This window comes from Lutjanus erythropterus, chromosome 12, assembly GCF_056507025.1.
Source record: "Lutjanus erythropterus isolate fLutEry1 chromosome 12, fLutEry1.hap2, whole genome shotgun sequence".
Taxonomy (NCBI): Eukaryota; Metazoa; Chordata; class Actinopteri; order Lutjaniformes; family Lutjanidae; genus Lutjanus; species Lutjanus erythropterus.
In genome coordinates, this window is record NC_139328.1 from 5,842,469 (window position 1) to 5,984,729 (window position 142,261).

Here is a 142,261-nt window from a genome sequence, read left to right on the forward strand (position 1 = left end):
GGCGAGAATATTCTAATTATAGTGTACACTTCAATTGATATTGATTTTTTTTAGGTGGACCTTTTTCTAAAATATGACCCTGTCCACAGCTTTACATTGCTTAGCCTCCATGCTGGTGCTCTTCTTGCTTCTCCACACTGGAGGCTTATCTACTGTAGGTAATACACTGACTATCAATAATAACGTCATACGACGCCACTTCAAAAAAATCCAAACTATCCCTTTACACACACACAGGCAGGAAAAAAAAAAGAAAAAGTAAAAACCTGTTATCCTGACAGAGAAAAAGGTACATGATTCAACGGTTCACGATCACTCCTTGACGCAGATCTTTGTACATGGAACAATGATGGCATTAGAAAGTGTTCTTTTATGGTGCCTGAGTATATTTTTTTTTATTTTGGCTTTTTAAAAAAGCTGATAGATTTGTCTGTCCAAGTGTTGGTTATTTTTGTTTGTTTGTTTGTTTGTTAATGATGATAACCTTACAGAGCCTATAAAGAAAAAAATAAGCTAGCTTGAAATTTTTTTCCTCCATACAGAAAAAAAAAGAAATACAAATGTTTACAATATGTAATTAACCAAATAGTAAATATGCGTTTGAGAATCAATCTGTCTGTCCCTCAAAGTGGCTGTGATGGATTGATTTATATTTCATTATTTCCTGACATTGTAAACTTGAAAATGTTATGACTGCTTGTTCTGTTTTCTCTGTTTTTACGGTTCGTTCCTCTTTTTTTTTTGTACTTATGAGAACAGTGCTCCCTCAATTTCAAAATAATAACTCAACAGGATAGTTCAACAAGATTAATTCTTCCATCACTCTTCATCACGCCTGTGGCGTTCATCAGTCTTTGTCATTCTTTACCTGCTGACTACTTCACCTTACACTGAGCCTTGTATATGCAGGACTGAATCCTAACTTGAGACGCATCTTTTGCTGTTTATATTCTGTACAGTACGGTAGATTTCAGTACGGTTTCTCTGGTAATGACTCAGCTCACTATATTAAGGGGTGACACCCACATGTTGTGAATTACAGTAAAAACACGCCACTTGGTGAACATGCTTGAGTACAATTTTTAGTATGTAAACAGTTGGAAATTCAGGAATAAAATATCAAGAAGCATCCTGTTCTTGATTTTTGCACTACACTGCAGATGATACCCAGACGAAAAGCTGAATCAGTCGCTCTGTTTGGTTGGTTAAGTCATTTTTAAGACCAAAATTTATCCACTATAGTCTCAGCTTTTGTGTGATTTCCATTTAAAATATGACATTAACATCTGCACTTTGATTTCCCCTTTTTTTCTGCCTGTATTCAGTCTTCTCACATCATCACTTCTGTCTTGACTTTCACCTGAAAGGTCAGGTTGCCGTTTGCTTGATTAATCTGAGGGAAATGTAGTCATATTTTTCACTGGTGTACAGTAGTTTATATTCAAGACCCAAGACTGGCAGCGATCCTTTCAGCACCGACCTGGGCAACATTACAGAGCAGCAACAATTTAAATCTTTCTTAATAATAACTAGGGCTGGGTATCGTTCAAAACATTTTCGATACCAGCACCGGTGACGATACTTCGACTTCGATACTGGTTCTTGAACAATACTTTTTTTGATACCAGTTTTATAAAGTCCATTTTAACAAGATGAAAATTACATTGCACATTATGGTACAAATCTTTTGTTTAAATTTTTAGCTCCTTTTTACACACTCAAGGCAGTTTCATAACACAGAAATATAAACCTATTTATCACAATGTGGTTAAACTTACTTTGTCTGTTTAAACTCTTTAGTTTTAGGTTTGAGCATGTTAGCATTTCTCCACTTTTAGCAGTTTTACAGCATGAAAAATAAACAACAACTTGGAGATTTACTGCTAAGGTATCAAAATCTGGTATTTTTTAGTGCTTGATAGTACTGAAGCAATTCAATCGGTGCTTTAAAAGTGTTGGTGTTCGGTACCCAGCCCTGTTAATGACAAGGCAGCATCTTGCCCTTTGCTCCACCACGTTGCCCAACAAGTTGCTGAGGGCGTCATTGCCTTAGCAGCAGAAACAGGTTCTTAAATAGCAAAATAACGACGTGGTTTTCTCTTTCTTTCAAATAAAAAACAACGAATGGAAATGAACGGGGCAGTCAGATAAAGCTACTCTACACCAAAGTGCAATTGAACTCAGAGGGAGCACTGTTGTTTCAGCCAGTAGAGGCCTATTGGTTGAGGTGTGCCCAAACCCCCTATGCACGAAAAGATGGTTACTCTGCTTCTCTTCTCTTGTGTTATCCTCCCTCCTCCGTTGGTCTGTCTTAATTCAGATGCGACATTGTTTTCTTTCTTTCTCTCTTCGTGTACAGCTTGCTTCAGAGTTGTGTTTGTCCTCAGACAGGTACTCTTTCATCTGTACGGTTCTTTCTTTAGGCTGATGCAATGATTTTAAAAAGACAATAAAAGATATATGAAATGAAGTTCGCTGCTGTCTCCTTTTTTGTCTCAGTGTGTTTTTGTTTTGTTTGTTTCATAATGATGAGTCAGTCATCCCCTTGACACACTTTCACATACTTATATATTCATGTCTTGGCAAAAATACCCCCAAAAAATCTAAAAAAAAATAAAAATATATTGATTGAACATTTAGGCCTTAGGTTAAAATTATATTACAATATTTTAAATGAATGAATCTGCAAACTTTTCACGGACCTCCTATTTGAGAACCACCACTTTAAATATGATTGCATCTCTCATCTGTAGCACTCACTGAAAGTTTTGTTATTTTGGTGGAAAAAAACCTAAAACATGTCCAATACTTAAAGAAGTTTCTAATATATGTCCTGTAATTTATCATAAAATGACCATGAAGACTGCATGCATTCTTCAAGTAATTATTATAATGGTTCAGTTCAAAGACTCGTGGAAACGAGGGCTGGTTCTCTAGGTTGCAGATCAAGAACCAGAGCTAATTTGGTTGAAAAGGGACCTCAGTGTAAACATAACAGGGCACCTTTAAAAATTAAATATTTTCTCACTTCTCTTTAACTGTGAACAGTTTTGGGGAACTTTTTTCTTTGTTGAAAAACAATTCTAAGTAAAACGTAAAAGTGAAGTCTGTGGTGTCGTCTAACCACAACAATAGTACTTCTTTTGTAGAAAGATAATGCTGCTGACGTAAAGGGATAGTTCACCTAAAAATGAAAATTCAGTTGTTATCCACTCACCGTCATGCCAACTGAGGGTTGAGTTTATTTCTTTAGTCTATGCAATACTGTTGGAGTTTTCAAACATAAAAAACAACTGGGAAAAAAACATAAAATGCCTCCATACTGCCCGTCTGGCATAAATCAGTTCTCCTAAAGTCCTGACATGCTGTTTGTACACCGTCACAACACACACACACAGTTCAGACAGTGTGCATGTGAACGTGGCTCCAAGATAAGGATCTACAGTGAAGAATCAGGCTAAAAACATGGTGTAAATAACTTTTTTTTTTTTTTTTTGGTCAGTTTGGCATGTTGGGGACTTTATGAGACTTGGATTACACCAGATGAGCAGTGTGGAGGCATTTCATATTTCAAACTGGTCACCATTCACTTCCATTGGGAGATTGTGCAACTCTGTTTTGCTGTGACCTTCAATCAGCATGAGGCTTAGTAGTTAATGACTAGATTTTCATTTTTGGGTGAACTAACCCTTTAAATGCTGCTGCAAAGTTGTATCCTGTTGTGAAAACCACACATGAAAGTAATTCACTTCCACTATATTACGGTGGCGACTTGAACCTCATACAACATCTGAACAGTTGCAACATAAATCCAAAACTATCTGAATGTCTAGATATCACTATAGAGGGAAGTGAGAAAATGTGTGATTAAGTGAAGCAACACTTTTGCACACAGTTCAACACACATTTCCACATGCTGAGGGAAAGGCACAAAAATGTAAAAGCAGTAGATGGATTACTGTACTATACAAACTGAAACAGTAAACGGCGTTTCAATATAATGCTTCAGTTGGCTCTGTGACAAGCTGAAACAAAGAGAAACAAACAGGAAGCAGATTGAGTCATGAAGATTTCTGCTTTTTATGTCTCTGTCCTGCTTTTGGAAGCAGAGCTGTGAGACATCATGTGAGAGTCACCAGGTAAAACCTTTTTATAAAGTTCAAGATAATTTTCTCCATTGTGTGTTTCTCATGACTCTTCTTGAGAAATACCTGTGGATTGAGTGACCGATCTGTGTCATAATACACAGCTGCCAAGAGGGCCGGCTCACCAATCAAGTCGGACAACAAACTGGGTGAAGTGATCACAAGACTGTAACCAATCCTAGATATATATTCAGTTTCCTCATTTTTATTCATCAGAGCAAAAACAGTTCCTGGAAAGGACACCCCTTCATACAGTGCATGATACATCCAGTGTTGCGGTTTAGGTGTAACTCACCAAACTCTAACCTCCTGTGTACTTGCAGAATACACCTAATAGAGTGTCTAAAGTGTTATTAGGAATAACTGAAGCATAATCCATAGCACATATAAGCATACAATCAATGCATGCTGAGAAATGTTTAAGGTTTCAAAGCCATTATGAGTCATATTTCACTGCTCTTTTAACTTCCAGTGAATCCCAAGATTTGTGAAACAATGCTTTTTTGTTCTCTCTCTCTCTCTCTCTCTCTCTCTCTCTCTCTCTCTGTGTGTGTGTGTGTGTGTGTGTGTGCGCGCGCACCACATTATTTCCTTCTGAGGGGCCAGATGGAAAGTGCAGAAAATAATTTCCAATTAAATGATTCATAATCCAAGACTCCTTTACTGTTACATCTTGCTATACAAAAAAACAAAGGGTTGCACAATGAAGTCACAATTATTTCCTTCATATACAATATAGATAAATAATTAACTTCAGAATAGAATGAGATAAAAACATTAAACAAACAAAATAAAATAAAATAAAGCAATAAATACAGTTATATACATATACGCATGCACATAGTTTATAGTTTTATGGTTTTATTTTGCACAATTAAAACACAAAAGAAGGCAAAGATGACAAATGACATACAGTGCAGACAGAGGAAAAAAACAAAACAAAAAAAAAAACAAAACAGAGGGATTATTTGAAGCCTCCGCCAAAATAACATTTTCACAAAGTTATTAAGAACTCAAAAATACAGAACAATGCAAAAAATAATACAAGTGATGCAAACTAAAGGTAACAGAATATATTGAGGATATTGATTTATACTGTACTGACAGGAATACAATAATAATAATAATAATAACAATATATAGAGAGATATAATATAAATAATTTAGTCATCATTTATTGGAAGAATGCATTGCATACCTACTCTATTCCCACGCAAATCTCATGACATTTTGTTGTTTAATTTATGCGGAAAATGTTTCCGGCACAAAAAGCCATGAAGCCCGGCCTCTCAGCACAACTGTTCTTCTAGTTACAAGTGACGCTGTCTTGATCATATGATCGACAGCCAATCAAAAAATAGCTAGCCCCTTCCAGGGGACGCATCGGTCCCGTATTTAAAGTTGCACGGTACAGTAGTTTGTAGGTCAGTGCTGTGTAGCAGGTAACTTTGTTTTTCTCTCGTCCAAGTTAAGTTTGACGCTACAAGTGAAGATGAAGGGCCCACTGCTGCTGGTTCTGACTCTCTGGCTGAACGCTCAGTACGGCGGCTGCGCCTTCTCTTCGTGCTCCTCTTCTCCACTCAACTGGTGCTCATCCATGGACTCTGCTGCCCAGTGTGGGGTAAGATTACTGATGTATTAAAGGAGAATTATAGACAATATTATATTTAATTATATTTCTAAAGGACTATAGTATGTTAAAACACAGGACACCTGAGACAAAAGGCTATACACTCGTAACGGTCATTCGGTTAAACCACAGTAAAATGACTACGCTCGAGATGACCACCGGTAACTATAGCAACATCGTTCAGCCTGTTAACTTTCCAACGCTAGCTAGCTAGCTAGCTAAAGGGTGCAACTTACTGACTACAAACTTCACAACACGAACGACGCTTTTTAATACAGCTTCTCCTTGAGGTTATTTTTAAGTAGTCATGGCACAAAATAACTTTCTAAACACACTTAGAGGTGTAAAATACAAGACGCACGGAATAAATGAGTAGGCGGATGTGAAACTGTTGTTTGACATTAAGTGTCGTTCTTTCCACTCAGCCTCGTTCAGTATCGTGTTCCTGTGTATTAAACTCTATCAACGGCAAGTTAGTTAATAAGTTATTGACTTTATACGTTTCACAAAGAACAGATGTCCGTGTTATGTTAGGAATATTTGCCAGTGGTTGTATTTGTCCTCATCTGAACTCACTTGAGGAAACTAAGACTTGAACCTAACGAGGAAGAACTGGGCAGCTGGGTTCTTTCCCGCGTGTAGAAGGGAATCCCAGACCTGCGAAAGATCTCGCGAGAGTAATATTTCTTGCTCCAAATCGTGATCTTCCCCTAATCCTAAAGAAGTCTGTTCTTTTGACCTTAAGCCAAGTTAGATTTTTAACCACAGCACTGTCACGTTATAAAACAGGTTTATTTGGTTCAACGTGCAACACGAAGGAACAACGCGCACAAATCTCGCGAGACTGTCACAAATCTAGGATTCCCTTGTAGTATTTTTCTTTAATAACGTATGGAATCCCATTTCCACCAGTGTGACAGATGAACTTTCTCAAAATAATGGCTGAGTATCTCAACATAATGACTCAGTATCTCAAAATAAGAAATTAGAATTAATTAGCATCTCAAAATAATAGGTTAGTATCTCAAAATAATGACTTAGTATCTCAAAACAGTAAGTTAGTACCTCAAAATAGACACTTAGTACAAAGTAATAGGATAACCTATCAAAATGACTACGTAGCTTAAAATAATGACTTAATATCAAAGCAGTTATTTTGAGAAAGTTTCTCATTATTTTGTGAGTTTCTTGTTACTTTGAGACTAGCTTATCTGTTTAAGATACTAAGAAAACTATGGCAACAGTATTCAGCCTGACACCACGATAATTAACTAAGACTAGCTAGCTAACTCTTGCACTGGTGAAACTGACTACAAACTTCACAACAGGAATGACGCTTTTGAACACAGCTTCTCTGTGACCCTGTTAAAGATTATGTTTTTAAAAGGCAAATACAAGACACACAGAAAAATGGAATCAGTTGATGAGACATTGTTGTTAGACTTTAGCAAAGTATTGTTCCTCCCACTCAGCCTCATCTAGTATCATCTATAGTTAACTATTAACATTAATTAAGTTTTTGTTAAGACACTATTTGCCACCAATTGTATTTTTCTCATGTGGACGCAATCAAGTAAACTAATTGGATTTGGATGAGGAAAAAGTTGGTATTTTTGGTCATGTTTAGATGGGAGCCCCTCGATCCATGAATGATCTTGCGAGATTAATCATTTTTATCTTCTCAAAATAACAAGTTAGTGACTGAAATTAATGAGTTGGTATCTCAAAATAATGAAAAACCTCAAAATAATGGCTTTGTATCTCAGTCATTACTTTGAGAAGGTTTCTCATTAATTAGAGATACTAAGTCATTATTTTGAGATAAGGGGATCATTTTTTTGATTTACAGGATCTTCCTTTTTTATTCATCACACTGTTAGAAATGGGATGCCATAATTATCGAGCAACTGAGAGAAAAAGGAAGTGAAAACTTAAAAAATGTTACTTCCTTTAATATTACATTATAATACAGTAGCCTCTCTCAGTGTCTGTCGTGTCTCTCACTCACACAGACACACTCCAGTAATCACAGAAATGTCAAACTAAGAGCACAGTCTTCCGTACTGTGGCGGTTTTGTTCTGAGTAGTCACAGTATCAAAGCACATCAGGTTTTATCTGATCAGAAACAAGTTTAAATACCAGACATGCTTAGTTGCTTTGTATGTTTACAGCTGATTTTTGTTGTGGTAATTTAAACTGTTACAGAAATGCAATGCCACCAAAGTCTCAATTTAACTTTGGAAAAGCCATAATATTGCCACCAAATGGGAAATGGCCCGACTTTGCAGCTGCACACACTCGAAGAGGAACCGAGAGAATGAATACTTAACAGTTAACCTTCCCTCTGTTGCCCCCTTGTGCAGGTTTTGAAGGACTGCCTGTACTCTAACTTCACCAAGTCCCATCAGAAAGCAGATAAAGTAGAGGTGGCCCTTTACTATGAGAGTCTGTGTCCTGCCTGCAGACAGTTTCTTGTTCTCGAGCTCTTCCCCACCTGGCTCATGCTCATGGACATCATGACTGTGACTTTGGTGCCCTACGGCAATGCAATAGTAAGCAGTGAATCAAGCACAATATGTCTAAGTCTTTGCCACGAAATAACAAGATGTTTTGTGCTCTTTAACTTATGACTTAATTGCATTTTCCCCACCCAGGAAACAGTTGTTGAGAAGAAGTATGTTTTCCAGTGCCAGCATGGAGAACCGGAATGTCTGGGCAACATGATCGAGGTAAAATTGCAAGTCAAATTCACAAAGAGAAAAAAAAAGTCAAATAATGACATAACTGCAACTTGGAAACTGTATAATCTCTAAATGAGCAATTTAATTAATAGCTTAGTAAAATAAATGCTATTTGTCTTCAGGAGAAAGCAGTGTATATTCTTGTAAATTGGTCTTCGAAATATCTTTATTTTTGATTCCAAATTATAAATGGAGTCCATGTTTATGTTTATGTTGTTTAAGAGGAAGCACGCACCGGAAAACAGTGACAAAACCATACAACCAAAAACAGCAAAGAAAATATACTATACAAAAGCAAACAAACACAGACTTTTGTCTTTTAGTGTCACAATGTTGACAGTCTACTATGATTGATTGATTGATTGATTGATTGGCATGTTCCTCTCAGACTTGCGTACTGAACATGACTCGACTAGCCTTCCCGATCATCTTCTGTATGGAGTCCTCTGCTGATGTCCTCAAGGGAGCCCAGCCCGTAAGTTTGTGTCTCCATGTCTCTGCACCATCTTTCCTGTCAGTTCAAGTTCCCTCATACATTATTTATTACTTCACCTCTGTTGTTGTTTGTAGTGTGTGCAACTCTATGAACCTGAATTGAGCTGGGACACCATTGAGTCCTGCGTGAAAGGGGACCAGGGGAACCAGCTGATGCATCAGAATGCCTTGAAGACCAAAGCCCTGAACCCTCCACACGAATACGTGCCCTGGGTGACCATTAACGGGGTAAGGCTCCAGTCCATTTAACAGTAAAACCTATGACCTCTAATCAGACCTGATTAGAGGACATCAGCCTGACGTGGAGGTATGTTCCTGTAGACTTCCCTCTTTCCATCCTGATTTATTTTGAAGCCACTTCAGCTGCGATGCCCCAAATCTGCCACTGTCATTGATCCTTGCTTTTTCAATAAGTGATGTTAAATTTACAGTGATGATATGATCTTGTGAATATTTTTACACTTGATCGGCCCCAAAAATTCTATTTGTAAGTGAAAGAGAGTTGTGACTGGTGTGTGTGAAGCTGCATCTTGATTCAACCCCCAAGCTGCAGCAGATGATACTGTTTTTCTGAGCAACCTGATACCAGTAGCATTACCAGAATTTGCTCTGAAACAACTCAATAACATTAAAGTGAAAGACTCATCCTGTCTTCATCAAGCATCAGGCACTGGAGAAGAACTGTTGACTGTGTGCGGACGTTTATTTTTAACTTGGTTTGTCAAATAAGGGTTGAACAGAAAGCTATAAAATATTTGAATTTTTTTGAGTGTTCAGGCCCAAATAACACCACAAAATGTTATAACACGATATACATAAACGGATGTTTCAAATTATCTGATGTAGAGTTGTATGAGGCACTTATCAAATGGGTATTACCTACAGTAGATGATGGTCGACACTCCCGCGGTTAGGACAGTCAGAGAGCAGTACCAGCATGGAAGCTAATTAATGTACTCAGCAAGAACAGGTATTTTAGCCACTTGAAAAAGTCAGCTTTATTACAGTTAAAATGTATGCTATATTTAGAATGTTTTCACCACTTTTTTTTTGCCGTCAGACAGCTTTTCTGACGGTAAACCAATATAATACAAGCCAAATATCATTCTCTTCAAGCCAACCAAAGTCCATAGACAAAATCAGTCATTTTGACCTTGCAGAACACAGGAGCGACTGGTTTACCGCTGCTTGAGTTATTTGTGTGGCTTTGGTATTTGAAAATGCAAGTTCGTATTCACCAAACAATAACAAACAAACCAACAGATCGAGGCAGCGGTAGATGAGCAACTCCTGTTTTCTGTAAAGTAAAATTACTGACTTCGTCTATGGAGTTTGGCAAGTTTGGAAAGAGCGATATTTGGGTTGTATAACAGCAGTTTCCTCTCAGAAGAGGCTGTCTGACAGCCAAGTAATTTCATAAAATTATTCTAAATATACACTTAAACTGATATAGATTTTTTTAGATGGACCTTTTTTAAGTGGCAAAATACATTTTGCTGCTGACCCTGTCCACAGCAGAACATTGCTTAGCTTCAGTGCTGGTTCCCCTTTCTGCTTCTCCAAACAGGGGGTGTGCTGACCACCATCTACTGCAGGTAATACACTGACTATTGATAAGTGCCTCATACAACAACACTTCAAACAATCCGAATCATCCCTTTAATTAGATAAAAACTGAACATCTTTACAAGTTTCTTTAGTCACCCATTTGTGCTTTTTTTCTTCTCTGGTATTCATATAAATATTCCCACATTTGCTTACAAGCTTCTATGAAGGGTATTATCAGGTTGGACTGTGGGAAAATCACAAACAGCAGTCTTGGCACTGTGGGTGCCCATGATAAGTGGCTTCACATTTTTTCACCATTACATCACCATCCAGAAAAACACATAAATGCCAATAGTCTCCATATTAAGATCTGAATCTGCTCCAAAACACTGCTGTGAAAGCATACTTTGGCTCTATCCAAGTAGAATGACTGAAGGATCACCAGATCATTATACTTTTTAATTCCTTGTTTAGCACTTCAAAGTTTTTTTTAACCTGTCTCCCTTACTGTACTATTATAAACAACAAGCAGCTGTTGTGACCAGTGGAAACTGCATGTCAGTTACCATCAGCTTGATCTCTTTTAAACTGTCTGACAGCCAATAAATGTTATTTTTTTTTGTCTTTATATGTAGTAAGGTGACACTCATTCTGACGTATTCCACTTCTGACCACCCTTGTGGAAAATTTGCTCTAATTCTATGTTTAATGTTTGTTGGGATATTCATTTTTATTTATTTGTAGGAGCACACAGAGGACTTGGAGAAAAAGGCCATGGAGTCTCTCTTCAAACTTGTCTGCGACACGTACAAGGTAAAGTTTACGTCAGTCAAATCTGAGTCATTCATATGTTATGATACTAATTTGTCATTTACTTAGACTTGACCTTTGACCTCTAACAAGCTCTTCATATTTTGCAGGGCGACAAGCCTCCGGCCTGTGTAGGGGCCCAGACACACTACAAGAGCTACTGCCACAAAGAGTGAGGGAGCAGCACTGCACACGCCTTTATGCTTGCTCTGTTCCAGGTGTGGCCACTAAATAAGGAACACTGAAGAATGTCATCAGATGTTTTCATCTTTTTTTTTAAATGTGATTTTACTGTTTCTATAAAAGGGAAAAAAAATCACCTCAGTTTATAGTTCACAGAACACAAATACACTGATTTCTAAAAAAAAACGTGTGTCATCATTGAAATGTTCTCTGCTCAAACCGTTGAATTGATGATAGTATTCTGGTATTTGCAGTTGCAAAGTCTGGACGACGATAGTACTCTCCTTGTCCTCTAGATGACGCCATATCCTATAACCTCATCTTCAGTCCCCTGTTAGCAGAGGTAGTGACGGAGGAAAACAAACAGCAAGTTGCATGTACATGGAGGTCAGAGAAGGAACTGTTAATAATGTCATACCACTGCCTCAAAATGTTTATGCTCATTTTATGCAGCAAATTCATTTAACTCAGTGTAGTCTGCCAGATCATCCTCATAAAGGTTTCACATCGACTTAATGTTACATATATTACATGTTATTCAGACTAATTTAGTTTAAGTTAGTATATTTAAATTTCTGTCATGCCAAAAAAGTGGCTCATCACACCACCATGTTACAAAACACATTTTTTGGGAATACATATAGGAGCAAAAGCAAATAAAATAAATTACCACAATATAAAGTATTACTATGGTCTCTAAAAAACTAAAATAAATACATTTCAAATGAACTGTACACCCAGAAGAACTGTTGCACACCTACAGTTGAGCTAATCTGTTTCATATGTGAACAGCCAACTCAATCCATATTTTAAAAATCAATACATGTTTTTAAAATGCTAAAGAATGTTTTGCACACAAGACAAATTGAAACTCATGTTCTGTATCAGTCAAACAGCACATTGAACATTGAACAAAGCAGCTTTTCTTCCTCTAGACTGACATATCATCCAGTTTCAACCGTAAGTGGTAAAATACCAGATCTCAGCTGAGGACATAAGAATCTTTGTTTTTAGATAAATTATTAACAACATCATTCTGAGTACGCTATTCATATTTTACCATCCAAATCCAGTCTTGTTTTCGTCCATATATCATCACCCTACTGCACTTTATACTGAATGACCACAGATTCTCTGAACATACAAATGCCATAGTGAACACATCTCTCCACCAAGCCATTTGTTTATCCCATATAAATATCTTTCTTGTTCATATGCCAAGTAACTGATTCCATAACTGAGCAAAACATTAATTACAGCAAACCTCACGTAGTTCCCAAACCATGTCTCCCACTGTAGCTAAGTTTGGTACATGTTCGTGAACACTGTGAATACATTAATCACAAGTTACATGTTAACAAGCACACCAGATATTATAATTAATAGCACTAAATGTTCATTAAATATTAGTAAACATCTCCTGAGGATCACACTGAATGTTTAACATGGACTCAAACTCTATTAGAAGTCGTAAAAAATCCATCCAAAGTTGTGTTTACGTTGTGAAAAAAAACCCACATGGATGGATTGTAGGCAGCAGCTTGATTAAAACCAGAGTCTTGCCCAACCAGAAGGTCTGGATGCATGACGTCCACTGATGCAACAGTCCGATAGACACACATGAATAATGGCCTGTCATGCAGGCAGCTCCACCACCTCAATCTCACTACCAGCGAACATCTGCAGGCTCCGTGGCCTTCTCATTTCTGCTTTTTGAAAACTTTCATTGCTCTTGGGTTTAGTTAGGCTTGCAGTCTAAAAAAAAAAAAAAAAAAAGGCCACAGCAGAAGGTTAAGACACTCAGAAGCGTGCTCAGAAAGTTAGCAGTTTATCATGGAAACATTGACAGCTGAGGGTTTTTGAAGAGGCGGGGAAAAAGTTGTTCTTTAGGAAGTACTGCTTCATATCTGATCTTAAATGTGGTATCTGTATCCTCCTCTTTGGCATTTCCTTCCCAGTTGTCTTGTTCTCGTGGTACAGTATAGCTGAAAATATGAGGAGAAATAACTCATCCATATTTTTCAACTTCACCGAGGTAAGGGTGATTAATGAACCTTTAAGAAATGCTGCAAAGAAAAATGTAGTTTAATTAAATCAAGATAGTCAATTCTGTCTGTGGCCTAGGGCTCATATGTATGATTTACTTTCTAATATCTTTTCACATCTCAAATAAAAACAAACTGTTCTCTAGTTAGCCGTAACAAAAAGATGTAAGGTGGCAGGTTAATTGTGTGATTGATTTCTTGTAGTACATTTGAATTATATAATAATGCTTGTGTGTTGTTTTATGCTTTTTTGGAAAAGATTAATGGAGCTTTGTGTGTTGACCTATCTAATTGTAATTTAAGGTTAATGGCAATAATTTGCCTACAATAATGTTTTGGGAGCCCATGCAGTCGCCAGTTTAAATTTATATAACACTGACATAGTAATTCTGTCGCTGAGAAGAGAAATTGATTAAAGACAAAGAGAAAGTATTTTTTCATGAGTGGACATAAGACTGCGCTCCGTGTCCTGGTCAGCTCAGTCAGAAATGATCAACAATCAAAGCGGAGAGTGTTTTGACAAATTGTTTAAAGAAAGGTGGGACTCCCAAACAGATGTAGAGATAAGGTCACGGGATGCGGCAGAAAACAAGGACTCTTATCTGTTCCCCCCTCGACACTGACGCTGAAAGAGAGATGCCCCAAGAGCTAAATCCCAAACACATATCTCACTGTGAGAACCGTCTATTGTGTCCAAGGTGATAGTGTGTGGGTCTCAGGACCTGGAATCAGATAAAACCGTCCAAAAATAATGCCCAAGTGGGCTTTTTAGTGAGGTTCGTCATATTTTGGGCAACAGCACAAAAACAGCCCTGTCTGCAACTTACCTTTAGATCTCAGTGAATGTTTGTATCGTCTTCGATAAGTTCAGCACAGAGTGTGACCTCTTCTAATTTATGGATTACTGAATCATTTAATTGACTGCTGAGTGAGACCAACATCAAGTCTGATTAAACTGTGGTTCGACTTAAAACTATGTTCCAATAAACTCTTAAAACTAGCTTAAAACAAAGAAAGATCAGTTTAATTGCTCCAAACCTAGATTAAATTTGTTTCTGTTGCACCAAAATTTTAAACTTTATTTTGAAATGTGCTCCACTGTTACCTGATCTTACACTTGAGGAGGTATAACTTTTGAAATCGGTGCCTTTTAGAGATGGGTTGAGCAGCTGCTAGAGAGACTGTACCATTGGCCACATTGTTCCATTAATTTGCAGCAAGTTTTTCTCAAAGAGCTTCTCTGCTGATCCATCATGAGTAAGCTGACTAGGCTAACTAACTTTTTAGCTGCCTACTAAATAATGTAATGTTTTGATAGGTTTTTAATTAGCTACCAAACAATTGAAATTTATTGTTAACCTTCAGAATTAGAAATATTTCATTGATCTTCAGGGGGAACTTGTTTGTTACAGTTGCTCTTATTCAATAATAGAAGTATATGTAAGCATATAGATGATTTAAGAATGGAAATAGAAATCATAAGTAAAAACTATGTTTTAAAAGTGCATTATTCTGCTAGATACAAAAATATGGAAAAATAGACATAAGAGGTGTAAAAATATGTAAACAATAAAATATACAGCATTGGTACACATAACAGTGTAAAAACAACAATAATGTTAAAATGGGAGATAAGTGGGTTAGGATGCGAGTATATAAATAAGACTATAGGTTGGTTTAAAGGCACAGTATAAATGAATAAATGCCGTAATGATGCCAGTGTAAACAATGTCTTGCACTATTCAATTATTATTATTGCAAAGAGTATTAAACGGTTGAATTGTTGCACAAATAACTGCGTTGTTAGGTCAGAAGTACGCATATGAAGATATATTTAGCTAACTGGCAAACAGTGTAGCATTTTGTTAAGTTTTAAGCAACTAACAAACATAATTTTAACTTTTTACCTAGCTAGTAGACAATGTAATGTTTTGTTAACTTTTTAACTAGCTAGCAAAAACATTTTAAGTTTTTAGCTAGTTAGCAAACAGTGTAATGCTTTGTTAACTTTGAGCTGTCTAGCAGATAATGTGACATTTTGTTAATGTTAACTGGCAAACAACAACATTGTTAACTTTGTAAGTGTCATGGTTTTGGATTTTGGACACTTCCTGTTTTATTTTGTAGTCTTTGTTCTCTCTTGTGTCTTTGTTTTTACTTCCTGTCTTTGTCTGTTTTCCCGCCCTTTGTGATCACTAATTATTTTCACCTGTCTCTGACTGCCCTCACCTGTGTCTTGTTTCCCTTCCTAGTGTATTTAATCCTGTGTCTTGTCCTCCTTAGTTTGTTGGTTCATTCACTCGTCTCGTCTCGGTGCTAGTTAGTGTTCCCTTGTGTTCTCCTGTGTGTGGATTTTTGTTTTTTTTCTCCCTGCCTGGTTTTTGGATTCACCTGCTCCGTTCGTGTAAGCTTTTATTTAGTATTTTGTTGATTAAATTTCTTTTGAATTCTCCCCTCTGCTTCTGGTTGTCTGCATTTGGGTCCACCTCCTTGTTAAACCACAACAGTAAGCTAGCTATCAACCAATAAAATGTTTTGTTAACTGTTTAGTTAGCTAGCAAAACAGTGTAATGTAATGTAAATTGATCTTTGTTCTCTTTCCACTGTCAGTTAAGTCCAAGCTTTCTTTTGCTTTTGCTGCAATTTCAAGTAGTGATGAAGCACTGAAAGTATGTCAACTTAAAGAGGTTTCACTCTTTATTTCTGCATCAAAACTTTCATCACCACTGATTATAACACCCAGATGTCTTGTTCATGGAGTGCAAAGCTTTATTGAATCAGGTTGAGCTTTAGAGTTTCATTTTTTCTGTACTGAGCTGTGAAATGTTGTGACACATAGCAGTCAGTGTATTTAAGTCAAGTATCTGTGTGTCATGTGCATTGCAATGAAAAATACATCGTACAGACATGTGACATAGCCAGTACAAAGCATGAGTTCATTCCTAAAATGTTGAATTTGATGGGTACAAGCCAAACCAGTGATGTGCACAGCAAAATAAGTAAAAAGCTTTTCTCATCCAGCTGTAACTTAAGGATCTGTAATCAAACTGACTGCATGAAATGACTGTTTCCTCTCATTGTTCCTCTCTGTTTTTCCACATTCTGGTCTTTGTTTCTTCTGGCCGTCCAGAGGCAGTGGGACTCCTCAGAGCAGGGCTTCATCGACTTTCCCCAGGACCCCGACAGATGTTTGAGATGTGCTGTGAAGAGGCTCTTCTCCGGCACCCTGCAGCTGCCCAGGCTCTCCTGCAGACCCACCACGCAGGACAGACCCGAGGATGGGCCCCAGTCCGGCCTCCTACCTCACAGCATCAGGCCCTGCAGGAGCCTGGGGACTCTGACCAGCTACATCTCCAGAGCCTTGTGAGTCCATGATGTTATGTGTTGTTGTCAGTGTCTGTTCGCAGGACAATATCTTTTTATTTTTCACCATTCTCATCAAAAATTATGAGTAAATAAGTGTAACTATTTGTTTTAAAGAAGTTTATGATCAATTTTTAGCTAGTCTTATTTTTTTATTCTGTTTTTTTCCTCATATAATTTACTTTTTTTTAAACTTTTAAACTAAAAGATACACATACAGAACTTAAATCCTCTCAGAAAGCTTGCTTAGTTTTCTAGTATTAGTGGGATCTGTGAAATGGAGCGAGTTTTTTACCAGTTCCTGAACACCTGGGCCAATTTTCAGGATTAATGATTAAAATTATACGTGGTCAATCAATAACCAGTGACTGTGACTCCAGCCTGTTGTGGTCCTCTAAGTAAACACACATTTGCAGCACCGTCCTCCAGCTCCCTTTCCTGGTAGGTTTTGAGTATTCGGCAGGGCTCGCTGACTGTGTTTTTTGTTGCCTAACTGCTTAATTTAGATAGAAGAAGTTTTTTCTCGAGCATATGATCCAGCGAAGTGTCCTGCTTAAGGCGTCGCTCTCCCCTCTGTGATACTGCTGAACAATTATCGCCGTAAAAGATCAGACAAACAAGACTCTTGTGATTGTGTCCATAACAACATTCAAGCTGCTGCTGCAAACATATCTGTAGCATTTTTACCTCTTGACACTGTATGTGTGCATGCACTGAACGTGTGTGTGTGTTTTGTGCAGTGCGCCTTTGTTCTCCTTCTCCACATGTTGAAGGAATGCAGTCAGACCTGTCTGATTACGTAGGTAGTTGTAGCGCCTGTCAGAGGTGATCAGATATGGCTGCTCTTGAAACAAAGACACAGTTGTATTGTTGGTGATTTAAATTTTACTGCAAACAACCCTTCAACACTGCGGTATAAATCAGCCACACGCATGCATAGTTCAGTTTTACTAAAATTAGTCACAGCATGAGACCTTAACTGCCTGAGAGCATTTTCTTTTTTCTTTTTTTTTCCAATAATATTTTATTGGAAGGAACAGAAGGTGTACAGAAATATACAAATATAACAAAAAAGGAAAGGATTGCTTCTACTTATTTTGTTTTCCCCGTCAGGCACCCTCCCACACAACCCTCAACCATTATTCTGACATAAAAAAAAAGGTTTAAAATAAAAATAGAAAAAAATAGAAAAGAAATATGTGTAAAAATTAATAATGCTAAACCTAACTCCTGCAAGTCACCTGAAATGAATCCAAACCCAAAGAGATGATCTTCTTCTTCTTCTTCTTCTTCTTCTTCTTCTTCTTCCTACTATTGTGCTTTTATGCACTAATTGGTGAATATAAAGGGAAAGAATAAAAATAAAATAATAATAAATAAAATATTCAAGAGAATAATGACAGTTATGAGAAAATCTAAAAGTTCAAAATCTTTATTAAATAGTTTGTAGAACATCAAGTTCTCAGTACTCCAAACAAGATGTGTTCGGTCCTCTCAGTACCAAGCTCAGAGACATCAAATGCAAAACACCATATGCAAATGATTTATTAGTAATAATTTCCATTTTACGTTATGGAGTCCTTTTTTTCTTCCTCCAACTACTAAAACAAATAAGATATATATTTTTATATTGTCATACAGCAAATATATTAGTCCAAACAAATAATTAGCATTGAATTAAAATGAAAACTAATAATATAAGTGGTCTTAATCAACACTGTTAGTTGGTCAAAGTAAGATAAGGCAGGCTGCCAGGTGGAGTAAAATTTCTGTGCTGAAAGGCATTTAAAAAAAAATTAATTTAGGATTTTTATGACCAAAACAGAGAGAGATAATCAGAAAAATATAAAGACATATAATTAAAACATTAATAATAAGAAAAATAACTGTATAATCGTCACTGAAGGTTGTAGTTGTCTCCTGTTTAAAGACTTAAATGTCACCTTCAAGCTACAGGGATTGAGAGCCCACGTTGCCGCATCAAGATGAGTCAAGTTTGGTCAAAATTTGCTTACAGCTTTCCACCCACGACTGTCCGGGTTTGACTGTTTGGCAGAATTACTGTGGCTCAACTTCATATATGTCCTGCCTTATTGAGCATCAAGGCCTTCTAATAAGATCTGTGTATTTGCCCCATTTATCATGCTATAGGTGTAGTCAGTTTATTATCCTGTATGTCAGTTTTTCAAAAGCTGCCACTATACTTAACCAAGTAAACTTTAGGCTGGTTGGAGGAAGATGATTTCCCCCTGATTTCCATCCTCTGATGATTTCAGCCCAGTGTGATGAGTGTGTTGATCCACAGTATAGGATAGGTAAAAATGGGATGTCCTGACCTCTGACCAGTTTAATGTTCTCATGACGGCCGTCCACCGTCCACACCTTCACCATGCTGAGCCCTCTCTTGGGGATTTTGTTCTTCTGAAATATCATTTGATTCAAGTAGATAAACACATTTTTATTTGTTTTATTTTATTTTAAGACAAATATACCCAAAGAGTTTAATTTGCCTGGCGCCAAATAATCTCCTGTGGTATACTGCAACACAGATTTACTTTACTCAGATGATAGCCCCAGAGACAGAAATTCAAAGTTTACCAGGAAGACACTAAAATTAAATAGAAATAAACATAAATAGTTTAGCTGGGTAGTTTAATAGACATCAGAGGTATCATACTTACACAAATCATGTGTTTAAAACTATTTAGGTGTTTTTGCCTTCATACTTTTTATTTAGGCGCAGTAAACTGTCCTTCTAAAACCAGCCATTCTGTTCATGAGAGTACAGTACGCACGTAGAAACAGTCTATAACTTGACATTATTTGTTAATATACATGCAGATTTATCACATTTAATGTGCCATGATCAAAACTCTACAGATGAGGCACTGGAAAATAAGTTCATCTGTTGTGATAATTAGGCTACATTTATTCCATCAGTGTTTATATACCAGCAGGTATAAAGCAACACTGACATAGACACCTATGATGTTTATGGACTTAGAAAGCCTTCTGTAGTGTTCTGTCTCTGTGTGAAGAGGGCCATGTGCTCGCCTGTTTACAAGTCGGTAGTGCAATTTTGACGCAGAGCCAGAAAAATTGTTTATTAAGTAGCATTTAAAGCTACAGGGTGTTTAAAAATGACTGCTACACATGATAGGAAAGTCTAAACCAAATGTAACAGAATCATATAATTAACTATACTGCATCATTAATTTAATATCATTATATATTCTACCAAAGATAAATTAAACTTACAATAACTACCACTAAAATAGTCGTGTGACGCAGGCTGAAGGAGATGCAGAACACAGACAGTTATGTAGCCAGTATAGGCAGCGTTTACAATGACGATATGCAGTCAGACACGTTCTTATATGGTTAGATTGGCGAAGACTGTGCCCTCTGTGGCACTGGCCGGCTCAGCAAATGTGTTACCACGTTCCCCTGGAACAGACTCTAACATTTCTGAGACTTTGGTCAGGATGCAGGTGCTTAAACTCCATGATGAGGTCCCCATCCTGAATTTCCAACATGGGACTGAAGAATTACCCTCTGGCCCATAATTCTCCCCAGATACACGAAAGGGGACACAGTTGCACAAATGATGGTAGTCTGGGATGCGTCAAACAGTGAGGATTGTCTGAGGAGGAGGTGGTGCAGGAGCAACAGGCAGTGGAAGGCTGATGTGAACTAGAGCCCAAGGTATACAAGCATAGAGGAGGACAGATGGTGCTGATGCAAGACCTGTTTATTCTCTTTTAAAGATGTTATAAAGCCATGAGGGGAAGGCAATCCATTCTGGATCGAACCATGCTAGTTGTTAGTCCCTTTATGCAACACAGAAAAACAAAATGATTCAAATTGATGATTAAGTAAGGCATAAAAATAAACAGTTTTCTATGGTGGAGTGCAGTAAGAGACAGTGGAAAGGCCTCACAGAAGAAATAGCATGTAAAAATCAAACTTTGAAGATAATTTAAAAATGTTGCTAGGGGACCTGTAAAAGTGACATGTATTCACATCTTAAGTTAGCTAATGTTAAAAAAATGCTACCTGACTGACCAGCTAACTGTTGACTGTAGATTAGCTTGCTAGTTAGCTATTGTTTTGCTAAAATTATCAATCATATGTAACTAGCTAGCTAATATTTTATGTAGATTAGAGGGGACTTAGGAGAGTCGACTGAAAGACTGTGGACACACAATCCAAGGTCAGTGATCAGAGAAGGGGCTTCATGGGAGTCTCACTGAGTTTGACTGAAGCCATAAAATGTGACATAGGAGGTAGACTTTATCACGCAGTTGTTTCCACGGTGAGCCAGTGGACGGAGCAGACTTACTACGATAATATCTAGACGAGCTGAACTGTGCAGTGTGGAACATGTTGCACCATACGGACGGATGACATCTCACTTTGAACTTGATCATCCCCTCTCCAGGACCTGTGGGGGTGCCACAGGACTGTACACACTGGTCTCCCTCAGTCAAACTGGGAACGAGACAGCCCTCACCTCTGCCTCTGTCCTCCACATGACTGCAATGCTGATGTGCTTCAGGGCCAGGATCATCCTCAGATCTGTTTAACTTGGGGAAGCGCGAGTCTTTGCTTTCCGGGCATCAGAACAAGGCAATATCAAAGTGGTTAAAATGCCCACTGGGCCTGGCACTAGTTTAAACTGCGTCATACACAGGATGTATTACAGTGATAGAAATGTGTCCAAAAAGGATTGAAATGTCATAACTGTAAAAAACTACTGAAAAATAGCCGCGAGGATCCTGAGAGATCAGAGCAAAGAAGAGAAGTTTAAAGCGGTATTCAGTGATTTTTGGCCACATGGGAGCAGCAGAACAAGTTGTGAAAACAATGTTGGCATATTATCACCCTCGATATAGCAAATAGTTGCTTATTACACATTGTGCAGACATGGAGCATCATTATAGTTCACTTGGACTAACTTTGTCTGTCTGCTGTGTGGTGCTGAACAGTTGTGCAGTCGGTTTGTCAGATTTTTTGCTGGAAATAGCTGCTTGAAAAAGGGGCTGCTGACAGAACTGAGACTGAACCAAAACATTCAAGTTGCAGGCCACAAAACCAAAACAGTCTGGTGATAAATCTTTGTGTATCCATCACTACGTGTGACCAATTTTAATCTAACACGGTCATTGTTTTAACAAATGTTTATGGATGTTGAAAAGTGGCATTGGCATTGACAGAACATAGGAGAAGTTTATCACGAGTTACAAGGTATTGGTCTGTGACACTATGACACGGTAAGGTGTCCGTGAGGTTGTAGATTGCAACCAACTGTATTCGACTGACCTCACCCTCCCCTTCCAAGTGTGAGAGACTGCAGTGGCCACAAAACTCAGGAAAATGGCAAAAGGCCTGCTCTAGAACCAGTGTTTTGCTTGTCCCTTGTGGGCCACTGTAGAAAAATGGCAGTTCAACATGGCAGCCTCATTGGAAGAGCATCCATGTCTTCTGTAGATATAAACAGCTCAGTCTAAGATAATAAAAACATGATCTTAATGTACCTAAGATCATTATGTCATTCCTGCCATATTCTGCCAATAATTCTCCATAAATCTTATACACTGGACCTTTAAAGTACTTTCTTTGTGTAATTTGTAGATCTAAAGGCTAAATCTCAGTGGGGACTTGCAGAGCAAACTGTACAGTACAGTAGGTCAGTGACCGTTAAAGGCACTCCAGAGAAAATACGATCCATAATAGACGTGGCGGTGGACGCTGAAGCCTTGAACCTGGTGTCTGCGGCGTGTCATGGATGTTATTAAATGGGAAGGACGGATCAAAAGTCATATCCGGCTTTATTTTGTGTACTCCTTTGAGACGTGCTTTGGTGATGATGGATGAAATGAAACATCTTGACATCTGACTCTGAAATCGTAAGTTTGCATCTGCAACAGTACATTTGGATAAGAGCAAATTTCTCTGTCTACAAGTACTGTACTCTTGCAATGAAATATGTACATACAGTACAGTAATTATGAGTTTATATCCATAAAAAGCCTTTAACCAAAGAATCTTTCTTCCCCTCTCTGTCTACCATCTGTTGGTCATAGGTTCAGTCGTGTGTCAGATGCTCCAGCTCCCTAGGTTATTTCAGTTACTCCAGACAGCACCGGTGTTCAGCTGTGAGTCCTTAATCACAGGAGGACCTTTCCTCACTCTGCAGCGATAAACAAAGAGATTGGGAGGGGGGTGAAGATGATGTTGCCTCTGGTCACAGATAGAGAGCGCCATCGTGACAACACCCATGCTCTCTATAGCTTTTATCTACCTCTGCTTTTTATAGTCAGAGGCCCTTCATGTGACTCCTGCTGGTACGCCCGGAGCATGTGAAAGGCAAAGAGGCCGTCTCTGAGGAAATAGGCAGCTTCACAACAAACAGCACCTCGGGGAACAGAGCAAAAGCCTGAGTGTGCAAAGTCAGTTGGAGTGAGAGTGGGGAAGGCGAGCTGGAGGGCTGAGCCAAGCGACGGCTTAATGTTTATACACTGGAGGAAGTCATTATGGAGCACAGTTTGAAGTTGATGAACAATATTCTCCGTGAGATTAGGAGTGAGGGAAAGGGGGGAAGCAGAGAGTTGGACAGAGTGAGAGAGAAGCAGAAGGAGGTGATCTGTCAAGCTACTCCTCCCTGTAAATCAGACGTCCATATTTAGTTGGAGAGAGGGAAGGCCTAACAGTAATGTAAACAAAGCCTGGGAGAGGGAGGGAGGGAGGGGGAGCACATCAGCGCTAATGTTTGAGTCCGTTCCCCTGCACGGCAGTCAGGATGATCCCCTGGAGGAGACAAGAAAGGGGCTGACAGGTTTCAAATAAAGATAAAAAGTTTGACAGGAAGGTGGTTGTGTTGGCTTTTTGGATCAGCTTTGGTGCTCTTTTTGGATTTTGAAACATTGAGGGTTTTAACAAGAGAGTGCTGGAGCAGGAGCCCAGGTGTGCAAAGAAGCAAGGATTCAACCAGACGCTTTAGCTTCACCTGTACGTGGAAAATCACGACAGACAGCAACAGGAACTAATGGACCACTGCCATATGTCATGTCACGAAAAAGTCTTATAAAGTCTTTTTGATAAAGCAGAGAGAAACTGATCTTTGGGCCAAAGTTACCAAAGGCAGGCAGAAACGAAACTGAATATCTGAACCCCGACTGTGCTCCTGTCCACCATGAGTGGTCTGTGCTCTGAGAGCTCTGAAGAAGAGCAGGCTGAAGTTGAGGAGAGACCCAGGGACCTACGGCTGACCAGGCTGCCCATCATACAGCTCATGCCCAGGACCATGGCGGGCTCTCCTGGAGGATCCCCGAAGATCTCGCCCAAGGATTCCCCACGAGGGTCTCCTCGAAACTCCCCGTTGCTGTTCAGGAAGCTGCTGATGAATCGCAGCATCAACCTGCAGAGGCGCCGCTTCACTCTGGCCCACACGCCAAGGTAGAGTCCTACGCTCTGAGGCCGAGACGGCAAAGATGATAGTCCTTTACTTTTTGATGCAAGCAGTTCTGGACAAAGTCAGGTGATCCTTGCGTTTCATTCCCTGTGACGTTGTATAAAATCACTGAGGCTAAGGTTTACCTTAAATTTTCACTGAAGGATGCCTTAGGAAAAAACTCAAGAGTTGCATAAAATCACCATCAGGATTTTTTGCGTTGCTATAAGGTCTATAACAACCATTTTCCTTGGAAGGGACCCATAAAAGTCTCTTAAAAGTGAAATTATTTTTGGAACAAAAGGTGATGTCTGAATTTATGGTGACTGAAAAAAAGGGGGCGATATATTTTTCAGGACAGAGAAATCTCTCTTAGCACTAGCACCTTTGTAGCTCTAGACAAATGTTAACATAAGTTTGTCTCATATATTAACATTAAGATTTCTCACAGTAATTTTGTCAGTTATTCCCTGTCACATCTTCTACTTGTACACATTTGTTATAGGTGGGCTAAATTTACTTTGGATTATGTGCTTCTGCTTTCCAAATTCTTCTTCAACTACATTCTCATCTCCTACCGAGTTTCCTTTTCTATTTTCTTTGTTGTCCATTTCAGAATCGAGCTAACACATTCTAACTAAATGTCTAAGTGTGTTAGCTAAGCTAGCTGACAACTGATAATAATGCTGTCCAGTAACATTAACATGTGAGTGAAGTGTAACCATGAAGCGTACATGTGCTGTATTATGACAGTAACAACTATTAAGGCCGTAGTCTAAACAGTCTGGCAAGGAGACAACCTTGAGGCGTTATGCTATGCTCTGAAGTGAACCTGTCAGCTCAGGGTAATATTTAACTTAAGAGACAAACTTAAATTTCAAACATAAGGTAGTTTATGCAATTGAGCACAGCTCATCAAATACCAACACTTTGGGTTACTGCCTGGTATTTGCTGACCTTGGAATGAGATGCAACATGCAAGTATCTGCTGTAAGATGCAGAGATATTTCTCTTTGTCAAAGCTGACATTACGAATCATTTTTACTTCTGCATCTATGCCCGACTGCACAAGTAAATACTTGGGTTTCAGCACACAGTTGTAGTGGTCAAGCCACAAAACCACTGCAGAGATACTTAAACTGATATCCCAATATGTAAACAGGCCTACTGTCAACAGGCAGACCTGTTGACCTGACTTACTGTTTTGTAAGCACTGAAGCCAATACTTAAAAATGAACAATGGTTTACCTCTATTTGCTGGTAAATGTTCCAGTGAATCTGTGTTGTTGTTGAAGTAGGAGATGTTTTGTATCTCATGGCCGAGGGTTACTCTACTCAGCTGCAGATGTTGATTTATTTTTGTTCTGGCAGCAGCCTTTCACACTACAAACATTGTTGCCCTTAAGCTTATGTTATGAAATCACACAAGATTTGACCACAAGATGGTCATGTATCGCTGCTTTTTAGTTAAACACATGGTCCTATACCCGAATATAATCAGCTTTTGTTTTTCTGTGAGACGCTGCTAAAATAAATTTTCATAATGTGAATATTTTAAAAGTGCTGTTTCATCACTTGCATATGGACACAGTAAATTCAGGATGGATGCCATTGGTACTTTGCATGATTTTTGCCTTCTTTATGCTTGATTACAACTTTGATTTAATCGTTGCTGCAAAACACATTAGATTCACAATATCTCTGGTTTTTACTGAAAAGCAAAAAGTCTGTAGAGAAAGTTGAGTGTCAAAAACTGCTCAGCTTTAGTTCTTAATGGGATAGTTCGGATTATTTTATTCATTTGTATGAGGTACTTATCTGTAATGAGTGTATTAGCAACAGTAGATGGAGAAGCAGAGAGGAGCACCAGTATGGAAGCAACGCAATGACTGTGGTGAACAGGGTCAGCAGGAAATGGTATTTTAGCCTCTTAAAAAAGGTCCAACTAAACAAATCAGTTTATTTGTGCTGTATTTTTAGGATATTTTAACAGCTTTACTTTGCCATCAGACAGGAAACAGCTGTTATACAAGCCAAATATTGCTTTCTCCAAACCAACCAAACTCCACAGGCTAAATCAGTTATTATACCTCACAGATCAGGGGAGTCGCTGCTCTACTGCTGCCTCAATCTGTTTTTTGTGTGTTATTGCGTCCCTTTGGCGAATCCAAAGTAAGCCTTTAAAATACCATAGTCACACGTTAACACAGACAATCTAACAGACTGAGGCAGTGGTAGAGCAGCAACTCCCCTGTTGTGTGAAGTATAATGATGATATTTAGCTAACATAACTGCAGTTTTCCATCTGAAAGGGCTGCCTGATGTCAAGGTAAAGGGCTAAGAACATCCTCAAGATAGACATTTCTTTTAGGTGGACCTTTTTAAAGTGGCTAAAATACCTTTTGTTCAAAACTTAGCTTCCATGCTTGTACTCCTCCCTGCTTCTTCAAACTGGGAGCGTGCCGACCAGCATCTCCTGTAGCCTGACCATCGATAAGTACCCCCTACATCTCCACTTCAAATAATCTGAACTGTCCCTTTAATTTCCTACAGGTGAATGTGTTTTTCCAGAGCTTTTGTTTTCCTACTGAGCGGCCTCATCTCAGCAAACACACAGCTCAACGACATCCCTGCTGTCCCTGCATCAGCAGTTTGTTGTTCCACTTCTTTGTCGAGCGACGACTTTAATCTGTCATCGACAAAATAGCGTTCTTTAATAGCAGCGCTAAAGGAAGTACACCTCCAGCGTGTAACAGGATATATCCTGCACAGCTTAAAACATGTTTGATTTATTTGTCATTTTTCATCCACTATAGTGGTCATAAGTCTTGTTTGTAAAGATTACGGCTGTCTTGCAGTCAGCCAACTCTGCTCTGGTAACTGTTGATAGCTGTAGTTTTATGAGCCGTTATTGCATCAGGCCTGGCTCATGATTCCAATGCAAATTAAACATTTACGTGGTTAACGATGTCAAGACAAGAGTCGTATGATCAATTAAACCATACTTGACCTTAACTTGTTCAGAGAGGAAGAATAAACAGGTGTGGATGGATATACAAATAGAAAGATGTTTGTTCTTTTTTGTTTTTTTTGTTTCAGCGGGGACGGTACATTTCCTCATTGGTGCATTCAAATACTCCTGTAGTTTTCTTCAAAGGAACAGCCTGTTGTGGAAAATTGTAAAGTACGTACATGCCCCCTATCTCTTTGTCAATGTTTACTCTTCACTCTTCAATGTATACACACTCAGATGTAGGCGCCTGGCAATTCTGTGCTGTTACTAGGTGTCTTCGACTCGTTGCAGCGATGTTAGATGACATCCACCTCGGTGGAATCAAATTAAAAGCCTGGGAGAAACTCTAGCCGACGCTGTAAAGCCCTGCCTTGTTTTTATTGGCGAGAAATGCGTATTAAACATTCCTAAAGAAGACAGTGCCTGCTAAAAGACTCAAAAAGTGTTTACAAGTTCATTCACCTTTATAAACACGCAGGGGTGGGGGGGTGGGGATCATTTTCCTGCAGGCGTTTAACTGCCTCTCAGACTGGAGATTGGCAGACACGTTTCTTTTCCAGCGTTTACTGAAACTCTGCAGCCAAACGGTTTCATTAATTTCAGCGTGTCTGTTGAAAATCTAAATATTAGAGGGTGAGAGTCCAGTCAGGGGATTTCAGGGCTCAGTCTGGAAACGTCAGACACTCACAGTCCTGCACTCTCAGAGATAGAGGTGCTCACTAGAACCATGTAGGGTTCTTCACCTTATCTCCGTAGCAGAGCCGTTCATGGTTTCTGGTAGAACCTTTTATAAACGTACCACTTGGAATCCTTTCAAATGGTCCCATCTTGAAGCTAGCCTAAAGGGTTAAAACCAGCACCATCCCCTATTAGAGGTTCTACTGAGACCCCTTCTGTGGTGTCATGGTTCCATCCAGAACCCTCTCTGAGGGGAATCTACCAATAAACCAACTTATGTCTCCAGGGTTTCATCTAGAACCCACTCAAGGGCTTCTACTGAGAACTGTTTTATTTATCTAGAACCCACTCAGGGAATTCTGTCAAGAACCCCTTTATATTTCAAGGGTTTCAACCATTGGGTTCTACCAAGAACTCTTTTTGTATTCCAAAGGTTTAATGTCGAACCCACCCAGGGGGTTCTACCAAGAACCCTTTATATTCCAAGGATTTAATCCAGAACCCACCCAAGCAGTTCTACTCAGAACTATTTTATATTCCAAGGGTTTCATCTAGAACCGACTCATTAGGGTTCTACTGAGGTTTCATGGTGAACCCACCCACATGGATCTAAAAATATATAGTATAAGGGTTTCATCTGTAACCCTCTTGTCTTTTGAGGGTTCTATGAAGAACCACATCATACTGTAGAGATGAACTTCATAGATTGTATGTCCATAATTTTAACATTCTGTTTTACAATTACCGTTGTTTACACTGAGAGAATATCTATTTAAAAATGGTTCTTTGGATGAAAAAGGTTCTTACTGGAGCCCTTAGTCTTAAAAAGAACCCCTGACGAACCCATTCATCAAAAAAGGGTTTCATAAGAAGCAAACCGTTCTGGGTAGAACCTCGGCCCTTGAGGAAGAACCCTTATTTCTAGGAGTGTATTCAACATGTCAGAGCTTTTACATTGTACAGCTCCGAGGTCAGGCCATTGGAAGTGTCCCTCTGCAGGGTATGTGCAGTGTCCCATAATGTCAGAGCCGAAATAAATGGATGGAGATGAGTTACTGCAGGATGGCTGGCAAGGAGGAGGAATTAAACAAACTGGGGGTCCAGCGGAAAATAAATGTCGCAGGCAGCTCAAATATAGAACATACCCGTGAAGTTATTTTCACTTAGTGTCGAAGTTGATTAAGCCTCTTTTTCCACACCAGAGACACCACGTCAAATGAATATTTTTCTGGAAAAACGTTTCGTGAAAATTGTTTTTTCAAGCCAGCTCTGGGATGATGGCCAGTTTCGTCCTTTATTGATAAATGTTGAACATTTTCTGGGCTGATAGACCATCAACAAACAGTAATTACTACTTTATTAATAATTACAGTTCAGACTACAGATTCATTCCTTTCAGTATGAGTCATTTTGGGGGATTTTTTAAAACATGCCATATTGAGTCTGAAGAAATAACCTGAGGTCAGTACTTCCACTGTCACTCAGGTATGTTACAGTAAAACAAGGTATGTTCAGGATGTTCACACGCGCTGCAGATGGAGGTTAATGTTGCAGTTGCTCTTCTTTTCCACTAGAGGCTGCTGTGTTGTGACATGTGAGCATGAGGCATCAGGAGGATGTGTTTCTGTTTCTACAGGCAAGAGGTTATTATCCTTTTGCTGGTGTGTGGCAGAGTAGGGACCCTGATATTTCAGGAGATTTAAAAAGGCCCTGAATTTATTCTGGTGTGAGACTGTTGAGGAATATTGTTAGTCACTCACTGCGGGAATTCACATGTTACAGCAGCTCAAATAGTACAGATAGAAGGGATTGAGTGACAATAGAATACATATAGAATAAAGATAAAATGGAAAAAAATGTATGTCAAAAAATTAAACCTATAAAATACTAAATTTGACAAAATCTTACACTTAAGACTATTTACACTAAATAAAATAAAACTAAAATAAAAACTTGTTGGTATAAAAGACTTTTTTGTAATTTATAGGAAAGGTCTGACAACCTAGGTTGCATAAATGTGTATTTAACCTCCAAATATTTTACCTCCAAATAGTCAGTAGTAAATCTGTATTTTTGCCCCATTATGTGGCATTAAATGACACTGCTATTCATCGACATGCAGCTTCTGGTAACACACACAGAACCAAAAGGAAAAAGGCATTAGTTACAACATATATTTTCAGTTATATATATATATATACTTTCAAATACCACTTAAACTTTATCCCAGTAAAGATCTTTCTCCATGTAACTGATTTATTTCCAGTGTTGGGGTATAGTTAATACAGTTGTACATGCAGTTAATTTCTAGTTTAGCTACGATTTGCAGTACGTGGGTGGTTGTTTAACTACATTCAGATCTTAATAGCTTTTATGCCTCTGTGCCAGAGGTTCTAAGTTCGCCCATCTGTCTGTCTGTCTGTCCCATTTTTGGGAATGCTCTAATAATCTAATATCTCAGGAATGCCTTGATGGAATTTCTTCAAACTTGACACAAACATCCGCTTACAGTCAAGGTTGTAGATTAAATACTTTTAAAAGTGAAGTAGCTCGTAGTTTGGTAAACTACAGTTTTAAAAGTTTCTACGACACTGCTAATTTCAGTGTTGTTTAAGTGTTAAAACTGTTTCACAGTGGAATATTTGACCACTGAGCTTCAGACAATTTAACCTGACGCTGCTCACGGACGGTAATAAAACCTCAAATGTGATGTAACAGACTTCCTGTCTGCACCTCCCTCACACAATGAAAAATGAGATGTTTCCACCCTTCACTAATCACGTCTGCTCTGCTGAATTTTCACAGTCACGTGTATAATGACACCAAATATTTGCCAAACTGTGAAGAGGATATTGTGCAAATCAGATGGATTATATCATTGGCATGAGGAGAGAGAGAGAGAGAGAACTCAATATTAAAAAGGAAAATTTAAAAAAAAAAAGCGCACACATGCAATATTGAAGTATTGATCGACCAGTGCACTATTGTCACTGCTGGCATGGAGTCAGCCTGCTTACACGAAAAGAGGAACCGTGCACACTCTCGTAGAAACAAACTTCCATGCTGAAAACTTTGTACTTTTAACACTAATATAGCACTTTTATTTTCTTCTTTTTTCCCCTCACCTCTGCTCATCCCACTGTAACCCCAGTGCTGATCACACTGGTCCTCTTTCTCATGCGATGACCGTCTGTGTCTGTACTCTCTGTACGCTCTGTCTCTCTCTCAACACCCCACCCCTTCCCTCCCCCCTCCACAATATCTCTCTCTCTCACTCTCAGGGGAGATAGTGTTGTTGTTTGTTGTTTTAAGCCTGAGTTTGGTCCCACCACTCTCAGGAGAGAAGAGACACCGAGAGAGCAGAAGTCTGTTATAGCTCGCTGACAGGGACTACATGGGACGGCCCACTCCAGGGAGCATCTGATGGGATTATAACACTCTTTCCAGCTCACTTTTTTTCCCCCCCTCCACTAAGAATAACTCAGTCTGTTGGTGGTGCAGCATCACAGAGGCAACCCTGTGTGTTCAGATGGACCTGATTTTTAAAGACAGAGAATACCTGGGGCCTGTCGTGGAGGAATTTGCCAGCTCGGAGCTCATTCGGAAGAATTCAAGCTTTCCTATTTAGGAGTACGAGGAGAGAAAAAAAGCACACACACTCACGAGCGAAAGAAACGTTTATCTTGGCACGTCTGAGGAACGAGTGAGGAAGTAGTCCCAGATGAGCGCTGACAGCTGACACCATCCTCAATTTCACTTGATTTGATTCGGCCCTGTGCTTTCACTGTCAGTGAGATGATGTGCTAACTCACCCTCTGATTGGTCTCAAACAGACAAGACTTTCTTTGCCTTTTTAGGCTGTTCACATGCACACACACACACACGAACACACACACACATTGAGCTGAACCTTTTTGATTCTTCCTTTTACTACAAAAACAAATGGACATATCCTTAACGGCGGGACCAAAAAGCTGAACGGCAAATTGAGTTTCCAGTTTGATGCACTTTGATCCGTTGATTCTGCACTGACCTGGAAGTGAATCGCTTCTAGCTAATAAGTTTTATCTAATAAATACAGTACAGAGGAGGGCTCAGGAGGCCTGACTCTCGCTGGTGCGTTCACTTTCACTCTCGCTTTCACCAGGTGCAGCTGATGACACTCGTGTTTGGCTGTTTTGCATCTTTGCTCGTTTTACATTTGTCGTTCTTGGACCTGTTTTTCCTGCACCATCTTGTCAGAGGGATCCGTCTCGTACAACTTGTGACCAGACATTTCGGACAGCTTTGCCATCTGATTTATTAGCATGGGGGAGTTCATTTTTCCTACCAAAGCTGCGATTTTGATGCCTCTCTGAACTCAGCCCAGCTCCTTTTTGAACCTGCCAAAAAAATATGATGAACAAAGACTCTCGTTTTCCAAGGAAGATGCACAGCAACTTCTCCACTCGCAGGCACTCGTGCATTGGGTACGTACCCGGTTGTGTGATTGTGATTACAGTGAAGGCAACATAATACATGTCTGCAGATGTTCAGGAAGTTTCGGAAAGCGGATTTCACTTGTTTCTGTGTCTGGCAAGTACTGCCTGTTTTTTTTGTCTCTTACAATACATGAAATATAATCAGCTGATGGGGATTTTTCTAACATTGTGTTTACAGTAGTATCACATTGTGTTGGTGTTCATCGCTGGTGTTATGTGTTTTGTTTATTGTGCAGTTGTCTAGACTACAAAAAGCTATGTAAATTATTAAGTTATTGAAATATGCGAAAGGTCCTGAGTTCAAATCCTGGACGAGCCCCCACTTTGTCATAACCTGGCTCACAGACTATAGCAAATATTGGAAAGATACGTAGTGCAAACGGATACCAAATATTTCTTAAATTAAAGCAAGATAAAGTAAATGATAACTGTAGTTATGTGTAGGTCAGTGGCATCAGTGATGGACATGTGGCTGTGCGAGTGGATGATGTAGGGTGATGGGTCGTGGAGTTGAAACAAACAAAAGTCAGTCACCGGGCCCAGGTGTTCCAGATCAGCTGTTCTGGCACCTTGACAGACAACACATAGTTAACTCACAACCAAGCAGAGTAAACAGCCCGTTTTATAGGCTAATCAATTAATTGTGAAAATAATTAGCAGTTGTTCTTGGATCGCCTGTGGACAAAAGTGGTGTTTCCAACATAACTACCAGAAAATGTCAAAAATAAAATTATCGTCATGCTTTTTTTAACAGTCTTAACCTCTCACTGTAACTTTGCCTGCAAAAATGTAAACACAGGCTAGTTTCATCCAGTTTCAGAGAGAATCAGATTTGTTGGCGGGCATTAAGAATAACTACATAGAAATAGCCTATCCTCTCGCTGATGCTCTCGTTTATTCATGTAGGCCTTATAGAGGCATTGGTGATAAACTGAGACTGTTTCATAACCAGTTAAAAACTCCTTTAGGCACCAAAAGAACACAGTCTGCCAAATGATTCGCTGCGTGCTCTGGTGAAGCCGGTGGGTGCTGCTGTTGGTGCTGTGGTTGGCGCTGCAGGCCTCGGGGGTGGCATGTCGGATCGATGTCTCTGTCCGCTGATGGCCTTCCTTGGGTGTCTGTGGACCCGAGCCAAGCTGTGGCGTCCGTGTCAGGCACGGTACGGCCGTCATGCGGTCCAGGACCTTTGGGTTTCATAAGAGGACTGCAGAAACATCAGCCCGCTGTGGAAAAATTGTCCATGAGAGCTGCAGATGGAGCAGATTTCATCTCTGTTTTCGATCTTGTACACTAGGAAACCAAACAGAGAGGGATAAAATAAATGTGTCAAACGGACTCGGTTCCAAGAGAAAAATCATGGTAACATGCTTCCCTTGTGATGAGACTGATTGCTTTAATTGTTGTTGTAACTTGATACGACTGTGTAATCACCAGGCCGGATACAGGAGAAATATAAAATCTACTACAGCTGTCATGAGATCCCCGCAGGACACGTCATTATGTAAGTTTTATAGAGACTAAAAGCAGATACACACATATAGCCACACACAGCGCTTGAATACACACACACAACTTGAATCTGGAGGCCAAAATGAGTCCGTATGCATCGTGAAAGTTGACTCACAATCACAGATATATCTGCTTTAAATGCTGCACAGATGCATATAAAGAATAACCCTCTTTTTCTTCTTTGCACTGAAAGAAAAAGGGAAAAAAAAAAATCAGAGCTTGCTGTGCGTGTGTTTTTTTTTTTTTCTTTTCTTTTCAGTGCGGTGCGGCAAACTTTACTGAACTCTGGGCATAAGGCATGTGCCTCGCGAGTGTCATCCGAACTCCTCCAGCCGTGAGCCTGTTTGGATCATATGAGGAGATCAAAGTAGGAGATTTTAGACCACAGAAGTGCAGAGGGGAACAGAACAAGCCTCTATTCTCTTTACCTGATTTGTACATCGAGTTTCTGCTGGGAGTTTCAGATCAAAGCAAAGTTCAAAACTTGTTTTTCATTTTCAGCCAGTAAAGACAATGATGCATTTATTGTATGGTGATGAACAGAGATGAGAACTAGAGCCCATGTAGGGGATTCTACCAAGAACCCACTTATATTTCAAGTGACAGAGGCATTCTTTGCTCTCTCTTCTAGAAAGGGTTCTTTGGATGAAAAGGGTTCTTAATTGAACCCTGAAGTCTTACAAAAAATCTTTGATGAACCTTTGGAACCCTTATTTCTAAGCGTGTGTTCTTTATTTATTCAAAATGATCTGGTCACTGAAATAGTTAGCTTTCACTGGTGTTTTTAATGATACTAAATAAAAAAAACACATCAAAAGAACATCTTGAATGAAGAAAAAGGAACAAATATTCATAAAAAGCTGCATATTAAACTGAAAAACAACAGTCTGGATTATGTCCTGGACAACATAACACTAATACTGATATAGACAGATATAGCTGTGATAATTCCCCACACTTTAACAAAAACATCTGCACTTTCTACCCCTTACGTTTCTAATTTCTTTAGTTTCAGTGCATTTGAGGGAATTTATTGAGTGTTTTTATTTTGCGTTATTGTGTGCCGCCTTCCCAACATCCAGACCGACTTCAACCTAAATGGAAGAGCACATAGAGCATGTGACTAGACGAGACAGTTACGTGTTGTATCCATCAGTGCATATCACGCTTGGCGCAAGATATTAAAGACGTAGACGCAAAAGATGTAGCAAGGGAGGGAAGCTGAGGTTTCATTTAACAGCCAGTTAAGAATTGTACTTTTATACTTTGAATAGAATTCAGAGCTTGTACTTTTTATACTTTGAGTAAAATTGAAGTTGAAGTTGAATCAGCACTTTTTATGCAACTATTATCTGTATTTCCACTTGAGCAAAGAAAGTGCGTACTTTTGCCAAACCTGGTGATGGATAAGATGCCACTCATGTGCGTGTGTTTCACAAGTCCTGGTGCTTTATTTAGTTAAGGTAGTAGTTAAATTCTTTTGTAAATAAATCATTCTCCTCGCTCTTATGCAACACACACACACACACACACACACACACAGTGAGACAAAGCAGTCTCTTGTAATCCATGTGTGTCCATCACAACAGAGACAGCTCTTATCCTCACTTGTACTAACAGTACCAGGGCACTATTCATCCCACCACACGCACACACACACAGACGCACATAGACACACACACACAGACACACACACTACTAGTAACCTTCTCAACAATTCTTTTTATGGCTTCTCTGGCTGCAGCATGGGACATTTAAACAACACAGTGTCACTGCATTAAGGCCGGACGAGGCTGGAGAGCTCTCAGCCGGTATCATGAGAAGATAGTTGTTGCTGTGGCGGCGACAGTTTGAGAAGATGCCATTTATCTGAAGCAGAGGATGATGGGAAGAGTGAGGTGAGAGCGAGAGAGACAGACGCAACGGCTGAGCGAGTGGGGAAAAGAGATAATTTAGACAAAGCGGGTGAAGGCACAGACGAGAGGGCGGAGAAGAAGTGATAGAGAGGACGTGGGTTGAGATAGCGCTGCTTTTAGCGTGGAGATAATGACTGGAAGGAGAGAGCGTGGGGGGGTAACCGAATGGAAAGAGTATTAAAAGTGAAAACTGAAGTGGTCAACAAAGAGAAAAGGTGATTAAAAGAATGAGGAGGAAACCCAAAAAAAAAAGTGTCAAGTGAGGCCATCCAACCAAAGGGCAACAGTGTCAATGTCAGAGGTCCCAATATAGCCGCCAGTGCACCCCCCCTCAAACACACACCCAGATTAGTCAATAGGGCCTGTGTGGCTGCTGTGTGCGTCACTGCTGTACTCCATATTTTCAGCATGACTGATTTCCCCAATCGCCTCCAGAGCCTCATTGATTTCTGAGGCTGGCAGCAGCAGCAGGGACAGCACTAACTAACACTGCTGGAATTCAAAACTAACAACTTTACTGTATTAACTCTGAGAGGACGCAGGTGTCTTTACTTTATCCAGAAGTTCAGAGAGACTGGAGCGACGATAACAACAGTAAAATGATGATACTTAAAAGGAAATGTCATTTTAAATGTTCTTTCCGAACTGTGCTATGTCCTGAACAGATTAGATGTGCTGCTACTTAAAGACATCAGACATTGAAGAATCAGGGCATTGAATCATAAGAAATAATTTTATTTGATTTATATGTTCACACATATTCAATAATACAACTTGTCATGTACATATACAGATAAAAACTCTCTGAGGGACTCTCCGGTGCCTAGACATCAAGGTAATTTATTATCATCACACAATCAGAATCATAAAGATTATTATAATTATAGTTATGAATGGTTTCTCTCTATGTGCAAAAAATATGAATATATAAAAACATAAATAAAAGCAGAAACAGACAAACAGCAGTAATATCGGCATTAAAATAGATTAAAGTTTGTTTTAGTTGTACTTCGTTCATGCTACACACACATGCAGTGCAGACAATAAATAAAAATTTGAAAAATATAGGATAAAACAAAGTAAAATACAATAAAGCAATATATACTCTTATTTTCATATATACATATATATTGCTTTATTTTGTTTTATTTTAGTGTATACCCGAGTCCATTAGAAATGAGACAAAAATAAAATATTAAATGAATGGAAAAGAAATAGAAAAGGAAAAAGAAGACAAAAGAAAAAAGAGAAACTATACGATTGCACACGCTTTTATATATACAAGTACAGAAAGTAATTTAATAAAATTAGAATGACTAATTATTAGAGGGCAGTTTACAAAGATAACCCACAAAGGTAACATTGCAGACATAAAAAATAAATGTTTAACACTTTTCTTTAATTGTACTGCTGTTAAGTTTAAAAAATGAGATGGCTAACTGTGCATTTCACATCACTGAACATCTGTCAACTAAACCAAACTGTAACTGAGATGTTTGACACCTGGTTATTTTGAGTGGAATAATTGTGATGACTGTTGCACAGGACTTAATATTTTCATGATCTGTATTCTTTCAAACTGTATACTAATGATGATGATGATTAATCAGAAATTGTCATTTTGACTCACTTTATTATTGATAAATTAATCAATTTCAGGAGAAAATCGTCTCATTTGTTTCAGACCTTGGTGCTGGTTTGTAATGTAGCAGCATCAGGATGAGTGTTCACTGCCACCACTAGAGGGAGAACCCGGATAAGTTTTGCTCAGAGACTGTTTGAAAGCAGTGACCTCCTGCAGACGGGGCAGCTGTTTGATATAGAAAGAAAAAAGACAACGTGGTGGTTTTATTAGATTATAATTCTATTTTAAGACCGCTGGAAAGAGACTAGTTAGACTTTAACAGTGCTGCTGTAGAGAGATGAGACAGATGTCAGTTTGAGCGTTTACATTGATGCAGCAGAATCAACAGTTATTCACCCTTTTTTTCTTTCAAAGTACAGTAGTTTAAGGTTGTCACTTTTATACTATAAATTACGTTAATTCTATACGTTTATTTAATATTGTATATCTGTACTTCATTCATTGAATATTGTATGTTTCCATACTGCTACTTGTGTGTTCTCTGTATTAGAGCTGCAAGGATTAAATTTAGTTGTCAACTATTAAATTAAATGCCATCTATTTTTATAATCTATTTTTTATCAGTTTGAGTAATTTTTTTAAAGAAGAAAAGTCAACATTCTCTGCAGACAAATATTCACATTTAAGAAGCTGAAATCAAAGTATTCCTGATTACAGGCATGGTGCAATGATTTTCTGAGAAATATCCCTTTACATTAATATTAATATGTAGTCTGACCAACTATCGCTGAGCTCTCCTCCAATAATCATTTGATTTTTTTTAAATTAGATTTTTAATTTCATCTTTTAAGGTGTCTTGCAGAATTAACCTTCGGTTTGGCACTTTATGAACGTGTCAGGTCAGCTGATGTTGTCCTCTCCCATACTTTAAATTCCTTTCTGCCTTGGCAACCTCAAACTGTCGCTTTGTGCCAAAATGGAGACTTCATTGTTTTTATTTTATCAACTCATGAAAACTAGAAGCAGGACACTGATGTAGTGCACACAGCTAGCATTATTTACACCTGTTATTACATATACAGCACCCAACATGCACACGCACATTTGTTGTAGCCGACACAGAGTGTGGGTCAAGGTGTACAGTATAAGCAAGGCTGCATTTTTTCGGAGGTGAAACGGTGACGTGGCAGCTCTGACGGAGCATTTCACGGCTCTTGTTTTTCCAACAAACACTTCCCTGCCGAAGGAGTGGCCACCTGCCATCTGGGTGTCCGCACAGACCATCTGATTGTGTGAGTGTGTGTCCATGTCCCTGGACATGTGCATGCATTAGTGAGCTCCCATGTGCGTACGTGCCGGCCTTATTGGGCTCTGTGTGTGTGTGTGTGTGTGTGCATTTTGCATGTGTGCGCACAAGTCTGTCATCCACCCAATCCCCAAATCAGAGGAGCCCCCAAACCCCGCCGTCATGCTAGCAGATGGCAGCCTAATGAATCATGAGGCGACACACTGATAGCCTTTACTACAGTACATGCTGTAACATGACGTTTGACATCACCGAGACTCGGTTAAATATAGGACGCGAGCAGCAGCCACAGGCTCACACCTGGTGCTGCTGCTTTGTTACATCGCACACAGTATTATAGATGACATTTGTACCACGAGGAGATGTCTTTCAGTTTGTTTGCTTTTCTTCCACTCTGTGGTAATTACCTTTAATTTGAAATAATAAACAGAGCGGCTGCTTTTGAAGATATGTAACATGCTGCAATCCTGTACTTCCTGCAAATGATGACTGCTGGATAAAAAAAGTTCTTTGTTCAAGTAAGAAAAGGGAAATTTTTCTTTTTTGTTTTAAAGGAAGCAGTGATTTTGGGGAATAATTCTTCCTGGAGATCCTGTTACTGATTTGGAAAACTGTAGTAGAAATGGCTCGTGTGAATATGCCTGTGTGTGTGTGTGTACTGTTGTGTTTGTGTACCCTTTTCTTCTGCAGCTGTTTTGTTAACCTCTTGAACTCTTCTGTACCCAACAACACAGGGTCCCCCGACAAACTTGCGTCATACTGCCGAGCGTTGTTCACACCAACAGAAAGTTATTTTAAAATCTAACGGAGATCCCAGTTTCCAAAAACAGTAAACATGCTTAATTTCGGATGATGATTTGGTTGTGATTTTTATTATTTCCTTCATTGACATCAAAAAAGGCAGTCAAAGTGTTTAACAGATGGGTAATGACAAAAAAATAAATAAATAAATACAAATCTAAAACCACAAACTAAAAGCCAACACCAGCAGGTACAAATAAAATTAGAATGGTAAAAACTACATCCAGTTAAAAAAAATAGAAATACAACAAACTGATCAATGATAATAATGATATATATATGTACACATACACATAACATACATGCACAAATGTAGACACATAAAAATACCTCAGTAAATACTTGACCTGGAAGCTCCCTGGTCCATTTTCAGTTATTATATTTTTATTAGTTGCTCATAAGAGGCTGTTTCTCGTACCGCTGTGAACCAATAAAGTGGGGTTTTCCCTCTAGAATATTTACTTTTCTTGTAATGATGCATCAACTTTTTCAGATTGATTTACTCAGGCTTTGTGAAGCTTTTTTCAAACACTAGTTTCAAAATGGTAGAATGACAGGAAAGCAGCACACACTGCTAACAACTGCATGTTTGGGTTAAAGCAATATATATATATTTTTTATTATTATTTAAACCATGCACTTCTATAATATGCTTCTGTGATATAAGGTCTGGGAGAAGCAGGTGTAAAATTGTAAGCATGGTGGCTGTTTTTAATTTGTTATTATGAGGTATTTTAACTTTTGAGAAATGACAGGCTGTTTCTAAACTGCTCATCAGTTCTCTGTTAGAGGAAACTGAGAATTTTATGCCTCCAACTCCTGCTCATTCTCCAGTTAATTCACTTTTAATTTGATCAGTTAATATTTTCTGTTTTGTTTGCATTATTTAACTGCTTTTTCTTCTCATAATCCAAAATCAAAGGCAGAAAAAACTGTAACATTTCTGCAGATAAAATGCCTAAAAACCCTAGACATATGTTATATTTTTTGTCTAGATATGTACTTAAATTATCCCAAATAAGTCCTTAATTTATTTAAGGTAATGGTGCATTTCCTACTAGCTGCTAGTTGCTATATTTTTTTTTCAAATCTCTTTATTAATATTTGCACAGAAATCAAAATAGCATGCAATTAAACCTAATACTAATAGTCTCTAATGGTCTTTGATTGTCTCTTACAAACCCTGTTACAACATGCTCCTGCTCACTCGTGCCAGTTGTCCATCCTTCTCTACAAAGGAGGGTCCAGTATCCCCACCCGTCTACCCAAGAAGCACATCCACACATGCACGCATACGAGGGAGAAAATAGCAGTACTTAATTGATGGGAAGAGTAAAGTTTAGATAAAATAATAAGAGGGAGAAGAAGAAAAGAAAAAGTAATAAAATGAAATCTGAAGTTGCAACAGTTTCCATGAAAACACAGGACACGTCGGATAATACATCACCTCGTCCGTGAACATAATTTCTGCCTGAGTCAGACAGATTTTGGAGAAAAGATCAAACTCATCAAACTGTCTTTTGTTATGTTTTAACGTCAGAGAGACCCCTAGTGTTAGATCTTACATATTGTGCGTTTAGTGCTGCCTTAAATGTCAAAAACCTTCAATATAAAATAAAACTCAAAGCCAGGTTAAGGAAGCCAGTCAGTCCCTCCTGATTATGCTATTACAGTATTTTTATTGTACATTTTCTGGTACAGTGCTCTCATTCAAACATGATTGGTTCTCAGTGGCCAATATGACGGTGGAAATTAGTCAGTGTCAGCGAGCTTTACAAACAAACCACAAACAGACAGTATGTCCACTGACAGGCAACAACGCCGACACACAGCGCTGCTCGCCGACTTCAAAACAGCTCGTTATCCAGGAATGCTAGCCATGCCTCCATGCAGCCAGCACATGATGTCATGAGGCCCCTTTGCAAATAATGGACTATTAAGCCCACAAGTGAGAGGTCAGCCAAAAATTTATGATGCCTTGCTTTTTTTTTTTTTTTTTTTTAGTTTATAGAGATTACCTCGCCACGTCGACTCGTCCTCGGCGTCCGGCGCTTTAGAGCATGACCATCCCGAGGCGAGATGAGAAGATACTGAGCAGGACTAAACATTTCACGTCTGTCTTTCTTCAAACATCCACTCTCTTCCACCACGATGACGCAGATACATTGAACACTGTGAAGTCCTCTGGTGTACAGCCAATGAGTGTGTGTGTGTGTGTGTGTATGAGAGTGTGTGTCGGTGCATGTGTGTGCATGTCCTCTGTAGATAACAAGGATAAAACTCTTGAACTGTGTTGTTTAAGCACTTTATTCAGCCCCACTTTATTTTACAGTACACTAACAAGAAGAAACAAGTCGTATTTTGTATCAAATTAGACAAAAAATAGAAATAATGTGTTCTTTATTGAACAGAAGTTTTACCTTACATCTGATAAAATGTCACAAGCCATAATTTGTATCGAATTATACATAATATGTTCTTTATAAGACAGTATTACACCCTTTATGAGGCCATTATTAGACTTTCTTAGAGAGTAATTAAGGACACATTACAACAGAACTGTACTGTAAACTAAAGTTTATTATTTCCCACTGTTGGACCCTTATTATTCTTTCATTTCATGACAATAGAAATGTACAGTAAACTAAAAAGTCTAATGAGGATCTAAATGTGGAAAATATGACACTTCAGTTTAGCATAGAGTTCTATTGTCATGTGATCCTAATTACTAGGGGTGTAATGGTACACTGGGCTGGATCGATATATTGATTATATTGAACGCTCAACAGAGTTTGTGGCAGGGGCAGGACCTTTCTGTGCCGAGTTTGCATGTTCTCCTCGTGTCCGCGGTGGTTCTCTCCGGGTTCTCCGGCTTCCTCCCACAGTCCAAAGCCTTGCAGCATAATAAGTCAATTGGTGACTCTAAATTGCCCGTAGGTGTGAATGTGAGCGTGTGTGGTTGGTTGTCTGTCTGCGTCAGCCCTGAGATGAACCGGCGACTTGTCCAGGGTGAACCCCGCCTCTCGCCCAAAGTCAGCTGGGATAGACTCCAGCCCCACCATGACCCCTCAGGGATAAACAGTTACAGACAATGGATGAATGTGTTAAAGACCCCTGAACTGAATCGAATGAAATCGTATCGTGGCAGACTTTGTGATAAGAGCAAATATTTTCTAATTGTCCAAAGAATCCATATAATATCATGTGGTGATGAAACTTGTGGTTTACACCTAATAAAGTCTAATAAGGGTCTAATAAAGGGTGTAATACTGTTGAATAAAGAACACATTATTTCTAGTTTTTGTTTAATTTAATGCAAAGTTTAGCTTCTTAGGTCTTATTAGTGTTCTGTAAAATAAAGTGTGACCCTTTATTCTTCTAACTGCACATGAAAACAATTTTCTTGTCATGAAAATGTGTCCAAAGTTCATGCTCACAACAACATCCTCTCACTGGATTTGCATCAGGACGCTGGAGATAAATTTTTAAGTTTTACGAGTCCAGAGTCAGATCACATGTCAGCGTTTGTACAGTATTTATTCAGAAAAGATAAGTGTAAATACAGAGCCAGGAAACTAAACAAATGGAAATACTTCATAGTGAAAGTATTCAGTATATCAGATTTGACTTGCTGAGTTTTTTTTTATTATTAAACTATGAGGGTCCTGATCACGATTCTGTTCCTGCAGAACCCAAATAGCTTTCATTTAACTCATTGAAGTCGTGTGATTGGATTTATAAACTGTTGCAGTTGAATTCAGGCTGCATAAGACCCATAATACACAGCTGTATTGTATGTCTGCTCAGTTTGCGGTTTTTATTGGCCCTTTTTGTGCGTGCACTTCTTCAGATTTCCTTAAATGGCAGTATTTCTGGAGTGCCACAGACACAGAACCTTTGTGTTATATTGAAGGATTATATTAAATACTTTTAAAGAGCAAAATGCCACAGTTATAAGCTGTCTGTGCTGTATGGCGCAACCAACGTAAATATAAAGTTGAAAATTAATGCCACAGCATATGAAAAAAATATAAGCCAACTTTTTCACATATGTAGGTAATGGAGCAGTGGTCATGATGCATTTTGAACTCTCTGGCCTTTATAAAGGGGTCTGGTTCATGTTAAAGTTACCTATTGAGCCTCTATTACCAGTCATGTTTTCTTGCTTTTTCTTTTCCATTCTCACCTATTGTTTGTCTCTCTGCTCAACATTTGTAAAGTTCATGCTGATGAGCTCATGCAATCGAATGATTTGCCAATTTAATTGAACCGTATTGTACTGCAGAACGTAGCTTGAAGCGCACATCCATTTATGGAGATGCTTTTTGTGTGTAGGATGTGGCCGGATAGCGAGTGACTGGCCATCATGCCCCGCTGCGCCTGCCAAGCTTTCCAGAACACAAGGCGTGTAATGCGGTTTACAACGGTGGGAAATTTTCCGCTTCAAATTCAAAGTGATTTTTGAAACAGCGGGTTCTTCTGTTCAGACAGAAGTAAACAAAAGTTTCTCATTTATATCTAACAACAGTTTTGCTGAAACAACAACTAATCGGCAGATTTTATCAGCTGAGGTTAGCCAGCCTATTAAACTTTAAGCAGCGTTAGCTCCATGCGCTAGTTTAAAACACTTTCTTCAGCTTTTTAGTGTTTACTGCCAGCTTGTTTTAAATTAACACCTATGGTTGATGGTTACATACAGGATAATCAAGCTAAAAGACTGTATGTGTCTCTGTAGTGATCGATTATTTCCTCAGTTACTGGCCCGTGAGAGTTGATATCTGGAAGCAACAAGCGCTCAAACATAAAGTGACACGAAGCAGAGCTCAGTTCACCAGTGTTACAAAGTTTAATGACGCATACAGGAATATACATAAATAAACAACGTACGTAAAACCTGAGATAAGAAAGAAGAACACGGAAACAAGGATGTGGTCATTAGATGTCACGATTGGTTACAAAACAAATGGGATGAGTGGGGGTAAGAACAGCTTGTGCGGACATGAGTAAAGGTCGGACAGAGGTTATCTTCAGGGTTCAGGGTGCCAGGAGAATCAAATGTAAAAGGGACAAAAAAATGTATTTCACCACAGTCTCAGGGGCAGTCAAAAAAAAAAAGTCCTATTGGAATGAAACCCTGTTTGTCTGTTTTGATGAAAACAAACACCCATTGCTCCAAAGGGCCAATGCTGCGAAAATAACCCCAACTCTAATATCTAATAACTGATGTTAAACATGTTTGATTTTGCAACAACAGTCAAGACGACAAACAAAACACCACATCTAGCAACACGGTTGATTGTCTGCGACAGTAAGATGGTTTGTAATGTCATTTGGTGTAAGGCCAGAAAGATTACCTAATAAAAGCAACACCCCAGTTGATTTTGCACCATCGACATGGCCAGCAGTCCCAGAACTAACGACTGCAGGGAGAACATACGAGTTATTAAGGGTGGGATTAGGGCCATTTTTGGAGCAAGTGGTGTTTGTTTTCAAGATTATGGGTTGTCAGACAAATGGAGCATTTTTTGGACTACTGTCTTAGGTAAAACTTTTGTATCCTCACTATTTGATGATCCATATAGGACATAAAAATAAAGGAATATTAGTTCTTGTATCACAGTGAGAGCTAGATAGTCATATTTTTTTAAGTATGATAAAAAATCTGAGATCAGACTTTTTTAAATTCCTAAGTACCCCCGTTTTGCATCTTAGCATTTTGTTTGTATTTCCAAACACTATATTTTCACTTTTAATGTTACAAGAGAAACTGTTAGGATGAGGACACACTAATGATGATTAGCAAATGTACAGTAGCCCTGTCTCTTGTGTAGCATTCAGGGCTGGTGTTATTCAGATGTAAACTTCCCCAAACACAATAAGAAACAGGACACAGCTGCTAATGTTAGCCTAAACTCTAACAGCAGGAACAGCTTCCACACAGCTGCTCCTGAATACTACACAGGTTATAGTATGCTTGTCACAAGAGAGCTTTTTTAATGTAATGTGCAAACCTACAAACTCATCAAAATCAAAATCAAAAGAGTTTCTTGACTTTGGAAGTAACACTTGGTTAATACTGTACATAGTAAGTTAGTTGTCCAGGCATGCTGACAAACCAAAGACTGTTCTGTGTAGTCCCACCCTACTGCCAGTTTACACTGTATGCAGCATGTTTGTACACCTGCTGCGCAGCATACACAGTAACCAGATTACATTAATTAGAGTAGCGGATTGTGTGTATTTATGCCAGATATGAAAGCAACATGTTGCAGCCTGCAGCAAATGCAGAATAGAGTCATATTTTTGCTTTGTGCTGCAAACCTGCTGCAGCACGCAAAATAATGTAAACTGATATAAAATTGCTTTAGCATAATGTCCTACATATTATTTGATTATTTTTAATCACACGTTTGTATTTTTCCTAGCCAAAAATAAATGTGGATATGGGCCGTTCGTGTATTATTTTCTGGTAGTAGTGGTTGAAAATATTATAATAACATAACTGTTGTTCACTCAGTCGAATTGGGTGCGTGGTATCATTCACCTTTTGTCGGCCAAGACTTTTGGATTCAAGTTGTCCCCCGTTCGTACTGCTTAGTAACCACCCACAAAGAAATGGACGAGGAGAGACTCATTGTCGAGGTGGAGAAACATAAAGAGCTCCATCGTTTCCTCTCTTCAACAGTTGGTGGGCACATAAACAGAGTTGGTTCTGTGTGTTCTGAAGGAAGTCGGTGTAAAATGACATGCAGGTTGACGTGCTGCATGAGACATGCTGCATACATATTGCTGCTGTGCTACATGCACTGGGCTGTGATTGGCTAGCACTCGTTGCCTCGATAACATGTCCATGTTATCGCCTGTAAGCCTTTATAACGTTGTCTTTTCCTAAACCTACCCAAATACTTTTCCTGTCTAAACCTAATCAAACTGCAACTGAAAATGGAAAAAATTAAAAACAAAAACAGGAAATAGAAAGTCAGCTAAGTCTAAAATATGCTGACAGCGACATTTAGCTTCACATGGGACGTGAAACCCAGATTCCTTGGTGTGTTTGATCCATTCATCCACCGCAACCTCTTTTCTAAACTTCTCCCAGCTGCCAATATTTATACTCATGCTCACAGCCAATCACAGCACAATAGTAGTAACCAATCACAGCACAGTAGGGCGGGACAAGGCAGAACAGTCTTGGGGAAAAGAAATAAAGCTGCAGCTTATGTTACAGCAGATAAACACAGCATTTAATCCACTCTTTACACTTTCTTGTATTTTGTTTTTGGCAAGTGTAATAAAACACACCACCCATCAAACTATTTAAATGTCGAGTATCCCTTCAATTACAGCCTCATACACGGCGAGGGGGAGGGGTTTAGCAAAGGCCAAAAGGTCAAAATTGGTATTCAGACCTAATGCTGTATCACAAATATATACTAATTGTCACTAAGACTTGGCAACACCAAGGCAACTGCTGCTGGCTGTCAAAAAATCTGATCATGCTCCCCCTAGTAATTAAAATTTACTTTCACACACACACACACACACACACACACACACACACACACACACAGCTCGTCCTGATGAAATTTTACAAACTCTTCTTCTCCGATCTAAAAAATCTACAGCTAGGCTTAAGCTGACTCTGGGAACATCGCCTGTAGATTCATGGTCCCGGTCTCATTTTACTGATCTCTTGTCAAATATTTCCTGTTTAAGTTTTCACATGAAGCCTACAGAAGGTCGACCAGCTTAGGTTTCATATTTACTTTTCACATTTCTGCTCTTCAAAAATACACTGCCCCCGGCCGTGGGTGACCTTGCATGCTCGTGCCTAAGCCTGTGCGTGAGTACATACTGTATAACGTGTGTGTGTATGTGTGTGAGTGTTTGTTTGTACATGTTCTTCGTTCTCAGCAAGCTGTGTCCCAAGAGCTACTTACTATAATACCCTATCATACTCATCCTGTCATCAATCTCTTTACCTAACATACACACACACATGAACACACACTCCATCTGGAAAGGATAATGGCACTGTGGCCAAAGGGAGAGTGCTGTCCTGTGATTGTATTAGGATTCTGTGTGTGTGTGTGTGTGTGTGTGTGTGTGTGTGTGTGTGTGTGTGTAGGGTTGGGTAATTTGAACCATTGCCGTATGGATAATGGTACTTTTTTCTGTACTTTACTCTCTCTCTCTAACAACAAAAATGTCAAAAAAAGAAGTCTAAACATTTCAAATTTCAACACTTATTTTGAAAATTTTCTTCCCCTCAATATAAAATCCCTCCCTGCCTCCTTCTACCCTCCCAAACCCATCCAACCTCCAACCTGTCAGCCTGTCAGTCTGTCACCAGGACATTATACCATGTTGTTTGTGTTGAAGAGGAAGCACATGTGCTATCTTTCCTATTATGTTGTTGTTTTGGTTACCACCGCTGTGCTTGCATACTGTAAAATTTCCCTGTCAATAGGGTGCAACTCATGAATAGTGGCTTCATACTAAGGTTGCAGTCACATAAATAAATCTCACACACTGTTTTAGCTTACTAAATACCACATTGATAGGGAATTTTGGATGCAGCAAGTGACCGAGTGTTGGCTAACGCTAGTGAAAAGCTAAGCTAATCAAGGCAGTGAAAAAAAATAAAGTTTTGTTGTGAATGCAGGTTTAAGTTAAACTTTTTAGGCGCTAGCTGCAGGCGTGCTCACATTAGCGACAACTTCTACAGGGGGTTTGGCTGTCAGTCTATGAAAAACAGTGTACTCTTTAGCTTTTACACTGTTGTAGCGTACAAAATATTATGGTGGTAAGAACGCAGCCAGGGGCTGAGTGTTAGCTAACTCAGAAAATGCTAAGCTAACATCAACCAAGACAGTGAAAAAAGCTCAGTTATGTCAAAAGAAAATTTCTCCAACTAGCTCATTAATTATCTGAAGGTGTCGATGAAGTTGTCGATACCTCACTTAAATTTTGTCGCTCATGGAGGGTTTAGTTAAACTTTAAGCTGCAGGTGTGCTAACTATAGCTGCAGCTGCTGGAGGGCATTTGGCTTACAGGCTATGAACAATGGTTTACTGTATTTTGTGTTTGGTTACCCAGAATTGCGTTTCACATTACAGATAGTGCAGCGAGTTTTGTCCGTGGCAAGTTTTAAAAAGTGTAACCACATTTACAAGTGCTTTCGGCTCACTATTGCTCTGTCACTCTGTACTCTCTGTTAGGCTATTTTTGCACCCACATGTGCTCCTAGGATACTGAAATCTGGCACCGATTAATTTAAAGGTAGAATCAGGATTTGTCTGACCTGTTAGTAAACACACCAGAAAGGCAGTTGATTCTTGGGTCTCATTCCCAGATGTTTTGGGCTGCTAAAGTATCCAGAGCACAGCAAATTAATGATAAAATAAAGAAACACAGACAGAGGACAGAGTCTCTGCAGATACAACCACCACCACACTACTGGGTCATACGTGATTGAAATGGATTATGTTTGTATGAGTCTATATATTGCTTTTGTTGGAAAATGTTGTATATCATGCCTTTAACGTGAATTGGTACTCTGCAGTACAAATATAATTCAGTCGGTACCCTTAAAAGTTTGGCACCCAACCCTGTGTGTGTGTGTGTGTGTGTGTGTGTGTGTGTGTGTGAGTAGGAAGGGGTTAAAGTGGCTAAAACATTTGGGGAAGGCAGGAACCATGCTGGCTCTGCTCCCGCCCCCTTTCTCAGCTCTGACCTCACTCTGAAACTTGTTCCCCCTTGTGTGTGATGCACACACACACACACACACACACACACTCAGACACTTGCTCGGTCACATGCCTACACACACACACGCAAGCTTGCTCACCGACGCACACACTCACACACACTTCGCACAGATCTCTGTGAATTCTGTGGGGCGCTCAGACAAGAAAAAAAAAACACACACACATAGAGCTCAGGGCTTCTGTGACCGACTGGAGCAGGAGAGCAAGTTTGCCCAGGGAGAGGAAAGGTCTCTGTTTGCTCTGTGATTAAAGGTGTAGCAGCCAGAGGGGAGAGGAGGAAGCAGAGAGAGAGAGAGGGAGAAACAGAAGAAGAGCAAGAGAGAGCGAGAGAAGGAGAGAGAGAGAGAGAGAGGGAGAGGGGGAAGAGGGCAGCAGTGTTGCGCCACATTTAGACCCAGAGCAAAGACGAGATGTACATGGGGGACCGATTAATGGAGCTCTGCTGAGAGTGATGAAAAGCTTTCTCTACAGCCTGCAAGGCAGACAGACAGACAGACAGACAGGCAGCTGGCAGCGTGCACAAGGAATCCAGGTGCTCAGCAAGGCACAAATTTATTCAAATCATCCAAAGAAAAAGCAGATTTTCATCAGCATACGGTAGCATGGATTGCATAATTGCTCCGCGCTGGAGCCACCGGTGGTCCTAGAGCTGGTGTCCACTCCTGCCAGAGGTAATGAGAACTCCTGGGAAGACGTGGAGAGCCGGACAGCCCGACAGAGCGAGACAGACGACGAGGAAGCGGGCCGGGTTTGACAGGGATGAGAGCAGCCACAAGCTGAGGAGAACCAAGAGAGGGCGAGCAGCAGCAGCAGCAGCAGCAGCAGCAGCAGCAGCAGTGGAGCGGCCGAGAAGAGGAGGGTGAGGACGAGTTAAAACAGAGAGAGTAGACTAAAAGAAAAGATGAGTGTGCCGACGAACTGTGGGTTCTGTTACTCAGTGGAGCGGAGTATCACTGTGAGGAGTGGGAACATATGGGGATCACCGTGCGCTGTCAACAGGCCTATTGACATCATACAGAAACGCAGGCGGTAATTAAGAGCTATCTCATTTACTCTTACTCAGTCCTTTTCTTTCTGTGCTTCTCAGTGTCTTCTTTTATCTGTCACACACACCCACACACACATGTAAAATTATGCAGATATATAATGCTGAAGTAAAGTTAGGAGCATGTTTCTGTTGGCAAAAAGGCCTTTCCTTTAAAAATAATTTCAGTAGATTTGACTTAAAGTACCAGGAATACATTTATGACTCATGCAGCTGTCAATGACAATTTCTTACACAAGTTTGAAATGAAACACAAATAATGGAGATTCTACAGAATGCTACAGAACGCAGGATCTGCTACACTGTGGTCTGAGCCTTTTTGAGCATGTGAGCACCTTTTATAACTGAGTATTTGAAATCTGCAGGTTCCAGCTTTGTGCAGCATCAGTGACAGTTTCCTTTATCGGTATTAATTTAAGCAGAAACATGGAGATTCTACAGCAAAGTATTTTTAAACAGTGAACAACATTTATAACTGAGCATCTGGAATTTGTAGCCTGCATGCAGTCTTTTATCAGCTGCATGGTTCTGCTTGCAAAAAGGCATTTTCTTTACACTTTTATTAGCAGCTTTGACTTCAAGTACCTGGAATAAAGAATCACATGTGCATCAAGAACAATTAAAACAGAAAAATGGAGATGGAGATTTTACAGCTACCTCTGAAGTCTTTTTGAGCATGTGATGCATGCAGTCTTTAATCAGCTGCAAGGTTCTATTGACAAAAAGGCATTTTCCTTTTAATAAGAAAAACAAAAGGTTTTTTTTTTTTTTTTGAAGTAGCTTTGACTTTTAGACCTGGAAAAGATATCTCACTTGTGCAGCTCCAGTGACAGTTTTGTAACAGAAAAAAGGAGATCCTGCAGTTGCATCTTAAGTCTTTTTGAGCATGTGAGCATCTTTTATAACTGATTGTCTCTGGCCTGCATGCAGTCTTTTATCAGCTGCAATATTTACAAAAAACATTCTTTTTTCCTTATCAGTTGTTATGGGTTCATATCTGCATCTCCCAAAATATTTTTCTATCGTATTTCCTCTTGACCACTTGTGTCGTCTCCTCTTTTGTTAGATTAGGCACTGCTCCAGGGAGTGATTCTTTTTTTTTTTTTTTTTTTTTGTTATACAACAGACACACACACACACACACACACACAAGACACAGACTCAATACAAGCGTGTGAAAATGATAAGGCGGCTTTTGGATAATTTGAATTTTAGATAGTATCTGGTTTAAAAAAACAGACCTCAGTGGAACTTTGGATTATTCACTTTGTTCTGCCATAAACACCGCTGCCAAATCACATCCGTGGCTAAAGACAAACTAACTGTGGTCATACTATATTATGTGGCTCAGCCAAGACTTGAAAATGAGGTGACAAGCTGCACAGATGTCTAACAGTAATTTTAAGTGAGTGTGTGAGATAAAAAATACAGGCAATTGTACAGAATCTGCAGCTGACTTTTTATTAACTTGCTGCAAAACTCTTTAAAAGGCAGTTAAGTTTAACAAAACATTTATCAGATTTATGACATTAACTTGAATCAACTTTTCACAAATCGGGGGGGTCAAATATATGCTGTGTTTTTTTTAAATGTAACCAGTGGGGTTACTGAATCCAGAGACATTGACTTTTCATGATGGTCTAATTAACTTATTGATTTTTGCTGCAGCTTTAACCCCCAGTCAGTTTGTTAAGTCTCTGAGCAGCGACTGTAGGACTTTTCCCTACACTGTCACGGCATGTGAAAGCACCACATGTATACACACCCATGAAGTGTGTGCGTGTGTGTGAAGATGTACTGTACACACATCCTGCACATTAATATATGAGAAATCCTGTGTGTTCTCTGCATAATGCACACTGTAAAAATCATTCAGAAATCTAGTGGAATCAACTAAACTTTTGTCGTTAACTTAACATAAATATACAAGTTTTATTTATTCAAGTTAATTAAGCTTAGAATTTGTAGTATTTACATTTCTAGTATTTACTTTCAGAAATGAGCAGCATATTCGCAGACTTACCAGCATGCATTATGTAAGGGTTTAAAACTCTCCTGAGACCCGTCTTTTTTATAAATTAAGAAAATGCATGATGGAAAATTGTGTCTCTTAAACTCTTTAATGTTTTCTCACATATAACTAAATTAATATCAAGTTTATTTGACTAGAAAAGTTTATTTGCTTGATTCATTACAAAATTATCTCAACTTGCCTTTTCACATTCAGTCAAGTTAAACTTTTAAGGCAGCCCAACACTAACTTTTTTAAGTTAAAACTGTTTATTTTTACAGTGCACAGGCTTTTTCCCATTAAAGCTTTTCTGTGCTTCGTGCAGCTCTAATGCCAGCGTCCTTTACACAAATATTCTCACAGGAAAAGTTCACCATAAGTTTTGTATCTTCACATATAATCCTCAGTACCAGTGGGGAGGCTGTGGAGGGGGTCTCAGAGATAAAGTCGTGTTTACGTTTCGGTCTTCTGTCGTCTCTCTCAGCCAGGACCCTTGTTTATCAGATGTAATGCAGAACATTTGTGAGCATGGAGGGGGGTTTAAAGGGCAGTTGTCCTTTTAATTTAATTCCCCCTCAAGACCCATGCCAAGAAATGAAATTGAAAATTTCAGGGGTGATGCAGAGTATGGAAATGTTGGACTGCTTATCACACTTCTGCTCAGATTACTTCCACCTGTGGATCTGAAAACCAGCCCAGAAATCCTCTGCCTGCTTTAATTGCAGTTTTAAGAGCAGCAGCCGTTGTTGAAGATGATTGATTAATCTACCCAAAGAGGGGAGTCACAGACTGGGAGGAGGAGGAGGCAGGGACGGCGGTGCTTTATTTGGACTGAGGTATCGATCTTCTAGGGTACACTGTGGATTTTGATGGAAGAGCAGACTCTGTTAGAGCCAGAGACACCACCACCATTTTATTCTCTGGAGGAAAAACAAGTAGGAGCGCAGGGGGGCGATTATCAGCCTTGTCACTGCCCATTTTGGGAATCTATTAATAACACATATTTAAGAAGTCAACTCTTTTAAAGTAGAAGTGATATTCATGAGTATATAATGACTAGACAGTAATCGTATATGGTGTTTAAATGATAAATCTTTAAGACTGGCTTGCGACAACAAGGATTTATTTTTAAACTTGATTAAATCACGGTTTAACTTCAAATTATTTTGCACCAAATTTTCAAACTATCTTAAAAGTAGGACAATTACATTTAAACCTCTCTTTAAAGCTCAGTTTAGTTGTTATTCTTAATTAATCTGTTGCAAATTTGAAACTTTAAAACTTTAAACTGTGAGGCAGTATCAACTTTTAACCTACACTTGAGGTTTAACTTGGGCTGTCCTTTTGAGATGGACTGAGTAGAATAAATAACTTCCTTAATTTCCTTCCTTCTTTAACTTCGAGGAAGCAGTGTAACAGTTTAATTTTTTAGCAGTCAGATTTCTTTTTTTATTTATTTATTTACTTTAATTTAGCTAAGTGAGTATTTCCATGTTGATTAAACTGTATTTAATTTAAATTTATATCAACAAAACTGGATTCAATAAACAGATTAATTAGTTTGTGCAACAGAGGTTTGTTTAATTTTCTAATCTGGATTTACTCATTTTAAACCTGGTTTTGCTAAACTCTTAGAACTAATCTGAGACTAAATGAATCTTTCTTGGTGCAGACTAGTTTCTGAAATGTTTTAGCATCTTCCTCTCTCTCTCTCTCTCTCTCCTCTCTACCTTTCCTTCTTTCTTTTTCTCTTTCTTCCTTGACCAGGGCATCTTGTAGAGCACAGTGCCAGTAATACATTGGCATTCAGAGACCTGATATAGGCCCTCAGACAGAGATCTTTTTGAATACAATATACTCCTCACGAAGGTATGAGAAAATCTGACAGGACGAACCTGCAGGGGTAGGAAGGATATAAATCTGCAGCTTTTGACATCAAACCCAGAGCTTCTCATGTGCCTTTGGTTGGTGATTTAAAGCCCAATTATCTCAGTTAACCGCCGAAGACAACAGCCAGATAACAGTAGCCCTTTCTCCTTAGATGGATATGTGGCGAGGGGATGCATGTTTTTACGCGTCTGTGAGCGCAACAGATACCATACAAATTGAAGTGTTGAATACATCTGCTCTCGAGACACAGAATACTACTAAGATAAGAAGCGACGGCTTATTTTACCCCAGTGGCAGTTATTGGTTTCTGCTTTCAACTTTCAGCTGTAAAGGTACAGTAACACCTGCTTTTCCTTAAACGGGACAGATAAGAGGATTCCCTCTGAAAACCTGGGACATTAGCAGCTTTATTGGCTTTGATGTGTTCTGCTGCATTCATTTATCCTTTGATTTCTGTTTTATGAACCTGAAATTGGCTTTGGGCTATAAAAGCAGTCTGTAAGGCACATTTAATTTGACTGTATCTGCCAGCTCAGAACAACATGATGGAACTTTTTTAGCCACACTAGCAGCGCAGCTCGAGGGCGTCGGCCCACCATTTTGGTCCAGGCTGAAATATCTGAACAATTAACATCTACATCAACTAACGTCATGATCCCCACAGGATCTATCCCAAAACAGAGGAGTAATAGAGCCAGACGTAAGGGGAAAATGAGAGGTGGAAGATTTTTTTTTTATTTTGCATTTTGAGAATAAAGTTGAAATGTTTAGAATAAAGCTGAAATACAGTTTCAGATTCTTTCTCGTCATGTTTTTTTTCCAACTTTACCTTAGCATTACAACTTACTTACTAAGATTTTGACTTTATATTCAAAATGATTTTTTTTCTTCCCCTCTTTTTTTGCTCAATGTTGCCTCAATATTCCACTGCACTCCCAATGACTCCCTCCCGTATGAACTCTGGTGATCCCTTAATTACCATTAGGTCTAAATTATAATTTGTCTGATACTGTGGTTTATTAAAACTAATGACATTCTCATCTGTCTCAGCTATGCTGTGTGTTTAGTGCTAATTAGCAAGTGTTAACCTGCTATCATGATAAACTAAGATGGTGAACATGATAAACATTGTACCTGCTAAACATCAGCATGTTAAGATTGTTATTGTGAACATATTAGCATACTACCATTAGCACTTAGCTGACAGCACTGCTGTGCCTACGTACAGTCTCACCGAACTGCCAGCGGGGGTTTAAACCCGCTATATATCTTACATATATATGTATATGTATATATTAGTAATTTTAGTCTAAAGTTTTTTCATTCAAGCCCAAAGTCAAGTCCAGAGTCAAGACAGGCAAGTCTTGATTCAAGTCCAAAGTCCTAAACTTTGAGTTTTGAGTCCTAAAAAAGTCATAATGTGAGAATGTTTTTTCCAGCCTCATTGATTGTAAAAGTTACTTAATTGTTAAGCAGGAGTGAGCTAAGCATTAGCTCATAATCCATGTTAATGTCAGCTTTGACTTACCGTTCTGTGTGCAACTTCAAGTTGTTTTGTCTCCGTCTGTAATTTTTGACTCACAGGTTTTGCATAGGCGTGCTGAAGTCTGTTTTTTTTCTTGACCACCTCATAGATTTTGCAAATGAACAAAATTATGTTTGGTATCATTTTTTTAGGTGAACATCACATTAGTTCTTCATGGTTCTCTCCTGCAGCTTGATTGTGAGGAATTAATCGTCAACTTGCTGAGAATGAAGTGCGTTAAAGTTAGTTGATTCAGGAAATGAACTGAGTCATAGCATAGTACTTTTTTATATAAAAAACTTTTTAATCTTTTGGCTTGGCAGGTATTATCAAGTCAAAAGGTTCGAGTCAAAGTAAAGTCATGAGTCACTGGTATTAAAGTCCACTTAAAGCTGTAAGTCTTTCTGTCAAGTTGAGTTTAAAGTCATCACATTTGGGCTTTGAGTCGATGTGTGTGTGTGTGTTTTGTGTATTAAATGAAAAAATACACTTTTGCTTAAGTTATTTTCTTCACTATGGCTCACAGAAGCTGTATTCTGATGTCAGATTGAAAATTAAATGCCAGTTAATTATGCCCATTAGTTGAGTCATGTTACCTCTCCTCTGCTCTCCCACCATTTACAGCCTGCCGTGTTTCCACACACTATTGATCTAATTTCTCTCAACACCGTCTGCACAGAGCCAAGTGTAAAATGAAGTGGCAGTGACACAGAGCATTATCCCATTTCGACAGCCAGAGAAGGGAGGGGGAAAAAAAATCCCTAAAAGATTATTTCTAAATGAACCACTGACAGCAAACACAAGTATGAGCTTTGTTGGGTGTTTGGGAGCGAGACAGTGTGATTTATGCGCAGAGTAATTTAATATGAATTAAGAGTCTTACAAAGACGACAGATTTGGCGGGTTGCATGTGAGTGAGGTAACTGAGGTTGAGCTTTAGAAGTGCATTTCTTAGAAATCCAATACTTTCTTCTGTCAGTTCAGCCTGGGAGGAGAGGAGGGGGAAAGAGAAATCTTCATCTCGCTTGATTTATCAAAATCTCCAAGTGTGAATGTTGCACACACGCTGATTTTTTAGATGCCAAACCCTGTCAAGCAGCTCTTTATTATTTTTCTTGTCCAGATAAGTCTGTGTACATGAACTCTTGTGTTTGAGATAGACACACACCACTTGTGCCAGAGGTCAGTTACTGTCTAAATTTGCCAGGTCAATGTGGCCGTGATGAATTAAGCTTTCAGTCACAGTACATGAATCTCCTCATTTGCAGAAATTATTAAGTCATGCCGTGCCCTCCATGGAGCATAATTCTCACTCGTCCTGGCGAAGGGGAGGACGCATCACGGCCAAAAAATCGTTTTGTTGTAATAAATGTGTCTGAAAGTGTTTCCAAAGCATTTCTTAAATCATTAGTGGCTTCTAATGGTGGTCTGGCCCACAGGGAGCGTCACGGAGCCTCATTTGTCTGCCTCACAAACAGCAGCAGCAGGTCCACTGGTGTTGGGTTGCGGGCCTTACGCACACACACACACACACACACACACACACACACACACGTACTGTCTTCATGAGGGCTGGTACGTGTGTGTCCATGCATGAACACGTACCAGCACGTACAAACACAGTTTTTGGTGTTGGGTCATTTGTAACGTTCACTCAGTGAGAGTTCAGTCGTGGCTGAGAGTTTTCACTGTGACAGGCATAATGCTTTCCTAAAACCCTTCAACTTTACTGTCCAGTAACGAGATTTCCAGACAGAGTATTTTTTTTGTACCATGACAGAATAATTGTGCAATTATATGCCTGTGTGTGTGTGTGTGTCTGTGTGCATTTGTGTGATATGCAAAGGTATTGTGTCTGAAGAGAGTTTGAGCCTTTTTTTTCTGTGATATCCAGCAGTATTTGGCATCGAGATACTTCGACCCTGTGTTCAACCATGAAGTAAGATGCAAAATGTTGAAATTCTGCATTCTTTTACTTGAATTTCAACACATAAATTTAGACCACATGTGTGCTTCTCTTACATAAATGTTATCACAAACATTGAATTCTTTTTCATTCATTCTGTACATCCCCTCCTCTCACACTGGGATACATGTACCCCCAGGGGTACGTGAAGGGAAAAAATGTGATTTGTAAAATAGAGGCACAGACTGTGTGCAGAAAACGATTTAAGACTCAGACTACCATTGCAAAGTTATGCACGTCCTCTCAAGCTCGTCCTTCTGATTCACCTCTGTAGAGTATTTCACAGTTTCAGGTAAATTTTACATGCTGTGTGTGTTTGTGGGTGTGTGTGGAGAAGGAATGCCTCTGAATCCAAATATGTTAATCCCAAAAGCACAATGGGAAACATTTTTACAAACATGAAAAAAATCATGCAAGAGTGGGTGTCAGAGCTGGACGCTGTTCGTCTGAAGGGGTAAAAAGTTTGGGAAACTCTGCTGTACATGAGTAACTTGGGAAACTACATGCAACTACAATTAGCTTGTCATCTTTGTTGGAAAGAATACACTGGCGCCTGAATACAAGCATCACAACTGGCTTTAAGCATCAGCTGCATTTTATGTTCAGTTTGGAAATATCTCCCACCACTTTATACATGTTCAAATCCCTTCTGAACTTATTGTTGTGTAACTTCTCTTTGAAACAAATTAAATGAAATTATTCTCATAGTTTTCCCCACTGTGCTGCACCAATATATCAGAATTAACTTATACTAATTATTTGTGTAATAAAGAGACATCTAAATATTGCCTTAATTCAAATTGTAAACCTGCCATAAGGAGTTTTTAACTGGTAATGAAAGCCCTATTTAATACTAATGCCTCTATATGACCTACATGAGCAAATGAGACCATTGGCGAGAAGACTGGCTGTTTCTATAGAGTTATGTTTAATGTCTGTGGGTCAGATTCTCTTTAAAATCAGATGAAATGATTTATGACATGCAGATCAGAGGAGTCTATGTTTACATTTTCCCAGGCAAAGTTACAGTGAGTAGTATGTTAGCCAGTTAAAAAGAAGCAGGAGGAGATTTTACTGTGGATAATTTTATTTTGACATTATATTTTGTGGTTATTACGGTGGAAACCCTACTGTTTTTTTGGGCCTCATAAATCAACTCGATGTGAAAGTTCCTTGCAGCGGCTTTAATTGATGATGTCATGACAAAGTCACATATTGGATGCATTTATTGGTTCAGCATGTTTGAGTAATATCGTCATCGCACGTTTATTTATTTCTCTCTGTGATCTCGTCTCGCTTCAGGAACCCTTGCCATTAATACCGTCTGCCGATCATGTTACGACACTTTTATAGGCCAGCTTCTGAACTTTTCTGACCCGTTTCTGTCTGCTCGCCTCACTTCCTCTCTTCGTGTGTCTTCTCACCTCCATCCCACCACTTATATTCATTTTCCTCCAATTCCTCTCCTCTCACTTCACTGTTTTCTTTGCGGTGCTATATGATCCTGGAGGATAACAGAGACTCCTCAGTGTGTGTGTGTGTGTGTGTGTGTGTGTGTGTTTGTAGGCAGACGAGGATACTCCTATGACTCACCGTAAATCTCTTCTGGTGTCCGGCTCACTCAGGTTTATTGAAATGACCACTGCCAGTGCTTCTGTTGTTGTTACAATAACAGAACTGTTGTTTTTATCTGCAGGGATTTTCCATGCGTTGACATGTGTTTTTAAGCTATATTAGCCTATATTGTGTATGTCTGACCTATAGATCACTACCAGCTTAAACAATGGTCTCCACTGTAAAACAGTACAGTATGTACAATATGTACACGAGGACGTTCTTGGCTAACTGTCTACACATTATTCTGCAGCCTGCCAGTGAGACTTTAAGCCACTGTAAACCCAAATCCACAACAGCCTTCTGACTGTGCAACTAAGAATACATACATACATATACACATACATATTAAATCTTGTCAGTTAAATTTTTGTACACTTTACTGATATTGAGTTTGAGTTGGGTGTGACTGTTCTCAGAAATCTATTACGAAAATTAAGCAATTAATTCCACAAACCAATAATAACAAGTTGTCCAAAACAAACGGGTGCAACAAAACTTCTCTGCTTCCACATGATTTGACTCTATGAGTCTCAGTCAACTCAATGAACTGAAGCTGTTATATCATTCCGGACTCCTTTAACAAAAAACCTTGCAGCACATGGGAGTTTCTGGACTACTGCCGCCTTGATCCGCACCAAGTTACGTTAGTTCAGATCTAAACTAACGTGTTAAAACACTAAAAAGTAACACAATAACACAAATAAACTAACCAATTGAGGCAGCTGTAGACTGGAAACCCCTGTGTTGTATGAGGCAAAATTACTGTTTTAGTGAAAGAGTCTGGGCATTGACGGCAGCTTCAGTTACCCGTCAGAAAAGGCTGTCGGATGGCAAAGTAAAGTGGTGAAAATATTCAAAATATGGCCTTCACTTAAACTGATTTTTTTAGATGGCTAAAATATGTAGCACAGCACAATATAACATGCTTAGCTTCTGTGTTGGGAATCGTCTAAACAGCAAAATTAGGTGTTTTTACAACTAAGTTCCCAAGTACTTCCAAACGTTTTCTTTCACTTCACATTTTGTGGCTACTTAAAAGACCCAACTTTTCTGTCTTTAATACATATTTCCTATTTTCAAGCCAAATTTCTGGAGGCTTTCAAATTCGCTCAGGGAAAGACAAACAGCAGAGGTCGAACCAAAGAGATGCGTTTACACTGGAAGATTATCGAAGCCTAATTTCATAGAACGGGCACAAAAAAAAATGCAAGAATTTCTCAACAATTTGACTGCATTGAAACAGTTGGAATTTTTGCAGCTGATAAGAGTTTGTGCAACTTGAAATCAAACTGTAGATTTTCTAGGAAAGAATGGAAAACACTGATATGAACTTTATCATTCAAAATGGACAAATCAGTCTCTCCTCTTGTTTTCTTCCACTCGGAGATAAACCAAGCACGCCAAGACCTGATAGGATCATGATACTGCACCGAACTAGAGCTTATACTGTATCAATCGATTGATGATTGACAGAGAGACTGTCCACAGTGGCTGCTTCACGCTGTTTGGTGCATCAGAGGTCAGCTCGCGGTCCACGTCCGCCAGTGCAGGCGTCATGACGGCTTCGTGTTGTTTTCCAAAGGAAAGATCTGAGGAAGAGGGCTGGGCTCTGAGACGCTGATTACAGCCATGAGAGGGGGAACACCGAGAATACACTTCACATGTGATAATAATTGCACACACACACACACACACACACACACAAACGTTCACAGACACAGACATAACACTCACAAGCTAGTTTTGTCTTTCTTTTTCTGTCTGTCTCTTGGTTTGAGCTGTTCAGGACATAGCAAAATAAACTGTTCAGACTTAATCACAGTGGACGGACTTAAGTACAGTAAGACAGTGACCACGCACACATGCACACACACACACACACACTAACAACCCTATTTAATTTACAGACCAGCTGTTGGTTTTGAAACAAGTCAGTTACTGCCGATATGTGTCTGTGTGCATGTGTGTTACTGCTAACGCCGAGTCGCTGTGTTGAAAAACAAATACGGCCTGATATAAACTAACAAATACCGTCTTTGTTACTTTATTATCAGGATTATTCCTGGAGGGTGTCATGCGTTTGGTCGTGTTTGTGTGTGAGTGTTACTGTACGTCTCTCCGTCTTTGTTTTTTTTTTTACAGATTATATTGTAGTGAAGATGCTGGTATCATATGAAACTTTTTCAAACGGGCCCCAAACAGTCTCAGGGGAGGTTCAGTGAATGGAGGTTAAAAAATATATGTTAGTTATCACCAGGGGTGGAAGTAACTAATTACAAACACTCAAATTACTGTAATTAAGTAGTTTTTTTGGGTGCTTGTACTGGTAACACAACATGTCATACTAGTTTGCTTGGAAGAGGGCTAAACAACGTCCTAAATTTAGGCTAAATTTTTTGCGTGGCCATTTGCAAAGGAGTCCCTTCACCTGTTACCTCAAGTCATCTGAATGGAAAAAGGTTCCAACAGGCTCACCTTTACAGACATGCTGACTTTATGCTAATCCCTTGCAGTCTGGGCAAAAAACGTTCACTTTTTATATTAAGTTTATATTCTAAAAATTGCATATTTTAATATTTCTGCATGTTTTGGTCCCTGAAAAATACAGGCATTTCAGAAATTGGGTCTGACTGAACAGCTGAGACTCCAACTGTATTCATGCACTTTCCTAGGTTTTGCTGTAGTTAATACAATTACACTTTTGATCTTATTTTCTTCAATAACAAAATGTCCAGATTTATTCCATGAATAATAAACAAACCAGCTTGATCGAGGAAATCATAAGTTTCCCTCTGCAGATACCAAACACAAACACAAGAAACAATGCTTGTCTTTTTCACATCGCGGGCTCAAGTGTGTCTCATAACTCTGCTCAGCTCTGACTTGTTTTATGAAAAGGTCAGTGAAGTGATTTTGTGTTCCTGCCTTTCTGTTATGTCAGCTAACTATTGGGTCACATTCTTTTAAAACCATTTTTCACTGCCTGATTCTGAACAATGGACATACATGGATATCGCAGTTGCATAATGTCTATAGTTAGCTATCATTGGGACATAAAGAGGTTGACATATTGGCTCTGTTTATGTTGGGTGTGAATTGATACAATGGCTGAAAGGTTATTGTTTGTGTTGCTATTCATGAGGACTTTCTGAAATAATAACAGCGAAACTCTACTTTTAAATTCTGTGTCACTTTGCTGAATGCTTTGAGGAGGATCTGCAGTATTTATGTGGTGTGCATTCCCTCGTGTTTTTTAACAAGGGGGATTAGTCAGTAACAGAGACAACGGGGACAAAAAGGGAGGGCTGGGAGCCAGATCTGATGTTTTCCTGCATGCTGCTGCCCACGCAGGAGTTCTTCTGCTGAAATCAGATAGAGGACTAGTTGGACATTTTGGGAAATACCCTTATTCGGTTTCTTGCAGAGAGTTAGATGAGAAGATCAACAACACTCTCATGTCTGTGCACTAACTATGAGGCTGTTGTTAAGCTTAGCTTAGCATAAAGGCGGAGGAGAACAGGGGAAACAGCTAGCCTGGCTCCGTCTGATCTAAGGCTGCAACTGATGATTACTTTCATCATTGATGAATGTGCAAAGTATTTTCACAATTAAGTGATTCATTGTTTAATCTATAAAATGTCACAAATGATCCAAAACCCAAAGACTCCTGACCAGCAAATGTTTGAAATTATTGTTTGAAAAGAAGTGTAACAATTTATTTATTGAAATAGCTGGCAACCAATTTTCTTTTGATCGACTTTTGCCTGCCTGCAACTCTAAGGCTCACAAATGAACAAATTATATCTCATTAGTTTAATTTCTACAGAAACTGAACTGTAAAAACATGAATCTGATGAAACAAACTAGTTCTTGGCCAGCAGACGTTGCCAGGCAATCAGTGGAAACTCCAGGAAGTTACTGTCCACAACCGAAAAATAGTTTGTCACACAACCCTCTGCAAAACAGCAAATTTGTCTTTTATTAGAGCTTTACTGTTCCCATTTTTTCCTTTCTAATACCAATTCCTGTGCTTTGCTTATCGGCCAATACTAAACACCTATGTAACACTGGTGCATTAAAAAAATATCTGTATTTTATGTTATTTTATTTTTAACAACTACTTATCCTGTATGGGTGTCATTGCAATTGCTATCAAGAAAAAAGGGTGCCATATCAGGAATACAGGAACAGTCCTATTTTTCACTCTCCAATTTTTGTTAGTTTAGCTTAGCATAAATACTAGAAACGAACTGTCTCTTGGCTGTTGTTTCGTATTCACCGTACAGACATGAGAGAGATATTTATCTTTTTATCTAATTCTCAACAGGCTTCCCAAAATGTCAAACTGCACCTCTACTACTCTTAATGCTGATAATTATTTGAAAAATATTCAGTACATGCATATCAGCCACAATATAATCAAAATAAAGTTCATGCTGCGTAGTAAAGTTGTGTCAAAGAGGCAACAAACAAAGACACAGCTTGCAACTTTTTGTGGTTTAACTACGACCTAAGTAAAGATTATACAGCGTAAGGCTAATGTGAATTAATGTAGATATACTGGTTACACATACAGTAAAAATACAACCACCTCCATCATGTTGCTGCGCAGCCAAATCAGCATGCTGTCACAGGAAAGGAGAGGAAGGGCAAGACAAACAAACAGGGTGGTTCTGCCTCTGTGTGAGGGGCCACAGCAACAACAAGCAGACAGCTTTTATCTCAGAACACACACTGGTGGTGACTCTTCTGTTGCACAGTAAGTCGCACAGTGAAAATGTCACCGTGGCTCTGAAATCACTCCAAGACTACTTGTTTTCTCCTGATGTGGTCAGATTTACCACCTCCGTGGTTCATCCGTGGTTCACTTTGTTGTTTGAGTTGAGCTTCAGGGTGTCGACGCTCAAACTGCGGGTGTGAAATTTGTGGTCTCGTTAAGCCAGTCCTAATCCTTGTTTGCTCCAGAAAATCTTTCATGTGTCATGTGCAGATGCAGCGCAGATATGTGAACGGCCTTAATTAATATTTCTTAAAAACCACAGCAGGGGAAAAAAGTCTGTTGAACTTTATTTTAAAGTACACTAATATGATGAAACAAGCTGTAGTTTGTATCAAATTAGACAAAAACAAGAAATATGTTCTTTATTAGACAGTATTAGACCTTTATTAAACCCTCATTGGACTTTCTTAATTAGAAACACATTACAACAGAACTGCACCGTAAAATAAAGTGTATTATATTTATATTACACATTTAAAATTATATTTTCCTACTGTTAAACCCTTATCAGACTGTGGAATCACTCATCTCTACTTTATAACTTTGGCCTTTATTTGATAAATCTGCTTTACATATTGTTTATAGATGGAGAAGTAGCAGATATGCGGTTTCACTTTAGTTTACAGTACACTTCTGTTGTAATGTGTCAATAATTACCCTCTGATAAAATCTTATGATGGTCCGATAGTGGGAAATAATGCACATTAGTTTACTGTTCAGTTCTGCTGTAATGTGCCCCAAAGAATTTTTAATAAGGGTCCAGCAGTGGGGAACAATACACTTTGTAATCTGTCCCTAGAATTGCCCTCAAATAAAGTCTAACTGGGAAATAGTACACTTTAGTTCACAGTTCAGTTCTGCTGTAATGTCCCCCTGAACCCAAAGATATTCAGTTTACTGTCAGAGAGAAGTAAAGAAAGCAGAGAAGTTTGACTTTTTTCTTAAAAATTTACTCCATCCAATAACTGCATCCTATTAATTGGTATTTAATCAAAATAGTTGGCTATTAATTTAATAATTGATTAATACGTTTTTGTCTAATTTGGTACAAAGTACAGCGTGTTACGTCTTATTAGTGTACTGTAAAATAAAGTGCAACCAAAAAGTTTCACACATTTGTTGCTTTTTTTGCCGTTCTTCATTTACTTTCATCTGCTTCCAACAGGCTCATTGTCACGTAACAGAAATTACTTCAAATTATAGAGGGAAATGAAATACGCTCAGGCGTCACCAGATGAGATCTGGGTTACATGTAATAAAAGCTCTCTGCCGTCTTCTAAATGGCTTTTGAATAAATGGCTGAGCCGGTCCTGCGAGTCGGCTCTGGTGTAACAAATTCTACCTCCAGGTTGTGTCACAGCAAAGGCCCGGGAGTGATGAATGAAGGTTCAGATGACAGCTTGCCCTGGTTTACAGGCCTATCTCTCTGTGCGTCTCTCTCCCGCTCTGCCCCGTAGCTCCTGTATTTTAATGCTCCCCAGATGGGATTGACGTTGCCGTGACAGGCGGTGACGCAGGCGGGGTGTCGAGTATCAGGGCCACTGACAGGTTACCATCAATCACACTTCTTACCAGCCAGCCACTTAAATAACAAACACCCGCCGTAACACACCTCTCTCTTTGCACTTTTTTTTTTTTTTGTAAAAGGCTTTATGATGCCCAGGAATGTTGGCTCCAGTTTGGTCTTTAGACAACAGAAAGTAATCAGGTGTGTGTGTGTGTGTGTGTGTGTGTGAATGCAGATGCCAGCTCTGGATGGATGTATTTAACCATACTCAGTCCTATTTTATATTAGATTTCTGCACCTTCTCTGCAAAACATCTTTTAATCTGTCTCACTTACAGGACCTTGTGATGATTCAGTATTCAGTATCATCTGCTGACTTTCTGTTTAATTGTTAAATTATTGTAACTAAAAAAACACAAAACAAATTCAGTTGTTCAAATTTTTGTTTTGCACATGTGAGAAGTTCTTTTTTTCTCATGGAACAATTCAATGCATTAATCATCAGTTTTGATTATTATCTCCACCAGGTATAACCCATCATGCAGTGGCTTGTTTGCGTGCGTGTGTGAGGTTCTCCGCAGCTAATCTCTCATGCTACTGTACTCATCAGTCTGAGATTTTTGGTGTACATTCACGACTGTACGCTCAAGGACCTTCTGTTGTTGCGGTGATTCACAATTTCTGAAAAACCTTAAAAAAATCTTCTCATCAACAACTGCTAGGCTAAAACAAGGCTTACCTGCCAGCAATGTTAGGGTGTAATTTAATTATAAAATAAATGTAATTGTAATCAGTTACAGTTACTGCAAAAAAAAAATTACTTAAAGTCAAGTTGTCACCTGAAAATAAGAGTAAGAATCCATGGACGCTGTTATGCTGCACCGCCATGTTTCTACAGTAGCCCAGAAAGGACACTGGCTCCAGAAAGGCAAGGTGTTTGCGAGGTCAGTGTGGGCTCTGGGAAATGGTGCTGAGCATTTTTCTAAATGTTTTAGCCTAAATGATTGTGAAAATAATCAGCAGATTAACTGATAATCAAAATAATTGTTAGTTGCAGACCTAGTTTGAAGTACTAGTAAACAAAAGTAAAGATATTCACATTACTGTCATGTAAGATGAAGAAAAACAGAAAATATTCATATTTGAGATGCAGGAACCAGCTAATTTTTGGTATTTTAATTGAAAAATTGTTTGAACAGCTAATCATATCACCAAATACATTTTTAAAAATTGTCACAATTGATCAATCGACTGATCAGTGAATCAACTGTTTCATCTCTGTTATATACAGTAATTTACATTGTCTACAGTGGGATATCCAGCTCATGCAGTCTCAGCACAGCCCAGTAGAGGGACCCTGTCCTCAGAGAGACTTGTTTCAGTTCTCCAGACAGCACCGACAGCACTACACCCATCAGCCATCACTCACCAACAAGTTTATCTGCTTCATTATTAAACCACACCCTCCCACTCAACAGGATTATTTAAAATAAAATTCCCCACTGTGTTCAGTTTATTTTTGTCACTTGTGGCTGAAACCGAGAAAAGGAGAGAGGGAGGCGGGTGTCGGAGAAGGAGAGAAGAGGTGGGTGGGTGGGTGGGTTGGTGCAACTGGCTGGCATGTGAAAGACACAGAGACAATAGCGTCACGTTAGAAGAACAGCCATCCAAACAGCCACGGTGCTTCTGTGGGAGCTTCCTGTCAGGACGGCGTGCACGATTAGCCTGAACGGTGACCTTTGACCTCTTGAAAACACAAAATGCCTCAGTTGACATATTTAGTGTATGTTTTCTCAAGTGTTTGCTCAGAGGTTGTGCACAATGGAAGTTTTTTGGTCTCACTTTTGCAGGACGTACTCCATCGACATTTCCCTCATTATGTATATATATATATAAACCTGCTATATTTTGTATGAATCTAATACAGGGGTGGGCAATTATTTTGCACGGGGTCAGGCCACCTGGACCAGACACAAATATGATAAAAGGTTCTAATAATGGTCAAATCCCTAGATTTCTATGGATGTCTGTGACCTAATAGCAACTAACTCAGTAATGCCTGAAGTTTTATGCCATGCATACAGGATACAAGTTGCAATGATAGTAGCAGCAACAGTAGAAGAAGAACAATGTAAACAACATGGATGAACAGCATTGAGTGAATAAAGTTAAAGTTTAATATAAAAGATACAGTTTAATATCATCACCAGTGACACAGCACTGACCCCTTTCACAATAAAGGCCCGACAGTTAATGGTAAGAAAAATTATATTTACTTTGCTTGTTAGATTTTAAAAGCAATATTTCATATGGTAATGATGGAACCGTTCAGAGGGCTTGATCCAGCCCCCAGGCCATAATAGTTGAATATTTTATTTTGTTTTGTTTTATTTTACGTGACAGGGGCAATGCACAGCTTCTTAGCTGTTCCACAGTTAGCTCTAATCAAATTTACATCTGTATTCCTTGGAAACAGAAAACATTTCTGCCAAGACATCCAACATTGTAGTTTTCCGATATGAAAAGATTCCAGCGCATATGAAAACCATTTCATTTTACAACGGCCATGTTAGGTTTTGATTTGCATGTTCATCCACACACTTGTGTGACTGGTTGCAGTGGGTTCATAAAGTGAGGTATAACATGAATTAAATATAATCAAAGTACACCAACAATAACACAAATAATACCTCATAATTAAATAAATGTCTCTCTGACACAGTCGCACATGAACTGACATAGACAGTATGATTTTTGAAATAACTGTTTTAGTTGATGTTTTATCTGATCCCCATTTGTTGTTACCGTGGCAACAACCTCTTGGTGTTCATGCTGCTGTGCATATTAAAGTCTTTTTCTTCATTCATATAAACCTGAGGCAGATCTCTGTGATTACGCTGTTGGTAATCATGTGAGGTTTACGTATTATGTGTAGTGTGTGCAAAAATACAATATTATTGTGTCTGTGTATGTGTTGAAGTAAAAGTCTAAACAGTCAAACAGTCTGGAGTCATGAGTAAGTCAACTCTATGTTCACTCCCCAGAGAGAGAAGAGAAAACTGGAAGTGAACTGGCAGCGAGGGAAAGACGTGGGCGATATTTTTTGATCTGTGAATCTAATTTTAGCTCGGCATCGGCTTCAAATAGAAACTTCTCCATAAATATTCATGAATGGAGGGAAGAATCTGCTGCTCTGCGATGCAGAGGGAGAAACGAGAGGGGAGGGCAACACGCTCTGGGTTCTACCTGAAAATCTATTTTTAGCTGCATCGCTGCCACTCTCAGTCTAGTCCCCATGCAAGGGGAGGCTAAATTTAGCTGCAAATAGGCAGAAGCGTGATGCAGAAACGGAAATAGAAACGAGTTTATGGTCACAGCACGCAGGACAACAGCCAGGGGTGCAGCATCATTAGGGAGGACAGACAGAGAAAACAGGAATGATAAAGAGTGAGGAGCTTGTAGTAACTGAATGATGTGTAGGTATGTAAGGTGGCACGTTGCACTGTTGTAGCATCATTTACACGTGTAAAACATGTTTAATTCCCATTTTCCTGTCAAAATGAATATTAATCCTCAAACACACATCATCAGACACATATTTGTACATTTGCAGGCACGCACCATGCCAGCTGAAGCCACACTGGCCCAGTCACACACACAGCTAAAACCAAAAAGCTTTCATGTACGTGTCTCGGAACAAGCTGTACTCTCTTCCCCTTTGAAACTGTATTTGCTCTCCCTCTTCCTTTGCCCTATTTTACCCCTTACCCTGCTGCCTCCCTCCCTTACTCCGACTCCTCTCCTCGGCTATGTATAGTGCAGTCAGTGTGTCTGAATCTGTCACATGAATGGAGGGTTGGGGGCTTCTGTTCGGCTGCTGTTACGTAATAGCCAGTAACATCAACATCTTGTCCTCATGCAGCATCCTAGAAGGGTAGCAGGGTAGGAGGAGGGGCACCGGAGGAAGGAGTAGAGAGAGGAATGAATAGGATGTTTGCACGCTGCAGTTGGTGCATACCTACTATCACTGCAACCTCCAAACCAATCAAATATTACTCTTAATGATATTAAAGCTGCAATTAACTGTTTTAACACAGTTATAGGGATGGCAAAGTTGGTCTGTCAGTCCACTTTGGACCAGACTGCAATAACTCAAGAACTGTTGGATGAATTTATACAAGTATTCATGGTTCCCTGATGATAAACAAATTTTAAAAATGCTAACATGCTACACCGATGACGTTAAATAAAGGCGGGCACCACTTTTCCACTTCCTCCCACTGTGCAAAACTGAAGCCAAGATATCCCAGGTATGAGCTCTGCCATCTTGTGCTGTAGACTGTGCAGTAGTGACCAGTTCTGGACTGCGGTATCGAGTTCCCGCCCACACAGCCAGCTGACTTAATTACGAGTAGAGCTGCCAATCATGGCATTTTTATATAATCAAATGACTAATTAAAATCAAATTGATCAGGAAAAGGAACACTTGATCAAACATCAGCATGACGTGAAAATGACAGAAACACGGGAATGCAAGATTTATGACATGTTCTGCAGCCTTCGGCAAACATGTTAGACATGGTAGCTGCTAAGCATTAGCATGTTAGCATTGCCACTCTGAGCATTTTGGCATGCTTTCATTAGCATTTAGCTCAAGGCAGCTTGGGAAGCCTTGTACATGATGCGCTCGGCATCAAGTCATGAGAACACCACTGCGAGGCAACGGCAACTATCAGCGGCTAGAAGTCACTGATGCTAACAGTTTAGCAAGCTAGCAAGTAGGTATTGTAATGCGGGAAATGCAAAGGCAAAATGAAAAGATGAGACCAGTGGGAATATCAACAGTTTCCACAGACTTATTATAAAAAATAAGAAGAAAAACTCAATACAACTAAAATGACAATATTTTGAATTAAACTCTGTAGTATAATGAACTTCCATGGCCGTCTCCGTTACTGAAAATGTCAGCTAACACGCCCCAACTTGTGGACTCACAGAGCCACTAGTCTGGCTGTAGACTCTTAGCCTTATTATCAGTTTATCTCTCAATTGTTGTGTTGTTTTATAATTTAGTCGTTTAACTAATTGGTTAATTAACAAATAGTTTCAGCAGTTGATGCTGGTAAAAGACCATTATGACAGGAAAAGCACATTTGTACTTAATAACATTAAGGAGGGATGTATGCTATACTCATGACATGAAACAGTAGAATAAACACGTGTTACTAATGATTCTAATTAAGGTTGCATTCAATTCATGTCAGACACAGTCAGGATGTTGTTCTTGTGCATGTTAGATCACCAAAAAGGCTCTGCTACACTAAATGGAATGGGAACTTTTTTTTTTTTCATGGGTAACACCTGTGTTTTCCCTGCTAAATCATAGCAATATTGTTACTGGCTCACTGGAATAAAATACTAGGACACTTAAGGGGACCGAGCATTTGTTATTGATTACACCTGTGCTCAAGTCTAGTCATTAAAAATGTATATTCTGTTGCATTGTGTTGTTTAACTGTGGATTTATAGGTAGCTTGTAATGTAAAGACTCCACACAGCTGTATTCAGTACTCTGTCCAGGAATTAGTCATGAACTCTGGACTATGGTGTTTTACTTATCATCAACAGACATCTCCTGCACCCATAACTACACTTTTTATTTGCCTCAAGTTTCAGACATTTTTATTTTTGAACATCGTTTCCCAGGCTGTATTTATTTGAAAAAGATCGAATGTGGGTCTCAGCATCTGCCCGTCCAAAATCCTCCACGTTCTGCTAATGGTGTGTTTTGCTAAAGCATGGATTTCTACTCTGGAGTTCCTCAGACTGTTTATAAAAGAGGACGTGTTGCCAAGCGGAGCACCAGGCTGACGGAGTCTCTCCAGGTTCACATGTCAGCAGAGAGGCTGTGGGAAAATAGAGATGTGGATCAAGGCAGAAACGTGCCCAGACTGTGAAAGAACCCCTCGCCGTGTCTTTGTTTGGTGTTTTTCTCAGTAGTCGGGTCGTGTTTGATCAGGAGGAACTCCTCCGCACCTGAACGCCGCGCTATTTTTAGACTCACACTCACATGACCCCCCACGTCAATACGCTGATTCTAATTTTAGACCCGCTGTTCACTCGCAGTCCTTCACTACACACACACACGCCGCTGGATGCTCACACACACACACACACACACACACTTGTACCTCACTTCCATGACATTAGTCACATGAGCTTCACACCTCTAATGAAGTGCCCATCATGTAGTGCATGTTGAAACTGAAGTGCAGGCTGAAGTGCATACAGACAGGCTGACTGGAAGTGGTGGGATCTGTGGGAGTCTGATTCAAAAAGGGGTTCCAAAGGGTTCTTCTTCTTAAAGGGCTGAAGGTTCTACCCAGAACTGTTTGCTTCTGAAGAACCCTTTTATGAAGAAGTTTGTCAAGACCAAGACCTTTCATCCAATGAACCCCTTTTGGAGGAGAGGGTTCTTCAAGCATTGTTGAAATCCTTGAGGAACTCTTTTCTCAAGGTTGTTTGTACCATCCTAAAAAGGGTTTTCTGTATAACCTCCTGTGTGTGTTCTCTATAGAACCCTTAGAATATAAAAGCGTTTCTTGGTTGAACCCGTCTGGGTGGGTTCTTGATAAAACCCTCGGCATATAAAAGAAATGAGTTTATTCTAGATGAACCCCTTAATATATTGAAAGGTTCTTGGCAGAACCCCATGGAATATTAAAGGGCTCTCGGTGAAAACCCCTGGATAAGTACTTATTACCTCCCTTAGAAGGTGGAAAGGTTCTAGATAGAAGAGGGTTGTAATCGGAACAATTACACCATAAAAGTGTTCACTGTAGAACCTCCCATAGGGGGTTCTGAGTGACACCTTTCACTGATGATCCTAGGTTAAGGATTCCAGTTGGAACCTTTATAAAAGGTTCTACCACGAAGCGAAAAGAGTTCTCCTATGGGGACAAGCCAAAGAACCCTTTATGGTTGTAGTTGGCATCTTTATTTCTAAATGTGCAGATGGGGAGATTTCTGTTGCTTGTATCTCAGTGTCTTGATGGAAATGCCTTCATGGGTCAGTTATGCTAACGGTCAGTCATCCTGATGGTCAGTTATCCCGACGGTCAGTCATCCTGATGGTCAGTTATCCTGACGGTCAGTCATCCTGATGGTCAGTTATCCCGACGGTCAGTCATCCTGATGGTCAGTTCAGTTCTACAGCCGGAGGATCACTGACGTGCAGCCAGCAGAATAAGAAGCCATTCACAGTCTGTGGCTCTCAACACCCCCTCATTGTGTTAACGCAGTGCTGATTTTAGTCCACTTTGTGAGACATTTCAGTATGATAACTGTATTCCCACATTTTTCACACTGTCGTATCCTTTTTGTCACCCTCCTAAATTTGTCATATTCAGCTCTTAATTTGGTCTTATAATGGTCACGCTTCCTTCTTAATGACACAGTTTCCTGTCCAAGTGATAAAAACGGCTCAATGTTGAAAGCTTGTGATATTTTTACATTTGGAGTATTGTGTTGTATATTCCCTCACTCCCTGTCATTGTTGCTGGAGCAGCCCCAGTCTCTCAACATGGAACACCCACGTAGAAGGAGGCGTTCTGGGGACCTCGTGTAACATTCCCTGAAAGTTCTCTAAAGGTTACAGTGGTCCCAAAAATACTGGGGACATTTCCAAAAACCTCCTCTTGTAGATAAAAGTTCCCTATACGACTTAAGGGGGACGTTCTATTCACATAGCAACATGATATAGAGGACATCTGGGACATTAAGAGAACATTCCCATGTGGTCCCCCTGTAAGTCACATGGGGACGTTTCATCTGGTAACTGCATCTATGCTGGTATACGGAACGTTCCCTGCTACATGACTTCTACTTTCGTTCTTCTTATGCTAACATGGCATCACAAAAGCACTTTTCACACTGCATATCCTTAGCCCTGGGCTAAGAGTTAACCCTGGGATAACTTTGCCTCTTCTCACACACATATTGTTAACCCAGGGGGGTTAAGCGAAACCCCTTTTTTTCTAGTTTTGGGTCAAAGCCTCTGTACAACCACACAGGTGTTTTCCATTAATCTGGCTGATTATATTCTTCTGCTAATCTTTTAGCCCTTTTAGCCCCCTTTCACACTGGCAGCTTTTAGCCCTAGGATTAATCTATTTTCAGGGGATAACCCTGTAATCTCGTGGCTAACCCTGCTCCGTAGCTGGGCCAGCTAGCCCTGGGCTAAAGTCAGGCTTAGCCCACTCTGAAATGTGCCAGGATTGTGTGAAAGCTCTTTCAGCCCTAGGCTAACAGCTCCCTTAGCCTGGGGCTAAATGCAGTATGACTTTTTGGCTGTAACAAAAGCGTGGGTCATATGAGAACGTTCCCTTTGGGACTTTTTTTAAGTGGCCTTGGTCCAAGTTGCCGATGTTCCCAGAATGCTTCCGGACGGTCACAATGTGAAGTTCTTTAAAGGTTAGGAGAACATTATTTGGCAGACTTTCGGGGAACATTCAGGGCGTTTTGCAGAACCACAACATTTGCAAAACCTTTAGTAGCATTACAGGTACAATACAAAGCAACATTTCATTTACACCAGCTGAGACGTTCTTAGAACATTTTGGGAACATTCACTTTCTAGCAGGGATGGTCCCATATACAGTTCCCCTAAAGTCCACAAATAATGTTCCCCTTAAAGAACTCTACATTGTTCTATGTTAGCCTACAGCCACAAGCATTACATTTTCATCATCAAATGACATCAGTAGCCTTTGGATCAGCCTTCATTGATCCATTTATTTGTTTCAGTATCACATTCATATTACCTGCTGCTCTTACTGAGACTAATTCACTCAAGAGGAGACCACAAGCACCTGTCAGCCACTGTATTTCTATTAACACCGTTGACAGCTGTTTTCCAGTTGTTCCTATCTGATGCTACAAACAGTCACAGGGTGATGAACTGTTTTTGTGTCATTCAGAAATACATGTTCAAACTGCAACCCCTAAACCAGGAAGTGGGCGTCTAGTGTGGACAGATTGATGCTTCTTTCATTTCTTTTTCATGCTGTGGAATAAATCTGCATGTTTGTGTTTTTATCCATAAATGTGTCTTCAGTAATCTAACCTTAATAAATCTTCTCTCTTAATCTCTCTCTGTCTTTTCAGTTTTGATGTGGAGAATGGATTATCAGTGGGGCGCAGCCCCCTGGACTCCCAGGCCAGCCCGGGCTCTGGTCTGGTCATACAGGCCAACTTTCCTCACAGCCAGCGGAGAGAATCCTTCCTCTACCGCTCCGACTCTGACTTTGACCTTTCACCCAAAGGTCCCTCCAGAAACTCCTCCACTGCCAGTGACCTGTAAGTTCATCCCCACCTCACACTGTTGATATAGTGCCTCTGTGTGACACTCTACCATGTGATAGACAAAGTTTTGTATTTGTTGTATTTTTAGGAGGATGAAAGGTTGTAAGCAAAATATGTTTTCCGTGAATTAATCAAGATTATGACAACCTTCATTTACACACCCCAGAATAGTCAACTGACCCTTAACTAAGCCCCGCCCTCTTTAGTTAATGTTGCTGCACCTATCAAGCTTTCCATTCTCGCACTGCATATATGCAATTTACAGTGCTAACAGTGACAAGTTTAATATCAAAATTTACAGTAATTTTTGAAAAACAAGGACTTTGATTTCACAGAAAAGTGAACAAAAGCAGCTTCTCATTTCTGTTTGTATGATGCTCACTAGTAGATTTTATAAGAGTAGCTAGCTAATGTAAGCTAATGCTAATTCTTAAACTCCTTGAGTCAGCTGAAAAGTCCATCTCCAACTGAGCTTTTCATGTTTCCATCTGACACATTTTAAAACGAGAACCCTGTAAAAGACTCTGGAATATTTAAAGTAAGTGAGCGTAAGTAAGCACTAAAAGACTGAGGCTGAAGCTACATCCGAGCAAATATTGGTCAGAAATATGTACGCAACGTATATGTCCAGAGAGAGACGCTTCATTGTTGTCCCATGTTGATCGTGCACCAGCCCACATCCTCCTGCAGGTAGTGAGCTAGCATTAATTAGCCAGACATTTTACTTTTTTGAATGACTACAAAAAAGGCACCACCTTCTAAACTCTTAGTTTGGAACGTGGCGTCTCTCTGTATCGCTCTTCTTAGAGCCCCATGCACACCACTTCAACATTTAGAAAAATGCTAAGCTTGACAGGCTTGTGGTGGTTAGTGACAGTTGCTAATCTATGATTGGACAGTCGCTATTCCGAAGAGGGGCTTAGCGAAGGGTCAGTTGTGTCTCAATAGTCCACACACACATTTTGACATGTTGTGATCTGTGTATCTTTGAATACACAGCATGAAGAACATACTTTACAGAAAATATTCAAGGTCAAATGTCCTGTTTTATTGCCCAAATAATTGAAAAGATAGAAGTTGGATATTTTGCTATATAAACGTCAATACCAAAAAAATTGCGTCCTGTGCATTAGAGCACATAAAACATTTTTCAGTCTTTACTCTGAATATGTACAGTATATTCACAAGTGTAGCATCAGTGCAAAGACTTTTGTCCTGATGCTGAGATACCAGTTACCAGTTACAAAGAAAAGACACGTCTGTCTATGTTTTTGTCTTCCTTGTACTGAGAGGTTCGCCAGTGCTAAGATTCATGGTTTATTTGTTTAAAGGTTGGCTTCCTTACAAGCTGCATCAAACAGTCGCGGCCTCAGCTTTATTTGCAAATGTGAAACTAGTCTTTCTGACATTTTCTTTGGATTCCTAGAGAGTCCTCTGAAGCCAAAGGGCTGTACTGTTTACGTGGCGTGCTTTCTCTTTCATGACTTTATGTTTGATGTATCAAAGCTATTCTGCATGTGTGCTTGTATTGGACACAAATCCTACACAGACTGATAAGAGGGCTCCACCTGCTGATGCTTCTCTTGTCCGAGTCGGTTTTATAGCTCAAGGCAATATAAAAACATGCTGTGCATCGTGTGTGTCTAAAAAAAACACAGTCTGATCTGCAGTCTCGAAAAGCCCAACATTCTTCTTGCATCTTAAATCTACTATTTCAAGAAATTGTAAGAAAGAGTCACTTTTTTGTCGTTTCTCTTTTTTGCTGTTTGTGTGTCCCTAAAACAGTCCCCTACACACTTCATGATGTCTAAACACATTTAAATCTGTAAAGTAAGTAGTCACAGGTCTCCTTATCGACTCTTCGCCTATCTGTTTTTGAAGGGAAGAAAGCTTGAAGCACTGGGAAGTCAACTGGTTGTCATCTCGGTGAGAAGAACATGATAAAACAAGAATAAGATAAAAACCACTGACTCTGTCCCCTTGAAGCCTCTCCTGCATTCCCTCTAGACGGCTTCATTGCCACTTCCCACCTCCCTCCTGACCAACGTGACTAAATATCAAACACTTGATCCCCATTAGCCCCCCTCCTCTAAACCACCCAGTTCTGTTTTTCTTTGTTTTTGCATGTGACGTTTAATAAGAGACAACCAAGTATAATAACACATCCTGTGGTTTTATTTACTTGTGAGTTTTTTCCAGTTTATACCCACCCTTCCACCTACCCCAGTCCGTTTCCTCACCAACCTTACTATACGCAGCCCAATTTGTTCTCTCTTTATTTTGTCTAAACAAAGTGTTTTATTTAATGCAGATTAAAGGGATAATTCACACTATTTAATGTGGGGTTGTATGATTTACTTTATCCATATTCAGTATATCCCTACAGTAGATGGCAGTCAACACTGCTGCGACCTGCTGCCTCCCTGCTGCTTCTCCAGTTTGGAGAAGCAGCAGGAGTACTGGTGAAGGATGCTGTGGACAGGGTCAGCAACAAAGCTTATTTTAGTCACTTAAGAAAGGACCGCCTAAAAAAATGATCAGTTTAAGTGTATGCTATATTTAAAATATTTTCACTGCTTTACCTTGCCAGCAGACAGCCTTTTCCAGCAGAAAACTGCCGTTATATAGCCAAATATCGCTCTCTCGCCAAGCCAACCAAATTCCATAGGCAAAATTAGTCATTTTACTTCACAGAACACAGGAGTTGCTGGTGTACCGCTGCCTCGATCTGTTAGTTTGTTTGCCGTATTGTGTGACTTTGGTGAATCTGAACTATGCCTTTAAAGCTCCGAAGTCACAAAATATCATAAACAAACTAGCAGGTCAAGGTAAGAGAAGACCAGAAATTCCTGTGTTCTGTGAGGTAAAATTACTGATTTCGCCTAAGGAGTTTGGTTGGTTTGGAGAGAGTGATATTTGGCTTGTATAACGGCAGTTTCCCATCAGAGAAGGCTGTCTGACCGCAAAGTATAGCAGTGAAAATATTCTAAATTTATCATACATGTGAACTAATATTGGTTGTTTTTAACTGGACCTTTCTTATGTGGTAAAAATGGCCTTTGTTGCTGACCCTGTCCACAACAGTACATTCCTTAGTGTCTGTGTTTGCACTCCTTGCTGCGTCATCAAACTGGGAGCGTGACAACCCTCATCTACTGTGGGTAATCCACTGACTATTAATATGAACCTCTTACAACCCCACTTCAAATAATCCAAACTATCCCTTTGAGATTCTTTTGGTTTGGTCCTCTTGTTAGTGTTCAATGTCTTCATTCATGTCTTTTCCTCCTGTGTATTCTCTTCGTATTGCAGACACACAGAAGACATGATCGTCACACCGTTTGCACAGGTGAGTCCTCTGAAACCTTTGGAAGCAATTTTCCTTTTTGTGCTCTCTGAAAATTTGCCAGATGGTCAAATAAAAAGAAAATCACGCTCACTTGTTAACGAAAGACAGCAGGTCTGTAATAAAGTCCAGATGGTACGGGACTGGGCTTTACTGCCTCTTCGGAACAGCCCCTCAGCATTATGTTTGGCCCATCCTGCAGGATCAGGCATCCCGCTGGCGTTGCCCGGCTCTTGCGTGGGACGTGCGTCACACTTGTGCTCACTTTACACAGTGAAAGAAGCGCTGAATCCAATACTGCTGGATCATGCTGTTTAAAGTCGCATGCCGTGGCTGATAAGGCCACTACATGGGACAGGTCTGGACACCGGATACTCTGCGGGTTTTCTCTGCGTGCTGACTCAGTGCTTGGCTGCAGATGGAGTGACAGACATGACATAGAGGAGTGTCAGTGATGCCATCAAAACATGAGACAGGGAGAAGGGAATGCCTCTGTGTAACAGGATGAAAGCCTCAGTATCTGGTTTCAAAGGCTTGTCAGCGATTCATGTTGAGAATCAAGTCCAAGATGAATTAAGTGGAGGCATGTGTATGTACATAAGGCCACAAATGAAGGGACATCTGTGGTTTCGTTGCATCACAAATTTTACATATGCCACATTTTATGATCTGGTACATTCAGTCTCTTGTTCTTATCTTATAGGTCCTCGCCAGCCTGAGGACAGTCCGAAGTAACTTTGCCGTCATAACTGGCCAGCAAGATCGCCCAGCCAGCAAGTAGGTTTTAAGACCTGATCTCACCGTCACACCTGACATATATACTCATTTGCTTGCTGACTTTTGGTGGTCTCTGTCCACAGGACGCGATCCTCAGGCCCACCATCCATGTGCAAGACCAGCCTCGCAGGTCGGTACTGGTATTACAATGGGCCTTTCACTAATCAATATCCCATTGTTAATCACAGACCCTGATCACAAACACAGAGACAACATTATCATGATTAAATATGTGAATTATGAAATCTGGGTTACTGATAGCACATCACACTTATGAATCAACACTACAAAGTAGGAATACCCCTTTACAAACTTACATTAAAAAAGTTAAAATAAAGTAAAAATAAAAGTATGTAAGTATTATCAGTAGAATGTACTTAAAAGCTGCATCAGAAATTCCTTAGTAACTGGCTATTCAATATGCTAAAACAGCAGAGAATTTTTTTTAGTATGTCTGAAACCTTAGTTATATTAGCACTGGACACTATAAACAAAACATGATGAGCGTACATAATAAAATGGCAGTGTAAAGAGTGAATATTTATGCCAGTGCAAAGTATCTAGAGATGTAGTGAAGTATGAAAATGAAATTACACCTGTAAAGTACTACTACTGTAAAGAACAGTGGTTCTACAGCCCATTTTCAGTTCAACTTCAACAGCATTTTCACATTTGAACAGAATATGAATGCTCTCTGGGAGTTGAATCCATCCCATAATGCCTTGTTCTGTTCGCCTGATACAGAGGAGCCTCACCAGCAGCTGGCCATAGAGACTCTAGATGAGCTGGACTGGTGTCTGGAGCAACTGGAGACCCTGAAGACTCGTCACTCTGTCAGCGAGATGGCGTCCAACAAGGTACTTTAACATAAGACACAAAAACATTACAGTCAGACCGCAGAGTGAGAACCTGAACATGTCACAGGATGTCGGTGCAGATTATTCAGGTTAACATTTAATACAGCCAGGTTCAGTGTGAGGTTCTAGTGCACTCACTCTAATCTGCACCATGATTCACCACCCTCAGGGATTTTATTAGTCATGTGCAGCTTGTTGCCATTTTTAAGGCAGTCAGACTCCAGCTTCATCAGCACGGTACAGTAGGTGACCCTGAACGCATCAAGGTCAAACCTATGTCTGAATATCTAACTGCAATTATTTTGTGATATTATTATTATTATTATTATTATTATTATTATTATTATTATTATTATTATTATTATCATTGTGATATCGATTTTCATTGAAAAATTATACTAAATACTAAATTAAATTTGATTTTAAAATGGTATTTTGACACATTTTGCTGAATATTGGCCATATCGCCGTTTCAATCAAATTTAAATTACTTGTTCAGCTTTCATGGAACCTAATACATTTTTAAGGATAAATTTCGAATTAATAGAAATATGAGAATATTTTAATGTTCATATTGAAAAAGTTAAACGTTCTACAACAGATGCAGCGTTCAATTTTATCTCATTATCTATAGATTGTTAGATTGTTAGAATATCTATAATATATAATATACTTTTACAGTTCATAAACAGTGAGCAAGCTGCGTGCACAGTTTAGCAGCAAGTATTGTGAACCACGACAGCTTCTCAATGGGCCGCTGCAAACATGAGCAGTTTTAATCACGTCCTCAGTCCAGTCAACATGTTCGATAGGTTGCAGCCATAGATGCCACCGATTGCTCTGAAGCGGTCGTGATCCTTTCAGAAGTCTGTACAACTTAAGTCGACCAGTAGAATATCGATTATGATGTGTCATATATGCCACAATCTTATATTTTGGTGATTTTGGTGCTTGTAAACCGCCTAATTTAATGTTTGCAGCTTGATAACTCGTCTGGATGACCAGGGGAGACGGCTACTTCTGTTGCCGAAATGACATCAACTGTTAAAGGGTCTATGAAGCAGTTCTGTCCACCACTGTTGTTGTCTTACAGCACTATAACTGCTGCTTCAGATGAGAACTTAATGGCCACAATCAAATTAATTTAATTTAATTGGTGTTTCCCCTTTGAGATGAAATACATCAGCATTTTTTCTAGTAAAACAGATAATAAGCGCAGTACATAAGACACGAGAATTTTCATTGGTTTCTCATTAATGGACGTTAATCTTCGGCAGCTCAAATTAGAGTGGGGTCCAAGTACAACACTAAGCCTGTGCATTGTGTGTGATGTTCTGTACAGTAAGTGCTGTTAGCCTTCACTGATCCCTAAACAAATGTGAGTGCTCACTAACCCAGAGACTCCATCATGAAAATATGAATAGAATCTCACATCCGTCAGCTGGTGGGGAGAGGGGCTTTACTCCATGAATGAGCGGGATGGCTCTGTGCATGCAAATAGAGACTAGACACACGCAGACACACCCTTCCCCCCACTCATGTGCAGAAAAATGTGAATGAGGAAGTGGAAGCTGAAGATGAAACGGCATCCCCCACCATCCATTCTTCCTCGGTGTGTACCCTCTCCTCTCCTCCTCCTCCTTCTCTCAGACTGGAGCGTGGCGCTCATGTGATTCCATCATTAGACCGCCCACACAACATAGTAACACACACATACACATGTCACATGTACACACGCTTCTTCCCCATCACATACATGTACATTGCCCGCCTTGCCTACCGTCACATACATTGCCCGCTTGGATACATATACCCTTACACACGCCACGCGCTCACGTGGCGGCGGCAGGACCCCCCCATTGCTGCAGATCAGTCAATGAGAATCTTCAGTCAGGAGGAGGAATTAACCAGGCTGGCACTTAGGAACAAAGGCAGAACAGAGGGAGTGAACGTTGTTTCTGCGTCGATGACGGACTTATTGAACAGTTTCATTCAAAGCAGATCTCTAATGATCCCTGATAAGTGTCTTTGAGGAGGAGTGAGACGATTGAAACACTTCTGTTGGAGGAAATGCTCATTTAAGCCCATGCACAATGTTTTCCATAGCCGTTAACTGATTTGATACTAAATATAAACTGTGACTTCCTGTCACTCATTGTCATAACAAAAGGTCTGTAATTATCTTGTAACATCTGCTGAAAAAAAAAACTGTATTCCTTGAACAAAAAGTTGGGTTAAAGTCAGGGTAGGCAGTTTATTTTTGGTGTCATCGGGCAAAAGTTCCATAATAACCTTTAAGCAAAATGCAATAATGTGAGAAAAACAGATTTGTGCTCCTCCTCTTGGCTCTTTCCCAGGCTTTAGAAAATTGAATCTGTGATGCAGAGATGGGTACAATAACATCAAAATAAAAGACAAAACACGGGTAAAAAGATATGCATTTAATGAAAATACATGAAACTTTTAATTTGAAAATACAAAAATAGATTCAATACAAACTGATTTCATCACATTTCAGGCATGTAGTAGTTTTAGTAAGAGTGTGGCATTAAAGGAGCAATATGTAGAATTAAGTAACTAGAACTAAATATATCAATAATTTGTCAAATATAACAGTTTTGACATCATGACAAAGAAGTCTATGTCAAAACAACATTACAAAATACTCAAAATTAATTAAATACACTTTTTAAATACATTGAATTTCTGCTATGACTGGAGACTTTGAGGTCGTAACAGAAGTTCCCTAACCCTGTTCCCTGGTCATGAGACTCAACAATAAACCATCTTTGAGCCACTGATCCAAAGCGTCTGTAATTTTAATACTCGGGAATGAGGCTGAAACATAAACTTTCTCCAGCATTGCTTACAGCATCTTAAAATGATTTTATGTGATCAAGATGAAGCAAAAAATGAAGCATTCATTTATTCAGTTTTGTCCTTTTCTTATTATTTTTATTATAGTAAGGCAGTCTGTTTTGAGTGTATTTCTGTATCAAAATATTAACTTATCTCTTGTTTACAATCATATTCATGATAATGGTCGATGTTCCCACGTCTTAGTGGTACATGCTGTGCTGTTTTTATTTTTGGCTACATGAATGAAATCCCCCCCATCCATTCAGAGCTTTTCCTTCATATCTTCTTCAAACTTGGTGCACATGGTGTGTCTCACAACCTGACACACTCAGCCCTGCCTACAGTGTACGTCTCCCACCCAATGGGGGAGCATCCTCTGCTGCAGCAGCCGCCTCATTGGCTGCTATTTTTAGACATTTTTGGAAGGGGGCGGGGATTAGAGTACCTCGCTCTGCCTCTGTTTACACACATACGAGAGCGGGCAGTAACTGAGTGAATGAGGGAGAGTCAGGGGGAGCGATGGAGTGCCTTGCATCCTCGCATCCCCACAGCGTTCCCGCAGCTGTGCTTCCAGTCTCTTGCTCTGCCGTGGACCTGTGAACAGCGTTTTTTTTTATTTTTTAACCCATCAGTTCAGCTCGTACTGATCAAAGCTTCCACAGCTCTAACCAGTGGACTGTCTGCTTGCAGTGGATTTTGCTCAGGCAAGCGGGAGGACAGTAGCACAAACTGTCCCTGCTGTCTCTTTCTCTGTGGAACAGGCAGGGTCGGAGGACGACCACAAAGCTCTGCTCTCTCCCTGCTCAGTTTCGTTTTTGCACCCATGCTCCACTTTGTGCTGAAATGCCAGAAGTGAGTTATTTGATCTCCGTGTCGTGGATGTTCATTCAGGTAAGGAGAGGCGAGAGGGATGAGCTGGGAGGTGGGAGGGGGAGAGACGGCTCGAGGCTCACATGTTGCTCAGTTTGTGAATGAGTGTGAAGAAGTGGACAGCTGAAGGCTGAGATGAGTCTTTCTCTGAGACATCTTTGTATGAGACTTGTAGATGAACACAGGCGTAGTATGCAGCAAGTGTTTGGGTGCAGCTTGTACTAGTAAAAATCACCCATGCCTTTCTGTCCAATCAGAAGCCTCTGCACCATGTGTAGTGTGACGTGAGGCTCGCGCACAAGCACATGTGGATGCTGTGGCTGGTGTAGCACGAGGATGCTGTCGCTGGTGAAATCAAGTCAAGTCAAATCTTATTTATGTAGCCCAATATCACAGATCACAATTTGACTCAGGGGGCTTTACAATCTGCCTCCCACCCAAAAAAATCTTTCAACAGGAAAAAAAATGGAAGGCAGGGAGCCACTGAGGTGGGATCTCCCTCTCAGGATGGACAGAGATGTTTCATGTCCAGAACAAAACAGCAAAATTATAACAAATACAGACTTTGATGACAAAATTCAGGTCGTCCGTGGGACCTTAGCCATACGACATCCTTCCCACCATGTAAAATACATCCAGGGTGGCTATGAAGGGTGAAGTCATTCTGGATATGTTTGTGGATTGTTAATGGTTGTCTATGTCTCTGTCAGTTTTTCTCGTTCAGCAGAGAGGGTGTGTTGGTTTTAACTCATGGATGCTTGTATGTGTGTGTTTGTCTCTAGTTCAAGAGGATGCTGAACCGGGAGCTCACCCAGCTGTCAGAAACCAGCCGCTCGGGGAACCAGGTGTCTGAGTTCATCTCTAGCACCTTCCTAGGTAAAACACCTCCGCTCTGGATAATCCAAAAGATCTTCATAAACATACAGACGGGTGACAAATTAAATGAAAGGCAGAGTACAGAGAATAAGAGTTCACTGAATGGTTTGATGAGCCTGAAAATCTGATCATTGAAAGTTCATGACAAATTGTCAAAAACAAGATGCTGCACTGAAACTGTAATTTATTAATTACAGTACTGTGCAGTTTTATACTGTAATTGAATTACACACAGTACCGTAATTTGATTTGCACAGTAATTTGAAAATTGAAACAGCGGTACTGTATTTAGGAACAGTTAATAAACTTCAGTAAATGGTGAAGCTGTCTCTTTTCATTGTATTTTATTCATATAATGGAGTTGCGAATACTAATTAGATTAGGCAGCAGTTTTCCAGCAGTGGGAAGTCTTTTTGGTTGATCACTAAGAGACTGCGGTGTTTATATTTTGTCTGTCTCCGTCCAACAGAGAAGCAACATGACATGGACATCATGTCTCCCCCCACCAAGGAGAAGGACAAGAAGAAGCGGCCCATGTCCCAGATCAGTGGCGTGAAGAAGGCCACCCACAGCCCCAGCCTCGCCCCCTCCACCATCCCTCGCTTTGGGGTCAACGCCAGCCAGGAAGGACTCCTCGCCAGGGTATGAGGACTGTTTCAAAACTTGTTTATTTCTCTGCATTGTTTTTAATGTATTCTCCTGTATGCAGTATGTTTTAATGATTTGTGCTTATTGTCCATTGGCAGGAGTTGGAGGACATAAACAGATGGGGTATTGACATCTTTAAGGTCTCCGAGTATTCTGGGAATCGCCCACTGACGGTCACCATGTACACCATCTTCCAGGTAACACTTGTTATGGTCCTTGTACTGAATAACCTCAAACATTTGATGCAGATTAATGAATGAAACTCTGAACTAACAAACAAATGTTGCTGTAGGAACGTGAGCTGCTGAAGTCCTTTAAGATTCCAGCGGACACCTTCATCACCTTCATGATGACTCTGGAGGATCATTACCACTCAGACGTGGCCTACCACAACAACATCCATGCTGCAGACGTGGTCCAGTCCACACACGTCCTACTGTCCACACCTGCTCTGGAGGTAATTTATAATCAGAAATACTTCACTGAAGGCCAGGGGGGAAAATAGGTTATGTTATAATTGCTGCCATTCAAGGGCACCATCTACTGTACTGTAGGTAATACACTGACTATGGATAAGTACCTCACACAGTCTTACATTAAATAATCTGAACTATCCCTTTAAATCAAAACAATAGTGCATGTATCTATATATTGATATTTATTTTTCTTTTTTCTTTTCAAGGCTGTGTTTACTGATCTGGAGATCCTCGCCGCTCTGTTTGCCAGCGCCATCCACGACGTGGATCATCCTGGAGTCTCCAATCAGTTCCTCATCAACACCAGTGAGTCTGCAAAGCTCCGCAGGGATTATATGAATGTGTGTGGGTGCTGAGTGTATCTAACTATGTGGATGAGGTGCTTGTATACGTGTGTCTGTGTATCATTCTGGTTAACAGTGCAGTCTGTAACTTTTTTCTGTGCTTTTCTGCCTTCAGACTCAGAGCTGGCCCTGATGTATAATGACTCGTCGGTGCTGGAGAATCACCACCTGGCGGTGGGATTTAAACTTCTGCAGGAAGACAACTGTGACATCTTTCAGAACCTCAGCAAAAAGCAGAGACAGTCGCTGCGTAAAATGGTCATTGATATGGTAAGACGCCTCGGAAGAACCCTCAAGATTGATTGACTTTGCCTTATTGACATAACAAATCAAACAGATGTTTAAAACTGAGCTGCTTTACTTCAGGTGCTGGCCACAGATATGTCTAAACACATGAACCTACTGGCAGACCTGAAAACCATGGTGGAGACCAAGAAAGTCACCAGTCTAGGAGTCCTACTGCTGGACAACTACTCAGACCGCATACAGGTGAGAACAGTGATTTATTCTTTGTTAGAGCAATGAACAGTGAATAATTGTTTTACTAGGTATAATGTGAAAAGTGTCACTCATAGTGATTTTAGTAGCTTTATGGCCAGGACCTTACTATTTTGGTTCAGTTTTACAAGTCTAATCAGCTGCAGAAGCTCTAAAAATCCACTATACACGTCCTGCTTCGCACCAAATAACAGACAGAGTTACAACTAGCTGGTGAACATTCCTGCTAAAGAGTCAGACATTTCCCTCAGGGCTTGGTCAAACCAAAACAGAACTAAAAGAAGAGTGAATACTGGACTTACATACCTTGTAGTATTAAGATGTCTTTGCTATAAATAAAATTTGGTTTGGTTGGATGTTTACAAACCGTTCTCTTGTCCCCAAAGGTCCTTCAGAACATGGTGCACTGTGCAGACCTGAGCAACCCCACCAAGCCTCTGGAGCTGTACCGGCAGTGGACGGACCGCATCATGGTGGAGTTTTTCACCCAGGGGGACAGAGAGAGAGACAAGGGCATGGAGATCAGTCCCATGTGTGACAAACAAAATGCCTCAATAGAGAAAAACCAGGTACAGAACACAACCTGCAGCATGAAATTTTAAATCACTATATTTAGAATATTTTCATAACTTTTCATTGCCCTCAGCCAGCCTTTTCCAGTGAGAAACTGTTGTAACTTAAGTTAAATATTGCTCTCTCCAGACCAACCAAACTCCATTAGTGAAATCAGTGAGTTTACCTCGCAGAACACAGAAGTTGCTGGCCTACCGCTGCCTCCTTCTGTTTGTTTGTTTGTGTTATTGTGTGACTTCAGTCTTTTAAAAGGATAGTTTGAATTCACCAAAGTCACACAATAACACAAACAAACTAACTGATAGACCACCAACTCCCATATTCTGTGGGGTAAAATGACTAGTTTTGCCAGTGGAGTTTGGTGGTTTGGAGAGAAAAATATTTGGCTAATATAAGAGCAGGTTCCCATCAGAAAAGGCTGTCTGAAAGCAAAGTAAAGTGGTAAAAATATCCTAAACTTGTTTTTTTCTAGGTGTGCCTTTTTATAAGTGGCTAAAATACCTTTTGTTGCTGACCCTGGCTATCTATAAGAACCTCATACAACCCCAAATCAAATAATGCAAACTATCCCTTTAAGCTGAAATGTAGCAGTAGTTAAGAAAATAATACAAAAAAGGGACTCGAAGAAGAAGACAAATCCCTGTATTGATTCCCCTGTCCTTCAGGTGGGTTTCATCGACTACATCGTCCATCCTCTGTGGGAGACGTGGGCTGACCTCGTCCACCCAGATGCTCAGGAGATCCTGGACACACTGGAGGACAACAGAGAGTGGTACCAGAGCATGATCCCCCACAGCCCCTCGCCCAACCCAGAGGGCCGGGAGCAGGGAGCCTCCGGGGAAGCCTCGGCGCTCGGCGGGGGCGGCGGCGGCTCCACATCGGCCGACAAGTTCCAGTTCGAGCTGACGTTGGAAGAAGAAGGAGAGTCTGACACTGAGAGTCCGCCCGAGGAAGAGGAGGGCTACAGCGGCAGCAGGGGGGCTGAACTCTCCAGAACTGATGCAGTGTCTGCTACGACTCGCCGGCTCACCAAAAGGCTCACTACTGATTCAGGCAGGACGTTTTCTTTAGACTCTGAGAAAGATATGGCAGAAGACAGAGAAACAGACCAGGAGGACGTCTCTGAGGTACCGCGCTTCAGACTCGGCACATAGCACCAGTCAGGAGTTGTATTTCTTTTGGCCTTTTTTGTTTATTTTTCTTGATTTCGGTGCCTCATCCTCTGTCACTCCCCTCCTCCCACTCCAACCAACCACCTCTGGTTTCCGCGGACAGGGTGACAGCAAGCCTCGGGGTGGGGAGCACGGGAGTGCGGATGGGTGTGGAGGGTGTTAAGAAAGTCTGCAGTTTTACACAGCAGTCACTTGCACTGGAGAGAGACAGATAGACTCGAGTAGAGGACAGGAAACCAAGTTTCTGACCGGTCCTTTGTGTTCTGTGTCTTTCACTAAGACACACTGTGGATAAAGTTCTGCAGAGACAATGAGAAGTTTAAAAAAGCTTCCCTTTTACCAGCCAACCCAAGGTCTACTACAACAAACTACAGAACTGTCTTCCTCTTTTTGGAGTACTTGTGAAGAAAGTGAGGAAGTGATGAGTGGCCGTGAAAACGCGACTAAGTCTTGTCAGACATTTTGCCAAACTTGCAATTTACAGGGACAATACTGTTTTGCCTGCCTTTTTAGTTTTGTTTTTTTTTTCATTTGTTTGTTTATTCTGTTGTCTTTTATTTAGTTCCACACACAGTGAAATACAGAAAATGAAGATACAGGAAAGTTAAACTTCACAGCAGTGTAAGCAAAGTCATGCCAGAACGGAGCTGTGCATGATTTTAGACAGGAAACGTTAAATGTAGCAGACGTTTTGAGTGACTCTATCACGATTATTGTATAAGTAGCACTCCTTTCAGCCGGTGTTTGCGCAGCCTGTTTTCATTGTGTCAAGCAGGCAGTTTGTTTTTTTTTTTGAAGAATATGATGATAATGGAGCGGCTGGCAGTACATATTTTGAGATTTTCAGTTCTTTAAGGCTTATTATTTCCATTTTTATAATCCTAAACTATGGTGTTCTGATGTGACGGTGACAAAACTGAGCCAGAGTGAGTGTAGTGTGAGTAACATCCAAAGCAATGTGGGCTGTGCACATGGTGCCTCCCAGTGTTGACAAGTGGAACTGAAACTCTGGCAATGGAGGCAAATGATTTGCAAGGTTTTGCATAGGCCTATATGGAAAATACATTCAAAACGTATTGAACTGTAGGACTACCCAAAATATCAGTTATGTTTCAGTTTTGTTGCTCTTTCGATTATTTTTTTGTTGTTGGATTTTTCAAAAATGTTATTTCAATTCACCTATTTTTTTTTTTTCATTCTTGACAGTTGGCACCCATTTTTATCAGTTTGCCTTCAAGTTTAGCACTTTACAGTTTTGTTCATCGCGAGCCCTCGTTGTGGTTTCAAGGGCTTGAGCCAAAATGTGGACACATTAAAGGCTGTTGACTGCAAAACACCCACTGTTACACAGTAAAAACAAAAAAGTTGAGAAAACTCAAAATTTCAAGGCAGCCATCTCCACTAATTTTTAGAATTTTAAGTCAAACTCCATTGAGTTTTGAAGTTTGAGTTAAACTAAAACAAGTCTTGCTGACATATAATCTTTTGTGTAGATAACTTGTTGAATCATAAATTTAAGAAACACACAAAATTCTGCATTTCAAAAGTTGTTCTTGAAATTAAATGGTTGCGATTTAAAATATTAAATAATTAATCAGTTTAACAAATTTATTCAACAATTGAAATACAAATTTTTTTGGTCTCTAAACCTCAATTATTAAGTTTTTCTGAGAAGAAAAGTAAATTATCTCAACAAAAGATTGTAGATTTGTAAAACTTTTTTGTTGTTGTTAACTGAAAGGTAGAATTAGCAGGATTTGTCTGAGCTGTTTGTAAACACAGCAGAATGATAGTTTAGTCTGAATCTCATTTTTTGGATGTCAAATACCAACTTTTAAGGCTGGTAAAGCGTCCCAAGCACAGAAAAATAACGAAAAAATAAGGAAATACAGGCAGAGAGCAGAGGCTCTGCAGATACAGCCACTGCCAGAGATAAATATGAGTCTGTACATGATTTTTTAAATGATATGTTGCATATTATGCCTTTAATAGTTTGATTCACAACTCAAAAGTGTAGTGAGAGAGAGTTGCCTTGAAATTATGAGTTTCCGAAGCTTTATTTTTCACCAGAACCAGCACAGACATGCAAAAACTAAACCCTACAGTACAGCTACAAATGCATTAAACTATCCATTCAAATCCATCATCATTACTACATAACGTGTCAAACACAGCATCCACTCACTGAAAATACAGGTTTTTTTGGGGGGGTAACATCTACAGGCAGTGTATTAGAAGTATTTTAACATCATCATAACTGTAAAAAAAAAAAAAAATCTGGGAGGTTACCAAGAGACAGTTTCCTGTGCCAGAATTATTCTCATCTTTTTTCTCTCATTGATCAATATTTCGCTCTTCACAGGGACAAAGTCAATGACAAAACAAGTGCCAAGCAAGCATGACACAACCCGTACTGTAATTTCCATTTTGCCACTGGCTACTTTCCATCAGTGACTGATAAAGTTGGTTGATTGTAGCACCCTGTGTGCCAATCTGACCCCAGTGTCTCTGTTCCTTTTATTTTATTTTTTTTCTAACTCCTGTTCAAACAGTAACTGAAACTGATATTGTCTTAAAAACAGTGATGTGTTTTATTTGTGTGTGAGTGAATGACTGGGTTTTTTTGATGTATTTGCTAAGAAAAAAAAAAACCAAAGCACTTTGTATGGTACTTTTACAGTTCTGCACTTCCAGTACAGTTGAACATGTATAACGTGACTGTTTCACTGTTTTTCTGTTGGCGAACGGCCTGGTGGAGGAGTTGAATTGCACGGGCTGGACCACTACAGCTCTTAAAAGGCTGGATGTTGGAGGGACTGAAGTATTTTTTTTTTGTTCTTTTTATAATTGACTGTGCAAAAAAAAGTGTTTTGTTGAAAAATGCATGACATTGGCTGCAGGATTCAAAGAATATGAAGAGTATATAGAATACTTACACTGTAAAAAACAAAAACAAGTTGAGAAAACTCATTATTTCAAGGCAGCTGCCTTCACTAGATTTTGTTGAGTTTTGAATCATAGTTTTGAAATAAGCTAAACAAAGTTTTACCGACTCTTTTTTTCTTTTTAGAGTTTTAGAAACCCAAAAAATGTATCGTATTATATTTTTGGGGTGTCCAAAACTCAAAGATTCAAGTTTGTCTAAAAGAGAAAACTGAATTATGTCAATTAAACATTATTAGTTGGCAAAACTTTTGAACTAGGCTCAAAACTCAAAAACTCTATTGACATAAGTTGGTTTTAAATTTTGAGTTTTGAATAAAACTACACAAAGTTTTAGCAACCTATAATCTTAGGTTGAGATAATTTACTTTTCACCTTTAGAAAAATGTAATATAATGCATTACTAAATTATTAACTATTATTCACTTTGACTTTGACAAGTTTACTCAATTTTTGAAATATGATTTTCATCTAATGTTCATCTCAAGAAGAAAAGTAAATTATCTAAAAAATATATTATTAGTTGGTAAACTTTTTTTAAAATGTAAGAGTTTGAGTTGGGCTCAAACACAAATCTATTAAGTTAAGTCGCCTTGAAGTTTTGAGTTTTCTCAACTTTTTCATTTTAACAGTGTACAAAACTTAGCCTGTGGAGAAACTTTTATTTTATTACCATGGAACAGAGTAAATCATGTTCTAACGTGTGAACGAGCTGAACGTTTTTTGGGGTTTTGTTGACGCCTTATTTTCAAACTTGGGATTTTTTATTTTTTTTTCTGGTCACTTACATGCTGGAGTAAAACATGTGCAATCCTTTCTGTAGCCATAAAACAGCACCAAACAGACCAACAACACTCAAGGATGCCTTCAACACTAAGGACTATTTAACAACAGCTTAACCAGCACAACATGCGAAGACTCAGTCTGTCTCTGTGCGTGTCACTAACTGTTTGGTTTTGTACATTTTCCTCACAGTGCTTCATGTACAGTTTATTTATTATTTCTGTATTATCTGTCAGAAACGATGGAACAGTAGACTTTATTTTAGTCTGAGGTTTAGTACTTTTATGTAGCTTGATGGGTGAAAGACTCAAAACGGGACAGATTTTAACTATTACTCAGCTTTTTCCCCTTTCTCTTTTCATTTCTTTATGTCTGCAAACAACATTATACGTTAACAGAAATACTCACTTTCATGTTTCTCTCGGTATAAAAATAGTCAAGAGACAGATTTCCGTCTGGGTTTTCTGAAACATCCCTCCTCTCCTGTCTTCCTCCGTTTCAACTCATCTGATCAGATCACGTATTCATGAAGGATCTTGCAGTAAACGCGCTGATCTGAGATTTCTTTGGTTCATAGTGAAGATAATAGTCATACGGCCTCAAAGCCTTCATAGATCAGTATTTTCTGTTCTTAGAGATTTGTATGAATATGGGTCATGAACTGAGACTCTACAGCTTTGACAATCCAAACTCTGCTGTTTAACTGCGGGTGTGTTTGCCCTCTCTCCAACTAGAACTGTATGCCTTGCCAATAAAGGAAAAACTCTTCACTCTTTGATGTCTTGTTCTCTGCTTTCATGAGGAAACTAAATCATAAAACATGAATATAAAAAAAGAAGAATGGTGTTCATTGTGTTTAACAAGCAACAAAATGTTTTTTATGAACAAAAATGCATGTATAATATTGTTTTCTAAAGACAGATTACATAGACTGAATTTTTTGTATGTAAAATATGCAAAGTACAGTCATAAACATATGGATCCTTGTGATCTGAGTATGTCACCAATCTATGCATTTTATAGTTTCAATGAAGAGTAGGAAGATTATATGCAATATAAAGTATATGACAAAGCCAGATAGTGTGGAATAAGGTGATAAAGTTTTGAATAACTTTAAAGCTACATAAGAGGAAATAAAAAGATAATATTACATGTTCATTTGAGGTGGAAAGTAACTGAACATTTCAGTCAGGTTTATTGCAAAGTAGGTTTACACATCTGAGGAATTTGCCTTGCTGATTTGATGTACAACAATAAACATGCATAGTGAGTATAAAAATAGAAAATATTTAAATCAGAGAGCTGAACAGTTTTGTGGAGTAAAAAGTGTGCAACGTGCACTTTACTTGACTATTTCTGTTTTGTCCTACTTTGTACTTTATACTTCTTCTCTGCAACAAGTTTTGTTTTTTTTAGTCCACTACATTTATTTGACAGCTGTAGTTATTATGTACTTTGCATTAAAAGAATTAAGAATATAAAATATATTTATCTTCATCTCTGCCAACAACAACATAATTATGCTGCTAACATGTTTGTGCATCTGTAATAATAATAGCCTCCAATTAAAAATGACAATTCTTCATAAGGAGTACCTTTATTTTATATTTATATTTATATTTTATTGTTCATACTTCTCACAGGATTTTTACTTGTTATTATTTCAATTACTTACCACTACAGCATTTAGACTATTATTCATTCTTACTAATACTGTAGTGCTGAATTAAAATCATTACATCAGTGGATCTAAGATAATTCCATACTTCCATACATATAATTCAGAGATTTTGTTTTAATCTAACAATCTATAACTCTTAATAATTATGTAAATCTGATATATACTTTTCAGAGTTTTTTTAATTGGAAGTTCCAGGGCATACATGAAACAGCAAATAATACCATAAATAATAATACTAGAAATTATGGTGGCAGTACTAACAATATTAATAATAACATCAATAATAATAACCAAAGTAATACAAACTATAAAAATGCTGCTAATGAAACTAATTATAAAATAGAAAAATATAAGTGAGCTAAAAAAAAGGATGTAATGATGATACATGGTGCAAATATTTTAATACATAATCAATATCTTTCTCTTTCATTTTTCTTGCGTTGTTCTTTCACATAACTAAGAAGAAAAAAGTGAAAAAAAAATATTTTATTTAGTATTATTTTATTATTTTCTTTCTTTCTTTCATTTCTTTTACTGATAATACTGAATTAGAACCTCTACATAATTTATAGAATTGTGTGTGGGCGTGGCTTTGTGCAAATGAGCGGAGCCTCTTCTCTGATTGGCCAGTCGCCCTGCCAATCATCCTTACTCTCTGTTTGTACCCGTTAATGCCGGGGCTGTCAATCAACAGACGCACGAGCTACTGCAGGTGCAAAGCTGGTCTCTGGGTAGGAGCTGCTGCTGCTGCGAAGCTGAGGATAAAACACACATTTCACGGTAAACCCTGCGCTTATTTGTCACCGCGGGGCTGTGTTAAGCCTCACAGCTGCTACAGCTAGCATATGGAGTATTTGTCGCTTGTCATATGCTGGATTTAGACTCAGAATTTAGCCGTAAATAAGGAAGAGTAACCTTCATTTGACATAGCTGGGATGCTTAGCTAGCGCCTGCTGCCACTTTTAAATACTGGTAACGGTCTGCTGTGTTAGCATTAAAGGTAGCGATGATTGCAGAATTTCATACATTTTCAAAGACCAAAGGCTGCATTTTCACCTGTATTGCTTCCATCTCTTTAATAATCGTTTAATCTTCATTTTCCGTGGTAAGTAGTGTGTGACAAAAATGTCTTGTACTGTGTTTTCCAGGTTTTTCTACGGCTAACGTGAAGCAGACTGTCAGATACAGGCAGCTACATATTCACTGTTAGCAGGCTAACGCCAGATAAGCTCCGCTGTGGACAGGAGATGTGGTTTAGGCCGTTTATATTGGGAGCATGATGTATTCATTGAGAGTCAGGGGGCTTTGCAGGCGTTGAAAGTTTTCCTCCACAGTAATTTACTACAAGGCAAATTCTGGCCAACCATATGGTCATTCATAATTGGCTGGCTAGCGTAGCTTCCACGGTTCCCTGCCCTCCCCTCTTGGATGGGAAAGGAGGATAGTCAGTTTAGCTGATGCTTAGCCTGCTAAGCCCTGCCACTTCCGTCCTCTTATCTTGTGCGGGGCGGAGGTGTGTATTCCTCGTCCGACCTGCATTATTGACATTAAGTGGACACACTCAAGACTTTGCATGGGTATTGGCTGGCTGTATTGACACAGCCTCTTAGCGAAACAGCTGCTGCATAATTTTATTCCCCGATAAAGCCATGAGACTGTCTGGGAACCATATGGAGAGTAACCGAACCTCATAAAGCCGATGATACTGACAGTATTTAACCCCATCACGTGTTAAATGCAGTACACAAGGCCATTTTACACTAGCTTTTGATATTCAGGTGGCTTTTAGGTGGTTACCCAGTCTTCTGTGCATTAATCTCATTAATGGTAGACTAATATGGGTTTTTCAAAGGCTGATGCCAATATCAAATCAAAGGAAAGTCATGCATATTCCCTTTATTCCATGCACATTTCAGTCTAACATACGTGGTTGTAATAGCCAGGAACATATTGTTTTAGATGATTTTTCATTATGAAATAGAAAAATATATTGGGCTATGCTGTTGATTTCAGAACGTAACTGGTGTTTAAGGGGTAGGGTTAGACTGTGGGCCTTCCCCTCAGACAAAGCTTGGTAAAAGGCTTGTTTTGCCAAATTCCTGAATGTGTATATAGTCATTAATGTGTTTAGTTAGTTTCTGACTCTAGAAAAGTGGGAAAAACAGTAAAACTTTCCAGTACTGTATGTCTGAGTCTGGACTGTCTCTTGAACCAAATCACACAACCATTCAGCTATGTTTACATGTTATGAATGTCCTGGTCCTGGAGTCTTATCCTGGTTTTGATCATATTCAGGATATGATGTTTACATGGAGCATGTGGAACCTGGATATTTATATCCCTCTATACATGATTGTAACAGTATCCAGGTTTCTGAACATCTGCATGCAGTTGTATCTTGATCTATCATCATCTAAATCACTCTGTTCTGTGCCAACAATGAATGTTCAGAAACCAGGATCAGGTGTTTTCCATGGCATAATATCCTGGTTTCTGTCAGAATACTCCAGGTAGCATATCCAGACTTCTCAAAATCGGGATACGATGTTTACATGTGCAAAACATAACCAGGATATGCCCAAAAGCTGATCATAACCAAGATATTTGTATACATATAAAAGCACTCAATTCAATCTCCTTTTGTTAACTAATGTTAGTTTTCCACTGCCATTCATTGAGATTCCCCTGAAACTATTCAGAGTCCCCTTGAGAGGCAGATCTCCCACTTTGAAGACATTTGTTCTATACATTACAGCGTAATACATATTTACCATGAGCCAGTGAGAGATTTGGTTTGGTTTGCTGTCATTAAGGATGGAAGAAACGTGTCAACAAGATGGTGACTGAGGAAATTTAATTTACAGCTCTTTACAGCGGGATGCATGAGAGTTATAGTCCAAGGTTCAAACTAACTTTTTCACCACCTTCCCAAAACTCACAAGGGGGACTGCCTGCATATGGTTCTGCTGACATATTTTGTGTTTCAGCCTTGTTAGATTGATATTGACATATGACATATGACATATGACATTGATACATCAGTCTATCATTAAGTGTCATGGTATTGTACAATGATGTGCCCCATAATGATTTGTCTGTTCTGAGATGTTTCCCTGATGCAACATAAGTCATTCCAGTAAATTTGATATCTGGCATATTTGAATCTTCTAAGTCATCTTCAAACATGCAGTCTGTCTTAAAAAAGGATGTGAAAATGCTCACATTTGTTACATGTGAAAATCTCTTCAGCATTTTGTCAGTAGCTTCATCCTGTTTTCCACCTTTTAATGCTAAATTTGCTGCATTATGTTATTTTAATATCAGTAAGAAATGTGTGCTTCAGCGTTGTTGACATTACTTGTGTAACTCAGGCAAAGGATCTGTTGTGTCAGTCTAAAAGTAGCCTCAGAGGATGTTTCGAGCTGATATCAGAGGCTTGATCTTGCTTATCTCGATGTCAGTAGTTTCCCGTCTCAAAGGCTTTTGTGTTTCTTGATTATGCTTACGATGTGGTTTGTAAATTAATTAATCCTTTCATTTTACCATCTGTAGATGAACTGAAACCTACTCGGTATGAATAATACAAAATTATGCAAACTAATTGAAAAGGGCTGTGTCATTCTGTCATATATGCAAAACCAGACCAGTAATATGCAATTTCCTTGTTCATTTTTTACCATTTATCTGCATCGAACATGAAATGTTTCAGCCAGTGGCAGAGGAATTGTGTATGACACTGTATCGGGGGTTGGACAGGCATGAAATCAGTATCTGCACAATCTGATGGAATCAAATACAACAGCTCTGCCCTTGTAAATTTATACAATTTTTAGTTTTTGCAGAAACTGTCAGAGGGGATTTGATTCAAAACTGCATATGTTTGGGACTGTAGTTTGTGGTGTATTGGGTTATATTGTAAGGTTTGACTGATTATTATATGATCTCAATCCTTGCATAGATGGCGTCTGCAAATGCCACATACGGACAGAAGGAGTCCTCGGACCAGAACTTTGATTACATGTTTAAAATCCTCATCATTGGCAACAGCAGCGTAGGAAAGACTTCCTTCCTTTTCCGCTATGCAGACGACTCCTTCACGCCGGCCTTTGTCAGCACAGTAGGCATCGACTTCAAGGTGAAGACCATCTACAGGAACGACAAGAGGATAAAGCTGCAGATCTGGGTGAGAACATACATGCACACAGATATGCTAAAGCTGTCTGCTGATATGTTTGGTGGTAGGTGAAGGTAACAAGAAAAATGTGAAAAATTGTCTTGGGGGAGCCATTGAGTCGCTGTCACCCCCCAGGATTGCTTTTCATTTTTGTTTAATCAGTGTTCGGCGTACAGCACTGCGTGGTTCTATCTCGAGTCAGGCACCACTGAAGAAGTAAGGGTGTAACAGGTGGAGAAGTCTATGACCACACACTTATTTACTTTAAATTACATAACTACACAGATGTTGCAATCAGTGTTTTCTCTCTATCTGCTGATACTCGGATCTGATATTTATAGTTCCTTCCAGAATACAGCAATGCAGTGCACATTCAGCATTAAATGGGCTTACACTATAAATTAGAAAAACAGTTTTATCTGACAGCTGAATAGCCCTGAACTTAGAAACTTAGATCAGTTTACAATGATAGAAAACACTAAAAAGCAGCAAATCCTCAGAAATCTGTCACAGACACAAGCTGCTTGTAAAATGCCTCAAACAATTAAGCAATTACCAAAAAAAGTTGCAGATGAATTTTCTGTCAATCCACTAATTAATTAATCAACTAATTGTTCTGCTCAATTTTTTTTTTAATATGCTTTCAATACTCATGTTGTAGCCTTATTATATTAATCTATTAATAAAAATCTAAAATTGTATGCCCTAAATGTTGAGTCAGTTTTCATTGTGGCATCTAATATCAATATTTTTCAAGGAATATTGAAATGAGAAATTCCAATATCATGACAGCACTAATATGTAACTATTGTCTTGTCTTAAAAACAGATTTTCATTTGTTTTCACCAGCAGTGAAGAATGGTGGAATAGTTCCCAGCTTTAATCAGAATTAAAGGTGTTGTGTGCAGAATATGGTAGACCTGGAATTTAATACTCATTCATTCATTCATTCATTCATTATTAATGTTTTCACTTGTGTATAATCACCTGAAAATAAGAGTAGTTGTGTTTTCGTTACCTTAGAATGAGTCATTTATATCTACAGAGGGTGCAGGTCCTCTTCTATGGAGGCCACCATGTTGCACCGCCATGTTTCTACAGTAGCTCAGAATGGACAAACCAAACACTGGCTCTAGATACGTCCTCTCATCTTTTTCGTGGGTTTTGCAGCCACCAGAGTTATGCTTGGTAGAGGAGGGTTAGGCTCACTGCTGGACGCTGCTAAATCCGACACGCCGGTCCTTTAAGGCAAATTTCCTTACTGCCTGCAGATCGTCTTGAATAAGAGTGACTGTAACTGAGGCGGTCTTTATTATCATGTATCTCTAATGATTACCAGCTGTTTGACTTGCCTCTCCAGTCCTCAGAATCATTTCATCTGCTGTGTAATGGCAATACCCTTGAAGTGTACTTAACGTGAGCCATAAAGCCTGACCCTGGGTCCAACTGCTTATTACATGCGACACCGGAGGAATACCTAATGCTCATGGGAGTTTGGCTGAATGTTGAACCTCGGAATTAATGAGGAGGCACATGTACAGTCATAAATTCTTTGCAGGTGCCGAATGATCTGCGCAAAAAGGCAAAGAAATACCCGGACACTGCTGTCTCAGTCCCAGTGTTTATTTTATCCTACGTGGACACGACAATGTTTAGACCACACCCAGAGGAAGACATCTGTGGATGGAAATATTGTCATGTCCATGTGACCAAGCGTGCAGGGGGTTTTTTTTGTTTTTGTGTGTGTGTTCAGTTAAAAAATGGTGTTTGTGTGCATTTGTGTAGGACACTGCTGGTCAGGAGCGCTACAGGACGATCACCACAGCTTACTACAGGGGAGCCATGGGCTTCATCCTCATGTATGACATCACCAACGAGGAGTCTTTCAATGCTGTCCAAGACTGGTGAGGAGCACCTGAGAATTCATGTCTGTGTGTATGAAGGTGGCAACTCAACAATCTACAAAAAACAAGCAAATCGTCAAGAGAAACAGACCGCTTTCAAACAAGTCCTCGATTTAATTTTGTAATTGCAAGTGAAAGGACAGAGAAGAGCGCTAATGATACCTGTTTAAATCGTCCTTTTTCTCTGTGAAACTGCATGTTTGCACAAGAACTGGAATGTAATGTAGGTTTTTATCCAGTAGCTTAACTTAAAATCTTAACATTCACCTTTGTTTTCTTATCCAAATTAGTGTTTTAGATAATTGGATAATTATACGTTTAACTTGACTTGTTTGAAACTTGTCTAGTCGCTTGTGTTGTGTTACAGTTGTTACTCTGCGAAGCTGTTCCTAGTAGCTTTGCCATTTTCCCATTTCTCAAAATGAATTTGGTGATTAAAATGTCTAGGACTTCCACTTGAATGTTGGATGACTTGAATCATCAGTCGGAGATCCCTCAGTTGACAGATTCTTCTAGTCAAGCTGTCTCTTTTGTTTTTTCCCCTGTCAGTCAGTGTGCATTACATTAAAAGAACAAAACACAGAAGCTTAAAATGCACAGTGGTAAGATTTTCTGAATATTTGATATTAACTGGTGCAAATCCATATGACAACATGCACTGGTGGTTAACTGATGAGAAAAGGTGACACAAGTGGTTGGTAAGTTTCAGCTCTTGTTTTTAGCTGCATCATTGTACACAGGCCAATGCTACAGCATGGCAGGCTGTAAACTTTACAAATGGAGTCTCTAAATCACCATAAATGACAAAACTAACCGTGATGGAAGCAGTGATTGAAAGGGAGGGCAGCATGACGCACTGCAGTGGCAGAGTCGGAGGACGCACGCTTTTCCTCTCTCTGACTGTGCGTGCTGTGTGGCTGTTGTTTTCCCATCACAAATGACGAAGAAAGGCATTAAAATGCGAGTCTTGCTGGTAAAACACACTCTTGTAAGTTGATGTAGGACTTTAGTGTGCCACTGAAACAGGAAACAATCTATGATGAATTATTAAAGATGTGTTAGACAGCCAAATCTGATGTGACTGACAAAATTGTGGGTTGGGTACAGACCTAAAAATGTCATGAAAAAAAGACAATTTATTCTTTTGACATGGTTAAAATGCAGATTATAAAAACTGCTGCGGCATCTAGGAAATAAAAGCTGCTCTATAGCTCAACCCCCTGTACTTTATCTGCTAACAGGTCGACCCAGATCAAGACATACTCATGGGACAATGCCCAGGTCCTCTTGGTGGGGAACAAGTGCGATATGGAGGATGAACGAGTGGTGGCATCAGAAAGGGGCCGGCAGCTGTCAGATCAGCTGGGTAAGTCAGCTGGTCAGAGTAAAAACTACATGCCATGTGTCTGTTGTTTTTCCACTGTTGGTGTTTATCTTCATCACCCGGGAACATTAGTGAAAATTATACATAATCATGAACCATAAAGTTCCTGCAAAGGGAACGTGATGATGTGTAAATTATGCATTTAAACATTTGTCAGATTCATAATGTTTGGGTTCAGGTGGTCAGATTTTGATTAAACTCTGTGTTTTTCTCTTTTTAATGTCCTTTTCTGTAGTTAGCGCACTGCAGGTCATCATGATGAGACTGTTCAGCTTTCCATGTTACATAATTACAACATGTTTGAACCGATGTTACAACAGTTCAGGCTAAAATAACTGTAAAATCGGAGGCAGCTGTGCCAGTGAGCCATGCTAACATAAGCCTGAACCAGCATCATGTTAGTCTGATAATCACCACTTCAGTCTTCGTATGCGAACGTTCAAAGACACAAAGAGCCTTTTCTCACAAGTTAGTCTCTAAATGCTTCACTGATTAAAAACTGAGGACAGTCTCCCAGCTTTTGTTGTTAAGACTGGATGGAAAAAGTTAGAACCTTTAAAAAAAGAACCAGTCCAAAGTCTTTAGGACGGCCCTTCATACTGGGGCAGTGACATGCAGCGGTTGTGTACGTGCTGCTGAGAAGAACGAGGCGAGAGCATAATTCGAAAAGTGTGGTAAAGTGTGACCTTGGAAAAAAATGTAGAGAGCTCAGGTGTGTTAGCGGCTGCGCTCGCTGCCTTTCAAGCAACTATCTTCTTTTAGAATTTAGAAATCTTCAGACCATCACTAAGCATGGAGATCTCATTGTCCCGTGTCATGAGTCTGTCCTTCGTGTTGAAACATGTAACATCACAAACATGTTTGGGGAGTGATCGGAGTGGTCACACTGAGTCATAGTATCATTTGTAATATGACTGTAATTAGACTTTAAGGAATAATATCTAACATTTCTGCATTATTATTATTATTATTATATATTTTGTTGAGATATGTAGTAACATTTTCCCAATGTTTCCAACAATGTTCAAACGCAGAAATCCTTAATTTTATTTTAGGTAATAGTGTGTTTTATTTGTTTGCCAGGGTGTCATATCCCAGGGTTCCTAGGCAGTGTGGAATTTGATTTTAGTCATTTTCAGGTTTTGGATAAGTACGGAAAAAAGAAAAGGGAGTATGGAAAATATTTGTGTTTCCAGCAGAATGTTTTTCATGGAGCAGGCAGCCAGTGCAGCGAAAATGTTCACTTCTGTTTGAGAATGTGCAGACCTGAGCGAACAACTGAATGTTTTTTTGTTTTTTTTTTCATTTTAGAATTATCCTGGAGGACTTTAAAAGTATTACAGTATAAAAATCTAGCTATTTGTACTTGGATGTCAAATATTTTTTGAAATATCTACAGGTATAGAATTCTGAGATGGGAAATATGTAGGACCCCTGATATCCCTTTACTCCTTTAACTTCCAGGGAAACATGAGAAACACCAGATGATTTGTATACGTGAGGAAGGAAGTCAATGAACTAGCTAGCTAGCTTTTGTATTGCTCCCTTATAATGGAGAGCGATTATTTGTTGCTGTTTTTATGCACGTTCTGTTAAACAATGAAGACACCAACTCCCAGGATCCCACTCCAGTTCCTAGACCCGTAGCAGCAGAAAGTACAAACTGTATGTTCAGAGTATGAGGAGTAAAAAGAGTATAATTTGAAAAAATTGACTTAGTTGTTCTCAAGACTTTATGAATACATTTCGTTATGTACTAACATATGGTGGAGGAAATTAAATTAAAAAATAATGAGGTTTAAGCTTTTTATCTTGACTGTAGCCTCGATGTCCTGATATGATTAGATAAATGGATTAACTGGATGAGCTTTACATCGGAGCGATAAGTGTAACCGTAGCCTTTCTCTGCCTCTGTCCCCCGTCCTGACAGGTTTTGAGTACTTCGAAGCAAGCGCTAAAGATAACATCAACGTGAAGCAGACCTTCGAGCGGCTGGTGGACATCATCTGCGAGAGGATGACGGAGAGTCTGGACAACAACGACCCGACCGTCACCGGAGCGAAACAGGGGCCACAGCTCAACGAGCAGCCTCAGAGGTCCCATCAGGATTGTGCTTGCTAAACATGACCACACACACACACACGCACGCACGCACGCACACTGTCTGCCGTCCTAAAACACACCTTTTTAAGTTTTTTCAGTTTGTCTCTCATATACACAATTATATTCCACACAAACACTGCCATACAGAGACACACAACCTGGCTGCTTAGATTCTCCACCCCTCTCGCTACACCAAGAGCTCCGTCCACTTGAACTGGCTCTCCCCAAACATTTGGTGTTTTCAGAAAATATCATCTTAACGTTTTTTAATTTCAGTGACACAGAAATTATGTGCTAGTGCTAATTTAGTCAGAGGGGTGAAGAACGTTTAACAGAGGAACAATCCCAAGTTGTCTTTATCTTTCTTATTTGTACATGTATACACATGCACAAACACACTATACTGTATCTGAACAGAGTTGTAAAAGGCCAGTCAAGGCTGAGACTCCCATCATTCCTTATTGACGTGTCTGAAATGGGGTTTCACTCATAATACCTCAAACCTAAATGGATACAAATCAAACTTTTAGTCCCATTGAAAATACGTTTGTTGCTGTGGATAGAGTTGCTGTTTTTTTATGTTTTTGGATTTGTTGGGTGTGGTTTTGAAGCATGTGAAATCACCGCTCCCTCTCAGTGTTGTGATTGAGTTTCAACAGATAGTTACGGTCCAAGTTTGACGTCCAAATGGAGTCTTTTGAAAGTTTGTTTTTTTTATTTTAGGAATGAAAAATAGGGAAAATCATGCATATCAGTCTGATAGTCAAGTTGTCCTTATTATTATTTATTTTTTGGCCCCTTGCCAGATTTTTTTTTTTTTTTTTAATTTGTCAGAGTGAAATTGGATGGCAGTGTCAGTGGCTTGGTTTGTCCAATGTAAGGAGGTGAAGCCTCCAAGGCTACGTTTACACTGTAAGCGTTTATACTGTATACTGCAGTGCTCAGATCTGATTTTTTTTTTTGTTTGTTTGTTTGTTTGTTTGGCTGTTCACATGATTGTGTAGATGTGGCCAATATCAGATACCAGTGTGAACTGGTCACAGTCCTGATCTCACGTGCATACACAAAAGAACAACAAACATCGGACGCACAACACGCTGTCATATGTAAGTAAACATGGCAGCCACTGAAGTCAGCATTTCATTTATAAGTTGATGTGCAGTGAAAGTCAGAAAATTTGTGACCAACAGGTTGTGTGTGTGTGTGTGTGTGTGTGTGTGTGTGTGTGTGTGTGTGTGTGTGTGTGTGTGTGTGTGTGTGCGTGCGCGCGCGCAGAATCGGAGCCAGAAGTTTTGGGATGGTGGTGTGTGTGGCTTCAGAGAACAAGATTTTAATCAAAATTCCAGCATGAGGATACAAGGGATACTTTTAACTACATCTGTCTGCGCCTCTGCACAAAAGTGTTGCAGCAAAACACTTCAGGCGAGTGAGTGATGTTAAATTGCACGAATTCTTATATGACTGTTCACACTTTGTTTGCATCCGGCATGTATCTGATATAGGACTGCATATGAAAGTGGTGCAAATCATCCAAACCTGAGTCACATATGAGCAAAAGAAAGAAAAAAAAATCAGATCTGTTGCCTGCATTGTGAACGTAGCCTAAAAGTTGCTTGATTTTAGATTTTGAGCCTTGTTGCTTTTTTACGTTTTTGTTACTATTTTTTAAGATATACAGGAGATTAAGCATTAAGGGATGTCTTTCACCACATGGAGAAGAGTGTATAAATGTTTAAAAGTCAATAAATATGCATTTTAAAATGCATAATATATACATATATAATATATTATACAATAATAATGATTCGGGATATTGGAGTCCTACCTGTGCTTTAGTGAGAGGTGCATGTTGTTGATGTTTGTAACTGATTCTGGTTGACTGGATGGTTATTTGTCTGAACTGAAAACTCATCTGTCCCACAGTTTCAGAGGTACCGAACGGGGCTGAAGGTTTTCACATGTGGCCCCCTCACATTGTATTAACTTTCATTCATTGCGTACAATGTGCAACATGCACTCACTGGAAAGGCATGTGATTCAGTGTGAGCACTGGCGTACCACAGATCTCCCATCAGCTCTCATTTAGTCTCTTACAGTATGTCATGGTAGATATTTTCATCTTTTCTTTTGGGGGAAACATGATGTTTTTTAAGCATGTTAAATGTCAAATTGTGAGTTTTGTTTCTCTCTCTCTGATGCTGAGGTTAGGGATTTGTCCGCTCGTGTATACAGTACAAAACCTTCTGTATGTCATGCGTTCACAGATGAGCTGAGGCATGCGAAAATGTTTTCAACACCTAAGTTATTTCAAAATGTAACTTATTTATTTTGTATTTTATTTATTTTTGAGATAATGTTCTTCCTAGATTATGCATTGCACTCTGCGTTTTTAAAGAGATGTTCAATAGTATTCGATTGCTTCGACTGTCCCAGCTTTTAAATGAAAATGTATTTGTGTTTACAGTGAATATAAAGCTTAAGATGCTCTTCCTCACGAGGAAAGTAAAACATTCCAGAGTAAGAATCTCTTATCATGGTAACGTCGCTTTGCTGGGAAGTTTGTTTGTCTTTTGATATCAGTCAGTGTGACCTTTAAGACTCTGAAGTGTAAAAGCAGACTGTTCTCACAGAGCAATAGCAGTTCTTTCTCTCCACTCCCCAAATATCAGCATCGTGCTGTACGTGGGTGTGTAAATGTACAGTTTGTATAAAGGCAGTCTTAATAATTCTTTCCAAAGAAATCTCGATAATAAATTTAGAGCCAAAAAAGCGCTTTTTTTTTCCTGTTGAAAAACTTGTCTGGTAGTGTTTTCCTACTCTGTGCAGTAGCTTCAAAAAGGGAAAATGTTTGGGAAGTAAACTGAATACTCTGAACACTTCATTAAAATAGTGATTCTTACTGCATTGGTTCACTTTTGACTTTGTTCACTTTTGTTACTTTATTTATTGTGTTTTGCTACAGCTGTAAACTTTGCCGGTGACTTAGGAACACATATCGATCCTGTTGAACTCCTACTCCTCCCTCCCTGTCATAAATAACCCTTGTAAATAGGAATTTTCTGCCCGTCGGGTATTAGTTGTGTGAATTGTGCTGTACTTCTGTAATGCCAGATTTGCTAAAATGAGGAATCAATAAACAAAATCCTAAAGCTGTAGCTTCGTCTTGGCTCGACGGTTATTCCCAGAGGTCAGTGATTTACAAGAAGTGTACATGTGATGTTTGGGAAGTGGTTGAGTAAGTTTTATTGTGCCCAGCAGAGGGCATCATACTGTAGCAAATAATGTCTTGTTTTCTACCCTCAGAGTTGTTTGACCATCTATGGTTTGGTTCGGCTTCTCTCCTGCACTTAATACAACACCCACAGTGTCAACTGCAAAAGAAGAAATAAATCTAAAGGTGTGAATTTATATTGTATTCTTTCAAATGTTCATTCTTAAGTTGTCGAAAGTATCAAAGTATTGGTACTTTTGCAACACCACGTTTAAAAACAATACTAAGATTAGATAGTATCTAAAGCATTAAAGCTATTAAAAAGATATAAGAGCTCATTCAAGACCTGAATTCAGTTCAGTCTTTATTGCTTTATTGTCCTGCCTGAAATTTGACTCGCAGCAAAACCAGACGGTGCTCAGTGACTTTTTCTGTACAAACACTGCGTCTGTTACATTTAAAAGAAAAACCATACTTTGTGTGCCGAGGACCCTTTTTCCTTTTGCAGTGGTATCATAAAAGGTACACTGTAATTAAAAAAAAAATTTGAGAAAACTCAAAAGTTAAAGGCAACTCCCTCACTTGATTTTTTAGATTTAAATCAAACTCTTAAATGTAGAAATAAACCATAACAGTTTTGCTGTCCTGGAATCATTTGTTGAAATAATTTACTTTTCTTCTGTAGGCAAACTTGAATCTTCTGACTTTTTGAAAATTTGTATTTTTACAGTTGTTCACACGTCATTTTTTTGGGTGCTTGAAAATTAAATGGTTGCCATTGGATATATTAAATTATTAACCATTATTCACATTCACTTTAATGAGTTTACCCAACAATTTTTGGAGGATTTCTAAAAACTCAAATTTATCTAAAGAAGTAAAGTAAATTATCTCAACGAAACATTAGTTGTCAAAACTTTTTCAAAACTTGAGAGTTTGAGTTGGGCTCAAAAATCTGTTTAAGTTGGCTTGAAATTTAGCGTTTTCTCATCTTTTTTTTTTTTTTTAACAGTGTATCGCAGATTTACTATTATTGTTTCAAAGTTTAACATTCTGGTATCGTGACAGTTCTAGTTCATTCTAGCCATAATAAAGCAAGTTGTACTGAGTAAGACGCCAAACACACGAGCAATTAGTAATGTAGTGAATTTAATAAATGTCAGGTAGAGACTTGAAAGTCCATTACACATGGATACATAGGGTTTCTCAGCACGTACACATACATACATTCATGGAAGTGGCGACTGAAGGACTACACAGCAGCCACCACAATGAAAAATACAATGGTTACTGTACACAAAAGCGACAAGACATGCAGTGTTCATTTTTTGCAAAAACAAAGGAACAACAGGAAGTAAGACCATATGTAAAATAAGAAATGTTTCAGTAAATAAAATATATATTTGTCATTAAGTGCTTGTAAACAAGTAAGGCATTATATTACACGGTGGATGACAGCACTTGGTGACACCCTGGTGTTTAGTTGCACTCTTTGTTGAGGAGATTGTCCAGCTTACACACACAGATAGACGCTATCCTTCACCACCAGTCCACTGGATAGCAGTTTGCTACATGGCTTTCCCAAAAAAACAAAACAAAAAAAAGAGTCTGTTTGCTGCTCAACACTGGCAGATTTTCATGAATTCAGGAGAGGCTGCAGCCCTCACCTGCTGCTGCTGGTTAAAGGGAACAATCTGTACTTTTCACGTGGATGTCCAATCAGTGTTGATGGTAAATGTAGTCAGTTGGAGCAATCAGTTCCATGGTGTGTGCTATATTGATCTAGAAACCTGCAAAATCTGTCGTTCTTCCTGCATCCAGTGATGTCACCGTATGTAAGGAAGAACTACAGGCTGTTTCAGTTTGTATTTCTCATCTCCACCTCTGGGTAACCAGAGGATGTGCTATATTAGTATTTTTTGTTACATAACACTATCTTTTGGCCAGCAAAGTAATAGCTGGTGATAACATGGCAACGTGGGTGTGGGAAGCACAAGCTTGCCCGCAATGCATCCTGGTACATGTAGGCACTGCTTTTTCGGTCAATATAGCACACTAAGGAATTTATTGCTTCAACTGACCCTTCCGATGTCCCGCCCCTTTTTGCTGTATGGTCCAATAACAGCTGAGCAAACTTGGTACCTCTGTCAACTTTCTACTTTTCCTATAAAAGCCACATATAGTGTCACATCTTGAGTTAGCTAATCTTAGCTAGCTAGCTAACTAGCTAATGATTGATGTAAATAAGATAGCTGGTTAGCTAGTATTTTGATAACAGTACAGATAACAGGAAAAGAGGAAGTTGATGGAGGGACCAAGTTTGCTCAACTGTCATTAGAGCACAGATGGAAAAGGGTTGGGAGAGGTACAGCTGACAATATTTACCATCAACAGTGACTGGACATCCATCATGAAACCTGCCAAATTTTCCCTTTAATCTGTCATTGTCCAACTCTCATCAAGGCCTGTTTCTCAGGTGCAGCCTTCATCTGGAGGGTGCATTTACAACAGCCTCACATCAGGTCTCTGATAAGGACTTTAGGTTACAAAAGGTAAAATGTTCCTCATCCCCAGAGCATATTTAGAGCTGTAAAACATCCATTAAGAGCACCATTACTGGGATTTTTAATAAGCCTGGACCTGGTTTGGCAAAAGCTGGCACCCACTGCTGACGTGGTTCATCACCTTCTGCTTCAGCTGGGCCACTTGCTCCCTGAGGACGCTGGCCGTGGATGCCAGCTCGGTGTTCTGCGTTTTCAGGCTCTTGACCTTGTCCTCCAGCCGAGATATCCTCTCCAGTTTTCTCTTGCGGCATTTGGACGCGGCTATCCTGTTCCGCAGCTTCTTCCTCTCCGCCTTGATGCGCTCCTGGTTGTCCATGTCAATGGGAGACAGAGGGGGGCTGTCCCCGCCGAAGCTCTGCATGTCTGGGACCGTCTGCGGCTCGTCCTTCACCAACCCGGCGGACTGGAGTCGTGACAGAGCCGCCGCGGCCGCCGCCTGCTGCTGCGCGCTGGCGAGGTGCGCCGGAGGCGGCGGGAAGGGGATGGTGTCCGTGGAGTAGTTGATGGTGGTGGCTCCCAGCGGGCTGGCCGCATACCCGTTCAAAGTAGTGTACACAGGAAGGTCTGATGTCTGGAGCCCGGAGGAGCCGACCGCGTTGGATGATCCGAGCAGCTCCAGTCTGTCCACGGAGACGCAGCCCGCCTCGGTCAGCTGATTCTGCTTGTGGAGGTCCTCCAGAGCTTTCACGAAACCCTCCGCGAACTCCTGCTCGTCGCTGGCCGACTTCGTGTACAGGAACTGGGAGGTCGGGTTGGCGGCGGAGGTGACCAGTCCGTTTGACTGGATGATAAGGCGCTCCAGATCCGGAGAGGTGAGTTTCAAGAGTCCCAAGTCTGGCGAGTTGAGGAGTCCGTCTGTTTGTTTGAGCTCTGTGTTCTGCTCGTCCAGGTTCAGATTAATGTCTTTCTTCATCATCGTGCTCTGGGAGTAGATGCTGGAGCCCCTCGGAGAGTTCACCACGGTGCCTGTTGGGTAGAGGGTTGTTTCCATTCTACACCCTCACATGAGGGAGTGTGGATCGTTACGCATTAACACATCCAAACATGAGGAAATCAGCTGATCCTTATTTCTGTCCGATCCTACTTCCTTATCTCCCTCACCCTTTCAGTCGACCACTGTTGTCGCTGCCTTTAGGGGCTCTGATGTGTCCGTCCTGCGCGCCTCTGATATTGTCTTTTCCCGATGGCACGACTGCTATGCGCAGCGCCAGACCTCGCTCGCTTTCTAGCCCTAAAAATTCCATTATGTCACTCCAGAGCGCGCAGATTGGCCCAAAATGACGTTGGTTTCCGGTTCAATTTGAATAAGGGGCCGAGCCGGTCTTTATTGCCATGGAGACTTTAAGTAAACTACAAACAGTGCAATGCATTGTGGTTTGATGTCATAGCATAAAAAAGCTCAGGGTCGCCAAAAGAGAGCAGAGACTGGGCGGGGAAGGTGTAAGAGGCGAAGGCTAAGAAGAGGAAGAACAGAGGAGAGCAGGCCGTACAGAAAATATGTCCTCAACTCACAGAAAATAAGTCTTCAGCTCACAGAAAATGTGTCCTCAACTCTAAGACTGTCTGAAAAGACTTAAAGCAAGACTTTAGATAATATAAGATTTGACTCTACAAGTGTTAACATACAATAATAATAGAACAGAAAAGAAACACAACACTATAAAATGGAGTAGAAATTATAGGACAGAGTAGAATAGAATAGAAAAGGGGCAGCAGAACGAAATAGATTACCAGTTTGGTCTATAGAATAGAGTAGAACGCTGACGACTGGGTCAGAACCACAGGTGGGTCACAGGAGATTTTATCTGGGTCCCCAAATAAATAAAAGACTATTAAGCCAATTCTGTAATTTTAAAATTTATATCTGCACATTTTAGCATTCAAAATGTGTTTATTATTTTACTGATGAGAGGAACAAAAACAGGAGCCCGTTAATTAAATTTAAATGCATTTATTTTGTCTCATTTATGAAGTAGACTTAAAATGTTCTGTTGTTTTTCCGATAAGAGTAAATAAAAACAATTAGATGGTCTGTTAACTCATATTAAATGACTTTATTTCTCATTGTTTTAACACGTGTATATGTTTTCAATAAAGCGTCAAGATAACATAAGGTGGAAATGGCAGTAAAATTGGTATGAATGAATCAACTCTTTATTGATAAAGCCTATTGTGACGTGGGTCCCCAGGAGAAAAGTTTGGGAAACACTGTCATAGAAAATAATGTACAAATAAAACATAAATATATAGAATAGAATAGCACAGGGTATTGAGCAGCACAGCAAAATGTAGAATCATTAAAACATCATAGAATAGGAGCAGCCAGACAAATAGAGGCCTTTCACTCTGTATATTCCTATCCCAGGGCTATCCTTAGCCCTGAGTTAACCCTGAGATAAATTAACCCGGGGTTAATCTAAGCGCTAAACACACAGCTAATGTTTACATTCTATACTGAGGTGTGACTACTCTTTAAAAGCCTTTAGCTCCATTTCACACGGTGTCATTTTGGCTCAGTGTTTAGCACAGTGCCTAAGCAGGGTCACAACCCCCTGGCTAAAGTCCGGGGTTAGCCCACTTTGGAAAGTGCGTGTGTGAACGCGCTCTTAGCCTGGGGCTAACAGCTCCGTTAGCATGAGGCTAACAAGATTCTAAGAATTCTTTTGACCCTGGGGTAAATGCAGTGTGAAAAGCTGCATAGACTCCTGATCAGCCCGTCTTAAGTCCCGCCCCTTTTCGCTCTGCGCTCCACTTACAGCTGAGCGTGAAAGCGTGATATATACATCTTCGTTTTGTTGACATTAGCAAATAGCTAGCTAACAAGCCAGCTAAACTACATCAATCATTGGCTAGCTAGTTAGCCAGTGTTTTGCTAACATTACTTAGCTAATTATGTATTATTTTGCTCACACTGGCCAACTTAAGATGTGACCCTCTATGTTGCTTTGGAGAAAGTCGTCTGCGGTACCGAGTTTGCCCAACTGAAAAGAGGGCGGGGCTTAGGGAGGTCCATTTGGTCTCTGGTATTTAGTGTTCAAGTTCAAACTGAATTCAGATTTAATTCCAGCTGATCAGACCTGCCAGCTGCTCTTGTTCCAGCTCTTCAGGGCTCAGTGGTCACATTCAACCTTCACGCAGCACCAAGACAGAGAGAGACAGACGTGAAATGAAGTGTTACAAAGTGTTCTGAAAGAGTTTCTGGGAAATTGAGCGTGAACTAGAAAAGGGAAGGAAACAGTGACAGTCGAATGAGGAAACCATGTGTTTTCTGTGAGTGAAAGTGGGCATGTGGAAAGGCTAACGCGCTGACATGTCCATCAGTGGCTACAAACATGTTTTCATGGTTTAAATGGACGTGCCTGTTGGATCTTGAGTCACCCTCGGCCTCTTTATGTATACAGTTTGTTCCAAAACAGGTGCACAGAGTTTAGTCATCATAACAATGGAACACAAAGCACTGACATTTCATATATTTATACATATTTATTCAAAACAAAATGAAGGAATTAATTATAAATCCTTTTTACGGCAGCCATTTTGCCGTGTAAACACAGGTGTTACCCATCATACTAATTTCGGTTCCATTACTTTCGTTCAAACAGAGTCAGGGTGCTGTTATTGTGCTTGTTGGCTCACTGGAAAGGCTCTGCTCCACTAATGGGACCTTAATTATTAAAATTAATTATTTCCTATCAACATAGTTGCCATGAAAAAAAATCTATTAATATTTAGGCGATTTATTTTATTTGACGTCACACTCAGGGTAGGAAGCTCAAATGCTGTTATCAAAAGGATAATATTGTACTGTTGTGTTTCAGGTTGTAACTCTGATAAATAATTATCGTTTCACTGCTTCCAGATTGATCAGCAACTGACAAGACAATGGACAAACCTGGAGGAATATAGGGCCATATTTCAAGCTAAAACAACATATTTTATAATTTTTTTTATCGTGAGACAACAGCTAACGTTAGCATTAACCACCTCTTTGCTAACAGTGCCGTTTGATAGTGTTACATGATATGATAATTCTATCATAATTTTCTAATTTTCTATCATATTGAGTAACACTATCAAATGGTACTGTTAGCAAGGAAGTGGTTAAACGCTAACGCTAGCTTTTGTCTCATGTTAGCTGATGGGTTATCATATGTTGTTTTGGCTTAAAATATGGCCTCATATCCCTCTGGATTTCCACTATCCCTTGTATTTTCAGTTGCTGATCAATCAGGAAGCAATGAAACGATGACGACTTTTATACGACTTGTCACCTGGAACGCAGCAGTATGACATTCGAGCGTGACATCAGAGGACTCGTCCTCTGATGGCTGCTTGCAGCAGGATAACGCACCGTGTCACAAAGCTGAAATCATCTCAAACTGGTCTCTTGAACAGGACAGTGAGTTCACTGTACTCCAGTGGCCTCCACAGTCACCAGATCTCAATCCAGTAGAGCACCTTTGGGATGGAGACAAATCTACAGCAACTGTGTGATTCTATCATGTCAATATAGAAAAAAAAATCCAGCACCTTGTTGAATTTATGCCATGAAGAATTAAGGCAGTCCTGAAGGCTAAAGGGGGTCCAAACTGGTACTAGCAAGGTGTACCTAATAAAGTGGCTGGTGAGTGTATATCCATGCATATAAACATACACTCTATTCTTTTTCGTGGGAGTGTTTTGGTAGCTGAAGGGTTACAGCGTGTGCTGTATGGCCACATGTTTGCAAACCATAGACGCTTCAGTTCCAGCTGGCGACCTTTGTTGCATGTCATATCTCTCTGCCGTTTTTTTTTTCTTGTCTGTCTCTGTTCCAATTTAATGAAGGCAGAAAAAATGAACTCTTATGTAATAGAGCATTCTAGAGTAGGAAGTAAAAGGGACAAACACAGTGTACATCCAGTATACAGTATATAAGACACTGATTGTGGCCCTGTGGTGGAAACTACAGTAGATTATTGTTATTCTGCCCGAACACAGCGAGGACGTCAGCAGACTGTCTGCATCAGCACCACAGAGCAGAGAGGGCATCATTAGTTTCCATGGCAACACTGACATAGCAAGTGACGCAGGCGAGAGAAAGAGAGAGAGAGAGAGAGAGAGAGAGAAAGGTGAATGGGTTGAGGGAGAAGATGAGGCCGCGAGCGACTGCAGTGCAGGTTGTGTAGGTGGTCAGAGGAGGTGTGTTATACTGTGTGTGTCTGGGTGTGTGTGTGTGTGTGTGTGTGTGTGGTTCAAAGGCACAAATCAATGTTGATTCTGTGTAACCTTAGAGGCACCCGCATGAATGAGAGAAAGAAAAAAAAAAACACACATCTCCACCCTATGGAGAACATATTATCTTCACTATGCCAGCTTGGAGCCACATAGGGTGAAGTGTCCAGAATGTGTGAGTCATTTCACAACCCGAGGGTGTGGACCGCAGAGCACACCGAGAACCAAGAAAAAAAAAAAAAAAAAGAGCCGTTCCTGTGAGGCAATATTAGATTAGCTCTGCCTTCATGACAACAAAAAACAAGGTTGTCCTCCGAATGCAGGTAATGGAGTGTGTCAGAGGTTGAGTAAGTTTTTAATTTCTCCTCCCCTCAGCCTGAGAAGTGTCCTTTGACTTGAACTCTCCTGGGAGAAGCTGACTGCGGCCTGTGTGTTCAGCACCGCCCTGTGTCACACTGTGTCACACTGTGTCACACTGTGTCACTCTGTTACAGTGCATACATTCACACCTGGGAGCTGCCCATTCATTCATTTAGGTTATTTTTTTGTAATCCATTTTTTTTTTGGTTGTTTTTCATTCATTTTGTGTTCATTTTTTGTTTTGGATTGAATTTTTAATAGTTTTAGGTTGTTTTTTAAATTTGTTTTTGATTTTAGGTTGTTTTTATATTAATTTTAGGTTGTTTTTATATTTATTTTAGGTTATTTTTTAAATTAATCTATTTTAGGTTTCATTTAGTTAAAAATTCATTGATTTATTTTAGGTTGTTTTTATTCATTTTTTTTAATTTTAGGTTGTTTTTCACTCATTTTAGATGGCCTTTGTGTTCATTTTTAATTTTATTTTCTTATTTCTGTCTTTTTTATTAGTTTTGCTTTGTTTTTTTTTTTGTTTTTTGTATTTATTATAGGTTGTTTTTTGATTTATTTATTTTAGGTTTAGTTTTCTCAAAGTCATTGTTTCATTCTAGGTTGCATTATTTTAGGGTTATATATTTTTTTTAATTAATTTTATTTTAGGTTTAGGTGTTCATTGTTTTATTCTAGTTTTTTTTAATCATTTTAGTTTTTTATTATTATTCATTGTAGGTTGTTGTAGGTAATTATATTATTTATTTATTTGTTTGTTTATTTATTTATTAAAATTTGTTTGTTTTTGTTTTTTTAATTCATTTTAGGTCGTTGTTTTATTGATTTCTTAATTTTAGCTGCTCACTCAGGGCAGCTCTCCTAACCTTTAATCCAGTGATGCATGGTTTTCATTTTCAGTGCACATGTGGCTTGAATTAAACTCTATTGCATTAAAACACTTGGATTAAAAGGATCAGTTTTCATTCTGTTCTGTCTGCTTTACAAACCTGCCTTGTGGTGCGAAGTGAAAAAAAAATACAAATTCTCCTCTATTGTTTTTTTTCTCTCTCTCTCTCTCTCTCTCTCTCTCTCTCTCTCTCTCTTCTTCTTCTTCTTCTTAGAGTTGATTCAGATGCATTACTGTGTTGCAGGATGAACTGCTGTGGACAGATGCATGCCCGTACAGTAGATGGCAGTATGATCCATCCAGACTTGGTGTGTCATTTCCTGTCAGCTGTGAGCCAGAAGAAGACAGCAGCGAGCCTAGACAATCCTGGGATTCTTGTGTGGGATATTTGATCCCTTTATCATAAATCTATGACAGTTCCTGTCATAACAGCCGAGGATAATGGCCAATAAGAAGAAAGTAATAGTAACAGGTGAGAGGTTTTAATTGGTCAAATGATATCTGTATTGTCACTACAGAGCTGTGAGACTTTCCTACTTATGTCTGAGCTGCACAGTTGATCTGCTTAAAATGATTTCACTGTTATGTTTTATTATAAACGTGATGAGGGTGCTTTCAGAAATAATGTTCTGCAGAGAGCGATGCTGCTGTCAGGAGAGAAGGTGTTTGTCTGTTGCTTTAAGGAAACAAAGATGTGCATCAGGAGGAGACATTTCATCTTATTTGCAACACAAAACTCCTTATCTGCTCAGCTGCAAGGAGGACAGGAGTATCATGTGTTACTACCACAATTAATGTTTAACCTGATGCAACCTTTAGACTTTAAATAGAGTCCCTTTTTTATCTCCTCTATCCATGACAGATAAGCATCCTTGATTACTTTTTAATTTACTTTGCCTGGTGTGGCATTACTGCAGTGAAGAATCCTGTTCAACAATCTTTTCTCTGCAGGTTTTGAGCCTTTCGGAGAGCACGCAGTGAACTCCAGCTGGGTGGCAGTGCAGGTAATCAGTAATCAGGGTGTTCATATTTAACAAAGGTGCCAGACGAGGACTTGAGTTTTGGTGTAGACTCAATATGACACTTAAAAAGGACTTTGTATTTTATGATCTGATGTCTGCCTTATCTCCAAAACCCTAATAACTCAACATGGCAATGTCTCTTTCCAGACATCCTGACCCAGTTACTGAAGATAATCCACAGACTGTGTAGTGAGCATTTTCATGAAGGATCTATTTTATATTTTCAAAACAGACAGATTTTTTTTTATGACATTCAGAAACTCTTTCAAAGTGTCCAAAGAGACCAACTCCTGGAGATTTAGGTGATTTTGCAGCATATTTAAACACCCTTTTTCCCTGATCACTGCAGACTTTGCTGACGGCATCAGTAGGCACTGTGAAGATGCCTGTATTAAACATCCCCACAGTCCAGCAAAAACAAAGGTGGCAGGAACAACTTTCTGTTTGGCCTCAAAGGAAAAATGGGACTTTCTGAAAACATCCAGTCATGGATGAGAAGCTCGTGCTCAGGACAGTGTGGGATGTAAACATTAATGATGTCCTTTTCAGCTGAGCTGTAACCTCTTATTTACGAGTAGATGCACTGTTTCTCGTTTTTTTAATTATTTTTTGTGCATTTTATTTCTTTATTCGATGACTGAAGTGGGACAGGAAAGGGGGAGTGAGTGTGAGGATAACAGGCAGCAAAGTGCTGCAGTCTATGAGTATATGAGCCAGCTGAGCTACCAGGGCACCGACACACGTTTCCTTCTGCACTGTTATACGTTTGGGTGGATGTAGTTTGTTAGAGAGAAACTAGTTCCTACATGAAACTGCTCACAGCAAGGTCTGTGGATTATCTTGAGTAACCAGATCATGATTTGCATTTTTTTGGCACACCACAAGCTGAATCCCATTGAGTTATATTATATTCAAGAGAAGGCAGATATCTCTACAGCTGATATCTCCAAAACTTGGTAACTCACACAAAAAATATGAATTGCATGGGTAAGAGGTGTTTCCTCACTTGAGTAAAGGAATGTTTATGTTGTTTTATGTGTTATTGTTGGTCTGTAAAGCCCTTTAGGAGAGAAATGAAGGTGTGAATATGTACTGTACATGTTTTCTGTGCTCACAGGAGCTGGAGCGATTAGGTCTGGGTGAAGCAGTAGACCTTCATGTGTGTGAGGTGCCTGTTGAATATCAGGCTGTTCAGAACCTTCTGCCTTCACTGTGGGAAGAACACCAGCCACAGGTATTCAAAGAAATACACAATACTGTCGCTAAAAACACATTTTCCTGTCATACTTCTCATGAAATGTTGCTAAAATCTGTCAATCAGTCCAAACTAACCTCCACCACCTCCGTCTTTTTTGCTCGTGCGAGCAGTTAGTTGTCCATGTCGGTGTTTCTGGGTTAGCCACCACTGTCACTCTGGAGCAGTGCGGCCACAACAAGGGTTACAAACGCCTGGACAACTGCAAGTTCTGCCCGGCTTCACAGTGTTGCATCGAGAACGGCCCCGACTGCATACAGTCGGTCCTGGACATGCATGCAGTCTGCAAAAGGGTCAACGACTCCGACCTCGGGGTCACTCTATCCGTGTCTAAGGATGCTGGAAGGTAAGTGATGCTATGACCACGTTTAGGATAAGTCACACATGAAGGAAGGAGGGAAGGACCAGTGTAGAATTTGCATACATATTTACGAATATTACATTTTACACACTGGACCTAAATGTCTCAGTAAGTCTTAAATGGAATTCAGCCATCATAAGTCACAAAATGACTTTTTTTTATTTTAATTTAAATACAAAAAGGAAATATAATAAATAAAATGTAAATGCATAGTCTGTTCATGGTTAGCTGTGAGAAATAAAATGATCAGTAATACAAATAATAATAATGTTTATTGCCATTGTTATTTTGTACACAGGAAAATATATTATTGTAATGCAGTAAGTGATAACATGATTCCCTACAATCAGCCAACTAAATGTTTGTTCATTTTATATTAAAGATACAACATATGTATTGTCTTAAAGGCGTAGTTCAAAATTTTGCATCATCATGCAGACGGCAAAAAATCACAATTGAAATGATCTGAAAAAAACAACAACCTAGAAATCCCAAAGATGACAATTGGTTTGACGAAGTATGTAAAGAAATTAGAGAAAAGTTTAGGAGATTATCCAATCAAAAACACAGACATTTGGCATGCAATAGTAGGGTAAACACAGGTGTTACCAATAATACTAATTTAGGTCCCGCTCCATTTAGTGTAGCAGAACGTTTTCATTAAGCCAACAAGCACAATAGCAGCACCCTGACTGTTTGACTTTACTGGAACAGAACCTAAATTAGTATCATTGATAACACCTGTGTTTACCTGCTATTTTATTATAAAATGACTGCTGTTAGAAAGGTCTATTGCAAAAGTGCATAATAATTAAGGCTGTTTTATTTCTTAGCTCATTTTGAAATGCCTTAACAGCCTGCTGTTTTGCAAAGTTGACACAGAGACTCCCCTTTAGCTCTCTAACTTGTTTTCTGACTATTTTGTCTGGTGGAGTGATTATACAAACTTACATAACCTAACATCCTTTGGCTGCCTGACAGGTATCTGTGTGACTACACCTACTACACCTCTCTGCACCTGGGGCAGGGTCGCTCCGCCTTCATCCACGTGCCTCCGCTCGGAAAACCCTACAGCAGCCAGGACCTGGGCAGAGCTCTTCAGGCCGCCGTGCAGGAGATGCTGAAAGTGCTGGAGCTGGATCACGAACACAACGAGGGCTGCAATCACAAGCATCAACACCAGCATGACCACTGATGACTCACAACCTGAGAGGAATGCACCGAAACGGACCACAGGTTTTACTACAAGGTTCTATCAATGTGACTCCTAAGGCAAATTAAATGATAACTGATTTAGTTGTGTGAAAAAAATTCAGTAACCTGTGACTTATAGTGGGGGTAGTGATGACTCAAGATAGTCACATGCGCTCTGATCATCCGGTGCGTTCGCCTAAATGCATATATCCATGTAAAGAAGAGGGGGTTGCACTCAGGAATATGTCATTTTACAAACTTTTACTCCATCATCTCTCTCAATAAGTTGCACAAAACATTTTCAGCCATCTGGTCTTCATCAGTTTGTACAAACACAAACATACAATCCTGACTTACGTAATCATGCCAGGTGAGTTATCAGGTGAAAACAATCACTGTGACTTCTCATTGAATGGAATCATATATAGTTAACAGCAGAGGTGGGAAGTAACTAAGTTCAAATACTCTGTTACTGTACTTAAGTAGAGTTCAGGTATCTGTAAAAACAACGTAAAAGACGTATCGATGTAACGACGTAAATAACGTAAAAAGACATAAGTAGACAAAAGGACCAAAAGCGTTAAAAGACAAAAATAATGTAAAAGAGGTAACTAGGCAAGAATTACTTAAAAGATGTAATGTGATGAAAACAACATAAGATACCAGTTAGCTTTGCACAGAAACAGCTGGTAGAAATGTCCTTCAGAGGACGACTTTTTACTTTATACTTTGAGTACATTTCAGAGCCTGTACTTTTTCATTTTTACTGTTTTTTACTCAAGTATCTGCACTTCAACTTGAGTAAAGAATATGTGTCCTTTCACCACCTCTGGTTAACAAGTTGACAACACAAACTCACAGCTGTGCGTTTAAATTCTCTACTGTCTCACCTGAAATTTACCTGTCAGACTTTACTAATAAACATCATCACCAAACATTCGGGTGCAACCCTCTCCTCTTTTCAGACTCAACAATTAGCAACAACAATTAGCTCCGGACGTTAGCGGCATGAACAGCAAACTCATGTCTGAATTTGGTGCTTTTAACTGTAATATAAGTGCCATGTGTTGTATCGTGTGTTGTAAAAGCACCCTGACTACAGCATCTGTGTCCTGCATGTGTGGGTGTGAATGTGTGTGCAGGACTAGTGGGTATCATGTCTCCGCTGTCCTGCCTCTGATCTTCCATGAGACTGTGAAAATAGATGTCAACTCAGCAACAATTATGGACACGTTAACATTGTGTCATGTGAAAAGGCTGGATTTATACGACTATATTGACAGAGAATCAGTAGTACTAACACAGTAGTGGCTAAAACTACGAGTTATATATGGTGACACACTTTGGGAACGTTTACAGTTACACTAACTTGCTTTACGCTCACTTTTTAAGCCACATCCTCTCACTGATTCAAAGTATTTTAGTCCTCTTGGTATGACGTGGTTGTTGTCTTGGAATTATGATGTCATTCCCTTGTGATGCTTGTATTTGCACCAGAGAAAAATGTGATGACTTTAAAAATGACGGGAACCTGAAGACATTTTCACGCTTACAATGATTTGTTTATCTCAGGGAATATATTGCACATGCAATCAATATTAAGTAATGTGATTACTTTCGATGTGCGTCCTGTGTGTGTAGTGCAGCTGCGCAAAGCAAAGCCGGCTTGAAGCTGTGTATCATTAAAAACACTTTGCACAGGCTAATGCTTTTATTTCTTTTTCTTCACCCTTCCAGTGTTCATCTTTTTACGCGTGTGGGATGTTCAATACAAAAACAAACAAGACAGTGTGTAAAAACCTCACATTTATGACTGAAACACTGTAAAATGAGGTAAACATTGGCTGAGGACGAAATGATACTAAGACAAGAGGGTAATAACAAAAATACAACCACAGAAAAAAAATGTGTGATGTGTTACACAGAGAACCACACCTGAGAAAAAAATTGTACGTCAGCATTTATTCTGCCAAAGCATTTTATTACTTGTGATCACAAAGTGAACACTGTGTACTTTGAAAGATGAAATGCTTATGCAGTAAGTTATGCCTTGATTTGGTCATTTGAGCTTCTCACTAACTGGCACCTGAAAACTAAGGTCACGGCCTGGCAGATGAATAAAGACATTTCAGGGCAAAGAGAATGAGAGATCAGAGTTTCAGAGAGATTAAGACCAGTAATAAGATATTTTTCTGCAGTGAGATGTAAAACCTGCTTGTAAGTTTCTTAGGAAATTGTCCCCTCCTTTGTTCCCGTGAATTCTTTAATTACTTTCAGATTGTTCTGGCACAGGGTGAGTTGTTGTTACACTGGGTGTAGTACATCACGGTTCAACAGACCTGCTGAACTTGTTCTGACCTGACACTGAAAGAATTACGATGTTATTAGAACATTATAAACATAGTGTCCTTCAAGCCATGTGCTTATCTAATCTCTCCAAGTAGGAAATTGGTTTTAACTGTGGTAAAACTCTCACACTGATGCATATTTATGCCCGCTTTTTGACACAGAATTAAAAGCATTTTATTACCTCTCTTAACGCTGGAAAGTACCAAGATTTTGCAGAACCTCAGAGCCGTTCTAACCGGTTTGGAGTTCTGAGCAGATGGGAAATGAGGACACTGTTCCAGCTGTGGGTATAAACTCAAACTTTTAACTTGTTACTTGCATCCATTGCTCTGCCTTCATTTTATAAATTAATGACTTTAATAAAACATAAGATCCAGAATGGTTCAGGGGGTGCAGAACTGGATGAGGCTTATTAGGAAGCATTTAAAAATCCAGTGTGTGAGATTTATGGGAATGAATTGGCTGAATAAGACAAAAAATGTAATATCATATTTATAAGTATGTTTTAATCAAAATATAATCACCTGAAAATAAGAATTTTTGTGTTTTTGTTACCCTAGACTGAGCCGATTATATCTACAGAAGGAGCTTGTCTTCTTCCACGGAGCCACCATGTTGCACCATCGTGGTTCTACAGTAGCCCAGAATGGACAAACTAAACACTGTTTCTAGATACAGCTGGTGGTGGACAAATTACTCAGCCCCAGTACTTGAGTCAAAGTACAGATACTCCTGGTCAGATATTACTCAACTACAAGTGAAAGTTGCTCAGTCAAAATTTTACTCAAGTTAAGTATTCAAAAGTACAAATTACAAAGTACATTTTCTAATATCAGTACATTGCTGTATTGTTTTCATGATGCATTTACTGAACCTTGTAACTCTCTGAAACCACCTGATGATGCACTGACCTGCTTGTAGAACCACTCTGCTACACAAAGTCTATAGAAACACCTATAAAAACTTCAGCAGAGAAATGTAATCAAAAAGGACAGCTGTTGGCATTTTCTGATGTGACTGTATTAAAATCACATCATAAAATTAGATTGAAGCCGACTGTAAAGAGTTCTCCAAGTCTGTTAAATAACAGATTTCTTTCTGTTTTCAGAGGCAGCATATGCATTAATTTTGAGGTATTTTTCACCCTGATAAAAACAAGCAAACATTAAAAGCCTACCTGGAATTATTTCTCTTTTTCTAATTATAATAACATCTTGAGATTTAATTCAGTCTTTCTCCTGCCGTCACCATTACAGAGTTTTGTTTGAATGAAAGAGGGAGAGCTTGCTTGTTCTTGTTACAGAGCGACTGGATGACGTATTTCTGCTTTTACATCAGTCCCAGTTGAGAGCAGGTACTGTGATTGGTTTCCTTCTGTGGCCAATCACATTTCAGAAAAGAAAAAAGAGCAACAGCTGACTTCAGAGCTCTGCTTCGCCTAAAAGTAAAGAGTAACGACAACCTTCATAGAAATGTAGTGGAGTCAAAAGTACAATATTTGTCTTTGAAATGTAGTGGAGAGAAAGCCATGAGTTTACTCAAGTAAAGTACAGATACTTACTTATTTATGAATATTATATTCCATTTCTGCCATATTTGGCCAATAAATTCAGAAAATAAACAATACAAATAAATTATGAAAATCCTAAAAGAAATGAAAAATATGAAAAAGCTGTAAATATGCATTATATCTCTTATTTGTTGCATCATCATTTTTTAGTGTTTAAACCAATTTAAGAAAATAATTTGAGAAATCCTTTAATGTTTGCCTTTGTTGCATAATAAACCTCTGTGAGTTTTGTGTCCATAAAAGAAATCAATTTTCCCACATAAAATTCGGCTCACATGTCTCCTTGTCTCCTTTCCTTGCCTCGCTCCCTGCAGGTGACTTCCTGTAGGAGACGAGCGGTAGTGAGGGAGGAGAGGAAACGAGCGGGGGAGAACCCAAACGGAATGCGGCCACAGTCGAGGCTCTTTCTATCTCTCTCTCAGCACCAGTGTTTGTCATTTTCTCACCAATACTCTGTCTCCGTTATCTGGTTTCTTCTGGAACAGCAACAGTTTGTGGAATAGCGGTCGGAGCGGGTTATAACGGTTGATAAGACGGTATAAACATGAGTGTGGAGGCGTACGGGCCGAGCTCTCAGACTCTAACGTTCCTCGACACCGAGGAAGCCGAGCTGCTGGGAGCGGACACCCAGGGCTCCGAGTACGACTTCACCGACTTCACCCTGCCCAGCCAGACCCAGACCCAAGGCCAGACACAGAGCCAGCTCGACAGCCAGGTGCGTGTGGTCACTGAGGGCAGCTCGGTGTCAAAATATGTCTTCTGCTGTGTTGACAAAACGTGAATTAGCCGGCTAACGTTAGCTAACAACATCACTGGCTACCCCCGGTTAGCATGATGACGCCTTCGATCTGTTACCATGCTTTTATCACGCTAATTAGCTAGCTAGCATGTGAGCTAACTAGCTTTCAAAGTTAGCCTGCTGACACAGCTAGCATGTCAATGCAGGACTTCTATTTCCACACAAACCGAGACTGTCAGTGTGTCAGATCAGCCCTAAATGCCCATATTTATGCTAACTAGTACTCACATGTACTATATACTTAGAATATGCACTGATAACAATCACAGAGGTCAGTAAATACAACTAGCTAGTCAGATACAGTCAGTGTGATATTGCTGTCAACAAACCAGTTATTGATGTGACAGCCAGCAAGCAAGGCTGCAGGTGAAATATATCATCATACAGACCTGCAAGATCTGTTGACATTTATTAAAAAAAACAGTTTAGGACAAACATTTAGTTATTGTAGTACATTTTAGCTTTTATTTCTCGTGTTTCTCTGTCAGATTTTCTGTAAATTATTTTATTTGTATTTATTGTCTTTATTGTGTTTTGTTTTCAATGCCATGTTTTTGTTTTTCATGCCACACTGTAAAGCACTTTGAGTTGCATGCCATGGATGAAAGGTGCAGTGTAAAAAGTAATTGTTATTAGAGCTGCAACGCTGTTATGAATCGTTTATTAAAGTTATAGCCACATATATTGATAATCTATTAACTGGTTTGAGTCATTTTTAAGAAAAAAAAAAAGTAAAAATTCTCTGATTCCAGCTTCTTAAATGTTAATATTTTCCAAATTTTTAGTCCTCTATGACAGTAAACTGAACAAAAAAAAAATTATATATTTGTTTTGGTTGTGGACACAACAAGATATTTGAGGACGTCATCTTGGGCCTTGGGAAACACTAATTGACATTTTTCACAAATTTCTGACAGTTTTCAGACCTTCAATCTTAGTTTGTCCGTCTCTATGCTGACGTTAAGTTTGAGTTCACAGTCATGATTCTGTACACCTGTCCGTCTCCTCAGGTCAACGGCCCTGACGGCGTCCTGCAGAATGGAGACGACCCTGTGGTCAAAGCAAGTCAGCTGCTGGCAGAGTTGAACTTTGAGGAGGATGAGGAGGACACCTACTACACCAAGGATCTTCCTATACATGCCTGCAGGTAAAGGACCAAACTAATGTGTGACTGATGGCATGGCTGTTAATCAGAGAGGAGAAAAATAACTTTTTTAAAACATTTTTTTGCTTAAATGTATATCGGTTTTTGATGGTTGTTGTTATTTGATAAACACATCCTCTTTCTTTATTCTAAATAGAGTGTCAGTGGGTTGTAAAGCACTGACCGTGTGCTTGGGGTGTCACCAGTTTTGGCAATAACCGTGATATTTAAGAAATGAAATCTTAATATCATGTTAATACGACACATATAATATTGTGTAAATAATCCAGTGTGTTTTAAACATAACATATGCTTTTAAATCTTCCTACACTTGTATTTTGAGGGTAATTCTTGTCCTCAGACAAACGCACAAAAAACTAAATCCACGATGAATTTGACTCATAGCATTTTTAAAAAGGTTTTTCATAGATAACGCAAAAATATCATTGTGACTTGATTATATGATAATCACATAGTGATCTGATATCATGACAGCTCTACCATGTGCATTTTGTTAACCATAATGTTTGAAAATCTATCCTCATTTTCAGTATAACTACAGAAAGAGTGTGTATCACATTTCAAGCAGATTTAAACACTACCTTTCAAAATGTCAAGACATAAAATAATTAAATATGAGTGAAATCATAGCAGATACTTTCCCTCATTCTCAGCCGCTGACTGAGAACATATCAAGACTCATTGTGCTGTTTTCTGTCCATCTTGTGTAACGTCAGTGGTTTACTGTCCTTGGTGTGCAACACACACACACACACACACACACACACACACCTCATTCACTTCTTCAGATGTCACATAATCCAGATTATCAGAACATTTTGTGTCATGTCTGATGTCAACAATAGTTAATCAGCATTATTGTTGCATCATGCTAAACAGTGCTGCTGTTCTTATACTCTCAGATAACAAGTTGACTGTCAGCTGCTAGTTTGGCTGTCCCAAAAAAACTCTGTCTACTACTATGTCTGACATCCCAGACATTCTCAGTTGCTTAGCTGGATAAGATAGACACTCAATTTGTTTCTATTAAAACTTACTCAGCCCCCTATCTTTCAACAGTAGAGCAGTAACTGAAGTCAGATGTTTTTAATACTCTTTCCTAAAGATTGTTGGACAAGGAATGGGGGCCTTGATCCTTATCAGCAATATACAGTTTGAGTTGGGGTTTTTTGATGTGCACCTACATCCTTTACTGTTTGACACACAGGCTATGAGACAACCCATGACATATGTGTTGTGGCATATCAGTTGAAATCTTCAGAGAGTCTCGGTTCATACTTTCCTCAAGGATGTTCAAAAACTGTCAAAACACTCACAACACTCAACTCAGCACACAATTTTCTGAACATTTACGTTAACATTGTAGCCTGATAAAGTTCAGATGGCTGATGCTGTTATTGATATTTGAGAGTTTTAAAAAATCTGATAAGATAAAATGATCTATTTGTTGATATGAATTTCTTTCTTCTCTCTACTGGGCAGGATATATAATAAACTTGACACCCCTCTTTGGTGGCCAAACCGTCACACTGTTTCAAAATATCTCTAACGTTAAAAAACCCAAAGTGAAACATGTAGCATACACACAGATCTTCAGCAGAAACTTGGCTAATCTTAATTTCACAAGTTTATTCTGGCTGCGACAACAAACCTGCTAACTTTTCGACCCCGTGGCCATCATCAGATCATGGAGGAAAATCTAAGTCATGTCATTTATATACAGGAGCTGTCAGGTGATTGGCTTAAAGGGACACATGAGCATGTTTGTTGACAGGGCCAGAATAAATTGATGAAATGTAGATTAGTTATCCTAACAGCTAGTGTACGTTGATTAGTTTGAAAATTGAAAAAAGAATATTCACTTTCTGCTGCTGTATATTGAATATAGTGTAATAAGTTTTGACAATTTATCACAAGTTCTGTGCTTATTTTTCTTGTTTTGCTCCCAAACATATAGTAGATAATAAATAGATCCATGCTCTTAATGCTAAGGCTTTGTGTTTCTTTTTTTTTAAATTTTACTGCGCTTTTCTTTTAGTTACTGTGGGATTCATGATCCAGCCTGTGTGGTCTACTGCAACACCAGTAAGAAGTGGTTTTGTAATGGCCGTGGAAACACATCCGGCAGGTAAGATACAGGAAGTTATCAGCTTTTTACTGACTGTCCCTCCCTGATGGTGTACTTAGCTAAATGAACTGGAGAGAGAGTAATTTTACAGGTTCATTATCATCGGAGCAGAGCTACAGTACACAGAGGCTGTAATAATGAGCCTTTGTTGTGTTCAGAAGCCTCGGTCATAAATGGACAGGTTAGGTTATGGAGTTAAAAACATAATTTAAAAGAGTTAGGGCTGTACCAAATGTCATTGTTTTTACATTCGATGCTCCTATTGGGATTTTTGAATGAAGCTTCAAATTTCTGTAGTCATATTTTATGACGTAACCACCTTAAAAAAAAATTAAAAATCCTCAAACAAAATCCTCAATTTGAATAAAGTGATTAATCGGATTAAAGTTAGTCAGTTAGTCTTTTGTTAATTATTAAATCAACTTTTTGTCTGGTCAACATAAATGTAATTCATGGTGTTGTTAGGTTGCTCTTAGTCTGCTGCGTTAATGCAGGTGTGTGCCTCCTTTTGTGTGCAGCAAGCAGCAGAGCAAACAGTTTTTTCACTGTAGAGAAAATGTTGTTTTTGAAAAGCTAACAAATATGGATTGAAGCAGGACATTTTGTTGGGTAGAATTTTTTGAACTTTGATTTTTGGAAATTATAACATTGATCTTTTTTCAGTCAAGTTTTACATTTGGACTTTACAACACTCTGGAGAGGAAGTAGAAAGTAGTAGAAAACAGTCCTACACAGCCAACACTTAGACTCTACAAATAGTTTGGTACTATTAATATTAGTGTAGCCTAAACTTCATCTGCAGCTGTACAGAAATACCTGGTTTAAACAGAATGAAGAGACAGAAAAAACCTGTATAGCATTTGAATGTTGATTTAGAATTCAGTTGTCAATATTATGAATTACTGTTTCGGTAAATACAGATATTTTTTGCTGAATTTTTTTGCAGGCATGTTGTATTTGAGTTTGAATAAAACAAAAATTGTCAAGACATTCTTTATTCTTTACTCGTTATTTGGCTCCCCATTAGCTTCCACAGAGTGGTCGCTAGTCTTCCTGGGGTCCGCACAATAACAACAATAAAAATTTTTAAAATCACAGTCTTAATAAGACAATAAAATGCACAATTAAGTTCAGAAAATAAGTGAAATGATTCTACACATGGAGTTGTAACCTATAATGGTCCAAACAGGGACCATTATAGGTTACAACAGGGACCCAAAAAGGGTCCAAAACAGCAAAAACAAAATAACATTAACATGTGATTCTTCGGTTTTTGTTTTAGTGGCTTTTTAAAGGAATATTTTTCGATCTGTACAATGGGGAGCTTATTCCAGGCAGAAGAAAATCTATAAAGAACAGCTGTCGTCATGCAATTTGTTTGTGGACTTGATATGTAATATACCCATTGTAAAAAAAAACACTATATAATAGTTTATCACCAAGGAAGTGAGGTGTATTATTCAAGATGATTTTTACTCCACAGTTAGCCAAGATAATCGATTAGACATGTTGATCCTAGGTGTGTCAGTAGTCTACAATACACTTTCACCTTCTACAGCACTGTAGTCTGTTGCGTTTCCTCCTCCTGGTGCGTTAATTATCATTCTGTTCACTTGTAGCCACATTGTAAACCACCTGGTGAGAGCAAAGTCCAAGGAGGTGACCCTGCATAAAGACGGCCCTCTGGGGGAAACGGTGCTTGAGTGCTACAACTGTGGCTGTCGCAACGTCTTCCTGCTGGGCTTCATCCCTGCCAAAGCTGACTCAGTGGTGGTGTTACTGTGCAGGTAAGCGTGCTTTCATGTAGCTGACCGTGCAGTTTGACCTTCTTGCTGATGGGGCCAATCAAAGAGAATACAGAATCTCATGGCCTTTGTGTTTTGTTTGCATCTCAGGCAGCCATGTGCGAGCCAGAGCAGCCTGAAGGACATCAACTGGGACAGCTCACAGTGGCAGCCCCTCATCCAGGACCGCTGCTTCCTGTCCTGGCTGGTGAAGATCCCGTCAGAGCAGGAGCAGCTCAGGGCTCGTCAGATCACCGCCCAGCAGATCAACAAGCTGGAGGAGCTCTGGAAGGTACTGTCAGCATAACTGTCCGCACACACACACCCGCTATTGTACTATGTAAATATTCTAAACCCACGTAACTTGAATTTGAGCATGGGTGGGGCTTATCTATACAGTTAACCACATACATTCATACAGTTGGGTGTGATGCAAATAGCTTTGCTGTGTGTCTGCTGACATCTTGTCTGCTCAGTATCAGTTTATATCAGCAGTTATAGCACTTCTTTTGCATATTTACTATATTTTAAGTGCTCAGACCTTTCGATTTGTAATGCTATGAAACCACATGGGTTACTGCTAACATTACTAACAATAATCACTAACATTGCAAATTTTGTGCATTCTCCATACTGATAGCTGAACATGTTAACAAACATTAATTGATTAATCATTGATAATGAGTAAAATAGAAAACGCACGTCTTTTTCTCTATTTAAGTTTAATTTAAACAACCCCAGCGGCACTTTTTCTTTAGAATTTTTTTGGATATTTTTTTGTCTTTATTTGATCATGACAGCTGAAGATATGACAGGAAAGGAGGCAGAGAAAGAGAGGATGACACGCAGCAAATGGGCCATAGATAGGGGTCAAACTGACGGTCACTACAGAGGACTGATAGCCTCAGTGCATCATTCATTTTATTATTTACAACTGTGCTTTTTCTAGTGTGAAAGAGGCCTATTGTCTGAATCTCTCCAGGTTGGAGTTTAGGAGATTTTAGCATTTTAATAGAAAAACTCTCTTTTGCCTTTCTAGCCATATTTTTTATCTTTGTGCGATTGTGTGTGTGTGTTTCGTCCTGTCAGGAAAATCCCACTGCCACACTGGAAGACCTGGAGAAGCCTGGTGTGGATGAGGAGCCCCAGCATGTGCTGCTGCGCTATGAGGATGCCTACCAGTACCAGAACATCTTTGGTCCGCTTGTGAAGTTGGAGGCTGACTATGACAAGAAACTCAAAGAGTCCCAGGTAAAGATTTTTTTATGTTTGATGAAATAATCAATTAATCAACAAACTGATTCAGTTGAACTTAGTTTTTGCTTTAATACTGGAGGAAGCTGTTACAGTAATGCATGTTTTCTCTTGTACCTTCTCAGAACACGGTGAATTATTTTGTTTCAGTAAATATTTTATAGTTTTCCACTTTTTTTTGTCTGCCACAATTTTTACATAAAAATTGTGTTTCTGCTGCCATTTAAATACATCCGTTAATGTTGCTTCCTGACAGACTCAAGACAACATTACGGTCAGATGGGACTTGGGCCTGAATAAAAAGAGGATTGCTTATTTCACTCTGCCCAAGACAGACTCAGGTATTTCTTTGCACGTTTACTCTAGTTTATATTATTGTTATCATCACGCCCTGTGTATGATTGATATTTTTAATGTTATCAATACTGCCCTAATTTAAATATTTGTTTGTGATGTGGATAACAGAGTTATTTTTCTCATCTGCTCTCCTGTAGACATGCGACTGATGCAGGGAGATGAAATTTGCCTGAGGTACAAAGGAGACCTGGCCCCTCCATGGAAAGGGATTGGACACGTCATTAAAGTCCCTGACAGTATCCTTATGCCTGTAATAAACGTACTGTATCTTACAGGCGACCAGATTTTACCCATACTGTCTGTAATTCACACATTTATCACTTTTCCCAAAGCCTGTCACTGGCCCAGGGGCCTCTTAATTACTGTAAGTTGAGCTTCACTTACCAGTAAACATATTATCAGTAAAATTAGTCTTTAGTAACATCTAGTGGCAGCTGTAGGAAACTACAGCAACATCTGCAAACATGTGTCTTATCTCTGCACTCCCCAGTGGTTGTTGAAAACAAATTCTGTGTTTAGATTTTTCTTATACAGTTAGTTGTTAGTTGTTAGTTAACCGATGCAGTATTCCAGGAATGAGACCTGAGGCTGCTTGTCATTACAATTACTGTTTTTTCTACACTCTGAAAAGTTGTACTAACTCCGCCATAATGTACAAACTCACAAATAGTTACAGAGGCACGACATACATTGTCCAACAAATGTCAACCCCTCGCCCATGTTTAAAATTTTACAGAACTCAAAACTCTCCTTACCTCACAAACGCTGCATTGATGCTCAGCTGTATTTTGATCAAACAAAACCCAGTGCAGAGGCTTTACATGTTCATAAAGCTTGAAATGTCACCAGCTATTTAGGTAGTAAAAAAACACATTAGAAATACTACCATAGCAGTTATCTCAAATATGATGATAACCACAGTATAAATTCAAATTTTCTATCTCTTCCTTGACTCACTGTACCAGACTATGGTGATGAAATTGCCATAGAGCTAAGGAGCAGCGCCGGAGCTCCGGTAGAAATCCCGCACAACTTTCAGGTCGACTTTGTGTGGAAGTCCACGTCCTTTGACAGGTATTAACCAGAAAAGAAACGCACCCTTGTTTCATGTTGTGATTTGTGTAAGCAAGGTCTGAAAGTCAAGTTTATGTATCAGTTACAATAATCTTATCTTTAGTTGAAAATTAATTTTGTTCATGTTCTGAGGGTCAGTCAGTCGTTTGGTCAAAGTGAGAGCCGAAGTATACATACATTAAAATATTCCATTAACTGAAAGGCTACAGATCAATTCCCTGTTTAAGTTTATGTAACAGTCTGTGTGTGGTCAGTGAAAGGAGACTTCAAAGAGCATTTTGTATTTCACTGCAGTGTATGAATCTGATTGAGTCCAGAGTTTGAAGCTTTTCGATGTGCAATGAACCACATCGACAAGCATTTATTTTGTCAGAGAAGTTCCTGAATTTTGGGAGGGGTTTTTTAGATACAGTTTTGAATGTTCTTTCAATATTTCTGTCCTCGTCATCCAGGATGCAGAGTGCCCTGAAGACATTCGCTGTGGACGAGACTTCAGTGTCTGGTTACATCTACCACAAACTGCTGGGACATGAGGTGGAGGATGTGGTCATCAAGTGCCAGCTGCCCAAACGCTTCACTGCTCAAGGTCTGCCTGACCTCAACCACTCACAGGTGAGTTAGAGAGAAAAAAAAAACATCAAGAGACACTTAGCAGTTTATAATCAGAAAAGTGACTGTATGAAGTGGACATGAATGTGGTTTGTTGTCATGCAGGTCTACGCTGTGAAGACGGTGCTGCAGCGTCCCCTCAGTCTAATCCAGGGTCCTCCTGGCACAGGGAAGACTGTAACCTCTGCCACCATCGTCTACCACCTGGCTAGACAAGGCAACGGGTAAGGCAGATATAAAAATGCTTTTACTCTTTTTACTGCTTAGTATTTTGTATGTGTCTGGCAAGTGTCTGGTTTGATTGGTTCTATTAGTTCTCATTTAATCTAAATTTAAATAACACCTGCTCATCTGAACATCTGTTTCTTAGGATATTCCATTCAAAGTTTTTTTCATCGATTGGCATTTTATTAATTGCAACGCATGTAAAAAATATCTTGAACAGCCCGTGATGTTATTAAAGAAGGGCCTGTCTCTGTGTTATGTTTTCTAAGACAGTGTTGTAATTTTTGTCCCTCCAGGCCTGTGCTGGTGTGTGCTCCCAGTAACATTGCCGTCGACCAGCTGACGGAGAAGATCCACCAGACGGGCCTCAAGGTGGTGAGGCTGTGTGCCAAGAGCAGGGAGGCCATTGACTCACCTGTGTCCTTCTTAGCTCTGCACAACCAGACCCGCAACATGGACAGGTAACAGACCAGAAGGTGTCACAGGTGTCAGATTGGAAAGAATATCGCTCATAAGAACATCACTGAACTCACACTGTATTAACATGATTATTACCTGCAGCATGCCAGAACTTCAGAAGCTCCAGCAGCTGAAGGACGAGACAGGAGAACTGTCCTCCTCAGACGAGAAGCGCTACAGAGCTCTGAGACGCACAGCTGAGAGGGAGCTGCTTATGGTATGAACACTGGTTTAACTGAACTTTAAGTAGATGTTCCTGTTTGTGACTTTGCTAGGCACAAAGTTGCACCTCAGCTATGATTTAATGGTTATTTTCAAGTGCCAAGTTTAATGGTTCTATAAAAACAAAGTGTCTCATGTCTACTCCCAGAATGCTGATGTGATCTGCTGTACCTGCGTTGGCGCGGGGGATCCTCGTCTGGCCAAGATGCAGTTCCGCTCAATTCTGATTGATGAGAGCACCCAGGCCACCGAACCGGAGTGCATGGTGCCTGTCGTCCTGGGGGCCAAACAGGTAGGAGCTTCATGAGTGAAAGAACATCTGGATCATTCAACAGCATCAGCTGTCTGCTTAAACTGATGAAATTCTCCAGATGTGGGGTCTAAGGGGTTTATTTTGTCTTTCTAATCATCTGTTTTGTTTTTTCCTAGTTGATTCTGGTGGGTGATCACTGCCAGCTGGGCCCTGTGGTGATGTGTAAGAAGGCAGCCAAAGCAGGTCTGTCCCAGTCTCTGTTCGAGCGTCTGGTGGTTTTGGGGATCCGGCCAATCCGTTTGCAGGTCCAGTACCGCATGCACCCAGCCCTCAGCGCCTTCCCCTCCAACATCTTCTATGAGGGCTCTCTGCAGAATGGAGTCACTGCTGGTGAGATGAAAAGAAGCATCAAGACAAATAAAAATGATTTTGTAATGCTCAATTACTTGGCTTTCCCTCTTTCCCCTTTTGTGCTTTGTTCTGTTTTTATCCATTGAAGTGTTATTTTTCAAACTAGCTGCTTATAAGAGATCTGTATTTAAACTTTCTTCTGATTGTAATAACCCATAGATGCACATGAATATGATCCTGTCAGGCTTATTTCACTTCGGTCTGCCTGCTTGACTGTGCGTCAGCTACTCTTGCACTGAGTCATATGTGTTGTTTGCCTCTTCTACAGCGGACCGCGTGAAGAAAGGCTTCGACTTCCAGTGGCCGCAGCCTGACAAGCCGATGTTCTTTTATGTCACCCAAGGCCAAGAGGAAATTGCCAGCTCTGGAACATCCTATCTCAACAGGTTTCAACTTTCTTCATTGTAATGTAATGTTGGCCTAATATTTATTATCATCATGCAGTTTTATACGAGAAGGTTGGTAAACAAGCAAACGAATAAGAGAAGAAACTGTTATGCATTTCTTCTATACTGCTATGTTGACTTAGCTGACCCAGTGGCCTAAGAAGTCTTGTGTGCCTCATGAGTATTATAGTCTAATGTTTGTAGCATTAATGTAAATAAACATAATGTTAGTCCTCCTGACTCCCCATCTTCAAATGAGTCCAGTGACTCTAATTAGTCCAGGGCTAAGCATCATGAACTTTTAAATCAGGAGTTAAAATGATGTTATTCCAGGCATGTTAAGTAAATAGCTGATGTTTGCCCAGTATTTCACAGTTCTGTTCTACCTCATTACATTTTCAACCCTTACCTCATACACTTCGTGCCACTAGTGGCTCTTTATGTTTCTCAGGTGTTCAAAAAACTTGTTTTGTGAGAGATATCACATCACTCTCTGTGCAGTATTTCACGTAAGTGTAATTATTGTGTAAGACATTCTTGTCATGTAATCATCCTACTTATCTGTGCAGGACTGAGGCAGCCAATGTGGAGAAAATAACCACGAGGTTGCTGAAGGCCGGAGCGAAACCCGATCAGATTGGCATCATCACGCCCTACGAGGGACAGAGGTCCTACCTGGTCCAGTACATGCAGTTCAGTGGCTCCCTGCATACCAAACTCTACCAGGTACAGTGATAAATATTTAACATGTTAAATGTTGTGTTGTGCACTTGATCAGAAAAATGTCTCAAGGCCATTTAAACTGAAATTCAGCAAGATGTCAAACTGAGGTGTCCCAGATTTTTAAGGAGACAGATCAAAATCCGATCCTTTCTTTACTAAATTCTGCTGTGTTTTCTCGATCTCATCTTACTAGTGTTGCTGCGTGCAACTCTTCCTAATGTCAGCTGGGCTCTACAGCACGAGAATTGAAATTTAGTGCGTTAATGTGATTTTTTTTTAATACGGCAATGCAAGTCTGAATTCTGCCCAAGCTTTGCAAAATACACAAATATATCTTCTCTCTGGCGAATAGCATCATGTTGTTTTTGTGTTGTCTGTTCATATCAATAATTTAAGTTTCATTTGAAGGAGAACCTTTCAGTATTTGGATCAAGTAGCTTGTGAAAAATAAAATGTGCCAAATTTAGTAGGCAGCAGCTGTTATTTCAGTGTGCCAGATACATTTTTAATCAGCATTGCTTATATTCTGCTGCTATGTAAATATGTGTATTGGATCGGACTCCATATTTGAATCAGATGGAGATCTGCACTAAAAGTTCTTGATCAGGACATCCCTAATGTTAAGTTTAGACAAAGTTGGGGTTGAAGGAGCTGTAAAAGCCTGTAGTCTGCAGCGATTTGCTTCAAACAATACCACATTTTTGAAGAAATCCCAAACCAAGTAGGAAAGTTATTATCCTACGTGATGTGTCAGTTTTTTTCCACTGATTTCTCTTCATTCTGTCTGTAGGAGGTGGAAATAGCCAGTGTGGACGCCTTTCAGGGCAGAGAGAAGGACTTCATCATCCTGTCCTGTGTCAGGGCCAATGAGCACCAGGGCATCGGCTTCCTCAATGATCCCAGACGTCTGAATGTGGCTCTCACTAGGGCCAGGTAAGACTACAACAACACCAGATCACCAAGTTCGTACTCCAGACATTTCAGGTTTTTCGAAATCTTAATGTCGTCACTGTTATTAACTTACATGTTTAACTATAACTTTGAATCTTTAAGCCATGTTCTGTTTATGTCACGTAGGTATGGTGTGATCATTGTGGGAAACCCCAAGGCTCTGTCCAAGCAGCCTCTGTGGAACCATCTGTTGAACTACTACAAGGAGCAGAAGGTCCTGGTTGAAGGCCCCCTGAACAACCTGAGGGAGAGCCTCATGCAGTTCAGCAAACCCCGCAAGCTTGTCAACACCATCAACCCTGTGAGTTCTGTGTGTGTGTGTGTGTGTGTGTGTGTGTGTGTGTGTGTGCGTGTGTGTGTGTGTGTGTGCGTGTGTGTGTGTGTGTGTGTGTGTGTGTGTGTGTGTGTGTGTGTGTGTGTGTGTGTGTCTCTGTGTCCTGTATACATGGAGGAGGATATAATGCTGAAATCAGGGTTTCTTAACTGGGTCATGAATACGTTATTTTCCAGTGTGGCATGTGAAGGATTTAGGATGCATTTCAGAATGTATCCGTGTACTTCGGACAGGTAGTTTAAAGAAAATGTGGTAATAAATCAATGTACATGCAACAAATAATGAGGCATGTCCCAAAAACTCTCAAAATAGCACTGCTTGTCTTTTTTCCTCTGCAGGGGGGTCGATTCATGAGCACAGCCATGTATGATGCCAGGGAGGCCCTCATTCCTGGATCTGTTTATGACCGCAGCAGCAATGGTAAGAATTCTTAAACAAGAGCAAGAGCCATCTTTTGTGAGTTTCTCCAAAAATGTAGATCTGTTATATTGTTGTAAAGCTGCCTGGTTGCTTGGAATCTTCCAAATAAATAACAAAATTCCCTAAATGAATTACTATTTTGCTGTGCTTGGGACACTTTAATGACCCAAAACATTGGTATTTAATGTCCTGACAATGAAACTCAACAATCATCTACATTTCAGGTACGTTTAAGAACAGCTCAGGTAAATCCTGCTGCTCCTACCTTCAGTTTTTTATAGGATGGATAGTTTTTTTGTTGTAGAGTGTAGTCTTAGAAACCTGAGGCTGTACTGTACAAAAACACTAACTTTGTATACATCTAGATAAGAAAACTTACAATGTGCTTTATTATACAAAAACTTTATTCAAAACTTTGTAAATCTCTGTTGGTTGCAGCTGATAGTTATGATGACATTGCAGTAGGTGCTTCGCCATCTGTTGCCTGGTGGAGATCTGCACTCTGGAGTTCACTCTTCTTGATTAAAATGAAGTACAAATTAATGTGTGCTTCTTTCCTCGACAGGACGTTCGTCCAATATGTATTTCCAGACCCATGACCAGATTGGTATGATTGGAACAGGCCCCAGTCCCATGACGTCCATGAACATCCCCATCCCCTTCAACCTTGTGATGCCCCCCATACCCCCACCTGGTTACATGGGACAGGTCAATGGACCTACATCAGGTTAGTAAGACATAAAACTGTAGATTAATGCTCAGAGACATAAAAACACTTGTCTGAACTGTGACATATTTCTCCTCCAGGTCGTGGTGGAGGTATGAAAGGTAAGGCAGGCAGCGGAGGAGGTGGCGGGACTCGAGGCGGACGTCAAAGAAACCGCGGCAACATGGGGAACCACGGCGGAGGGAATGGTGGATCGGACCGCGGGCAGCATGGAGGCCACATGGGCAGCCAGGCCAGCCAGGACCTGGGCTCCCAGCCCTTCTCCCAGGGGCCTCTGACGCAGGGCTACATCAACATGAGCCAGCCGTCACAGATGAGCCAGCCTGGCCTCTCCCAGCCTGAACTCTCCCAGGTTTGTTCACTAAACTGTTGTCCTCCCTGAATAAATCCCAATTATCACTGTAGTGTTTACGAGATTTTATGAAGTGTTAAGTTGTTGAACTTTATGAAACAAGCTATTTGTAGTCTTAGTAGTTTTATTCATGGCAATTAATACCCAGTGCCAGAGCTGTTAGCACATATATTCCAACTGTTTGTCCAGGTTTCCTCTTCAAGTAAAGACTTCCCTCTTGTTGAAAACCACTTAATGTTTTTCTGCTTGGAAAGAAATGAAGGGATAACTGTTGTTGTTTGTCCCATTATAGGACAGTTACCTAGGAGATGAGTTCAAGTCCCAGATTGATGTGGCTTTGTCCCAGGACTCCACCTACCAGGGGGAGCGGGCCTACCAACACGGTGGTGTGACTGGACTGTCCCAGTACTAGACTGTAAGTAATTCCACTGTGGACTAAAACTCAGCTGACTCACAGAAATTAAAGGAATAGTTTGACATTTTGGGAAACAAGCTCATTAATTTCTTTACCAAGAGTTCATTAGATGAGAACATTGATATCACTGTGGTTATTAGGCTGCTGTAACAGTGACATTTCCTTTTGTGATGGATGACTAGCCAGGCTTTGTTCAAAGGTAATATAATCTTCTTACATACCCCTCCAATCACAGAACCCATCTGTTATTATCTCACAATGATTTATGCCCAGGGCGCCCTGCCTCTCTCTACCTAGCCTGACAGCTGCTGACACTTGCATGCGCGTGGTGACCACACAGACGGCGTTGCTGCAGCACAGCTGCTACTGCGAGCTCCGAATTTGCGTACGTGAAAAGAAAAGAGTTGTAACCCGCAAGCAGAGAGGGAGAGAGTGCAACGGAAAAAACTGCATCATCTGATTTTTGTTTTCATGTCTGTGACGTATTTCAAACATATAGACAATGAAACTGTAGTGAATAGATGTCATGTTGCTGGTGTGATGCCAGAATGATCAACAAAACTGCGTGTGTCAGCCGGAAAAAATAGGGAGACGCCAGATCTCTAGATAACCTGCTGCTGCAGCCACTACTCATGCACTGTCTGGCTGCTCTAACCTGTGAATACGGCCGCCGAAATGAAAAGCAAGAAGTTCTGTGAGGTACACGTGCTGCTCAGGTGGGAAGTGTGTCTCAAGCGTTAGCCTCTGGGGGCAATGACCAATGTGTTGGTGCTTCCGATGTAGCCAGCAGATATCCAAATAACAGATAACAGACATCCGGTGCCAAGACTTCCTCTTCCTGTGCCGGTCATTGTTTACACTCCGGTTAGTCACTTGAGACGTGAGGTGTTTTAGGTGATTTCGTCTAATCTACATATACAGATATATGCATAAATTGTCATCGGACACTGGCTGATGGATTCCAAGGTTGCATTTTGGCCAGTGTCGCCCCTTTTGCTCTTTACTGCACAGACTGTATACCTGCATGCAGCAAAAGCCCACTCACATGTGATTGATCAATACTACAAACAAAAACCACAACACTCCAGATACCAAAATTCCACATCTACATTCTTATGCAGGATTTGTAGGAAAATATCAAAAAAGAGAAGAGCACCTCTGATGCTCACCAATTAACACTTATTTGTTTAATCTGTACGAAAAGACTACTGCTCTGCCAAGACTGGTGACTTCCTGGAGTTTCCTTTGGTTGTTTGGCAGCGTCATGGTGACAACAACACTGCAGGAAGTCACTGCTCCTGACCAAGAAATGGTTTGAACAAATATGATATAAAGTCTTAATTAGTGAGCGTTAAAAGTGCTGGTATGAGGATTTTGTTACCTAGCTGGCTTTCCTACAGTTTTCAGTCTGTGTGCTGAGCAAACTGTCATGTTTACTATCTGGATGTGAGTGGTATCAATCTTCTCATCTGACTCTCAGCAAGAGATGGAGATAAGTGCTTTTCCCACATTATAGACCCACTACTTTTGAATAAAAATGTCATATTTTAATATGTTTAAAGGACTCAAACAAGTATTAATATATGTATATTTTTGTGTTTGTGTGACAGGTTGCTGGAAAGGAGCTAGGCCTGTGTGAAGCTTAGTTCATCGGTATTTTAATCTGGGTAATAACAAAAAAGAACAAACATGGATACCCGTTTTCCACTGCTACAACCGAAGCACCACTGTGTGAAAGTAACAGGAGAGAGACCGTGAGAAACCAACCAATCACAAGAGTGAGAGCAAAAATGGGAGTAGAGCTGGACAGGAAGCGAGCAAGAGACGAGAGAGCGCGAGGCTGGTGGAGGAGAGAAGGCACGGCTGCTCACACGCGAAGACGTGGCGAAGGAGAAAAGCTGTCGTTGTCGGAGCAGCGCAGTTGGGAGAGGCGAGACCTTCGACGGGTCAAAGGAGGGTGGAAGGTCCGAATGATTCTGGAGAGGAAAAGGGGAGGGCGACTGTGTCATCTTGTCCCTCGTGTGCCCCTGAACCCTCGTGGGATCTCCAGGCGGTAGGTATGGTTGGGAATCTTGCTCCAAAAGCTGAGAAAGATGGAGAAGAGGTGTCTCACACAAATGTCCTCCAAGCTAACTCAACAGGACGTCTTCTGTGACTTGGAGAGAAAGAAAGAGAGAAAACAAAAGGGGGACACAACTCTTGAAGCAGTTGATATGGCAACTTTTTTAAACTCAAAGCTTGAACTGAGGCTCTGCATTTGATCACATTGAAGCATCCAGGAGAGAAGAGGCTTATCAAGTGAACTCTAAAGTGCTCGGTGGTGTTGTGCCTCAAAGAGCACGAATGAATTTTGAGGATTACATAGCCACGGATCATTCGCTTTTCTTTCTCAGCTTTGAGTTGGAAAGTTTTCTAAATAAAGGCTGTTTTCATTGAGGTTTTCAGTGACGTAAGCTTAGTGCAGTTGGCCGTCTTTCAAGGCAGGTCTTTCTCAAGGTGGTCTGCAAAGAACAAGTGGTGGAATTAGCTCTTAAACGCGAAAGAAAAACATCTTTGTCTCCAGATCCGAGGAGTTGAGCTCCGACAGATCTGAACACAGGGAGACAATTTTGTTTTTGTTCTTCTAAATGTATCTTTTTAGTAGTGAAAGTGAACACCATAACCAGCTTGTAACTGAATGAAGCCGTCATTGTTTTTCTGCTGAAACCCTGAAGCCACTAAAGCTAGCAGATAGGGATCATCCTGAGCATATTTAGCTTAAATGCACCAAATAAGCCAAATGAAGAGGGCAGTAATTCCCAAAGACCCTTCTCCAAAAGTCATAACGTCAGAAAACATGCACAGAATGAGAGTATTTATGTAGAATTGAAGCACCTGATTAAAGTGAAGTAAGAAATCACTTTGATAAGAGAAATCATGAGCTTGAGTTTTCACGCCTGTGTAGCCCCTGACAAGACTACAGGCCACAAAGGATGATGAAAACTTCTGAGGCCCCAACTTAGAATAAATGTGTCGAAGAGAAACTTGATCATAGATTTCATCATGCTAGACTGAGGTGAAAGATATTTTTCTTTTCGGAAAGAAGGCGGCATTATATGTTGCACCAGTGCTATGAACTTTGGTATAAAGATGTATTTAAATTATTAAGACACGATGTCCCAAGTGTATCGTATACGCAGGCAGGACTTGAGTTCAGAGAAGGCCACGTTTTTTCCTTCCCCTTGTTTTTCTATTTTGTCCTTTGTTGTCTTGAACTTATATAAAAGAGTCAAACTGTCACAAATAGTAGTTTATCATGTCAAAGACAGAAGAGTTTGTTCTGTAACTTTAAACGTTAGTGAACTTTGTGTCTTAGTTTCAGTGCTTTAGATGTTACACACTTCAAATGGACACTAGTGACATGCAGCTTCTCTTTTTTAATCAGTGTTTCCTTTTCTCTTTCTCTGAGTTGTACTAACTATTTTGTCTTGAACAACTTAGATTTTCATGTCATTTAAATTCACGGCACAGAAAACCCGTGGAAACATCACGACTGTAGACGCCTTATCTCTGACCTAAGGCTGGGCTGAGCAGGTTTAATATCCCGTCGGTGGCGCAGAGCACTTCCTGAAAAAAGCGCTCTGACTGCCAGAGAAAAGAAGCAGCCACAAGAATTTGTAAAAACTAGTCACTAATAAGCAATTTCTGCGTTGATGCTCCCTTAAAAATGAATTTCTAACCAACTTGGGTCAGTTTTTGGCCAACTTCAGCTGTGCAGGTGCTACATCTCAC

At 39.6% G+C, this 142,261-nt stretch overlaps 6 protein-coding genes across 13 annotated transcripts; 5 read left to right on the forward strand and 1 right to left on the reverse strand.

Annotated features, from left to right (window-relative positions):
• The first annotated feature begins 5,564 nt into the window (after positions 1–5,564).
• On the forward strand, positions 5,565–11,753 carry ifi30a (IFI30 lysosomal thiol reductase a). The gene is made up of 7 exons (XM_084731779.1): positions 5,565–5,766; positions 8,140–8,328; positions 8,431–8,505; positions 8,906–8,992; positions 9,088–9,240; positions 11,305–11,373; positions 11,481–11,753. The coding sequence occupies exons 1-7, from the start codon at positions 5,638–5,640 to the stop codon at positions 11,544–11,546; spliced, it is 768 nt and encodes a 255-aa protein (XP_084587905.1). The 5' UTR covers positions 5,565–5,637; the 3' UTR covers positions 11,547–11,753.
• A 1,778-nt stretch (positions 11,754–13,531) lies between these two features.
• pde4ca (phosphodiesterase 4C, cAMP-specific a) lies at positions 13,532–90,040 on the forward strand. 7 transcript variants are annotated; one of them, XM_084731786.1, is made up of 17 exons: positions 13,532–13,588; positions 16,729–16,961; positions 74,979–75,170; positions 77,058–77,102; positions 78,489–78,525; positions 79,226–79,299; positions 79,383–79,429; positions 80,044–80,156; positions 84,668–84,761; positions 85,231–85,403; positions 85,508–85,606; positions 85,702–85,866; positions 86,092–86,191; positions 86,345–86,499; positions 86,596–86,718; positions 87,114–87,296; positions 87,966–90,040. In XM_084731786.1, the coding sequence occupies exons 1-17, from the start codon at positions 13,547–13,549 to the stop codon at positions 88,452–88,454; spliced, it is 2,364 nt and encodes a 787-aa protein (XP_084587912.1). In that variant the 5' UTR covers positions 13,532–13,546; the 3' UTR covers positions 88,455–90,040. The 7 variants fall into 7 exon arrangements, with proteins under 7 accessions (XP_084587912.1, XP_084587906.1, XP_084587907.1 ...); XM_084731780.1 differs by lacking the exons at positions 13,532–13,588; positions 16,729–16,961 and adding an exon at positions 23,768–24,419; XM_084731785.1 differs by lacking the exons at positions 13,532–13,588; positions 16,729–16,961 and adding an exon at positions 31,399–32,574.
• A 4,503-nt stretch (positions 90,041–94,543) lies between these two features.
• On the forward strand, positions 94,544–104,795 carry rab3aa (RAB3A, member RAS oncogene family, a). The gene is made up of 5 exons (XM_084731787.1): positions 94,544–94,659; positions 97,838–98,062; positions 99,839–99,957; positions 101,199–101,323; positions 103,272–104,795. Exons 2-5 carry the CDS (start codon positions 97,838–97,840, stop codon positions 103,460–103,462), a joined length of 660 nt encoding a protein of 219 aa, XP_084587913.1. The 5' UTR covers positions 94,544–94,659; the 3' UTR covers positions 103,463–104,795.
• A 2,992-nt stretch (positions 104,796–107,787) lies between these two features.
• LOC146317456 (transcription factor JunD-like) lies at positions 107,788–110,435 on the reverse strand. Its single transcript, XM_084732367.1, has one exon. The coding sequence runs from the start codon at positions 110,208–110,210 to the stop codon at positions 109,281–109,283; it is 930 nt and encodes a 309-aa protein (XP_084588493.1). The 5' UTR covers positions 110,211–110,435; the 3' UTR covers positions 107,788–109,280.
• A 5,483-nt stretch (positions 110,436–115,918) lies between these two features.
• Positions 115,919–121,229, forward strand: LOC146317457 (pyroglutamyl-peptidase 1-like). Of its 2 annotated transcripts, none has more exons than XM_084733025.1 (5): positions 115,919–116,074; positions 116,642–116,695; positions 117,831–117,947; positions 118,082–118,314; positions 119,311–121,229. In XM_084733025.1, the coding sequence occupies exons 1-5, from the start codon at positions 115,937–115,939 to the stop codon at positions 119,522–119,524; spliced, it is 756 nt and encodes a 251-aa protein (XP_084589151.1). In that variant the 5' UTR covers positions 115,919–115,936; the 3' UTR covers positions 119,525–121,229. The 2 variants fall into 2 exon arrangements, with proteins under 2 accessions (XP_084589151.1, XP_084589150.1); XM_084733024.1 differs by having other exon boundaries at positions 116,006–116,163; positions 116,643–116,695.
• A 2,541-nt stretch (positions 121,230–123,770) lies between these two features.
• On the forward strand, positions 123,771–141,025 carry LOC146317458 (regulator of nonsense transcripts 1-like). Its single transcript, XM_084731876.1, has 24 exons — positions 123,771–124,157; positions 125,252–125,388; positions 127,445–127,534; positions 129,154–129,321; positions 129,430–129,610; positions 130,408–130,569; positions 130,829–130,913; positions 131,067–131,165; positions 131,895–132,003; positions 132,456–132,615; positions 132,718–132,836; positions 133,134–133,298; positions 133,399–133,513; positions 133,667–133,810; positions 133,948–134,161; positions 134,451–134,568; positions 135,138–135,294; positions 136,082–136,224; positions 136,369–136,543; positions 136,915–136,996; positions 137,562–137,723; positions 137,804–138,075; positions 138,368–138,490; positions 140,101–141,025. Exons 1-23 carry the CDS (start codon positions 123,987–123,989, stop codon positions 138,485–138,487), a joined length of 3,348 nt encoding a protein of 1,115 aa, XP_084588002.1. The 5' UTR covers positions 123,771–123,986; the 3' UTR covers positions 138,488–138,490; positions 140,101–141,025.
• Positions 141,026–142,261: the final 1,236 nt, after the last annotated feature.

Coding starts and splice junctions, on each gene's coding strand:
- ifi30a (XM_084731779.1), top strand. CDS start 5,638: ATGAAGGGCCCACTGCTGCTGGTTCTGACTCTCTGGCTGAACGCTCAG. Junction 8,329..8,430: donor TGCCCTACGGCAATGCAATA/GTAAGCAGTGAA, acceptor TTCCCCACCCAG/GAAACAGTTGTTGAGAAGAA. Junction 8,993..9,087: donor TCCTCAAGGGAGCCCAGCCC/GTAAGTTTGTGT, acceptor TGTTGTTTGTAG/TGTGTGCAACTCTATGAACC.
- pde4ca (XM_084731786.1), top strand. CDS start 13,547: ATGAGGAGAAATAACTCATCCATATTTTTCAACTTCACCGAG. Junction 78,526..79,225: donor TCGTCACACCGTTTGCACAG/GTGAGTCCTCTG, acceptor CTTATCTTATAG/GTCCTCGCCAGCCTGAGGAC. Junction 86,719..87,113: donor ACTACTCAGACCGCATACAG/GTGAGAACAGTG, acceptor TTGTCCCCAAAG/GTCCTTCAGAACATGGTGCA.
- rab3aa (XM_084731787.1), top strand. CDS start 97,838: ATGGCGTCTGCAAATGCCACATACGGACAGAAGGAGTCCTCGGACCAG. Junction 98,063..99,838: donor GGATAAAGCTGCAGATCTGG/GTGAGAACATAC, acceptor GCATTTGTGTAG/GACACTGCTGGTCAGGAGCG. Junction 99,958..101,198: donor TTCAATGCTGTCCAAGACTG/GTGAGGAGCACC, acceptor ATCTGCTAACAG/GTCGACCCAGATCAAGACAT.
- LOC146317456 (XM_084732367.1), bottom strand. CDS start 110,210: ATGGAAACAACCCTCTACCCAACAGGCACCGTGGTGAACTCTCCGAGG.
- LOC146317457 (XM_084733025.1), top strand. CDS start 115,937: ATGAACTGCTGTGGACAGATGCATGCCCGTACAGTAGATGGCAGTATG. Junction 116,696..117,830: donor CCAGCTGGGTGGCAGTGCAG/GTAATCAGTAAT, acceptor CTGTGCTCACAG/GAGCTGGAGCGATTAGGTCT. Junction 118,315..119,310: donor GTGTCTAAGGATGCTGGAAG/GTAAGTGATGCT, acceptor GCTGCCTGACAG/GTATCTGTGTGACTACACCT.
- LOC146317458 (XM_084731876.1), top strand. CDS start 123,987: ATGAGTGTGGAGGCGTACGGGCCGAGCTCTCAGACTCTAACGTTCCTC. Junction 130,914..131,066: donor TCTGCCCAAGACAGACTCAG/GTATTTCTTTGC, acceptor GCTCTCCTGTAG/ACATGCGACTGATGCAGGGA. Junction 133,299..133,398: donor CAGACCCGCAACATGGACAG/GTAACAGACCAG, acceptor TATTACCTGCAG/CATGCCAGAACTTCAGAAGC.